The sequence below is a fragment of the Schistocerca serialis genome, chromosome 2 (assembly GCF_023864345.2).
Source record: "Schistocerca serialis cubense isolate TAMUIC-IGC-003099 chromosome 2, iqSchSeri2.2, whole genome shotgun sequence".
Classification (NCBI taxonomy): domain Eukaryota; kingdom Metazoa; phylum Arthropoda; class Insecta; order Orthoptera; family Acrididae; genus Schistocerca; species Schistocerca serialis.
This window is the reverse complement of record NC_064639.1, coordinates 978,417,047-978,561,225: the sequence shown is the minus strand read 5'-3', so window position 1 is coordinate 978,561,225 and position 144,179 is coordinate 978,417,047. Positions and strand designations below refer to the sequence as shown.

Here is a 144,179-nt window from a genome sequence, read left to right as displayed (position 1 = left end):
GTATAGTGGGCATGCGGGAGGCCGGGTGGACGTACCGCCGAATTGCTCCAAACGTGGGGCGTGAGGTCTCCACAGTACATCGATGTTGTCGCCAGTGGTCGGCGGAAGGTGCACGTGCCCGTCGACCTGGGACCGGACCGCAGCGACGCACGGATGCACGCCAAGACCGTAGGATCCTACGCAGTGCCGTAGGGGACCGCACCGCCACTTCCCAGCAAATTAGGGACACTGTTGCTCCTGGGGTATCGGCGAGGACCATTCGCAACCGTCTCCATGAAGCTGGGCTACGGTCCCGCACACCGTTAGGCCGTCTTCCGCTCACGCCCCAACATCGTGCAGCCCGCCTCCAGTGGTGTCACGACAGGCGTGAATGGAGGGACGAATGGAGACGTGTCGTCTTCAGCGATGAGAGTCGCTTCTGCCTTGGTGCCAATGATGGTCGTATGCGTGTTTGGCGCCGTGCAGGTGAGCGCCACAATCAGGACTGCATACGACCGAGGCACACAGGGCCAACACCCGGCATCATGGTGTGGGGAGCGATCTCCTACACTGGCCGTACACCACTGGTGATCGTCGAGGGGACACTGAATAGTGCACGGTACATCCAAACCGTCATCGATCCCATCGTTCTACCATTCCTAGACCGGCAAGGGAACTTGCTGTTCCAACAGGACAATGCACGTCCGCATGTATCCCGTGCCACCCAACGTGCTCTAGAAGGTGTAAGTCAACTACCCTGGCCAGCAAGATCTCCGGATCTGTCCCCCATTGAGCATGTTTGGGACTGGATGAAGCGTCGTCTCACGCGGTCTGCACGTCCAGCACGAACGCTGGTCCAACTGAGGCGCCAGGTGGAAATGGCATGGCAAGCCGTTCCACAGGACTACATCCAGCATCTCTACGATCGTCTCCATGGGAGAATAGCAGCCTGCATTGCTGCGAAAGGTGGATATACACTGTACTAGTGCCGACATTGTGCATGCTCTGTTGCCTGTGTCTATGTGCCTGTGGTTCTGTCAGTGTGATCATGTGATGTATCTGACCCCAGGAATGTGTCAATAAAGTTTCCCCTTCCTGGGACAATGAATTCGCGGTGTTCTTATTTCAATTTCCAGGAGTGTATCTAAGATGCCTTGGAACGTGCTGTTCAAAAGAGGTCTCTACCCCCCCCCCCCCCCCGTACTCTTATGGATTTATGGACAGCCCTGTAGGATTCACGGTGTCAGTTCCCTCCAGCACTACTTCAGACATTAGTCGAGTCCATGCCACATCGTGTTGCGATACTTCTGCGTGCTCATGGAGGCCCTACACGATATTAGGCAGGTGTACCAGTATCTTTGGCTCTTCAGAGTATGTCTACTTTATATTTATTTACTTAGTAGTTGTTTCTTAATAAATGTCTTACATTAAATGCATCTTCGCCTCTTGCTCGTTCGCGTATCACTGTAATCACATACCCTGTAGAAACTGTCTCAGTGCTGCAAATTTTGTTCTCCACGGTATTGTCTTCTGGTTATGTATTCGTATGCAGTGCTGCAGAGATGGTGTCGTCTAGAGTATTTAGAGTGTTCCATGCTGGGCACTATATTGTAATAGTATCTTTTGTTAGAGAGTTTCTGTGTCGGCCTGTTTGCCCTAGGTTACTGAACTGCCTACAAATCAGGACGATGTGCCCTGGGGTTCTAATTTCACGGGATGTGCAGTTTGAGATATTTCTCAACGGCACGTAGTATAAGTGTGTAGAATAAGGGCCGTGTCCAGTTTGAAAGTGAACCACGCCACAGCTAGGATTCATACAGTTCATTTTTAACCACTCCTGGACATTAGGAAATATGTCGTAAATACGTCTTATCACTAATCCCCCATTCTTGTTGCCACGTCTTCATTCGCCAGAGTTTAAGTTTGCGCTTTTTGTGTAATGATTGAAAGGTGGCTACACTGAGTCACAGCGCCAGAGATGGCGCCAAAGATTATTATCCCGCCGCCTCCACTGGGCAGTAGTAGTTCAGAGGATGTCGAGGGCAGTTGTTCTTTTGGGCGAGAGAGTAGACGCTGTTCGGTTGGTGTAATGTATAGATGGAAGAAGTTGCAACTGTCAGAATATATTTGAGAAAGATGGGCTTTTGATTTATGATGCTGGTGTAATGGAATATTTTCGTCAATATATAATGAGGTAAAAAGGTAAAAAAATCTTTTTGTCTCTTTCTTAAATATATTCTGACAATTGCAACTTCTTCCATCTATACATTAGACCAACCGAACAGCGTCAGCTCTCTCGCTCAACAGAGCAACAACTACTGTCGTCGACATCCTCTGAACTACTACTGCCCAGTGGAGGCGGCGGAATAATAACCTTTGGCGCCATCTCTAGCGCTGTGGCTCAGTGTAGCCACCTTTCATGATTCTCCAGTAATATTCTCTAGTGTCAGGTCTGACCACTCTCAACCAGCGCGATAACTGACAGTAATGTCGACAGGACACATTCTTAACAGCACATACAGTGCTACCATTCATGTTGTACCGAACGGACCAGAATGTGTTAGGAACACACTTTTCTGCACTCGCCTGAAAACTATTCTGTTCGTGGAGAGTTTTAGTGCTGTGCCCATGCAATTGCATAAAAGTTCAATACTGATTCAAAGAGTGCACAGTAGTACGTTCGCAGGAATGTTGTTTATAGTCTGTAATTGGTGAGTTTATTTGTGCTAGTTTATGTTGTACTTTCTCTGCTCTGTCCGTTGTCGGATCGGATATGTTCGTCGAAGTTATGTCTTTCGTCTAAATGGACCCCCAAATATTTTCTTACTGTTGTGGGTTTGTTTTTGTTCCTGAATGTAATGGGAGAATCCTTTGCAGTGATGATTTCAGAACAAGTATGTGGTTTTCTTGTTTGCGATTGTTAATACTGTAATACTGACAGCACGACTTCTCATAGAAGATAGGTTAAGGAAAGGCAAACCGATGTTTCTAGTATTTGTAGACATAGAGAAAGCTTTTGACAATGGTGACTGAAATACTCTCTTTCAAATTCTAAAGGTGGCTTGGGTAAAATACATGTGGCGAAAGGCTATTTACAGTTTGTACCGAAACCACATGGCAGTTGTAAGAGTCGAGGGCCACGAAAGGGAAGCAGTGGTTGAGAAGGGAGTGAGACAGGGTTGTAGTCTATCCCCGAAATTATTCAGTCTGTATATTGAGCAAGCAGTAAAGGAAACAAAAGAAAAATTTGGAGTAGGGACTAAAGTCCAGGGAGAAAAAATAAAAACTTTGAGGTGTGCCGACGACATTGTAATTCTGTCAGAGACAGCAAAGAACTTGGAAGAGCAGTTGAAGTGAATGGACAGTGTCTTGAAAGAAGGATATAAGATGAACATCAACAAAAGCAAAACAAGGATAATGGAATATAGTCGAATTGAATCAGGTGATGCTAGAGAATTAGATTAGGAAATGAGACACTTAAAGTAGCAAATGAGTTTTGCTATTTGGAAGCAAAGTAAATGATGATGGTCGAAGAAGGGAGGATGTAAAATGTATACTGGCAATGGCAAGGAAAGCGTTCCGAAGAAGAGAAATTTGTTAACATCGAGTATAGATTTAAGTGTCAGGAAGCCCTTTCTGACAGTATTTGTATGGTGTGTAGACATGTATGGAAGTGAAACATGGACGATAAAGGTTTAGACAAAAGAGAATAGGAGTTTTTGAAATGTGGCGCTACAGAAAAATGCTGAAGTCTAGATGGATAGATCACATAACTAATGAGAAGGTATTGAATGGAATTGAGGAGAAGAGAAATTTGTGGTACAAACTGACCAAAATAAGGAAACGGTTGGTAGAACAGATTATGAGGCAGCAAGGGATCACCAATTTAGTTCCGGCGGGAAGTGTGGTGGGTAGAAATCATAGTGGGAGACCAAAATATGAATACACTAAGTAGATTCAGAGGAATGTAGGTTGCAGTAGTTATTCAGAGAGTAACTTGCACAGGGATAGAGTAGCATGCAAAGCTGCATGAAATCAGTCTTTGGACTGAAGACCACAACGACAAAAATTTGATCGTGTTGCAGGGCTGCGTGATTCTGTTTAATCCGAGGCTAGCAGCAACTCGACTAGGCGATTTTTGTTCCAAGCAATGGCTGCCGTTACCACAACGCGAGCGGCCGTGCTTGGAGTAGAGCCGTGACCGAGAACTACGGACTGATGGTGAGTGGAATCGATCTACACTCATACTCATAAATTAAGGATAACTGCAGAATGTGGTGCCACAAAACGTGGCACTACACAAAACTGGCGCTAATAGCATAGGCACATAGGGAACACACACGACACAGATCTGTGACTCCACAGTGTTGGTGATAAGTTGAGAAAACCGTCCCGAAATACATGTGCTACAAAACGCCACTGTTTCCTGCCGATGTACCCCGACATCAACATGGGATATGATCACCATGCACAGGTACGCAGGCCGCACAACGGGTTGGAATACTCTTGGCCAGGTGGTCGAGCAGCTGCTGGGGTATAGCCTCCCATTCTCGCACCAGTGCCTGTCGGAGCTCCTGATGTGTCCTAGGGGTTTGAACACGTGCAGCGATTCGTCGACCGAGGGCATCCCAGACGTGCTCGATGGGGTTTAGGTGTGAAGAAAGGCAGGCCACTTCATTCGCCTGATATCTTCTGTTTCAAGGTATTCCTCCACGATGGCAGCTCGATGGGGCCGTGTGTTATCATCCATCAGGAGGAATGTGGGACCCACTGCACCCCTGAAAAGGCGGACATACAGGTGCAAAATGACGTCCCGATACACCAGACCTGTTACGGTTCCTCTGTCAAAGACACACAGTGGTGTATGTGCACCAATCATAATCCCAGCCCACACCATCAAACCACGACCTCCATACAGGTCCCTTTCAAGGACATTAAGAGGTTGGTATAAGATGAACATCAAAAAAAGCAAAACGAGGATAATGGAATGTTGTCGAATTAAGTCGGGTGATGCTGAGGGAATTAGATTAGGAAATGAGACACTTAAAGTAGTAAAGGAGTTTTGCTATTTGGGGAGTAAAATAACTGATGATGGTCGAAGTAGAGAGGATATAAAATGTAGACTGGCAATGGCAAGGAAAGTGTTTCTGAAGAAGAGAAATTTGTTAACATCAAGTATAGATTTAAGTGTCAGGAAGTTGTTTCTGAAAGTATTTGTAAATAAGTTTGGACAAGAAGAGAATAGAAGCTTTCGAAATGTGGTGCTACAGAAGAATACTGAAGATTAGATGGGTAGATCACATAACTAATGAATAGAATTGGGGAGAAGAGGAGTTTGTGGCACAACTTGACAAGAAGAAGGGACCGGTTGGTAGGACATGTTCTGAGGCATCAAGGGATCACAAATTTAGCATTGGAGAGCAGCGTGGAGGGTAAAAATCGTAGAGGAAGACCAAGAGATGAATACACTAAGCAGATTCAGAAGGATGTAGGTTGCAGTAAGTACTGGGAGATGAAGAAGCTTGCACAAGATAGAGTAGCATGGAGAGCTGCATCAAACCAGTCATGGACTGAAGACCACAACAACAACATCTGGTTCCTGGTTCACGCCAGATGAAAACTCGGCGAAAATCACTGTTCAGACTATACCTGGACTCGTCCGTGAACATAACCTGGGACCACTGTTCCAATGACCATGTACTGTGTTCTTCGCACCAGGCTTTACGGGCTCTCCTGTGACCACGGGTCAGTGAAATGCACCTTGCAGGTCTCTGGGCGAATAAGCCATGTCTGTTCAGTCGTCTGTAGACTGTGTGACTGGAGACAACTGTTCCAGTGGCTGCGGTAAGGTCCCGAGCAAGGCTACCTGTAATACTCCGTGGCCGTCTGCGGACACTGATGGTGAGATATCGGTCTTCTTGTGGTGTTGTACACTGTGGACGTCCCGTACTGCAGCGCCTGGACACGTTTCCTGTCCGCTGGAATCGTTGCCATAACCTTGAGATCACACTTTGTGGCACACGGAGGGCCCGTGCTACGACCTGCTGTGTTTGACCAGCCCCCAGTCGCCCTAGTATTCTACTCCTCATAACGTCATCAATATGTGTCCTGTGAGCTATTTTCAACACACAGTCACCATTAGCACGTCTGAAAACACCTGCACACTTACTCGCTGCACCGTACTCTGACATGCACCAATACAGCTCTGCGCATGTGGACTGCTGCCAGCGCGACGTGCGACGACCTCAGGTCAAATGCACTGCATGGTCGTACCCAAGGTGATTTAAACCCGCAAACCGCCCACCAGAGCGTTGTTTCACCATGTATCAGCACTGTCCTTAATTTATGAGCATTTGAGTGTATGTTAAGCGATGAATCACTGCTCTGCAGACCCCAGATGACCGTCGTCGGCCAATATGGCGGCGACCTGATGAGAGACCCTATTCTTCCGTTGTGGAGGCACAGGGGGTCTTACTGCTGTCACCGTGTGGGTATGACTTCCGGTCATGGCTGGTAGTATTTGAGGTAACTCTGACGCCACAGTTGTACGTCACTGACATCTTGCGTCCACATGCATTATCTCCCATAGGCCCTAACTTATTACATTTTCCAACAGAACAATACTTGTCCACATACGGCACGTGTCTCTATGACCTGCCGGCGTGATGTTGATGTACTCCCGTGGCCAGCATGATCCCCAGCTCTGTCCCCAATAGAACATGTGTTGGTCCATGTTGCTGTCAACACCGTACCGGTGCCCGTACATCAAGGATGTTATAACAGGTGTCTTACCGTAAAATTCATTGAACCTTTTCGCGCTTTCTTCATTCAGCCCTTGTCTGTCAACTAGATTTTGACTTAAATCTGTGGTGAAGCTTTCTTTGCTTTCCCAGTTACTTTTTCGCATACCTATTGAACCAGGGTAGGTCTTTCCCAACTCTGAATACCTTCCTCAGTACATATTGGTCTAAGATATATTGAACTGACATTGTAATTCTATCAGAGCCAGCAAAGGACTTGGAAGAGCAGTTGAACGGAATGGACAGTGTCTTGAAAGGAGGATATCAGATGAACATCAACAAAAGCAAAACGAGGATAATGGAATGTAGTGGACTTAAGTCGGGTGGTGCTGAGGGGATTAGATTAGGAAATGAAACACTTAAATTAGTAAAGGAGTTTTGCTATTTGGGCAGCAAAATAACTGATGATGGTCGAAGTAGAGAGGATATAAAACGTAGACTGGCAATGGCAAGGAACGCGTTTCTGAAGAAGAGAAATTTGTTAACATCAAGTATAGATTCAAGTGTCAGGAAGTCGTTTCTGAAAGTATTTGTGTGATGTCACCGCCAGACACCACACTTGTTAGGTGGAAACCTTTAAATTGGCCGTGGTCCGTGAGTATACGTCGGACCCGCGTGTCGCCACTATCAGTGATTGCAGACCGAGCGCCGCCACACGGCAGGTCTAGTCTAGAGAGACTCCCTAGCACTCGCCCCAGTTGTACAGCCGACTTTGCTAGCGATGGTTCACTGTCTACATCCGCTCTCATTTGCAGAGACGACAGTTTAGCATAGCCTTCAGCTACGTCATTTCCTACGACCTAGCAAGGCGCCATATTCAGTTACTATAATTACATCAAGAATGTACTCTGAACAGATAGTATTGTGAATCATGTACCGTCAAAAGCGACGTTCATCATTAATGGATTAAAGTTAAGCATCAAACTAATTACGTCCGCTTTCTGAATTCTCATTCCTTGTCATGTTCCAGACCTCACGTCAGTATAGTTCTTCCCTCCTCACGCCAGCCTGCGTGAGCTAAAACGCGTGCATTTAGGCCTCCACTCGTAACACGGTGTTGGCTCTTCTGCTAACATAAAAATTTGTATGGAGTGTAGCCATGTATGGAAGTGAAACATGGACGATAAATAGTTTGGACAAGAAGAGAACAGAAGCTTTCGAAATGTGGTGCTACAGAAGAATGCTGAAGATCAGATGGGTGGATCACATAACTAATGAGGAGGTATTGAATAGAATTGGGGAGAAGAGGAGTTTGTGGCACAACTTGACAAAAAGAAGGGACCGGTTGGTAGGACATGTTCTGAGGCATCAAGGGATCACAAATTTGGCATTGGAGGGCAGCGTGGAGGGTAAAAATCGTAGAGGGAGACCAAGAGATGATTACACTAAGCAGATTCGGAATGATGTAGTTCGCAGTAAGTACTGGTAGATGAAGAAGCTTGCACAGGATAGAGTAGCATGAGAGCTGCATCAAACCAGTCTCAGGACTGAAGACCACAACAACATCTATTGAACAATGCCTTTGAATTTTAGTCATTAGTGCTCCACAGCTTCGTCCTTATTAACGTTGACTACTTAGATAATTCTGAATTTGTATCCTGCCACTGTTGCCATTTTTGATGTTCTCTGTAAAACTCATAGATGCTATCACAGCCTTATGATCACTGACGCCCTCCTCTACATTAACTGTTTCTGGAAGTTCGGGTCTGTTACTAACAGGTGTGCCTTCCTCAACATGCCGATTCGTGACGCAGTATCACACGACATTCCCTGAGGGCTGTACCCTACGGAATAACGAGCTACGCCACAAGATATCGCTGTCGACTCTCTGCTGTGACAGATGCACTAGGCCTGCTGCGTGCGACTGACACCACGGTCAGTTGAAGGGTCTGAAAACATGCCAATCACGTGACATTCCCAACTGTTCCATTCGCCATGTCGTCAGTGTCACGCCATCTCCAACACCGCAACTATCTCTAACTTATTTTCTCATGGACATGATCGCTAACTCTATCAACCGCCAGTAACTTTCAGGAAATTTATTCTTGCAGTCAGGATCTCGAGTGTAAATACTCACTTGTCAACTTCAACCCTTGACTGCACGCAGTATCTCAACAGCACTGACGTTCGTTTGCAGGAACTTGAAAGTATGTCTGCATATTGTAGAGGAGATTGGTCAATGTCGTACATGTCGCCTGTTGCACAAGTGAATACGTAATGTGCGATCTCTTGTGTTGCAAGCTAACTTCCTCCCCTGTCGTAATGAACGACAAACGCAGAGATCTTACTGAATACCAGTCAGATGTTCTATTGTACTGAGGCGTTCTTGCTGCGTGTAATCCACCATTTCATCTCATGGAGATAAACAGGTGAGAAGTAAAACTTCAAACGATCGTATCATCTGCTTTCCGGCTGGGAAATGTAGCAGGAAAGTCGCTAACAAAATTGCAGGTATGCTTCAGGAGTGGTAGAAATTTCAGGAGGTGGACTCAAAACTATTCCGAATAAATATATCCAGCAGTTTCTTTTTTTTTTTTTTTAATCCTTACAACTATGGACAGTCAATTTAGAGCTGCAGTCGTTTGAATGTTACGCATAAAGAGGACCTCGCCATTTGTACCAGCAAAGAGTACGGTTCAAAACCCAATATGGGCATAAAGAATTAATTTTTCCGTGCTTTCTCTAAATTTCATGCTAGTGCCGATGTATTTCCCATAAACCGGCGGCGGCTGTTTGAGTACATTCTCTCTTTTTTCAGAAAAATTGTCAAGATCCTGAAAGCGGCCAGTTTAAACTATTTATTGCTAAAAAAACACGAATCATTTAGAATAGCTAACAGGTCATCTTGGACTCTTAAGACATTGTTAACTACACATATAGCCGGCCAGTGTGTCCGAACGGTTCTAGTCGCTTCAGTCTGGAACCGCGTGACCGCTACGGTCGCAGGCACGAACCTGACTCGGACATGGATGTTTGTGATGTCCTTAGGTTGGTTAGGTTTAAGTAGTTCTAAGTTCTAGGGGACTGATGACCTCAGCTGTTAAGTCCCATATTGCTCAGAGCCATTTGAACCATTTTTTAACTACACATATACAAATCACCATCTACACAAAAATGTAGAAAGAACACATGTAAGGCCTAACACGAATTCTTTACAGACGAATGGAAAAACTGGTAGAAGCCGACCTCGCGGGAGATCAGCTTGGATTCCGTAGAAATGTTGGAACACGTGAGGCAATACTGACCCTACGACTTATCTTAGAAAATAGATTAAGGAAAGGCAAACCTACGTTTCTAGCTTTTGTAGACTTAGAGGAAGCTTTTGACAGTGTTGACTGGAATACTATCTTTCAACTAATGAAGGTAGCAGGGGTAAAATACAGGGAGTGAAGGCCATTTACAATTTGTACAGAAAGCAGATGGCAGTTATAAGAGTCGAGGGGCATGAAAGGGAAGCAGTAGTTGGGAAGGGAGTGAGACAGGGTTGTAGCCTATCCCCAATGTTATTCAATCTGTATATTGAGCAAGCAGTAAAGGAAACAAAAAAAATTCGGAGTAGGAATTAAAATCCATGGAGAAGAAATAAAAACTTTGAGGTTCGCCGATGACATTGTAATTCTGTCAGAGACAGCAAAGGATCTGGAAGAGCAGCTGAACGGAATGGACAGTGTCTTGAAAGGAGGATACAAGATGAACATCAACAAAAGCAAAACGAGGATAATGGAATGTAGTCGAATTAAATCGGGTGATGCTGAGGGTATTAGATTAGGAAATGAGACGCTTAAAGTAGTATATGAGTTTTGCTATTTGGGGAGCAAAATAAATAATGATGGTCAAAGTAGAGAGGATATAAAATGTAGACTGGCAATGGCAAGGAAAGCGTTTCTGAAGAAGAGAAATTTGTTAACATCGAGTATAGATTTAAGTGTCAGGCAGTCGTTTCTGAAAGTATTTGTATGGAGTGTAGCCATGTATGGAAGTGAAACATGGACAATAAATAGTTTGCACAAGCAGAGAATAGAAGCTTTCGAAATGTGGTGCTACATAAGAATGCTGAAGATTAGATGGGTAGATCACATAACTAATGAGGAGGTACTGAATAGAATTCGGGAGAAGAGGAGTTTGTGGCACAACTTGACAAGAAGAAGGGACCGGTTGGTAGGACATGTTCTGGAGCATCAAGGGATCACAAATTTAGCATTGGAGGGCAGCAGCGTGGAGGGTAAAAATCGTAGAGGGAGACCAGGAGATGAATACACTAAGCAGATTCAGAAGGATGTAGGTTGCAGTAAGTACTGGAAGATGAAGAAGCTTGCATAGGATAGAGTAGCATGGAGAGCTGCATCAAACCAGTCTCAGGACTGAAGACCACAACAACAACAGTCGTACGTCATAACATGTGGTTCCTCCACGACGGAACTGCACCCCACATCGTCCACAGAGTACGAAGAGTTTTGAATAGACGATTTCCAGGACAATGGATAGATAGGACGTCTTGGTCTACGTCGATGGCTAGCACGCAATTCTGATTTAAATCCACTGGACTGAAAGAACTTATTTATGGTCAGCAAATAAATAACGTGAACGAAGTTACGCAGAGGATTTTCGAAGCTGCCGATACCATAAAGGCAAATGTGCCTGTGCTGAACGACTGCGACGAAACTGAGTTCGCCGTACTGAAGCATGTGTCGAAGCGAGTGATGGGCATTTCGAACAATTTTTTAGTATTGGTGTAACGGGAAACAAAGTAATGTGGGTCTCGTTTTCTTTACGGTACTGCTGCAGAAAAAGAAAATTATCTGAATTTAATTTTCGTTACGGTATTGTTGTAAAAAGAGGAAACAGTTGATTCTAATTACTGCACAACAAATTACGTGGTAATTGGTTGCTTTTGTACTAAAGGAAAGACATTTTATTTGATGTTAGCGTTTCTTTACTATCAGGATCTTCGTTATGGTAATGTTGTCAAAGCCGGCCTCTGTGACCGAGCGGTTCTAGGCGCTTTAGTCTGGAACCTCGCGACCACTATGGTCACAGGTACGAATCCTGCCTCGGGCGTGGATGTGTGTGCTGTCCTTAGATTAGTTAGGTTTAAGTAGTTCTAAGTTCTAGGGGACAGACGACCTCAGACGTTAAGTCCCATAGCGCTCAGAGCGTTTTGAACCATTTGAATGTTGTCAAAGATAAAACGTCTGGTTGTACATAATTCACTGTTTACGTAAAACGAATTACACGTACTTGACAACCCAGTGACTGTTTACATAGCTTGTTTGGGTAGTACCGCCAAGCCTCGTCGTCGCACACGTCCATTGTTTACATTGCTCTGGTGCGTTCCTGAACTTTCTATGACCGCCACGTTGATGTCAGTAATACACAAGCAAGATCGTGCGCCGTCAACTGGCAATGTAAACAGAAAAGCGTCTAATATGAAACCTACATATATGTAGAAATTCTTCCAATCCGTATGTGGCATATAGCAAACCAGTGTTTAACAGTTTGGTTAAAAACAATCTTGGTTGCAATTTTAGTTTGTTATTTTTCAACGAGGCGTTGCGCCTTATTTAGGCATCTTCAGGTTATCTACATAGACAACAGAGAACAAATACATCTATTTAAGAATTGCGATTGCGTTGTGCAGACTTGGATAACCTATAAGCATGTACAAACAGATCACCTATTGAAAGAGCAAATACCTTAATTCGGCATTTCTTAGAAGAATCCTTTAGTCACTGTAGCCAAAGGGCATCGTTGAATATATCTGGCCAACATCGCCTTCGTTAACCTCAGTAAAAACTAGAAATATAAAATAGTAAAATCATTACCTTTTCTAGATGGACGCGAGAGGCACCAAGATCTGCACAACGCGTTCCCGTTCACAGGAGCGAGTAAAAGTGAAGATAGGGTCTCAGGTAGTGAACAGGAATGCGTTATGCAGATCTTGGTGCCTCTCGCGTCCATCTAGAAAAGGTAATGATTTTACTATTTTATATTTCTAGTTTTTACTGAGGTTAACGAAGGCGATGTTGGCCTGATATACTCGACGATGCCCTTTGGCTACACTGACTAAAGGATTCTTCTAAGAAATACCGAATTAAGGTATTTGCTCTTTCAATAGGTGATCTGTTTGTACATGCTTATAGGTTATCCAAGTCTGCACAACGCAATCGCAATTCTTAAATAGATGTATTTGTTCTCTGTTTTCTATGTAGATAACCTGAAGATGCCTAAATAAGGCGAAACGCGTCGAAAACTAAAATTGCAACCAAGATTGTTTTCAACCAATACTACATATATATCTTTTAGAAACACAAAAATAAAGAACGTGATGCGATATTCCATTAGACTTTTTTGTAAAGCACACCGAGATGTACGGTCTGTATAATTTTGGCAGCTTATACCGTTTACACCCTGTACGTAAACGTAGAACGTATACCCATCTACCCTGACTAAAGTGACACAACTGGTACGCTAATTTGCAGCAGTCATAGCAGCAGTGGAGCGCCAGTGGCGAGCACCTTCCTGGAAACTCGATGCTGTGAACAGCTATCGGTGTCTGCGCCGAGCCGCGCCGTTGCATCACAGCGCGATGTGGTGTGATACCCGCTGCGGCGGCAACACGCCACTTTGCTGACACGTCACACCAGCCGGCCGCCACGCATGCAAGTCCTGCTCCCTTCACACGCTCCTCACACGGCCGGCGAATGCTTCCTGCGCGGCACGGCCGTTGTTAGCGGTGATTCACCAGCCGACAGCACCACTGCCCTCGTAACGATGCGTTTCAATCACTGCCTCCGCCCGCGTGTCATCTCTTACTGGCTCTTTATGCGTCCGCCGCCGCCGCGCGTTCACAGGTCTCAGTAGCGCGCCGTCACAGAAAATTCTGTGGTACGGTTCTACATCCACGTAAAGGCTCGTACACAGCAGGCCGACGAAAGACAAGAGACTGGATTCGGCCGAACGTTGCTCGCCAATGCATTGGCGTTCGGCTTCTCATCCACACAAACGAGCATCTTGGGGCGAAGGGATTCGCCATCTGGAATCGCAGTTGGAGCTGATAACTTGCCGACTTTGCTCCCATTTTGTTATTGTTGTAAAGTAGCTTTATAATTACAATTTCACCAGCCGATAATATGAGGGAACTTTGTATACTGTCTTGCCATGGGGCAATCCTCGTCAGAGAGGTCTACTGTTTGAGCGTCTAGGGAAGTGATTCCAGTGGTGGTTTCTCATTGCCTTCCACTGATAATGATGAAATGATAATGAGGACAACACAACACCCAGTCCCTGAGCGGACAAAATCTCCGACCCAGCCCGAGCCACTTTGCGTGACAGACCGCCCCGTTGACCACTCAGCTATTTTTTTATTTTTTTTCATTTTGTTCGTTGTTGATCGTTATGTTTGATCGTTGCGGACGTCACATGACTTCCGTTCAAGTTCGTTTGTTGATCATTCCACCCAGGTTTTTATTACAGAGGCCAACCGACTCTCTGTGCGAACACGCTGAGCTACCGTGCCCGCAAGCCATCGGGGCGGACATTATGATGGAAGAGGTGGATTTAGCAGTCGCCGCATCTGCAGCATATGTTTTACTGCAAAGAGATGATCATCAGAAAAAGAAAACGAAGAAACATCGCTTGGGGCGACCGCTCTTTTAAAAAGTAGGGAGCAGAATGGTGCGTTAAAACTAGTGTATCACCTTAGAGCTGACTTGGAATAAGGGCCATTTCGTATTTTTTTCCGAATGGAAGATACACATTTCGAACTGTCACTGAATTGTGTAGGCCCTAAAATTTCCCAAAAATGACACCTCTTTTAGGAGAGTTGTGCCAGCAGCAGAAAGATTAATACTCACCGCCAGTTGAGTTTCTCGATCTATGTCATGAACGGCGAAAAGACGTCAGTTTGTTGTTGTTGTCTTCAGTCCTAAGACTGGTTTGATGCAGCTCTCCATGCTACTCTTTCCTGTGCAAGCTTCTTCATCTCCCCGTACCTACGGCAGCCTACGTCCTTCTGAACTTGCTTAGTGTATTTATCTCTTGGTCTCCCTCTACGATTTTTACCCTCCATGCTGCCCTCCAATACAAAATTGGTGATCCCTTGATGCCCCAGAACATGTACTACCAACCGATCCCTTCTTCTTGTCAAGTTGTGCCACAAACTCCTCTTCTCCCCAATCCTATTTAATACCTCCTCATTAGTTATGTGATCTACCAATCTAATCTTCAACATTCTTCTGTAGCACCACATTTCGAAAGCTTCTATTCTCTTCTTGTCCAAACTATTTATCGTCCATGTTTCACTTCCATACATGGCTACACTCCATACAAATACTTTCAGAAACGACTTCCTGACACTTAAATCAATACTCGATGTTAACAAATTTCTCTTCTTCAGAAAAGCTTTCCTTGCCATTGCCAGTCTACATTTTATATCCCATCTATTTCGACCATCATCAGTTATTTTGCTCCCCAAATAGCAAAACTCTTTTACGACTTTAAGTGTCTCATTTCCTGATCTAATTCTCTCAGCATCACCCGACTTAATTCGACTACATTCCATTATCCTCGTTTTGCTTTTGTTGATGTTCATCTTATATCCTCCTTTCAAAACACTGTCCATTCCGTTCAACTGCTCTTCCAAGTCCTTTGCTGTCTCTGACAGAATTACAATGCCATCGGCAAACCTTAAAGTTTTTATTTCTTCTCCATGGATTTTAATACCTACGCCGAACTTTTCTTTTGTTTCCTTTACTGCTTGCTCAGTATACGGCTTGAATAACATCTGGGAGAGGCTACAATCCTGTCTCACTCCCTTCCCAACCACTGCTTCCCTTTCATGTCCATCGACTCTTATAATTGCCTTCTGGTTTCTGTACAAATTGTAAATAGCCTTTCGATCCCTGTATTTTACCCCTGCCACCTTCAGAATTTGAAAGAGAGTATTCCAGCCAACACTGTCAAAAGCTTTCTCTAAGTCTATAAATGCTAGAAACGTAGGTTTGCCTTGCCTTAATCTATCTTCTAAGATAAGTCGTAGGGTCAATATTGCCTCACGTGGTCCAGTATTTCTACGGAATCCAAACTGATCTTCCCCGTTGTCGGCTTCTACCAGTTTTTCCATTCGTCTGTGAAGAATTCGCGTTAGCATTTTGCAGCCGTGATTTATTAAGCTGATGGTTCGGCAATTTTCACATCTGTCAACACTTGCTTTCTTTAAGATTGGAATTATTATGTTCTTCTTGAAGTGTGAGGGTATGTCGCCTGTCTCATACATCTTGCTCACCAGATGGTAGAGTTTTGTCAGGACTGGCTCTCCCAAGGCTGTCAGAAGTTCTAATGGAATGTTGTCTACTCCCGGTGCCTTGTTTCTACTTAGGTCTTTCAGTGCTCTCTCAAACTCTTCACGCAGTATCATATCTCCCATTTCGTCTTCATCTACATCCTCTTCCATTTCCATAATATTACCCTCAAGTACATCGCCCTTGTATAGACCCTCTATATACTCCTTCCACCTTTCTGCTTTCCCTTCTTTGCTAAGAACTGGGTTTCCATCTGAGCTCTTAATATACACTCCTGGAAATGGAAAAAAGAACACATTGACACCGGTGTGTCAGACCCACCATAATTGCTCCGGACACTGCGAGAGGGCTGTACAAGCAATGATCACACGCACGGCACAGCGGACACACCAGGAACCGCGGTGTTGGCCGTCGAATGGCGCTAGCTGCGCAGCATTTGTGCACCGCCGCCGTCAGTGTCAGCCAGTTTGCCGTGGCATACGGAGCTCCATCGCAGTCTTTAACACTGGTAGCATGCCGTGACAGCGTGGACGTGAACCGTATGTGCAGTTGACGGACTTTGAGCGAGGGCGTATAGTGGGCATGCGGGAGGCCGGGTGGACGTACCGCCGAATTGCTCAACACGTGGGGCGTGAGGTCTCCACAGTGCATCGATGTTGTCGCCAGTGGTCGGCGGAAGGTGCACGTGCCCGTCGACCTGGGACCGGACCGCAGCGACGCACGGATGCACGCCAAGACCGTAGGATCCTACGCAGTGCCGTAGGGGACCGCACCGCCACTTCCCAGCAAATTAGGGACACTGTTGCTCCTGGGGTATCGGCGAGGACCATTCGCAACCGTCTCCATGAAGCTGGCCTACGGTCCCGCACACCGTTAGGCCGTCTTCCGCTCACGCCCCAACATCGTGCAGCCCGCCTCCAGTGGTGTCGCGACAGGCGTGAATGGAAGGACGAATGGAGACGTGTCGTCTTCAGCGATGGGAGTCGCTTCTGCCTTGGTGCCAATGATGGTCGTATGCGTGTTTGGCGCCGTGCAGGTGAGCGCCACAATCAGGACTGCATACGACCGAGGCACACAGGGCCAACACCCGGCATCATGGTGTGGGGAGCGATCTCCTACACTGGCCGTACACCACTGGTGATCGTCGAGGAGACACTGAATAGTGCACGGTACATCCAAACCGTCATCGAACCCATCGTTCTACCATTCCTAGACCGGCAAGGGAACTTGCTGTTCCAACAGGACAATGCACGTCCGCATGTATCCCGTGCCACCAAACGTGCTCTAGAAGAGGTAAGTCAACTACCCTGGCCAGCAAGATCTCCGGATCTGTCCCCCATTGAGCATGTTTGGGACTGGATGAAGCGTCGTCTCACGCGGTCTGCACGTCCAGCACGAACGCTGGTCCAACTGAGGCGCCAGGTGGAAATGGCATGGCAAGCCGTTCCACAGGACTACATCCAGCATCTCTACGATCGTCTCCATGGGAGAATAGCAGCCTGCATTGCTGCGACAGGTGGATATACACTGTACTAGTGCCGACATTGTGCATGCTCTGTTGCCTGTGTCTATGTGCCTGTGGTTCTGTCAGTGTGATCATGTGATGTATCTGACCCCAGGAATGTGTCAATAAAGTTTCCCCTTCCTGGGACAATGAATTCACGGTGTTCTTATTTCAATTTCCAGGAGTGTACATACAAGTGGTTCTCTTTTTTCCAAAGGTCTCTTTAATTTACCTGTAGGCAGTATCTATCTTACCCCTAGTGAGATAAGCCTCTGCATCCTTACATTTGTCCTCTAGCCATCCCTGCTTAGCCATTTTGCACTTCCTGTCGATCTCATTTTTTAGACGTTTGTATTCCTTTTTGCCTGCTTCATTTACTGCATTTTTATATTTCCTCCTTTCATCAATTAAATTCAAAATTTCTTCTTGTTACCCAAGGATTTCTACTAGGCCTCGTCTTTTTACCTACTTGATCCTCTGCTGCCTTCACTATTTCATCCCTCTACTGTGTTTCTTTCCCCCATTCCTGTCAATTGTTCCCTTATGCTCTCCCTGAAACTCTGAGACATCAGAGGAGATCTATGTTCTGTTTCACATTGTTATATCATTTCCACGGCGAAAAGACGTCAGAAGAGATCCATTTTCTGTTGCACGTGGTTATATCAATTGATTTGTTACGGCGTTTTATGTTTTGTTGGAATATTATGTTTTCAACTGATATACTATTTTCTGTTTCATATTGTTATATAATCTGATTTGTTGCGGCGTTTTCTGTTTTGTTGGAATATAATGTTTTCAACTGATGTACTACTACATGAACTCGTCGTTTGCGTAGTATGATCAGTGCCGAAATGTTGATAAAGCGCTGTTAACGCTATTTAACTGCGAGTTCTTGGGTCCGTAGAGAATCATCGTGGGATTGCAAGGTCGTTCGCCGCGTTTCCAGCATCTCTCTAAATGCTCGTCAACGTAGTTATCTGGAACTCTCTAGATATTTATGATAATGTAATTGTAGAAGAATAATTACTTTCTAGTCTCGCCTATTAATCATTTGGGATGAATTCTTTTATTTCTTCTGATACAATACGTCTACTGAGCTGTAGTAGTTTCAAGATAATTTTAACGAGAACAATAGTCCGAAGAACAGTAGTCAGAAGAATTAACATTACAGATGACAACAAAAATTATGCCTAACTCAGAGATGATAGCATCGTTCATATCCCTCTGCGCCCATGATTCCTACATACATCGCACAATGTCTGTCATTCCACTTAATAAAACTATTTATTTTAAATTATGACATTACAATGGCCTCCCCCGAAGGTCAGAAGAGTGAGGCGCAAAACGATGATGAACCCCCGCACAAACCTTTTATACTTCACAATTTTACTAACACACTGTTAAGTTCTTTCAAGCTTTTCGATCACACATCACTGGTATTAAGTTTTTGTCCAGTTGAGCATTTTTCATGTTTGACATGACAATGATAATAGTTTTATTTACATTTATACACACATCAAAAAACGTTTTGCATCACGTCAGTTCCTATAGTCCCGGAATCTGTACTGAAAATTGGAATAGACATCAACATAAATATCATTTCCGCCTTTTTTATTGCTCATGAAAACCACACAGTGTATGTTCTACAACCATACAGCGAGACCTACAGAGGTGGTGGTCCAGATTGCTGTATACACCGGTACCCCTAAAACCCAGTAGCACGTCCTCTTGCATTGATGCATGCCTGTATTCGTAGTCGCATATTATCCACAAGTTCATCAAGGCACTGTTGGTCCAGATTGTCCCACTCCTCAACGGCGATTTGGCGGGTGATCCCTCAGAGTGGTTGGTGGATCGCGTCGTCCATAAATAGCCCGTTTCAGTCTATCCCAGGCATGTTCGATAGGGTTCATGTCTGCAGAACATGCTGGCCACTCTAGTCGAGCGATATCGTTATCCTGAAGGAAGTCATTCACAAGATGTGCACGATGGGGCCGCGAATTATCGTCCATGAAGACGAATGCCTCGCCAGTATGCTGCCGATATCGTTGCACTATGGCATTCACGTATCGTATAGCCGTAACCGCGCCTTCCATGACCACCAGCGGCGTACGCCGGCCCCACATAATGCCACCCCAAAACAGAAGGTAACCTCCGCCTTGCTGCACTCGCTGGACAGTGTGTCTAAGGCATTCAGCGCGACCGGGTTGCTTCCAAACATGTCTCCGACGACAGTCTGGTTGAAGACATGCGACTCTAATCGGTGAAGAGAACGTGATGCCATCTTGAGCAGTCCATTCGGCATATTGTTGGGCCCATCTGTACCGCGCTGCATGGTTTCGTGGTTGCAAAGATGGACCTCGCCAAGGACGTCGGGAGTGAAGTTGCGAATCATACAGCCTATTGCGCACAGTTTGAGTCGTAACACGACGTCCTGTGGCTGCACGAAAAGCATTATTCAACATGGTGGCGTTGCTATCAGGGTTCTTCCGAGCCATAATCCGTAGGTAGCTGTCATCCACTGCAGTGGATGCCCTTGGGCGGCCTGAGCGAGGAATGTCATCGACAGTTCCTGTCTCTCTGTATCTCCTCCATGCCCGAACAACATCGTTTTGGTTCACTCCGACACGCCTGGACACTTCCCTTGTTGAGAGCCCTTACTGGCACAAAGTAACAATGTGGAAGCGATCGAACCGCGGTATTGAACGTCGAGGCATGGTTGAACTACAGACAACACGAGCTGTATACCTCCATCCTGGTGGAATGACTGGATCTGATCGGCTGTCGGACCCCCTCCGTCTAATAGGCGCTGCTCATGTATGGTTGTTTAAATCTTTTGGCGGGCTTAATGACATCTCTGAACACTCAAAGGGACTGTGTCTGTGATACAATATCCACAGTCAACGTCTGTCTTCAGGAGTTCTAGGAACTGGGGTGACGCAAAACTTTTTTTGATGTGTGTATTTACTTGTGATGATGTACCTTTATGTGTTGTGTAATGTTCACAAAGTTGCATCACAGTTCTGAACACTGGAAAAGACTACCCTTGATTCTAACTTGCCTCCTCATTCGAGCATGGATGACAGCAAAAACCGCATCATGGCTTTCAGAATAGAGAAATGCAATGAATTTGTCATTGTATATCAACAATACATGAATGAGTTGAGATGTCTCTATACATAAATCGTGTTTGATGACTAGATTTCAGGAAATTTTCCATGTCTCTCTCGCTCTCTCTCTCTCTCATTTGTTAGATACATGCCTCGTATAGCATAGAATTTACAGTCTTATAAATATGTACAATTATTGTCTGCTTGTGTCGTCCTGGTGTGTAGGTGGTAGGTGTCGATGAAGCTGACGGGAAGTCGACCAAATCAGGACTACAAAATAACCGGTTCAAGATGGGCGTTGGACATGGATCTTGAGGTTGGTACGGGAATCAGCTCTAAGATAGGACATGGAACAGTCTTAATAGGCCATTAGAATTTTTGAAAAGTCAATTTCGACACCTGTGAGAAATGGATGAGTTTTTATAGATAGTCCATCCTCGCACAATGAATCTGTGGGCCTTACAAATTCGCATTCAGAATTTATATCCAAGAATTTAATAACTGACTACACAGTCACTGTATACTACCTGGTCCACATAAATCAGCGAAAACGTCAGAGGTGTTCGTGCAAATAGATTTGATCACAATCAGTGACACTAACTATGTCTTCATGATGGATTACATTACATTACGTGCCAGCACTGTCTTCACAAAATTACAAAAATGGTTCAAATGGCTCTAAGCACTATGGGACTTAACATCTGAGGTCATGAGTCCCCTAGACTTAGAACTACTTAAACCTAACTAAACTAAGGACATCACACACATTCATGCCCGAGGCAGGATTCGAACCTGCGACCGCAGCAGCCGCGTGGTTTCAGACTGAAGCGCCTAGAACCGCTCGTTCACCGCGGCCGGCACAAAATTACAGATTTAAAAGTCATGTAGAAACACGTTTCTATAAAATTGTATGTCAATCACTGCACAAAGTTCTGACACATAATTATGTGTTCCTGAAAGTCATTGCGCAGGAAAATGGTTCTCTGATAACACTGTGTCCGAATGTTCTTAGCAAACAGATAGTCCCACAGTCATTTCTGTTCATGCACGTTCTAACATTCTTTAATATAAATAAGCTACAATATGAATATGGTACGGGTACTAGCATGAGATGCAGTTGTATCTTAGGGTATATACATTTTCATGTGAATCTCTACTGACTCATCTCTTGGGGATGGGTTTCTTAACACAAAAGAGGCAAAAGAGCAAATACATAACGCCCGAAGGAGTTGAATAGACACCTCGCGAATATTTACAGATCAGTAATACAGGGTGTTTCAAAAATGACCGGTATATTTGAAACGGCAATAAAAACTAAACGAGCAGCGATAGAAATACACCGTTTGTTGCAATATGCTTGGGACAACAGTACATTTTCAGGCAGACAAACTTTCGAAATTACAGTAGTTACAATTTTCAACAACAGATGGCGCTGCAAGTGATGTGAAAAATATAGAAGACAACGCAGTCTGTGGGTGCGCCATTCTGTACGTCGTCTTTCTGCTGTAAGCGTGTGCTGTTCACAACGTGCAAGTGTGCTGTAGACAACATGGTTTATTCCTTAGAACAGAGGATTTTTCTGTTGTTGGAATTCCACCGCCTAGAACACAGTGTTGTTGCAACAAGACGAAGTTTTCAACGGAGGTTTAATGTAACCAAAGGACCGAAAAGCGATACAATAAAGGATCTGTTTGAAAAATTTCAACGGACTGGGAACGTGACGGATGAACGTGCTGGAAAGGTAGGACGACCGCGTACGGCAACCACAGTGGGCAACGCGCAGCTAGTGCAGCAGGTGATCCAACAGCGGCCTCGGGTTTCCGTTCGCCGTGTTGCAGCTGCGGTCCAGATGAGCCAACGTCCACGTATCGTCTCATGCGCCAGAGTTTACACCTCTATCCGTACAAAATTCAAACGCGGCAACCCCGTCAGCGCCGCTACCATTGCTGCACGAGAGACATTCGCTAACGATATAGTGCATAGGATTGATGACGGCGATATGCATGTGGGCAGCATTTGGTTTACTGACGAAGATTATTTTTACCTGGACGGCTTCGTCAATAAACAGAACTGGCGCATATGGGGAACCGAAAAGCCCCATGTTGCAGTCCCATCGTCCCTGCATCCTCAAAAAGTACTGGTCTGGGCCGCCATTTCTTCCAAAGGAATCATTGGCCCATTTTTCAGATCCGAAACGATTACTGCATCACGCTATCTGGACATTCTTCATGAATTTGTGGCGGTACAAACTGCCTTAGACGACACTGCGAACACCTCGTGGTTTATGCAAGATGGTGCCCGGCCACATCGCACGGCCGACGTCTTTAATTTCCTGAATGAATATTTCGATGATCGTGTGATTGCTTTGGGCTATCCGAAACATACAGGAGGCGGCGTGGATTGGCCTCCCTATTCACCAGACATGAACCCCTGTGACTTCTTTCTGTGGGGACACCTGAAAGACCAGGTGTACCGCCAGAATCCAGAAACAATTGAACAGCTGAAGCAGTACATCCAATTATGTGAAGCCATTCCGCCAGACACGTTGTCAAAGGTTTCGGGTAATTTCATTCAGAGACTACGCCATATTATTGCTACGCATGGTGGATATGTGGAAAATATCGTACTATAGAGTTTCCCAGACCGCAGCGCCATCTGTTGTTGAAAATTGTAACTACTGTAATTTCGAAAGTTTGTCTGCCTGAAAATGTACTGTTGTCCCAAGCATATTGCAACAAACGGTGTATTTCTATCGCTGCTCGTTTAGTTTTTATTGCCGTTTCAAATATACCGGTCATTTTTGAAACACCCTGTAGATAGAAAACACTAACATTAAAGCCTGTCACCTATAAGTACTTGTGTACGTCTGTGTGTACGCTATGTAGGAATAAATCACTAACATCCTGTTCATAGACACTGAATAGTTAGCACCCATCACTTAATACTAGAAGAAATAACAAAATAACATGATATCATTGTTGCAATGCTGGTAGAAACGATAAAAATAATAAACACACAGTTAAAAAAGCATAATATCTATATGTAACAAATGATCTGAGCCAATGAGTGTAATTTGACTAAACAGTAGTGCAAAACTGATGATTAAACCTTTTCTAAAATTATTAGTCACCGATTACATCAGTCCTTTGTGTAGTATGGTTTCACATCGTGATGAGGGTACATTCTCTTCACTTTGATATTGTTCGGCTGACCTAATATGTAGGTTCCAGGATTAGTTACAGAAATGACCCTATAAGGTTCTGAGTGCACAAGCGAGCATCTTTTGTTCTTCCTTTTAAACAATGATGCCTCTGGGTGGATGTTTAGTAGTACTTTTGTGCCCACTTCGTAAGTCTGTGTTTTCTTCAGTTGTTGCTTATAATAATCTTTCCTCTACTGAGCTTTTCTCTTCATTGTGACTAATGCTCGACGAATCTTGGCCTCCTGAGATTCTTCTCAAGCATGTACAATCAAACCACTGATTATTTTTTCCCTTATTCTTCATTAGTTTCGTAAATGAATGCATTAAATTATAAACTTCGTCAAAACTGATGCAGATAATCCATCCAGAATGTCTGTTTGGTGGCAATATGTCCTCATAAATCTATTTACTTCACAAAAAAAACTCTCAATCAGGTTAGCTTCTGTGTGGAATCTGGAAATTAAAATTTGTCTAATCTCGTTGTCTCATAAATAACTTCTTTATCTGTGTCCTATAAAACTGGCTGCATTGTCAGACAACAAAATGTATCGCTTTCCAATATGCAGAACATAATCTGTCGTGAGCCTGTGGATGATGGACTGCGCAGTACATGCCTTGATTGGATATAGTTTTACATATTTAGTTAACAGATCATAAATCCAACAATGTATTTAACACTTCCTCTAACACGAGGCAGTGCTCCCATTACATCCACGCTGACAACATGTAGTAGTTCTTCAATAATAATTGGATGTATTGTTCGAAAGCAGGTGTTGACAGATGTGAAAATTACCGAACTATCAGTTTAATAAGTCACAGCTGCAAAGTACTAACGCGAATTCTTTACAGACGAATGGAAAAACTGGTAGAAGCCGACCTTGGGGAAGATCAGTTTGGATTCCGTAGAAATGTTGGAACACGTGAGGCAATACTGACCTTACGACTTATCTTAGAAGCTAGATTAAGGAAAGGCAAACCTACATTTCTAGCACTTGTAGACTTAGAGAAAGCTTTTGACAGTGTTGACTGGAATACTATCTTTCAACTAATGAAGGTGGCAGGGGTAAAATACAGGGAGCGAAAGGCTATTTACAATTTGTACAGAAAGCAGATGGCAGTTATAAGAGTCGAGGGATATGAAAGGGAAGCAACGATTGGGAAGGGAGTGAGACAGGGTTGTAGCCAATCCCCGATGTTATTCAATCTGCATATTAAGCAAGCAGTAAAGGAAACAATAGAAAAATTCGGGGTAGGAATCAAAATCCATGGAGAAAAAATAAAAACTTTGAGGTTCGCCGATGACGTAATTCTGTAGGGAGACAACAAAGGACCTTGAAGAGCAGTTGGACGGAATGGACAGTGGCCCGAAAGGAGGATATAAGATGAACATCAACACAAGCAAAACAAGGATAATGGAATGCAGTCGAATTAAATCGGGTAATGCTGAGGGTATTAGATTAGTAAATGAGACGCTTAAAGTTGTAAATGAGTTTTGCTATTTGGGGAGCAAAATAACTGATGATGGTCTAAGTAGAGAGGATATAAAATGTAGACTGGCTATGGCAAGGAAAGCGTTTCTGAAGAAGAGAAATTTGTTAACATCGAGTATTGATTTAAGTGTCAGGAAGTCGTTTCTGAAAGTATTTGTATCGAGTGTAGCCATGTATGGAAGTGAAACGTGGACGATAAATAGCTTAGACAAGAAGAGAATAGAAGCTTTGGAAATGTGGTGCTACATAAGAATGCTGAAGATTAGATGGGTAGATCACGTAACTAATGAGGAGGTATTGAATAGAATTGGGGAGAAGAGGAGCTTGTGGAACAACTTGATTAGAAGGGATCGGTTGGTAGGACATGTTCTGAGACATCGAGGCATCACCAATATAGTATTGGAAGGCAGCGTGGAGGGTAAAAATCGTAGAGGGAGACCAAGAGATGAATACACTAAGCAGATTCAGAAGGATGTAGGCTGCAGTAGGTACTGGGAGATGAAGAAGCTTGCTCAGGATAGAGTAGCATGGAGAGCTGCATCAAACCAGTCTCAGGACTGAAGACCACAACAACAACAACATTGTTCCTCTGGCGCTGTGGTTCGATAATTTTGCCTGCTGACATATTTGGCAATTCTCCATTGTGCTTTGCACAATTCTTCTTAGACTGGGAATATGGCAAAATCTTCCAATATTTTCTGAGCGTCTGTACACTACACAATGTCCCCAAACTACGTGTGTGTGCGACATATTAAATTCTGAACATAGTCGTGTGGAATGGAAACACACCAATTGTTTGATTGAGGATGTCTCCTGTGAAATAAGACATTATCATGCAATTGATAACGCTCATTTATCCTTGTTGAATTTTCTGCCTGAAACTTCTGAATGACACGATTCCAACGAGGATCTGTTCGTTGTAGTTGTCCCATGTTCCTGGACATTCAAAGACGCACCCTTTACATCCTTCATTAGCATAACTTTAAATTCCATTGTTTGGTTTCTATTTCCGTAGCTTCAGTTAGTCCTTCTGGTAGGCTTGACAGGGAAGCTGCAATAATGTTGTCTCTGCCATGGGAGTACATAATTTCAAAACGGTATGTCTGTAGAATAAGCGTCCAACTAGCTAATCAAGGATGTAAAAGCCTGCAGTTATTCAGAAAGCTTAGTGCCTGGTGATCACAATAAACTGTGCTCCTGCTAGATAATAATGAAATTTTCGAAAGCCCACATAACTGCCAATGCTTCCAATTCTGTGGTTGTATAAGCTCGTTCACAGTTAGTGAGCATTTGACTTGCAAGAGATGTGGCACGAAGGGTATGTACACCATGAACTAACTGAATCTGAAATTGGTATGCTCCTATAATCTTATCTTTTTTGGGTCCATGAACATTTTATTCTATCTGTCATTACTTTTATGTTGTAATTTCATGTACTGACATGTTCTGTGACCTTGGAGATTTGCTCCTCAAATTGTTCCTACGGAACTAGATTTGTAGAATGAAAAAAAAAATCCATATGATGATGCATCTGTCATCAACCCAAAATCTAATGTCATGACTGCATGATGTAAGGTAGGTGCATTGACAAGAGTGGATTTAATAATGTCAAATGCTATCACACACCCATGAGTCGATTCCCATGACACATTCTTCTTTAATAGAGACAACAATGATTCGGAATTTAAGACTTTATTTGGTATGAAACAACAATAAAATGAAGCTAATCTTAAGAATGCCTTTAATTGGGCTTCATTGTGTGGTGATAGTGCATCCTCTATTGCACTAACCTTTTTTTGTAGGGAAAATCCCACTGATGAAATCAGATGTCCTAGGAAGTTGATATCAGTTAGTGCAGATTTTGATTTCTTGAGGTTGGCAGTCACCCCTAATAGCTGGAAATTCTCCAGAACTCATCTTAATATCTCAACATGTCGCTCCCAAACAGATGTTCCAATTATCATTTCATCCACAAATGGTGTGACCATATCATGTAGTTCAGGTTCTTAGAACTGAATTACATAATAGTCATACAGCGTTAAAAACTTAACTTCAAACATGATTTCAAAACTGTCAGACTGAATTATAAATCGAATTTCAGGCAACTAAAACTGCATTGCAGGGTCAAGTAGTAGAGTCGCAAACTGTACTCAGTAGTGCAACTCAACAGATATCTAATGCACAAACGAGTTTAGTCACTGAATTTGGCCTATTCCGAGATCAACAAAGCTTTTGCCAGGCGCATTTAATATTTTAAAATCGAAATTTTAAAATGTGAAATTAGGGCAACGAATGGAACAATTTACAGACTTTTCTGGTAGTGGTTAGGTGAGCACGACACACACAGCTGACCAATACTGTTGACTAGTGCAATAGAGAATGCAAATGAGAATCGACTCATGCGTGTGTGATAGCATTTGACAGTATTAAAACCACTCTTGTCAATGCACTCTTGTCATGCAATCATGACATTAGATTTTAGGGTTGATGAGAGATGCATCATCATATGGTTTCTTTTTTTTTTTTTTTCATTCTACAAATCTAGTTCCATAGGACCAAGATCACCAACCCAATGACTAGTGATTCAAGCCTTAGCATATTAGAGCAGATTAACACAAAAGTAACTGAATATAATTCTCTAATGGCTCAACACAAGCGTGACTTAAAACAATTATTACAGGATTATGCTATGGTGTTTAAAGAGAAACCAGGCATTATAAGAAGATATGTCTGTCATTTAAAGATGAGACCATACAAAACATACTGTCACAGGTATTACTCCATTCCTTGGGTACTAAGATCTGCCACCAACAGAGAAATAAAGTGAACACTTAGCTGGACGTTATTGAGTCATACATAGTCATTATTGCAGTCCATTACACATGGTACCCAAGTCAGATAGAAGCGTTCAATTGGTTTGGGGTGCCAGAGAAATAAATAAAATTATTCTTCCAGTATGAACAGAACCTCCTAATACAGAGGAATTAATCCAAAAATTTTCTAGTGTCAGGATTTAAGACCATCATTTTGGCAAGTCCCATTAGACTTGGAATCAAGAAAGTATACCGCCTTCCTTTACGTAGGGTGCAGTTACCAATTTCCTGTACTGCCATTCCATCTTAATTTGAGCTCAGGGGTATTCATTTTGTAAGTAGGCTGTTTAGGGTTTTGTGTTGGTAACGCCACATAGTGCTCTGTTTGAAAATCACTGACTGCACTGTGTGCAGACTGTGGCTGGTTGGACTGATTGTTGGAATATTCGCTTGTGTAGTGCTGGGCAGTTGGATGTGAACAGCGCATAGCGTTGGACAGTTGGAGGTGAACCGCCAGCAGTGGTGGATCGTTGGGTTGTTGCAGGTGAGCCACCAGCAGTGGTGGATGTGGAGAGAGAGATGCCAGACTTTTGAGATGTTACTATAAGCGGACGATCTGGTCGTGTGTCCACCAGAAAAAGGAAATTTGTAAAGATGGATGTCATATATATATATATATATATATATATATATATATATATATATATATATATATATATATATGTGTGTGTGTGTGTGTGTGTGTGTGTGATGACTTTTGAACACTATTAAGGTAAATACATTGTTTGTTCTCTATCAAAAATTTCATTTGCTAACTATGCCTATCAGTAGTTAGTGTCTTCAGCAGTTAGAATGTTTTATTTAGCTGGCAGTAGTGGCGCTCGCTGTATTGCAGTAGTTCGAGTAACGAGATTTTCCTGAGGTAAGTGATTCGTGAAAGGTATAGGTTATTGTTAGTCAGGGCCATTCTTTTGTAAGGATTATTGAAAGTCAAACTGTGTTGCGCTAAAAAATATAGTGTGGCAGTTTAGTGACGATCGAAATAAGTAAAGAGAGAACTTCTAAGTACGTTGAGTTCTGCTCAGCTGTTTGAAAATCAAATAACATAGATGTTGACCAGCACAGTCATTCTTAATTTTTCAAGGGGGAAGTTTCAGTTTCTGCACTATATGAAGTTCATACCGTTGTTTGACTGTTCTGCTATTCTGTTCTTAATTCCGTTTTTAATTCTGACATTTCTTCAATACGCGCTAACAGTAACGTAATCGGATCGGCGACCTCATGCACATTCGCCTGCGGTACATTTTGTTAGTTCTGCTCTACCATTTTAGCTTGCTGCCTTGATAAACTTTGTAAAACGCTTTTCTGTTGCTAGAGGCGCAATGTCCAGTCTGCCACGCTTATACACATCTTAACCATCTTTCTTTAGCTGATTCGTATGGGAGTGGATGTATATAATTTTTTGTATCCTTTAATATAATAAATATTAATTGAACCACTGATTTTGAGAGCACTTCAACATATGATCTCTTTCCATTAGCATGTACCACAAATTCTGATTTCTATACGCCCCACGCATATCTAGATTTTTCCCTATACTGTGTTTAAAGTAATACATGAGTCTAGCCTGCGCATCTGCAATAGCATCTTATTTTTCCAATAACATTCTATATTTCTCCTTTGCAGCAAGTATTTTCGCCAAATGCTTCAGTTTTCATTTTTTTAATTCGACCTCTTACAATTCCAGTATTCTTTTTCATACATGTAACATATCAACTTCAATAATAAGGTGTGTTTTAAGTGTGTATGAAAGATTTCTTCTTCTTCTTTATCTTAAGTCTTGTGGAACAACAGTATTCACAGCAATCAAACCCTAATTCGCCAATATCTGTATTTCATGGTACTACAGAGAACAACGGCCTAGGTTGAGAAAAATATGTTTCTCCAGCTTCAATATATAACACTTATATTCAATACGTGTACTGTCTTCATTGGAGAATCTATTAACGATCTATTAAAACTACTGGTAGAGAGAACATAATTTATAACCATTTCTCAGTGTTGATTGTCTTGAAGGTGTAATTCTGCATCAGGCAACTTCCATGGGTTCCTATCACCCCTGTAGGGAAAATGCAGAACGACAATAGCGCTTCATATCCGTCTGTGAACGACAGTGCACGGTACCAATACATACCTAAAAGCCGTGGGCGAAAACGCAATTTTTCAGCGGGTCATCTATTGATCACAGAGATAACAGGCCAATTGTTTTGGATGGTGAGCCTTAGATGGCTTTCAGAAACCCCATTTGTTACGGGCGGTTCCTGAGAAAACCCTGAAAAACCATGATTTTATGGGAACCAAAAGTACCAATTGTAGGGACGGCCACTTCTATAATAGTTACCATATGTACCTAAGATGATGTTCTCAGGGAGCTTCGAAACTTTTATCGGTATCATTATCTGTTACAGAGATTCAGAGGTTCATAGTTGCTGTACTTATACAAGTAAAATACGCACATAATATCCAGTATGACGTGTAAATGTAGTGTCAGCTGACGAATGACATGACGAGGGTTCTGTGGTCAACGCAAGGGTTCTGAGGTCACCAAACTATGTTTATAGTCACCATTCTTTCACCAGTAAAACTAAAGGCGTTCTGTCTCTGTATTCGCCTATACAAGCTGTCTTGACCTGAAAATTATTCGATGGTGCCACCTGCCGGCGTAACCAACTTACAAAAAGTAATTTTGTTATAGGAAATTCTTTGTACCTACAAATCAAACATCCCATTTTTTGGTACAGCTGTATAGGTGTAGCCTAAGAATGTTGTGCGTTTTCATATAAAGTATTGGAAAGTGAACTTGCGTTATATGGGAGACGATTTTGTGTTAACCTTAAATTATACATACTTACTTGCTGTTTGTCACAGTATGTAAATGTGACGAAGATTATAAGTAAACTGTCAAAACCTTACTGACCTACAGAATTCGTTTTATATAAGCAGCACGGCCTGCTTTAACAGGGGAAAGAAGCGAACCAGCTGAAAAAAGCTACTGTCAAAGCACAAAAAAGCCGAATATGCTCCTCTTTAAAAGACTCAAGTGAGGAACCAGCTGTCTCAGTCCTCATTCTGCTTTCCTCACCAAAACTTTTGGTGCACAGACATATTCGTGCTTTTTTCTGCTGAAACAGAGTTGCAGAGACACAATGACGTTGGAAGAGAGGGTAGACAGTGCCAGTAGGAGAGAAAGAAGAGGAGACAGTGGCGGTAGGAGAGAGAAAGCGGCATTGAAGGAGCAAGAGAGATGGATGAAGACAGTAGCAGAGAGAGAGGAGACAGTGATGGTCAGTGAGACATAGGCAGTAAAACAGTAAGAGAGATGGAGGGAGATTGTAGTAGTGGAAGGAAAAGAGAGAGGAGACAGTGAAAATGAAAATGTGAGATGAGTGGAGACCATAGACAGGCTTGGTGTGTGGGGGGGGGGGGGGGGGGTGGATCTCCTGTATCAGCGAAATTTAACACAAAAAATTGCCAACTTTCTTCCATCGCCTTTAGTCATGTATTAAAGTTTGCCAACCTGTGGGAAAACAGACCATAACCAAGGACAGAGGAGAGGAAAGGAAAAAAATGGGACACAGGCAATGGTAGTGGAGCAGAGAGACAGTGAAAGTCGTAGAGAAGGAGACATTGGTCAAGAGGAAGCGAACTGGATGAAGACAGTGACAATGAGAGAGACAGACGAGACAAGGTGCCAGTGGGAGACAAATGGACAGAGAGGGAGAGAGACATACACAAACAGTGGCAGTGAGAGGGTGATCCTGAGTATGCAGGCTTCACTGTAAGAGACGAGTGTGTAAAAGGACTTCTGTGTTAATGGTCATGAATATGTTCACATGCCAAGATTTTTGGTGAGAAAGGAGGAATGAAGATTGAGGCAGTTGGTTCCCCACTTTTTTGTCAGTCTAGTCAGTCTTTTAAAGAGAACCATATTTGCCTTTTTTTCTCCTCTGACAGGAGCTTTTGTCAGCTGGTATACTTTATACTCGAAATATTTAATAGGGAATGTCTTATGTCTGCTCAGTATATTGGTTCTTTTAGGTATTATGTTTCGATATAGAATTCCGATGCGTGTTATGTCATTTTAAGATGGTCTTTGGAGTGTGAAAAAAATGTTCCCCAGCAAAATATATAATATCTATATTTCTGCATTATTTTGTAGGTGTATAATTCAAACTATTAGCAGACAGAGCATACTCATAACCCTTTTCTTGGTACTGATAATTGTTATGGCATACAGCCTTCTATGGTATATACAGCACCATCTTCCATCCTCATGATTTTGAAATGCAGTTTTTTTGCAAAGAATAGCGAGCACTCCAGTAGAGCAACGGAAAGAGATGTGTAACATAGATTTCCACATAGTTTACATGCAAATAATGAAAACCATAAGCAGACAGTTTAATTTTCTTTGTACTGACTGGAAGACGTACTTCTTCACAGGTCAACTTCTATGTTCTTAGTATTCCAGTAGACCAACTGCGGAACGGCAGTAGTTCGACACACACACACACACACACACACACACACACACACACACACACACACACACATATATATATATATATATATATATATATATATATATATATATATATATATTTTCCACGCAGTCAATCCATTGGAACATCATTTTATCACTGGACAACACTTTCTAGAAAGAGTGTTTTTGTTAGATTAAATAATCCACTACAATAATTATTAAACATTAAACCATGAGATGCAATAGGTGTTCGCTGGCTGTTACATAGGGTTACCACTCTGACATGAGCAGTGAGCAGCATAAAAAAGTACCTAATAGTTATGAATCCATCCGACCTAGAATTATGGGCTCAGGTTACACAACTAGTTATACAAATAGGAGGATTCGTCCCATCCTCAATGTCCCAGTTACCTCCTTAATAAACAGCTAAACAAACGACTATCTTATAACGCTGCGCTCCAAACATACATTCTGAGAAATTTTTTCTTCAGATTCAGGCTGACGTTTAATACTAGTACGCGTCCCTTAGCCAGTAATTTCTTCTTTGCCTGTGCGAATCTGCTTTTCATGTCCTTGCTACGTCCGCCATGTTTTGATTTGTTTCCAAGGTATAGAATTCCTTAACTTCATCTACTTATTGGTCCCCAATTTTTGTGTTAAGTTTATCGCTAGACTCATTTCTTCAACCTTTATTATTTTCGTCTTTCTTCGGTTTACTCTCAATTCAATTTCTGTACTCGTTGGTCTGTTCATTCCATTCAAAACGTCATGTAATTAATTCTTCATCAGTGGGTCTTATCACTGACATATTTCATCTTGAATTTTAATTCCACTCTTGGAACTTTTTTTAATTTCCATTCTTGCTTCTTCGATATATGGACTGAATAGTGGGGGCGAAAGACTACATCCCTGTCTTACACTATTTTTAATCGCTCTTGGTCTCCCATTCTTACTGCGCCTTCTTGGTTATTATGCATACAGTATATTATCCGTCTTTCTCTGCAGCACAGTCACCTTTTTCTCAGAATTTCCAACATCTTGCACCATTTTACATCGTCGAACGCTTTTTCCAGGGCGACACATCCTATAAAAATCTCTTGATTTTTCTTAAGTCTTGCGAGGTGCCGGGGCTATCAGTGTATTTAACACTAAATTCTTCTAGAATCTTCGTATGGAAATTATGCTCTAAGCCCCCCCCCCCCTTTTTCTAACTCCGACTTTTGCTGTTGCACATCGATTAAGAAGAAACGCGAACTGACTGCAACCGATCCTGCAAGTGGAGTAGAAAAGAGTTTGGCACCTGCAATAATTTAATTTGATAAAGGAAAGTTTCATTAACGTAGTGAGAAATGAAAGGGTTGCTTTACCGACCCACAGAACGAAAGTTCTGTCCAAAACAACAATTTGATTTATTATGACTGAACTCAAAATAATAAACAAAACACATGAAACATTTACAATACGACAAACTGGATACTCAAATAAATGCTGTGAAGGTGAAGTTGTCCATAAACTAGCTTGTGACGTTTATGTGGAGCCAATTCCTTGCAACTCAAATCTTAAGACAAACACCCAGCCAACCCAACATTAATTGCTGCTACAGTAGTGAGAACTCAGGTAATGAACTTCCAAGACAGAACCACGTAAGAAAAGATGGGAACAGGCAAGCTCTGCTGAGCTCCGATTATCACACAGCAAATTCTCTAATCTGCCGGTGCTGTGGACATACGTTACCAAGCTGTCTTCTTAACTGCAAGGACACGATCTGGTGTACTGGAAGCGATGGCTGGTTGCTTTGACGTCCCTTCGTGGTGATGATAATGTCGCGAGTGTAGCCCGAAACAAATTCTCCTGGCCTGGTTGTTCCAGACGAAAGACTTCCTATCAATACAAACGCGCATCCGAGGGAGAAGAAGAAGGCTCGCCACACAATCACTGACGGTACAGTGATTGATTTTAACAAGCGATGTCACACAGTAACTCCGACACAGTCAACTTTAGCCAAAACTGCTCAAGACGGACAACATAGGTCGCTTGTACACAGAACGTACAAATGCCAACTGTACTCGGAAAGTTACGTTGAAGTCGAAACTTCAGCAACTTCGTCAAACAGTTGCAATTAAATGAAAGTATATTAGACAGCCAACGGAAGGCAGGCTGTCCAGAGCAGCGAGAGCTCAGTCTTGTAATCTACCCCGACCGAAAGGCGAGAGCCAACTCCATCAAGAGCACCCGTACAAGCCGAACACAGAACATTCCCGCCCCCACGACAGTGGCCGTGGTTAAACGTTCCAATCAGCAACTCGAAAACCGGCGGAAAATTCCACTCTATTGCCGAAGCACTACCATTCCACCAATGGAGATTCTTGGGGCCAATTTCTGCGCCGATTTTGCTACGTCACGGAGCTATGCCCTGAGCAAGCCAATCACAGTCACGATTTTGCAGAAAATGCGGGAATTTGCCCGCCAAGACTGCCTGGGAACACAAGTCATTCCCACGCCTCGCTGGTAGCTCGCCAGAAAGTGTTTTCACCAAGTTTCTGCGAAGTAACGGAATCTCTAGCCCAGTCGCTCCATCAGACCCCTGTGGGCATGTCACTCCCGCTCTTATGACAATGTCAGCGTCTGGAAAGCATCCACTTGACTCCCTGACACCCGTCAGCTTAACCCTTTGAAGTTCAGCAGAACCCGCCTGTCACCGGACCACCCGGGCGACGAGAGACGCTGCATGGGAAGTCCGCGTGTGAAGGAATAGCGACTCTTCATCGCATGCAATTAGAGAGGAAAACCGAATTACCCAGAGTAAGATAGAGATATGAGAGGGGGCTCATCCCACCTCTCAGTCTTACTTCTATTATCAGTTCCAACGTCAAAACTGACCCTCTTGTGCGGAAGCCAAACTGATCGTCATCTAATAGATACGCAATCCCCATTAAATATAACCATTCAAAATACTGGTTTTTCATCTTGAGATTCCCGTCTGTAGCCGATTAAAAGCCTTCCAGGTCAGATATGGAAGGTGAATGCCAGCAGAAGGGTCCTGCTAAATCTACAATAAGAGGTTTGGTATTTAACCAACACATTTCGTTTTGCGAGTTTCTGCAGTATCAGTAAGACTCCAGGCATCAAACAGTTTTTCCTTGATCAAATTCTGGATGGTAGCATCTGATGACCGTAGAGCGAACGACGTTTGTCAATAATGGCTCTGAGTACTATGCGACTTAACTTCTGAGGTCATCAGTCGCCTAGAACTTAGAACTAATTAAATCTAACTAACCTAAGGACATCACACACATCCATGCCCGAGGCAGGATTCGATCCTGAGACCGTAGCGGTGGTTCGGCTCCAGACTGTAGCGCCTAGAACCGCACGGCCACTCCGACGGCGACGTTTGTCAATAGTTTGTTTCTTGTTCCTTAGGTGAGGTGGGCTAATTCCGTAATGGGATAAATTTTCTCAGTATGGGTTGTTCTCAGATTTATCGATACACTGTGTGCAGTCATACAAACAGTAATATCTACTTCGTTGTGAGTGGAATTTCTCCAAACAGGGGGTGCGTGTCATGCAGCCCATACCAGACTGCCATGACTTTTTGTTTAATGTCATGTTTGTGAAACAAAGTTCTATTCAGATCTACATCTACATCTACACCTACATCCATACTCCGCAAGCCACCAGACAGTGTGTGGCGGAGGGTACCTTGAGTACCTCTATCGGTCCTCCCTTCTATTCCAGTCTCGTATTGTTCATGGAAAGAAGGATTGTCGGTATGCCTCTGTGTGGGCTCTAATCTCTCTGATTTTATCCTCATGGTCTCTTCGCGAGATATACGTAGGAGGGAGCAATATACTGCTTGACTCTTCGGTGAAGGTATGTTGTCGAAACCAACAAAAGCCCGTACCGAGCTACTGAGCATCTCTCCTGCAGAGTCTTCCACTGGAGTTTATCTATCATCTCCGTAACGCTTTCGCGATTACTAAGTGATCCTGTAACGATGCGCGCTGCTCTCCGTTGGATCTTCTCTATCTCTTCTATCAACACTGGTCGGATCCCACACTGCTGAGCAGTATTCAAGCAGTGGGCGAACAAGCGTACTGTAACCTACTTCCTTTGTTTTCGGATTGCATTTCCTTAGGATTCTTCCAATGAATCTCTGTGTGGCATCTGCTTTACCAACGATCAACTTTATATGATCATTCCATTTTAAATCACTCCTAATGCGTACTCCCATATAATTTATGTAATTAACTGCTTCCAGTTGCTGACCTGCTATATTGTAGCTAAATGATATGGGTTCTTTCTTTCTATGTATTCGCAGCACATTACATTTGTCTACATTGAGATTGAATTGCCATTCCCTGCACCATGCGTCAATTCGCTGCAGATCCTCCTGCATTTCAGCACAATTTTCCATTGTTACAACCTCTTGATATACCACAGCATCATCCGCAAAAAGCTCAGTGAACTTCCGATGTCATCCACAAGGTCATTTATGTATATTGTGAATAGCAACGGTCCTACGACACTCCCCTTCGGCACACCTGAAATCACTCTTACTTCGGAAGATTTCTCTCCATTGGGAATGACATGCTGCGTTCTGTTATCTAGGAACTCTTCAATCCAATCACACAATTGGTCTGATAGTCCATATGCTCTTACTTTGTTCATTAAACGACTGTGGGGAACAGTATCGAACGCCTTGCGGAAGTCAAGAAACACGGCATCTACCTTGGAACCCGTGTCTATGGCCCTCTGAGTCTCGTGGACGAACACCGCGAGCTGGGTTTCACACGATCGTCTTTTTCGTAACCCATGCTGATTCCTACAGAGTAGATTTCTAGTTTCCAGAAAAGTCATTATACTCGAACATAATACGTGTTCCAAAATTCTACAACTGATCGACGTTAGAGATATAGGTCTATAGTTCTGCACATCTGTTCGACGTCCCTTCTTGAAAACGGGGATGACCTGTGCCCTTTTCTAATCCTTTGGAACGCTACGCTCTTCTAGTGACCTACGGTACACCGCTGCAAGAAGGGAGGCAAGTTCCTTCGCGCACTGTGTGTAAAATCGAACTGGTATCCCATCAGGTCCAGCGGCCTTTCCTCTTTTGAGCGATTTTAATTGTTTCTCTATCCCTCTATCGTCTTTTTCGATATCTACCATTTTGTCATCTGTGCGACAATCTAGAGAAGGAACTACAGTGCAGTTTTCCTCTGAGAAACAGCTTTGGAAAAAGATATTTAGTATTCCTATGGTGTCTTCCCGGCTAAGACTGGGAAATCCCACCTGGTGATCCTTCTAAGACTGGAACACTGGCAGACACGATGAATGTGGAGAAAATAAGGGACGGCCATCTTTGCTGGTATAGCGAGGTCTGGAGAGGAGCATTTCCTAGCGTTACCAAAACTGGATGCAACCAGGAGACCAGGCTAACTGGTGGACGATCTAAACAGAGATAGCAAAATATCCTTAACGAAGACATGAAGATCACTGGTCCTCTCCCAAAGACGCAAAAGACAGAGAGAGATAGCGTTTCAAAATCCGAAGATGCGGATGCCAAGCTGCAGAACGCACCTTGGTGGAAACACAAACTCTGTATGTGCGGCAGTATTGATCCATCTCGTGAACCGACTTTCGATTTACATTGTCATCTCCAGACAAGTATCGTCATCAAAAACGAAACCATAGGGGTGAACAAGTTTGGGGAAGAAATTACATACGAAAAGTTTAAACACAATCTTTTCCAGTATTTCTTTATTGCTTTATTTTGTTGGCTTCTGGGTACACTTACAGGGTTGCCTTTCCACAAACTGCTAAGTAATTTAAAACACGAAATGCATTAACATTAAGGATAACACTTAAGTAAGTGCAGTGGCCAAAAATTTCTTTATCTTAAATTAAGAAACTAGTATCTAAATAAGCAAAATAAACACACTCGCACACAAACTGTTTGAGATTATATTTTGTCAGCTTTTAAAATGAATTCCACAGTAATTTATGTTTATAGTCACCGTTGTCAAGAGTACCAAAACATTAGAGGCAAGTTTTTTTTTTTTATTTTAACCAGCTCTGTAAACAGCCAGATTGATTCCTTTCTGCGTCTAGGTGTAGCCAAAGTAGAGTGCGTGTTGAAAAGTAATTGCTTCGAGTTTTTCACGTGAAAACTCTTAACGCTTTTCAGATAAAACAAACGTTATTAACATTCTACAGTTTTATTCTTTATGTCTACGTATTTATCAGCACGAAGAACACTCTTCTCCAAATGGTTCAAATGGCTTTGAGCACTATGGGACTTAGCATCTGAGGTCATCAGTCTCCTAGAACTCAGAAGTACTTAAACCTAACCAACCTAAAGGACATCACACACATCCATGCCCGAGGCAGGATTCGAACCTGCGATCGCAGCAGTCGTGCGGTTCCGGACTGAAGCGACGAGAGCCGCTATGCCACCGCGGCCGGCCACTCTTCTCCCAACGAGACCAGTTTGTTGATACCACCACTGTAGAATGCCTGACTTTGTTGACAGAACCACAACCTCATCTTTGCTTACACCGCTTCATAATTATCAAAGTGAAGTCCTCGAAGACGTTCTATAAGTTTTGGAACAGATGAAAATCGAATGGTGACAAGTCGGGACCATATGGAAGGTGATCGACGACAGTGAACCCAAGGCGTTGGATTGTTGCAAATGTCACAGCGCTCGTGCGTGGCCTGGCATTGTCATGTGGAAGGATGAGGAGAGTGTGCTCCATGTATGGTCGAACTCTTCGAATCCGAGCCGGCCGCGGTGGTCTATCGGTTCTAGGCGCTCAGTCCAGAACCGCGCGACTGCTACGGTCGCAGGTTCGAATCCTGCCTCGGGCATGGATGTGTGTGATGTCCTTAGGTTAGTTAGGTTTAAGTAGTTCTAAGTTCTAGGGGACTGATGACCACAGATGTTAAGTCCCATAGTGCTCAGAGCCATTTGAACCATTTCTTCGAATCCGAAACTCGACTAAGCACGCTGGTTCTCACTTACTAACATACACTACTGGCCATTAAAACTGCTACACCACGAAGATAACGTGCTACAGATGCGAAATTTAACCGACAGGAAGAAGATGCTGTGATATGCAAATGATTAGCTTTTCAGAGCATTCACACAAGGTTGGCGCCAGTAGCGACACCTACAATGTGCTGACATGAGGAAAGCTTCCAACCGATTTCTCATACACAAACAGCAGTTGGCCGGCGTTGCCTGGTGAAACGTTGTTGTGATGCCTCGTGTAAGGAGGAGAAATGCGTACCATCACGTTTCCGACTTTGATAAAGGTCGGATCGCGATAGCGGTTTATCGTATCGCGACATTGCTGCTCGCGTTGGTCGAGATCCAATGACTGTTAGCAGAATATGGAATCGATGGGTTCAGGAGGGTAATACGGAATGCCGTGCTGGATCCCAATGGCCTTGTACCACTAGCAGTCGAGATGACAGGCATCTTATCCGCATGGCTTTAATGGATCGTGCAGCCACGTCTCGATCCCTGAATTAACAGATGGGGACGTTTGCAAGACAACAACCATCTGCACAAACAGTTCGACGACGTTTGCACCAGCATTGACTATCAGCTCGGAGATCATGGCTGCGGTTACCCTTGACAGACAGGAGCGCCTGCGATGGTGTACTCAACGACGAACCTGGGTGCGCGAATGGCAAAACGCCACTCTTGATGAACCATGGTATCGTGTTGAAGCTACATAGGCAGCTGTACCTGTACACGCCATCCAATCTCTGTTTGACTCAATGCCCAGGCGTATCATGGCCGTTATTACGGCCAGAATGATTGTTCTGGGTACTGATTTCTCAGGATCTATGCACCCAAATAGCGTGAAAATTTAATCACATGTCAGTTCTAGTATAATATATTTGTCCAATGAATACCCGTTTATCATCTGCATTTCTCCTTGGTGTAGCAATTTTAATGACCAGTAGTGTAGTTACGTTACACACCGACATGTTAAATGCTACAATTCGGAGCCCTCTAGCGGCAGGGGGCTGCAAAAATGCATTCATGATGTTGACTGTTAATACCGTTTGTTTTATAAGAAGCTTTGAAAGTTTTGACGTAAAAAATTCGGAGGCATTACTTTTCAGGACGCCTTTGTAATATGTGTTTTGACGCCTTAGTAGTGTAGCATGTGGTTGACCTCTACTTCTCCCCAAAGTCGTCGTGTGTTGGTGGTATGACAAGAATTATATGGATGTGTTATCAGCAGCAGCCACGGTGAATTTCAGTCTGGCAATGGTCATTGCAAACCGTTCCTTGTTCCCTTTACCACAGCAGTTATGTGAACTATTCCACTTTTCAGGGTGACCTTGTGACTTCGGTACATGTGAATTGATTTGTCTGGTCCACGTGCTATTTTTGGACATATCTCAGACTACAGCTATTAAACTGCCAGTTGAAAGGCATCTCTCTTATATTACTTTATTTGCTGTCTTCTTTGCCAGTTGGTCGATGATATAATTCCCCACAATCCCGGCCTACTCCATGGTGCATAAAAATTATACATTTGCAAACTTTTTCGTATTTCTGATACTGTAGCAGCTATTTGGTATGATCAGTATAAGTCGTCATACTGTATCATAGCGCTCTTTCACTACGTTCTTCGCTGTGTACACTGAAGGCTAATTTGGTGGGCGGAATAGTACACTTTTTTCATAGGTACTGCTAACGCAATTATATATGGATCCATCAGTACACACACATTGCATGGGGGCTTAATTAAATATGATTGAAAATACTTTTAGTTTTTAGTAGCTGTATGTCCGATTACGCTGTGTCTCGTAAACGGTTGGCCGTGACTAGTATTATTACGCAATCTGACTGCATAGAATAACAACAAACAATGAAAGAAAATTTTCGTAAACACAGTTAATTAATTAAGTCCCCAGCAACTATAAAACCTACTAAACCAAAGCACAAGTATAACTGTTCTGTATGTGGAAGTATGACTCAACACACATCTGGCACGGTTCTTCTTCAACAACACAAGAATTTTTAAATACCAATTATACTGACGTGATAAAAGAAAATTAGAAATACTATAATTGCGCAAGAAAGCAGAATTAAACTCTAATACAAGAACACACGCCAGATGCTTTGTTGACTGAACTTGTAATGACGCATTATTTAGGACACTGAAATAAAAAGAAACGGAGTTTGTTACCTCATTTATATTGATGAAAATCACTCTAATCCTTACATTATATCTCACACCGACACTCTACTATCGCATCTCAACCAGAACTCTCCAATATCACATCTCGGCAAGCACTGCCTACTAGCACATCTCAACAAACACTCTCTGCTACAACATCTCAGCACAGACTACCCCGAGTCCTCGACAGGCACTGACTACTACGAGCTCTCGACAAGCACCGACTACTACGAGCTCTCGACAAGCACTGAGGAGGCGGCAGAATAATACTCTTTGCCGCAATCTCTGGCGCAGTGGCTCAGTGTAGCCACCTTTCATATGCCCCTCCTCCACAGGCCAGAATTTGATGGTATTTTTGCCAGCATTGGTGGTGAAAATACCACCAAATTCGTCCACAAAAATACAGACAAAAATAAAAGATAATATTAATACCTAAATATCACATAATTAGTTAAAATTTTGGCTTTGCACTGACCTTTCAATAACCTAATATATAAAATACAGTAGGCAATACAAATTCTTTCATACATGTGGCTTTACATAATAGTTTACACAATACACAAAAAATCAGTTTATACAAATGTCCACATAAAATGCTTTCAAGGATTAGTTTATACAAAAAAGACACCAACAGGTGACATCTTTTCAGTAGAAGCAGTCCATCAGTGGCACCCAGTAAAGTTGAGCAGGTACACCCAGCAACAAGTCACATTTCTCAGCAGAAGCAGTTCCATTAGTGGCACCCAGCAATGTTGAGCAGGTGCAGACACCAACAAGTGACTTCATTTCAGTAGAAGCAGTTCCATTAGTGGCACCCAGCAATGTTGAGTAGGTGCAGACACCGGCAAGTGACATCATTTCCATAGAAGTAGCTTCATCTGTGCACCCAGTAATGTTGAGCAGGTGCAGACACCAACAAGTGACATTATTTCAGTAGAAGCAGTTCCATCTGTGGCACCCAGCAATGTTGAAGAGGTACACACAGCAACAAGTCACATTAGTTCAGTAGAAGCAATCCATCAGTGGCACCCAGCAATGTTGAGTAGGTGCAGACAGCAAGAAGTAACATCATTCCAGTAGAAACAGTTCTAACAGTGGCACCCAGCAATGTTGAGTAGGTGCAGACAGCAAGAAGTAACATCATTTCAGTAGAAACAGTTCTAACAGTGGCACCCAGCAATGTTGAGTAGGTGCAGACAGCAGTCCATAATATTCACTATCACTGATCACACTGTTCATCAACAGAAATTAAACGTTTCTAAGTGGCACCCATTATGTTGAAGAGGTGCAGGTAACAGTTCATAATATTCACCATCACTAATCAGACAGCTCAGGCATGAACAATAGTTTGAATACACATACAAATGCTTTTACACACTAGACATATAAATTCTAATAAACACACAAATGATATCAGATAATTGTCATATTAACTATTACAAATACTCAAATATCAGTAAACCTATAATATTTTTGGGTATCAGTGCAAGCCACAACAAACAATAAAATAATATTTAGGAGATAGGTGGGTAGGATTAGGAAAGGAAAACACACAAAACACACTGACTCATCTTTCATCCACATTAAGTACTACTGTGTAATTGAATAGTGTTAACTGTGTAAATGCAATTCTGTCAAAATTTCATGTTCATCATGTGTATCAAGTAGTAGTGGCAGCAATGTATAACAGTCAATAATAGTTAAGTCAACGTCATAGTCATCATGTCAAGACCAATGTTTGCCAAGCCAGATCAAAATATATGGTTGCTGAACAACTGTCAGTGAGCCAAGATACGCAATTACTTCCTCTCTCCAAAAAAATACTGCTTAGTGATTTAACAAAGTGTGTGTAGACAATCTTCCTTCTACTTGAGTGTTCTAGTCTGCTATCTTCATCCTCCTTGTTCCATATAGACCAACAAAAAAAATATGCACCTTACTTACTTCACCTCTTATCCACCAAAACTCCAATAATCATCAGGATCACATAATCTCAATACTTCAATAATACCTCTTACGTCGATACATATAAATCTTATCATCAATATCATTTACCTTACCTCTTGTCCACAAAAACTCCAATAATCATCAACTTCACACAATCTCAATAATACCTCAATAATACCTCTTCAATGCGTCGATACATATATACCTTATTACCAATATCATTTCACTTCCATAACAACTCTTTCCTTTAGTCAGTCTCCTCGAACAAGTACAGATAAAATCCTAGTGCAAACTTCAGTTCATCATCCCATACAATCTGAAGACACATTGTCAACACACAACCTCTGTGTAATCCATCTGACCCAAATCTTCTACTCATTATGAATTATAAACAAAGAAATGCATACATGACCTCTAACAGACTTAGTTCGAATAACTCTCAGTAATTAAGTACGATTACGGAGTGTGAATGATCATAATATTTCACAGTGTGTACACCACTTCAAGAATTATGGCAAACAGAAGCAAACATGTGGAGTATTTCTTTGTGTCAAGTGTCACTTCCTATTTCAATTGCTCACGAAAAATGCAGTGTAATAACTGTCAATGGTCTAAACCTAGTAATGGTATGTCATGTCGTTATCTTCCTTCCTATTAGCATACATTTATACAGCTTTCATAAAACCTCCAGCTCATGTGGCTTCTATGAAGTTTCTTGTACTAATGTTGTTCGTCGAATTATAGCAGTTCATTTTCTTATCTTAAAATATAAGGCACTGAGCGTAAGCAAAACATGCAATAGCGAGTAAATAGACCAGTAGAGAACAGAATGTCAACAAGTGGATGCAGCACAATTCCTACAACGAGGCTCTGCCAAGCGAACAATCTATAATTAATCCAATAGTGTGACCCAAACTCTCTGTTTGTACACAGTATATCAGCATTTCTATACACCAAATCAAAGAGTAGTTATGACAACAACAGATATGTATAAATATGCAATCCATACGCAAAGCAGTAAACATATCATTAGCATCTTATCAGCATAAGCAAATAAATGTTCATATGTCATCTTAATAAGTAAACATGAATGCGCAAGCAGATAAATCACAAAGTATAACTTACACACATATCAGCACAACTAATCAGGTGACAATTATAATTTAAATAAATAAGCACAGCAGGCACATAATTAAAAAGTATGACATCAGTGAAAAAGCAGTGCAGCCAAGCGATGCGTAATATATACAAATAACAATCCTGTTCATTAATAAAACATTGACAAAAATCAGCAAATGTACGCAAGCACGTCGCTTCACACGTAAATTCATAGAACATGAAATTAGCACAAAGTATGAATCACGTAATCGCGAGCAGCAAATTACGTCTAAGGTACGTACCTAAGTGGAAATATGTTACCTGAAAAATAAACTCAATTAATAGTTACCTTTTTAGTTTATTAGTTTCTTCTTCGAAATTACATTCTTCCTGAAAATTTCTCGATAGCAAGTCGTCTTAACGTCGGAGACACACAGAATTTACCTGAAGTTCTTAAATATTTTATAGAACCGTATCCTGAAAAATACTGAATGTTAATAACATAATTCATCAAGTCACTATAGCTTTATACTGAATTTAATCGGAGAAATTAAACTGTGTATTTGTTTACGGCTGTCAGTGCATTCGCACTGAGCGCTCGATCAGCTGTAGGCGCGTGACGTAGGAAGCAATTGTTCGCGGTCAACGACTGCTTTGTGCGGCGCGCAGACTTGACTGTTGCTTTGAGTATATGCCGCCGCCAAAACACAGCGCGGTATCCTTGTATTCTCCGCATGTTTACATGTAGCTGTTAGTTTCTCACAAGTATGTCATTCCACAAAAAATTTTTAAAAGTAAATCATTCCACAAAAATTTTTACGTTAGATATATGATGTATTCCTTTAGAGCGTCGAGATTTAAGAGTTTCTACTTCGACAGTGTTATCATGAATAATTTTACGAATTCTATATGGACCGTTATAAATTTGCGACACAAGCCTTTTCCTTTGTGAGACAAACGATGAGACTTAATTAATACCTTCTGACCAACTGACAAGATTTTTGAACGACCAGGACGCTTAGCTGATTTCTCTCTTCTAGCAGCCGCAGATGCAATATTTCGTAGAGCCAGGTTGACAACTTCAGAATGCCGCAGTTTCCGTGTAGGCGGAAAAGGAATGATTTCAGATATGCGATTTGCCGGTGCTTTGTTTTTTAATATCAGTAAAGGCGGTAAAGAAGTTGAATCATTAGGGAGTTCATTTAGAATGTTTTGAAAAATATGAAGATACTGATCCCACGTTCTGTGATTCTGATGACAATAAAGACGACACAATTTATTGATTTCCTTCATCCATCTCTCTGAAGCGTTAGATTGAGGGTGAAAAAGTGAAATGAAAATTGGTTTAATTTTACGACGCTGTCGAGTACAAAGCCAAATTTTAGAACGAAACTGTGATCCATTATCTGTTATAACCTTATCAACATGACCAACTTCTTTAAGAAAATGTTTGATGAAAGCGTTAGATACTGAACGAGCTGTTGCTTTGCGTAACGGTGTAAAACACACATATTTTGACATCAACTCCACTGCTACGAAAATGTACGCAAAACCATTAGTAGAACGAACCACTGGACCGAACAAATCAACTGCAGCCATCTCCTTTAATTTCGCTGGAATGATAGGAAACAACGGTGCTCTGTGAGAAACTGTTGGCGGCTTAGCCTTTTGACATAATTTGCATTTGGCCAGAACAGATCGAATACGTTTTTCCATATTACTGAAGTAGCAATTTTCTCGTAATTTATGAAAGCATTTTCTGGGACCGAAGTGTGCATAACTGAAATGTGTATACCAAATCAATTTATTGACCCACTCATCAGGAATACAAACTAACCAAACGGAGTTGTCGACCGATTTTCGTTTAAAAAGAATGTCATTGCGGACTAAATAATGCTGTCTAATCGCTACGCTTTCCTTTCTCCTCCACTTCTCCTTAATGTCCTTCCAGATTGGATCCTTATTTTGCTCCTTAGCGATGTCCTGGAGCGAAGACGAAATAAAGTTCTCAAACGCAACACCTTGAATATACATCAAACAATAATTGTTTTCTATGCAGTCCTCTTCAGCACTTTGTTTCAAACCCACAGGTGCACGTGATAAAGCATCAGCAACAATATTTGAAGAACCCTGTATGTAAACAATACTAAAGTCAAACTCCTGTAGGTACAACGCCCATCGTGACAATCTGCCGTGAGTTAATTTTGTTGACATAAGAAATTCCAGAGCTCGATGATCGGTGTAAACCTTAGTATGTCTGCCAAACAAAAAGCCCATACAACAGCCAAAGCTTCAAGTTCCGTAATCGAATAATTCTTTTCGGATTTACAGAGAACGCGACTTCCAAATGCAATAGTCTTCTGTACTACAACGCCGTTTTCTTCTATCTCTTGAAATAAGTGTGCCCCTAGGCCCTTGTATGATGAGTCCGTTGCCAAACAAAATTCTTTAGATAAATCCGGATGTGAAAGAAGTGGAGCAGCAACTAAAGCATCACGAAGCTGTTCAAATTCTGACTGAGCTTCCTCATCGCAACACCAATTAGATTTCTTTCCAGATAGTTCACATAAACGAGGTGTGGCCAAATTGTCCAATCTAACAAAGCGTCGAAGAAAAGGAAACTACGAACATCGCGTTTTGTGGTAGGAACAGCATAATTACGAATAGCGTCTAATTTTTCTGGATCAGGAAGAATACCTTCTGTAGAAATAATGTGACCGAGAAATTTCACCTGAGAACGACCAAATTCAGATTTTTCTAAGTTCACTGTAATGCCAACTCTTGCAAAAATACGTAATAATGAATCCAAAATTTTGTTGTGCTCACTCCAAGAACGTTTAGCAATAAGAATATCGTCAACATATGAAGTAATATTGTCACGAAGAGAAACAGGTAAAATTTCGTTTAAACTACAAATGAATGCTGCAGAAAATATAGTAAGTCCAAACGGTAATTTCCGAAGTCACTTTTGGGTAAATTAGTCATATCTGGTTATTGTTTACTTACTCACTAGATAGATTGATAGTCGAAGAGTTGGTTTGACAGATGCAAAGAATAGTAAAAGAGTAGGCAGCGGTACAGAAAACTAAAAGAGAAATAGCTCGGGGCCCTATGCTCGCTACGGCACATATTCACTTAGAGTAGTGAATCCCCTGAGGACTTTAATAGCCGCACATAATTTTCAGTTTGTGACTTAGTGGCAAATTTGGCGGAAGTGCGTACGTAAATTGATCTAACCATGAACATGGATGTATGTCATTCTTAGAATTGCGGAAGATCTTAAATTTCCGAACAGTCAAAAAGTGTTTATAGTCAAAGTTTTCGCCTCGTGGCAACAAAGACCTACCGCATCTGTCCCAGTCCGAATGTCGATTATTGTTAAATTCACGCGCCTGGCGCTCTCTTGTTGCTTCTCGTAAATGAAATAAATTATTTTCTTCAAAGCCCTCTGCTATCTGTGATTCCAAATTTCTTCTGCTATCTTTTCCTACGATTTCGCCTTCAATTTGCTTGACTTGCTTTCGTAATGCCTCAACTTCCCTTTTAACGCGTTCATTAAACTTTCCCTGATTTTCAACATGCTTATTTATGTTCTGATACTCTGCGGTTTCTGCAAATGGCAATGGTGCTGTATCATCTGAATCTTTGTCCCCATTTAAACTAAGACTTGTCAATTTGTCTGAAATCTCCTCAACTCTTTCCGAAAAGTCACCTATTTTTTCTTTCTGTTTATTTACGTCTTCCATAAGTGTCGCGACTCGGGTTTCAGTACTAACACATTTGGTAGTTAACTGTTCATATTGTTGTGTTAGGTTATTTAATCTGTCATTTGGTACGGATTCCTCGATTCTCTCAAATATTTCTTCCTATCCTTTGCACGTTGTAAATTTAACTCTGAAAATTTATGTACTATCACGCGATCTCTTTCTTCCTGTTCTCTATCCTGTTCCCTTTGTCTAATCTCTACTGCAATTAATCTATTATTGTGAGCATTCAAAATCGGTTGTACTTCTTCTCTGATTTCTTTCTTTAATTCATCTTTCATGTTTTTGAAACATGTCCCTATTCGTGAGTCTAACCGTGTTTCCATTGTTTCCATCTCTGTTTCTAAACGTGTTGCCACTGTTTTTAATTCAGATCCTAACTGTGTTTCCATTGTTTCCATATCATTTTTTAATTCAGATCCCAAAGTTCCCATCTCTGTTTTAATTGTTCCTATCTGTGTTTTTAATTCAGATCTAAACTGTGTTTCCATTCGTGCTCCCAAATTTAATATAGCACCCATCAACTGCTCCATATCAGCCGGTTCGAAATTCTTTTCGCCCCTAACATTTCCCGCAAAACTAACTTCCTTCTGCATAGCTGTAAAGCTATCTGTGTTCGATACTATTTCAGAATCTTCTATCGTTAATCTCGTATTCTGTGAATTTTCTGATTGAGAAAAATTTTGAAATGGTTCCGGACTGTCTTCCCGACTTATTAAATTATTTTCAACTCCATTATTCATCATACTGTTGTCCTGTGTTGGCGAGTTCGCCATGTCAACAATTTCATCATTCTCACTATTCATCATTTTCGCCTTTTTCATAGATCGCGTAATCATTTACAAAACATACAAAAAATTCGTCACTGTACGAAAATTACACACAATGACTCTTTATCTCAACAATACCATTCACATGAAATGTTTCCCTCAAACACGATTAATCGAACAATTGAAATAATTGCACTAAATTGTCAAACGCGTATACAAGACAACAAATCAAATTCTGAGAAAAAATACCATTAGAAGAATGACAATTACCAAATCTACACATGCAAAATAGACTACAATTACTAAACTCAAATTACTACAACAATACTATGGTCTACTATTTTTACAATCAGAAGATTCAAAGGGACGATCCGAAGCAGCGGTCGCCACGTGCATGGGGGCTTAGTTAAATATGATTGAAAATACTTTTAGTTTTTAGTAGCTGTATGTCCGATTACGCTGTGTCTCGTAAACTGTTGGCCCTGACTAGTATTATTACGCAATCTGACTGCATAGAATAACAACAAACAATGAAAGAAAATTTTCGTAAACACAGTTAATTAATTAAGTCCCCAGCAACTATAAAACCTACTAAACCAAAGCACAAGTATAACTGTTCTGTATGTGGAAGTATGACTCAACGCACATCTGGCACGGTTCTTCTTCAACAACACAAGAATTTTTAAATACCAATTATACTGACGTGATAAAAGAAAATTAGAAATACTATAATTGCGCAAGAAAGCAGAATTAAACTCTAATACAAGAACACACGCCAGATGCTTTGTTGACTGAACCTGTAATGACGCATTATTTAGGACACTGAAATAAAAAGAAACGGAGTTTGTTACCTCATTTATATTGATGAAAATCACTCTAATCCTTACATTATATCTCACACCGACTCTCTACTATCACATCTCAACCAGAACTCTCCAATATCACATCTCGGCAAGCACTGCCTACTAGCACATCTCAACAAACACTCTCTGCTACAACATCTCAGCACAGACTACCCCGAGTCCTCGACAGGCACTGACTACTACGAGCTCTCGACAAGCACTGAGGAGGCGGCAGAATAATACTCTTTGGCGCAATCTCTGGCGCAGTGGCTCAGTGTAGCCACCTTTCAACATCTGTTGGCCATTGTTGTAGAGGGTTGTCTAAATTGCTGCTATGCGTTACTGGCTTATATTCTATACTAATATGCAAGTCCAATACCTGTTTGATATTTTCGTACTGCCTCTAAACAGATCAGGATTGGCGTTTTTTCGACGAGATTCTGAAACTTGCTTGTATTCTCCAATGATGCTGTCCATTTGTAGATCCAGACTGCGATTTTTTTTTCAGTTCATCTCCAGGAATAAATTTCTGCTGCGCTACTTCACACGTTTCGAGTAGTGCTGCATTTGTCGAATGGATCCTAAGGTTCGTACGCGTAGTAGCAGCGCTTTGTATTGGCAAGTGCAGCGCGTCTGCAGCAACTGCTGCGAAACTGCGCCGTACTCGTACATTATGCAGGCATAATTTAGATGAGGTTGCAACATCATGCTATACGAACTTCAAGGTATGCTGCACCGCGCGAGGTGGCGTAGTGGTTAGCACTGGACTCGCATTAGGGAGGACGACAGATGAAACTTGCATCCGGCCATCCTGATTTAGGTTTTCCATTATTTTCCTAAATCGCATCGTCGTGGACTGTGCGGCTGATCCTGGCGGAGGTTCGAGTCCTCCCTCGAGCATGGGTGGGTGTGTTTGTCCTTAGGGTAATTTAGGTTAAGTAGTGTGTAAACTTAGGGACTGATGACCTTAGCAGTTGAGTCCCGTAAGATTTCACAAACATTCGAACATTCCTAAATCGCTTCAAGCAAATGGCAGGAAGGTTGCTTTGAAATGGCACGCCCGACTTCCTTCCCCATCCTTCCCTAATCCATTGGGACCGTGGCCGAGCGGTTCTAGGCGCTTCAGTCTGGAACCGCGCGACCGCAACGGTCGCAGGTTCGGATCCTGCCTCGGGCATGGATGTGTGTGATGTCCTTAGGTTAGTTAGGTTTAAGAAGTTCTAAGTTCTAGGGGACTGATGACCTCAGATGTTAAGTCCCATAGTGCTCAGAGCCATTTTTGAATCCGTTTGGACCGATGACCTCGCTGTTTGGTCCCCTCCCCCGAATCAACCAACCAACCTATGCCGTAATCCATGCCCCATGTGTCGACCAACCCGCCATTGACGCTGATGTCGATAGTTATACACTACTGGCCGTTAAAATTGCTACACCAAGAAGAAATGCAGATGATAAACGGGTATTCATTGGACAAATATATTATACTAGAACTGACATGTGATGAAATTTTCACGCAATGTGGGTGCATATATCCTGAGAAATCGGCCTTGATACGCCTGGGAATTCAGTCAAACAGAGCTTGGATGCCACGTACAGGTACAGCTGCCATGCAACTTCAACACGATACCACAGTTCATCAAGAGTAGTGACTGGTGTATTGTGACGAGCCAGTTGCTCGGCCACCATTGACCAGACGTTTTCAGTTGGTGAGAGATCTGGAGAATGTGCTGTCCAGGGCAGCAGTCGAACATTTTCTGTATCCAGAAAGGCCCGTACAGGACCTGCAACATGCTGTCGTGCATTATCCTGCTGAAATGTAGGGTTTCGCAGGGATCGAATGAAGGGTAGAGCCATGGGTCGTAACACATCTGAAATGTAACGTCCAATTTTACAAAGTGCCGTCAGTGCGAACAAGAGGTGACCGAGACGTGAAACCAATGGCACCCCATACCATCACGCCGGGTCAAAGAGCCGTCAATGCGAACAATAGGTGACCGAGACATGTAACCAATGACACCCCATACCATCACGCCGGTTGATACGCCAGTATGGCGATGACGAATACACGCTTCCAATGTGCGTTCACTGCGATGTCGCCAAACACGGATGCGACCATCATGATGCTGTAAACAGGACGTGGATTCATCCGAAAAAATGACGTTTTGCCATTCGTGCAACCAAGTTCGTCGTTGAGTACACCATCGCAGGCGCTCCTGTCTGTGATGCAGCGTCAAGGGTAACCGCAGCCACGGTCTCCGAGCTGATAGTCCATGCTGCTACAAACGTCGTCGAACTGTTCGTGTAGATGGTTGTTGTCTTGCAAACGTCCCCATCTGTTGACTCAGGGATCGAGACGTGGCTGCACGATCCGTTACAGCCATGAGGATAAGATGCCTGTCATCTCGACTGCTAGTGTGATACGAGGCCGTTGAGATGCAGCACGGCGATCCGTATTACCCTCCTGAACCCACCTATTCCATATGCTGCATATTGGATCTCGACCAACGCGAGCAGCAGTGTCGCGATACGATAAACCGCAATTGCGATAGGCTACAATCCTACCTTTATCCAAGTCGGAAACGAGATGGTACGCATTTCTCCTCCTTACACGAGGCATCACAACAACGTTTCACCAGGCAAAGCCGGTCAACTGCTGTTTGTGTATGAGAAATCGGTTGGAAGCTTTCCTCATGTCAGCACGTTGTAGGTATCGCCACCGGCGCCAACCTTGTGTGAATGCTCTGAAAAGCTAATCATTTGCATATCACAGCATCTTCTTCCTGTCGGTTAAATTTCGCGTCTGTAGCACATCTTCGTGGTGTAGCAATTTTAATGGCCAGTAGTGTACTATCTGACGATGTCAATGTACTCTGAATGCCGATTCGCAAGATGAACAAATGCTGTAGAACATCCACAGTGTTTTCGTCGATGAATTCGAGAAAGGTTATGCCAAAAAAGTGGAAGGTGCCAATCAAATGAGTTGGTGTCTAGTAGATACTTCTTTCACAGCTTCACTGACTCGTACCATGGAACGACGCCGTTAGGATACACGAAATTTTGCAAAAGGAACATAAATTAACCGAAGTATTCTCGTTCATTCACTGATTCATTCGTTTATTGAAATGCGTAGGATGGATTTTACTTTCCAGGATGAGTAGCAAGTCAAAGTATAAATTAACAAAACAGAGAAGCAATTCTTAAGTTATCAGTAAACTACATTATCAATAATCTGTCACCATACTGTTTAATGCATTCACACATTAAACTCATTCTTCTAAATTTGCAGTGAAGTCGCTAGTTTGGAAAGAACGCATCTTCGATTGTACCAAATCAATGTTGTTTATCTAGTATTGGTAGGTTAATATTAAGGTGAATACATTAGCAATTTTTCTAAGAAAATCGTTACCTTTCCTGTATCAACAAATGCTTAGACTTGGCATGTACATCGGACAAGCTGTTTGGCTCGTTCTGCGTTTTGGACGTCTTGCTTTTGAAAGACGTGTTGGTGACAAAATAATGAAAAATTAATCTCGCTGATTTGGTTAAAGGACAAAGAAGGAGAAAGAATGGAGATGGACGGAATCTTTTTGATGTAAACGAAAGCAGATGCCACAATCTCGTACACCGATAGCAAGTCAGAAGTGCTGCCCTCTGTAATAAGTAGAGATGTTACTCTTCTTTTTGCAAACAATACGAGCGTCGTATGATCAGCTCTGGATTGCATCATGTCGGTCGCGTGGTCCGGCACGACCCTTGGACTCCAGCCTGCGTTCAGCACACTTGCATTGCGCGCCCACGGGAACACAGGTGCCCCCGCCCCGTTCCCCACCGCTTCCCCCACTGCTGTCAGGCGACGACTGGCCGCCAACCCGCAACCGCCCAGGCGAACACGTGAGCGTCGGAGATATAGACCCGGCGGTCTGCCGAGCACAGCCAGTTGAACGTCGGTGGGTTGTTGGTGCAGGCGGGATTTCGTTGGAAAACGTCAAAGGAGCTAGTGGTGAGTTCGACTGCTGTATCTTCCGCAGTGTAACGTGAAGTAGTTAGTAAGACTTGTGAATACCTATTGTTGGTAGTACGAAATATTTTGTGGAGAAGCGTTCAAGTCCACAATTTCCGGTGCTAATTCAGGAGGAGAAGAAGACTTACATTATTACCAAGATTAAATACGGAAACGTGAAGTGTTAGTTAGTATTTGTTTCTAGCAAATACATGATTGATTGCAGTGTAATGAAAAGTATTCAACAACATACACTACGAACAAAGGAAGTATACTTACTAAGCTTCTATTTGCAAAATATCGACCAAAGTACGTAACGAATCATTTGAAGACGCCAAACGAAAATTGTAAATTTCCACTAAGATAAATAATGGTGATGTACAATATTAGTTTGTCTAAAGAAAAGTAGCATTTATATCACCATGTTACGTGTGCAAATCTACCACCCGCAGTGTAATCTGCAGGAACGAGTCTGCGAATTTACTAGTGAGAAGAATGGCGGATCGTGAACAGAGATATAACAACTAGCTGTCACTTTTGCACTGCCCGAGAGGAAAATGAATGCCGAATCCGCTCTCTCTGCGGCATCATAGATACTTACCCAAAACGTTCTGTTTGGTTTCATTGTACCTGAAAACGTGTGATGAGAGTTTATAGTTGAAACCTTCATTGCTTTTCACATCTATTTGGGGAAAAAATCGCAGTAATATAATCGGATATGGGGACACGAAAGTCCTGTCTGAAATATATCATTGCTTCTAGCGGTCATTCACCTCAAAAGGGTACAATGCGTTGTTATGTTATAATCATCATGTTGCTCGTTACGGTGTGGCGGATGAACGCCACGTTTCCTGCGAAATACGGCATGCGAAGTATATTGAGGGGGCGGAACGTCGGTCAATGGTATACCTTTTAAAAACTTGAGCTCGCTATTGTCAGAAAGTTATGTTGTTGATATCAGATTGTTAGATAAATTTAATTTACAGTGAGTGAACTCTGATGTTAACACGTTATAGACAATGTAGGTGATTCCTAGAACCTCAAAAGTTTTGCTTTGTTTTCTGTGTGTAACTTGCAAATTACGTAAAGCAGTCTTTGTCAAATGCTTGCTCGGTGTGAGTTACTCTTCAGTTAAATAAGAACCATCGCTCGATTAGATAGCTTACGATACGTCACTACGGATTTCCTACATCATTGCACGATAATTCATAGATCTGTACTCGTTATCACCTCTGTACATGATGTTTAATTGGTCGCTAAATAGACTACATGGGTAGAAACTGCTAGAATTTCCAACTTCAATGAGTCCGCGCTTGAAATTCAAATCCAAATCACAGAAACACTTCGTTTGTCCCCAGTTAGTTTCGCATGTTCTAACGGATGTGCATAAGTAGCTGAATTGAAACTGGAAGAAGTTATTCTGTGCTGTATCGCATTGATTCACATCTGGTAACCTTCATGTGACTTTGCTCTGCTTAATTCTGTCAAATTGCCATAATCATGGCAGATCAGTTAGGGTTTTACATAATCCGCCGTAAAAAGGTTCAGAATAGTGTACCTCCTGTCTACTGAAGAGAGGATTCCTGTCAAATCTTCAGAACGCGATCAAACTTTCTCCATTACAGTTGGTAAGTAAAATTCTTGATTGCAATTTTTGTATGGCGAAACAATAGACAGTCATATTGTTCTGTTCCATATTTAATAGAAGTAATTGCCTTTGTTTCCCTAAGTTTATTCTTATATCTGAACGAGCAACAGAGGAATCCACGTTGTACATTTGTAAACGATTCCTCGTAGGTACCGGTAAAATTTGAATTGATGTCGTGGAACGTAACTTTGGTATAGATTTTTTGATATAAATGTCGGACCACAATTTTCACCGATTACTGCAACGCTTAGGCTGAAACGAAGCACTTGTTTTTTAGTGGAGGTGTATACCGGACGGACTTCGGAAACGTGTCACTCTACAAACTTATGTTACTAAGCCGTTTTTAAGTATTCCCCATGTCGTCGATTTTTTGCTATTTTTCTCCTATCGAGTGCTCGATGCTACAGCTGGAACGCCACCTGGACACACCTTTCCAGAACGTTCTTGCCACTCCAAAATTGTAGTGAAGTGTGTTGCTTGCATTGCTCTGTTTTCCCTCTTCTAATTCCATGGGTGTTAGCCACAAAGTATTGTAATATAGGTTTGAATCTTTTGCAACTAATTTCTCTGACCGTACCGTAGTAAAGAATTGAAGACTGCCACTTTATTTCTCCGCTACTGAACAAATGTGACATCTTTTTCATATCCCTACGCCGTATATTTTTGAGAAGACTGACTCCATTTGCGAATACTTATTCATGAAGCTGAAGGCTGCTGAAGTTTTACATTTCACGAAGTGAGAGACGTTGTATTTATACGTTCATGACGTAACGTTTTGGTTATATAGGAATCATTAACAAAATTTATGGAAGACAACGAAGGCTTTAATTGTGCTGCAAGTGGTGTTCGTTGCAGGTAAGCATTTCCATATTGGCCCATCATTATGTCCAGTGCCATATTTCGTGAGAAGTGACACAAATCGCTAAAAAAATCGTAAATTTCGCATTTATATTTATCCATATTCAGAAATAAGAGCTGTCTAAAGAGATTTCAGAGCGTGAAATAGTTAAACAACTTGATAGATATGTAATGAGTTGTTTGGTACGTAATCGTTTCTTTCTGTTGTGGTATTTTTGCTTTAACTGTGAATGGAAGCTAGCCATAAATGCGTACAATGAGCGTAGCAAAGGAGAACATGTAATTGTTTCTATTAAAGCAGTGCTGATTAATTTGTTTGTCGATTAAATAACAAAGGATAATTTAGGTGTTCGGTAATGAAAGTAATTGATTGTTGCAGTAATAACGGGCAATTATAGCGCTTCAGCAAAGGAGGCTATCTAACGATCAATAGCCCAGATTACTGCTACTTTGACAGAATCGCAAGAGGCTGCTAGTTCAGAAAGGAAAATATGTATGTAATCTGCGAAACGAGTCTAGTGATTCCTAGAGTGTTTCGCGTAAGTGTAATGCAGAGGATATGCAGGAACACACATATATCGAAATACTTGAGAGCATACACAGCGTTTAATGCGTCTAACATAAATTCAGTTACTCATCTCCGCATGTCATTTACAAATTTCGTAGTTGTACTCGGCGTAAACTCAAGAATTGTCCATTAGTTAACGTAGGCAACAATCAGAAAGCATTAAATACCGGTCGAGATCACTTGATATATATGAAGTCAGCTGTTCCCATCAGCAACCACGCAGTATTAACGGCGCATTCGAGTATCGAATAGCAATGACGTTTTCCATTCTTGTTTCTGGTTTGGAAAATGAGGGAGACTAATTATTGAAACTGTTGTTTAATAAAATTTTCGAGGTACCATAAACCTTCTAACAAATTGTTGGAAGAGTAATTTTGCTGTACAGAAGTAGCTATGGATAGTTTTGAAATGGAACGGGCACAGCGCCGAAATGAAATGAAAATAAATTTGCCAGATCGTGAAAACAGCAGGCCCGTGGGACAGGGTGAACACGAGAGAAGGAAGCTGTACGTCGTAAACAGTATTTCCTACCTGCTGAAAATATATCATCGTTTCAAACGTGCAGAGCACACTTCTTCTATAACCAGATTCCTCTGTAACTTATCTCTGAGTGTTTTACTCATGGGACGGTAACATTAAAAACATGACGTAATTTGGAACGCCTTAACTTAGTTCATAACCAGAAACTTTGGGAAGACGCGTTTTTCTTTATTTTGAACCCGTTGATGAACACCAATTTGCTTTACTAATTACACATGAACCTATTGGAAGTTTTTTTTCCGATCTTCGAACAGTTTGAATCATACTGGTACTGTGGGAAGGATCGATCGATCGATCAATTCCTAAAGCATCGCTATCACAGTACACCCTGTATCGATTGCAGACGGTGTAGCATAGTTTCGTTCCGTAGGGTGGAGAACTGTAGGTGCGAGCCGCTGTGAAGGCTATGTATGATATGACGTTTGGGCGCCGCGAAGCCGTGGCGGAGACGGCAACGTGAGTGGTGTTGGAGAGGTTGTGACACAGCTCATGGCTCGTCAGCTGGTCGCGTGAGCTTCAAGGCCACGGCCAGAGCTGGTTATCTGGTGCTGCCTCCGCGCAGTCTGGCACCTCTGCACATACAGGCTCGCAGCCAAGTGGGCGGGGTTTCCCTGCGACGCCGTCCATCACGTCACGTAGTTTGAGACTGGCGCCTAATGATCAGTCTAGGTAATTACGCAGTATCGCTCTGAGCACTATGGGACTTAACAGCTATGGTCATCAGTCCCCTAGAACTTAGAACTACCTAAACCTAACTAACCGAAGGACATCACACACATCCATGCCCGAGGAAGGATTCGAACCTGCGACCGTAGTGGTCATGCGGTTCCAGACTGAAGTGCCTAGAACCGCACGGCCACACCGGCCGGCAATTACACAGTATCTGGTCAGACACGCAGTTGCATTGAAGCCTCCTTAGCAAAATGAAACATTATAGAGGTTTTGTTAGAATCGTGTATCAAGTGAACGTTTATGAAATGACAGTATTTTCTCAATACCAGATGGAAAAAAGTTAGTTACTGTAATGAAATACATATTATATACAAATGATAGCAGTCGCATCTTACAAACAAAACGTATTTCTCTGAACCGTGACCGAATTAGAACATGCTTATATTCTGACGGTTTACATTCATTGTAAGTCACAATGAATAAATAGAAAAAAGCGTTGTGTAGACATTCCAGGCGGATTGTGCACTTTCGTTTGTCATACCACTATTAACGTGTTATTCTTGTTCTTCTATTTATATGGACACCAATCGCAGGTTTTACTCGTACATTGTCGGTTTGGTTGTAATATACAGCCATCCTCAGAACCAGTGTTGCGGCGTAAGAAATCTCGTAGCACAAAGGCACATGATTATGCTACAACATTGGAGCTGAAGATGGTTGTAGATTACAGATAGCGCTGGTAACTGCTTCAGTAAAACCAGTGATGGCTGCCCACATAAATAAAAGAAGAAAAATATCTAACGGACAGTGTATTTTGTCGTTGAGAAAAAAAATGGTTTTTAAAGTTGCAGTAGGTTTGTGTGGAAGCGAACTTTCCTTGCTCTGTATAGCGGAGTGTCGGCTTTAAGCACGGTCGCCGTTTTCAATTAGCGCAGGGTCACAAATGAAGCTGTGTTAGCCACGCGTGTGTATTAGCTCTTCGGCTGAGTAATTCTCAGCGGAGCTTTCCAGCTCCTCAACATGCTTTCGACGTAAGTCTGCTTACCAAACGTGGCCAAAGGTGTTGTTAATTATGAACTACATCGCATGGACTATAGATATCGTAGTTACCGCACCATCCAAAAGATAATCATAAGTAAAAGTTATTACGGCATCAAATTCTTTATGCTCTTTACTGTGGGAGATGGTGTACAGGGATGCATCCCTAGCAGTCAAAACTACAGTGCTGTGAGCCACGTAACGCTGGCTGTAGCCAAAAACAGTTGACTAGCGACCAAAGCCATCCGACAATTACCGGCTATTACAGATTCAGGACTAGGAAGCTGATTGGCCAACTTGACATCTTGTATATGACTAATGCGAAGCAGACTGGAGTAGTCAGCGCTGACGGAATGATCCAAGAGGCTAAAGTCAGGAAAGCTATAAGGTAGGTTGCTGTGTCAGCACTGGTCTTTAATCTGAATACTAAAGAGATAGTGAGGGAGATACAGGACTATCACGAATTACGAAATACTTCTTGTGGACAAAAAATCAAGGTAAGGTTTGTTGACAGCAGTAGATGCCGAGATTGAAAGGGAACCAGTCGGATGGTTAATGGAATGGAATGTGCCGTATCTGATGGCTAAATAATGCACATAAACAGAATGAAAACTTGAGAGACACGCTAAGGGCTCTGTTTAATTTGGAGGAGTGACTCTTGGAAAGGGGACAAATTTAGCCATCTGTGATGTGGGATGCAGCAGTTACGCTAAAATGGAGAAAGAGAGAGAGATTGGTAGGAATGGAGAGCTGCATGAAACCAACCTTAAGTTTTTGAGCAGAACTGACTCATCTTTTACTCACTAATCGTGTAGTGTATGGCAACGCCAATGTTGAGTTTCGTGAAGTATACAACTGGGAATGAGTTGCTGAATCATACTGAGGCGAGAAAACGTGGGGGATGTTGCTTAGCCTTAGCTAACAACGATAACCTAGTACTTAGCAATCCAGGATCATGTCCTTTATTACTTTTCGCGCTGAATGCTTTACATTTTGTTTTGCATATTTGGTAACGAGTACATGTGCGTGAGCAAATATATTGTATGTTATCTATTGTGCTTCCAATTCGTTATCAGTCCAACTAAACAAATCAGCTCTCTTAAAACTGATAGTTGTCAGATACTAGAATACATCCTTAATCCTGTATTACACTACTGCCATACCCTATATTTTTTTTCGTTATTATCAGTTCCATTTAGCCTTAGCAAATGTTGGTCAGTCTGCAAATTACGTTCATATTTGGCGTGGGGTTCACAGCACCCGATCGTGACGTGCTTTCTGTCGATCATCAAGTGCTGTTTCCTGTTGTCTATCTACTGTGCTTTACTTTAGTGTTTTTTGTTACGTCCAATCTGCTGACAGGCAACGGAGGTAAATAATGGCTCTATAACTTGAACACAGTGACACTGATGTCTTCCGGTGGTGGTATTATTGATGAGGATCCAGACCATGTTGTGGAAGAATCTCAAGTGTCTGATGAAGCTAGAGGAGGAGGAGGTAACGTACACTGATCAGACAGAACATTATGACCCCTCTACCTAATAGCCAGTATGCCCACCTTTGACACAGATAACAGCGGCGAAGCTTCGTGGCATGGAAACTGAGGCTTTGGTGGGTCGGTGGAGGGAGTAGGCCCCACATCTGCACGCACAAGTCACCTAATTCCCGTAAATTCCGGGGACCTTACGCCGTGTTCAATCACATCCCAGATGTGTTTTGTCGGGTTCAGTGCCGGCGAGTTTGGGAGGGAGCGGGGGCAGCACATCAATTGGAACTCGCCACTGTTTTCCTCGAGACGCTCCACCAAACTCTTGGCCTTGCGACGTAACGCATTGGAAGCGTCATGGTCCTGAAGAGGTTTACTTATTCTGCAGCCAGTGTACTATACTCCTTGGCCATCATGGTGCCTTGCACGAGCTCCACTGGACTCATGGATGCCGTCCCCCAGAGCATAATGGAGCCGCCACCAGCTTGTCTCCGTGCTGCAGTACAGGTGTCAAGGAGCTTCTCCCCTGGAAGACAAGGGATTCGCACTCTTCCATCGGCATAATTAAGAAGGTACTGGGATTCATCAGACCCTGCAATGCTCTGCCACAGAGCATCGTCCAGTGCCGATGGCACGTGTCCATTTCAGTAGTAGTTACAGATTTCTTGGTGTTAACATTGGGGCCGGCCGCTGTAGTCGAGCGGTTCTAGGCGCTTCAGTCCGGAACCGGTTGCTGCTACGGTCACAGGTTCGAATCCTGCCTCGGGCATGGATGTGTGTGAAGTCCTTAGGTTGGTTAGGTTTAAGTAGTTCTAAGTCTGATGACTTCCGATGTTAAATGCCATAGTTCTTAGAGACATTTGAACCATTTGTTAACATTGGCACTTCTATGGATCGTCGGCTACGGAGGCCCATCGTTGGGAGTGTTCCGGTGCACTTATACTCTGTCCAGTTAAAAAGTCTGATGTTAGTTCCGCCACAGTTCGCCGCTTGTCCTGTTTTACCAGTCTGCCCAGCCTACAGTGTCCATAATGAAGGGTGACCGCCCGTTCCTACGACGTCTGGACGTGGTTTCACTTTGGTTTCGCCACGTGTTGAAGACACTCACCGCAGCACCCCTTTAACAACGGACAAGGCGTGCAGTTTCCGAAGTGCTTGTGCGTAGTCTCCGAGCCATCACAATCTGCCCTCGATCAAACGCAGATTGCGTACCTTCCCCAAACTACCCATGGACAATACGCTCACTGAAAATACATGCACCGTGCGTGCGTCTGACTAGCAGTCATGCCTCGTCAGGTGACGCTGCTATCGCCTGAAGGGTTTGTATCGATAGTAGGTCGGTGGTCATAGTGTTCAGTGTAAAGCTCAAACCCCCTCAGACATCTGCTGGACTGCTGCAAGATTCTCAGGCCTCAGGATCTGGACTTCCAAATGTTCAGTGCACCTTCACAGAATTAGAAATGTGGCAGCTCGTATTGGGAGAAAAGACGACTTGTGCAGCATTCAAGAACCAGAAAAAATTGACGGTCCATTAGCTAGGAACCTGCTAATTCGTGTACCACTTGCCAAGGGAGAAGTCAGAGTTGAGTCGTGGAATCGCTTGTTTGGCCAAAATATCTGGTTCAAAAAATGATTCAAATGGCTCTGAGCACTATGGGACTTAACTTCTGAGGTCATCAGTCCCCTAGAACTTAGAACTACTTAAACCTAACTAACCTAAGAACATCACACACATCCATGCCCGAGGCAGGATTCGAACCTGCGACCGTAGCGGTCGCGCGGTTCCAGACTGTAGCGCCTATAACCGCTCGGCAAAATATCTGGAACAGATAAAGCAACAACTAGGGTTCTTTTTTGAGACTGGTGTCGTAGCTATCATAATGACTCACCTGAAAGCGAATTATCATTCCTTGGTTTGTTGTGTCTGTATGGAGTACAGAAACTGTCATAGAAATTTAGAACAAATTTGGTCTGTCAGCTTTAGAAGTTCTGTTTATCGAACAACTATATCATGGGGGACAGATTTAAAATTGTAGGATAATATATGAGATTGGATTACCGGCAAATCAGCTGAGCAAGTCTGGTTCAAATGGCTCTGAGCACTATGGGACTTACCATCTGTGGTCATCAGTCCCCTAGAACTTAGAACTACTTAAACCTAACTAACCTAAGGACATCACACACATCTATGCCCGAGGCAGGATTCGAACCTGCGACCGTAGCAGTCGCGCGGTTCCGGACTGCGCGCCTAGAACCGCTAGACCACCGCGGCCGGCAGCAACTCTGGACTCAGAGATAGATGCCCATTCAGGATTTACATGAGAAGTAAACCTTATAAATATAGGATAAAGATTGTAAGGCTCAATAATTCAAAAAAGTATTGCGTGTTAAATACAGCAGCATATGCTGGTAAGTGCGGCTGGTCCCGGTGGAGGTTCGAGTCCTCCCTCGAGCATGGGTGTGTGTTTGTCCTTAGGATAATTTAGGTTAAGTAGTGATGTGTAAGCTTAGGGACTGATGACCTTAGCAGTTAAGTCCGATAAGATTTCACACACATTAATATGTCGGTAAAATGAAACCACCCAATGAAGTAAAAATACTGTACTGGTATGTGAGGACCTTCAGTCAACCAAGTCGTCACTGTTCGGTATAACAAGAGAAAATGACCACTATCTTTTATTACCAAGAATGCTCAAGGTGCTTCCTTGTTTGTCTTTGACGCCTATTGCATGTGACTCATACTCGCCAAAGAGAAACAGAAACATTTCGATTTATCCTTTATGCATTGCAGCAAAGAAGTTAATTAAACTGCGAAGAAAGCTGTAGTGATAATGTATTATAATGTAACTAAAGGAGACCCTTGCTCTTTTGACTGTCACACCTACGTTGTTAAGTCGAATATAGAATTGCCGTCCATTGTGTCTGGTATGATATTATGGACCAAAGTTCTATAAATGCAGTGATTCTATACATTATGAGCGATGAATACCCGAAGGTGAAAAGAACATTCGTGAAACAACTATCATTATCAGTGGTAATACCTCTTCTGCAGGCACGAGTTGAAGTGGCGACTCATGGACGCAGTCTTTACACAGTGATCTACGACGTATTAAAGTGTGCCTTCCGACCAAGCAGGGCGACCAGCAGAAGAAGTAAACAGAAACCAAAGAAGATGCAATTTCCGTCCCCTCAACTGTGACAGAAAAACAAAATATCTGCTCTTCGTGCCCCAGAATCATTTGTGATGAACAGAGTGCGGATGTGCTTTGAACGCATCGAGTGAAAAACAGTATTAAAGAACCATATGGCAGGGAAGCACTACTGCAAAAATCTGCAACATCATTTCGTGAGCAAATTTAACGTTGTTTCTTGGGAATGTGTTTGTCATTATCGCTACAGTGCGTTAAATAGTTGTCTGTTTTAATAATGCATACCAAAGGAGCAAAATTTTGTGTCTGTTTTTTCTATACCTATCTGTTGATTCTTAAATTAATACTAATGCTAATAATTTTTTTTAAATAATAATGGGTTTTTAAATTTGCATTAATTTATAAACTACAGGAAAACAGCATACAGTACTTTTTAGAAATAAGACATACTGGAGTTTTTTTTTGTATACCTCAGAGTGTCTTTGACATTGTCGTTTAACAGGGTTAATGTCCATTTAAATGCTACTTTCATTAAACAGTGTATAAATATCACTAAATTAAAACTCTGGACTGCCATGTAACGTTAAATTTTAATTCAGTTTTCTTCAAAGCGGTGAGTTGTCTTTGTCTGAGAAGAAAGTGATGTTCGTAGATATTGTTTCATGCGCTCCCAAAGAGGGATTTCATGAACGGATTTACCAATACAGCTTCATGTAGGTCAAGTAAACACGCCAAAATCGATTCTGGAATCCGTTTTTAGCTCCCTGTTAATCACTTCCGCATCGATTTTTCGCTCCCATGTAAACGCACATGGAACGTGCTTGGGCTGTCATTGTTTTTAAAATAATCGACTAAAATGGACGGTGTGACTAACTGTGCAAGGAAGGAGAAGCAGAAATATTAGACTAAGCCTGAAGCAGTCCGTAATATTTAAGTCACGAGATACTGCGACTGTGTTCTCCAAATCAGAAACTCGAATGGCTGTTTTCCATACGCCATATTTAACGTGGCTTCAGAGCTTAATATGTAAACACCACAGCGATAATTATTCCCGAAATACGCTTTTCGTGTTTTGGAAGATGTGACGGTCGTAAACGAAGTCAATGATAGCTTGAATCGACAGAATTATTGGCTAAAGGGAGCACTACTACATCATTTGCATCTTTGGATTCACGTCATATCTTTGACGATTGCGTTCTTGTAGAATCCACTAGAGGACGATGAAAGCTTGGAATTGTATCCAAATGTATCGTGACAAGTATCAAGTACATTTTATACAAGAAATGTGTTGCGAGACGGCCGCGAGAAGTAACCGCGTGGTCAAGGGCGCCTTGTCATGGTTCGCGCGGCTGCCCCCGTCGGAGGTTAGAGTCATCCCTCGACATGGGTGTTTGTGTTGCCCTTGGCGTACGTTAGAGTTAATGTAGGTAGTATGTAAGTGTAAGGACCGATGAATTCAGCAGTTTAGTCCCATAGAACCTTACCACAAAATTCCAACTTTCTTGCGAGACAATTCATTATACTCCTACTTGATTTCAAGTTTTTTAGTTCTATCTACCTTTTCAGAAAAGGATTCGTTATCTAATACAGTGACTCGAATTCTCGTATCTTTGATAGGCCCAATATTTTGTCTGTGTTGCGAACTGTTTTGTAGCGCTGGTGCCAGGTGTTATTTCACTTTTAGTAGTGCCATAACTGTCATTTTTGACATTACTAACTCGTCAACTGCATCTGTAAATAGTTAAAAGACGGAGCACTACTACTGAGTGGGAAAATAAAGCCAATACAAGGGTGCTACTCAAGAAATACCTTTATAGCGCCTAGCGCCTCGCCTGCATTGTAGTTGCACCAATAAATATTGAGGTAAAGGTTTTACGATACGGCGGTTAGTCGATTGCCTCGGTGGCGTAGACTGGCAGTGTTGCAGCTTTAGACCGGTGATGGACTGCCACGTGGAAGGCGATGTCTGCCGGTTTGCCCCAGCTGGCTTGCGGCTTGTTCCGTTGTCGTCACGGGCAGTGCTTCTGACGACCGCGTTTCCTGTTGGGAAGAAAGCAGCAAAGTTCTTTACTCACAGGCTGCCACAGAAATGACGTCTGGTTCAGTATAGGCCTACATTTATGCTCAGTGACGAGTGATTTAGTAACTAAAGGAGCGTATACTTCAGTATTCAGCCTGGTAATTTAATTGAATAATGTAGCAGGTGCGACCCAGAAAAGTGGAAAGCAGAAGTTCGACTGGTATATTTCAGCCCGCACACCCGTTGGCTATAGTAGAATTAGAAATTCGTCTCACCTGCACTCCCTGTAAGTCGCCTCTTGGATACGGAGCGTCGGCCGTGTGGCTCGTTAAAGTAATGATACAGTTGTGCTGTTACTGATTCCGTAGAACAGGAGCGCTTGTGATATGAAATACCGTTTGTAGCTACATAAAATAAAGGAAGGCAGCCGTAATCGATGCGTTGGTGAAAGCGTTCGAGAAGCTATCAAACAGAAACCATTAGGTTAGTGTTTTGCGCAACAACCTATTTCCGCAATTGCAAGACGCGCGCGTGCTTTGTGTGTGTTTTTGAACTAAAATAAATAAGAAGGTACTCTTCGGTTTTAAATAGACAGTCAAAAGATCTTTCAGACGTTCTCAGTGTTGGAAAGCATTGTTCTAGAGTCATTATAAGCTTTGCTGCAAGATTCGCCCCATCTTTACAGATCTGTTAGCATACGCCGACATTTGACCTTCAATTTTGCCTTCCCTGAGGTGCACTAAATTACTGGCCTTGTGTAAAACAGTACTGAGTCTGTGTGCGCTATGACACAGTTTTCCAAGTACTCCTACTTCGCTGGTCCATTTGACTGTGCGTTGCAAAGGCCGCCTCCTGCATGACATTGCGTTAGTAGTAACGAAATGGTTCAAATGGTTATGAGCACTATGGGACTTAACTTCGGAGGTCATCAGTCCCATAGAACTTAGAACTGTTTAAACCTAACTAACCTAAGGACATCACACACATCCATGCCCGAGGCAGCATTCGAACCTGAGACCGTAGCGGTCGCGCGGTTCCAAACTGTAGCGCTTAGAACCGCTCGGCCACTCCGGCCGCGCGTTATGAAACCAATCATTATTTACTTTCCCTGTCATTCCTGGCCAAAGCTGATTATGCACAGCCTGATAGGGCAGCAAATTAGAGATCATTGTAAATGGTTTTCATTCTTCCACAACAAAACCAATGGTAACTAAATCACTGTAGTCTACGAAGTATTTTGATTCCTCTTACCTTATTGTTACGTCAGATTTTTCGTCGTGTGTTATTGGATGCAAATGTGTGTTTGTCCTGAGATCTTCTTGGACTAGGTGTAGGTCACATTTTAACTGGGCAGTGCTTAATCTGAAGAACCCACGGTGCCATAAAGAAACTTTCGTCAATCCTTGTCCTAAAGAATGGAATGTTTCATCTCCTCCATTGTGTAACTTTTGAAGTAGAATGACATCTTCTTTCTCGTCATTTTGTACCTGCAGTAAATATAAGAATAAATCGCGATCAATATTTCACGAAATGTGCGTCCACGCCAACGAATTGCACACGACTGAAGCTAACAATGACACTGACCAGTAATTTATATGCATCACAATAACTATGACCAATATCAACCATTAAAAAGTAGCCACTTTATCATAACGCTGTGATGTGAAACAATAAGATACGGAAAAAATTCTCAAAATTGAATTGGTATTATTTAGTAAAGAAGATGAGCAAACCCGAAAGATTTTTTTAAGTGATGAAAAGGAAACCCTCTATCGGTAAACTAATTCAATAGTTGATGTAGCTTTATTTCCTTTATATACAGGGTTTTTTACGACAAGAAAATCAGAAAAATAATTTTCCTCGTGCACTGCCATCAGCCGCAGGTCACAACCTCTTCGTGGGAATCTATCGCGCACTTCAATCACACTGCGATGGCCGCAGCTGCAGGCTGCGCGGAAGGAACTGCGTCTTAACAATATGGAATCTACAGCAGGGAAATAGGCATTGATGATATTAGGTATGAAGGTTTTGAGAGAATTGAAAACTCGGTTGAAATTGCGCTGAATTTTGGATTTTAAGCAGTGTTTATCTTGAATATCACGAACAAGGTCCGCCATTTGCCTGGAACACAATTTTGGCTTTTTATCCAAATCTGTTTCGCCGCAGTAAACTCGTCGAACTAGAACAATGCTACACTGAAATGCACTGCTTAGTGTATTCGGTTCGCTGCTGATAACGGGTAAAGTCAATATAGCTTGTCATCGTCTGCTTCGCAATTTCCTCTGTATTCTACCAGTTCCTCGAGAAGCAGTATTAGTGGTGGGCAGGAAATCGCGTATCTGTTAGAAATCACAGTGACTGAGAAGTCACAGATATCACAGTAGCAACTTTACAGAATCTAACTGCGATTTCAGTCACAGTTAGCAGTCGCAAATAGTATTTCACATTCAAAGACGTGAGCCATCTATTGGTCGAATTTAGCACTGCTTTCTGCGATTTCAGTGACAAGTCGCAACTAAGAGTCGCAAGTAGCAACTAAAACGCGCGGTTAACAGTGGCATCTGTTGGCCGAAGTTCGTACTACGTCCATCTCTGCGGTACGCTATGGAATCTAACTGCGATTTCCGTGACAAGTCGCAACTAAGAGTCGCAAGTAGCAACTAGAAAGCGCGGTTAACAGTGGCATCTGTTGGCCAAAGTTCGTACTACGTCCATCTCTGCGGTACGCTATGGAGTCTAACTGCGATTTCCGTGACAAGTCGCAACTAAGAGTCGCAAGTAGCAACTAAAAAGCGCAGTTAGCACTGCCATCTGTTGAGCAAAGTTCATACTACACTATTCGCTACCGAGTCAAACTGCGATTTCTGTGACAAATCGCAACTAACAGTCGCAAGTAGCAACTAAAAAGCGCAGTTAACATACTTTTCCTAGTGTCATCTGTTGACCGACGTACGTACTTCGTTATGAGAGCCTTGTGCCTCACGAGATCGATGTGCTGTGTGTGCATATGAAGGGCTTTTTTCAGTAGTGGTACAAGTCCATTTTTGTTAATTTTGAGATATAGAGTCGTAAAGTTAAATGAGCGCTGAAAAATCTGCAGTTGAGATACCAGAAATATTCAAGCATATGGCTTCTTGCTAGAGATGAACCTTTGTTTATGTTTGTTTGGATCACTAATTTCAGAAGCATTATAGACAGAAAAGTGTAGGTAATGGACTTGTACCACTATTGAAATAAGCCCTTCATATTATATGACGACATGCACATTCAGCATCAGTTATGGTTGGTCAAATACTGCTGTGACTCTGAATGTATTATATTAATAAGAAGCAATATTGCCTTTTTCTCCTGAAAATATCAAGTAACGTGACAAATGTGTTTGATTCTGCTTCCTATATGACAGTTTTGGTTAGTACTCCACATGCCTACAGGACTTTGCAATGTTAACACAGCAGAACTCGGACATCTGTATAAGTGTAGAGAAATGAAAACAGTCATATGAACGCCTCACTTTTGTTCCGACACAGTTCAAGACTCGGGAGAAAAGTTTTACACCTGGTGTTCTACATGGCAACTTCACACACAAGAACTTTTTGCCGACACTACTACCACCTACATAAGTAAGCTTTTCCTGTGTCACTTTCAAGTAATGCACTTAAGCTATTCCTGATTTAACTGGAAGATCTGTACTTCCCCACTTTCATAACAACAGCCTCGAAATGCATATTGTAGACTTCGGGATATGTTACAAGTCAGTGTCACACCAAGATTGTGGAGAAAGGGGGGCGGGGCGGCACGTCTGTATCCAACAAGTGTTTACCAATAAATAAGTGGCGGAAAATTACGGGTATAGGACGGCTTAACATGTGGAAAATGAGATTTTTATTATTCACTCAATGTATTTAACATTTATTATTCCTTTAAAATCGCACAACAACTTCAATAAAACACTTTAATCAGTCGCACACTTATTTCGTAATTATTTCACTTTTAAACTGCAAATCCTCTAAGAGCTGTCTTGAATCTTCACGAGTCTCTCTCAACAGCCTTGATGTGGATAGATATGTACAGCAACCAGTAATCAGTCAGAACTGCGTCTGCAAAAACACAAAGATTATTAAACAATTTTTGCTGTCACTAATTACTAGCAATATAATTGACAGAGTAGACTGCTAATATTTGCTATATCACATTTGCTAATATTTGCTATATCACATTCGCAAGAACGATCTCACTGAAGTAATTAAGTCCATCAAAACGCTTAGAAACTAACCTCTCATCTGACGAAAACGGTCTAAAGACTGGCAATTTCTTCAGATCTGTTGACAATGATACTTTGAATTATCTCTTTACTGAGTGACTGAAATGTAGTTCAGGTACCTATGAAGATAACAATATGTTAGAATTCATTTTCTAAACACGAACTATTACGGTACTGTGCGGCTACTTACATATTAATTACGCTATTAATATTTTCACAGTTGTTTCTTTAATACAAAATTAAAGCCAACGGAAGAATAAACGTAAAACATACTTACGAATGACCGGTTTGTTGAGATGCAATTTTCTGTGTGGACAGATGTAACTTTTTCATACGGCGGGACGTCGCAGAAATCGCAGGAGTCACAGAAATCGCAGAAGTAGCAGAAGTCACAGAAATCGCAGAAGTCACAGAAATCGCAGAAGTAGCAGAAGTCACAGAAATCGCAGAAGTAGCAGAAATCGCAGAAGTCGCAGAAGTAGCAGAAGTCGCAGAAATCGCGGAAGTAGCAGAAATAGCAGTGGCGGAGGGATACGCGACTTATGTTCCTTAACTGCGACTCTTAACTGCGACAAATCACAGTTAAGAATAACAGATACTGAAAAGTAGCATTCACAGAAATCACTGATATCGGAAAATCGCAGTTTAGCCCATCACTAAGCAGTATCGTACGACGCGCGGATCTCCGTGGTAACTGTGACGTCATCGCCAAGAGTCGCAACCATTGGCCGAAAGAGCATGAGGTGAGATGGCGTGGCATGGTGCGATGCGGGTAGAGTACACAGGAGTTCCGCTAGCGGCGCTGGTGGCGGCTTCGTAGGGTGGCGTGAGGGGTCACCTGAGGACACGCCCAGAGCGTCTGTTCCAGTTCGCGTGCAAGTAAATCATTGTGACGTCATCCAGCCATGCGATGCTCATTGTGGAACAATACCAAGCACAACTACCAGTGAATATCTAAAGGTTTTTTAATCCCTCGGGTCCTTCTTTAAAACTGAAGACAGACGTGACCCACGTATCAAAGTGCTGCCGATTAGCTACAGTATATAGAAAAAGGAATAATTGTTAAACAGTCCAGCCAGTAATAAAACGTACCCGTCAGGTGACGACGAAATCACAATTTTATTTTTTAAGTTTCATGATTCTTCAATTGCCAACGTAATTATTAAATTAGTTAACCCTGTGAAAGATAATATTGCTCTTAAGCAACACATATTTCCAGTAGACACTATATGAATACTAAGAGTCACAAGAATTGTAGTTGTCATGTTACTCTAAAAATCATCCACTGGCCACGCACAGCTGGCAACACCTCTCTTTGTTCGGGCTATATGGCGTATGTACGGCTGGCTGTAAGAGACCTAAGCTGGCACATGTTTATTACTATTTATTATCAGTTCTACGTCATTGACCAGTCTGGACTGGATTGACTGCGTAAGGATTACGTGTTTCTACAATAACGCAATAATAATAATATAGTGTCAGAATTGTTGCTAGTGTCATGGCACTGAGTTGCAGTGTTCGATCATTAGAAACAAAAATTATGCATAGTCAACAATGGATCTTCGTTTAGTCACTCGTGGTTGTGGCTATAACAGCTCCATTGGTAGATATTGAACATTGTTCGATAGTGTACTTTCTGTTACTTTGTCACTTTTGTGAAACCTAATATCCACGAATATTTACGTTAATTAACGTAAAAATGTTTTATATACTGGAAGCACCTAATAACGTGCGAGAAATATCGTTTGTTATTCAATGGGATCTCACAAATGTTCTAAGTTTACGTGGTTGTTAGATACGACTTACACCGGCATGTGATACGGCGTACATTATGTTTATTATTAAAGTGCGATGTGTTGAACGTTGCATGGGATACAAGCTGCTGAAGTATAGACTGGTAAAATAAATTGTTACACGTTGATCCTGCAGTTCTTTATGTGCGGATGGAGCTGCTGTCGAGTAATTTTTTGTTTGGAACAACCGTAATTAAAAGTTGTCATGATCGGAGTCACTCTTTTAACCTGTTACCCTGCTTGAAGAATGTAAATGTAAATGTGGGTTTTACTTACATCTTGTGTATATACACTGAGGTGACAAGTCATGGGATAGGGTATGCACATACAAATGTTAGTATTGCGTACACAAGGTATAAACTAAGAGCAGTGCATTGACGGAGGTATCACTTGTACTCAGATACAAGAAAAGCTTTCCGACGTGGTTATGGCGGCACGACGGGAATTGACAGATTTTGAATGCGGAATGGTAGTTGGAGTTAGACGCCTGGGACAGTCCATTAAGGAAATCGTTAGGGAATTCAATATTCCGAAATCCACGGCGTCAAGAGTTCGCGAGTATACCAGGTTTCAGGTAGCACGTGTCCACCACGGACAAAGCAGCGGCCGACGGCATTCATTTAACGACCAAGACCAGCAGCGTTTGCATTGGGATGTTAGTGCTAACAGACAAGCAACACTGCGTGAAATAACCCCGAAAAATAATGTGGGACATATGCGAAGAACGAAACCGTTAGGACAGTGCGGCATTAATGGGCTATGGCTGAATACGACTGACTCGAGTTCCTCTGCTAACAGAACGACATCGCCTGCAGCGCCTCTTTTTGGCTCGTGATCCTGTCGGTTGGATCCTAGACGACTGAAGACCGTGGGCCTGGCCAGATGAGTCCCGACTTCAGTCGGTAAGAGATGATGGTAAGGTTCGAGTGTGGCGCAGACTCCACGAAGTCGTGGACCCAAGGTGTCTACAAGGTACTGTGCAAGATGGTGTTGGCTCAATAATGGTGTGGGCTGTGGGAATGAAGGGGGTCCTCTAGCCGACTGAACCGATCGTTGATTGGAAATGGTTATGTTAGGCTACTCGGAGACCATTTGCAGCCATTCATGGATTTAATGTTCCCAAAAACGATGGAATTTTTATAGATGAGTGCCCCATGTCATCGGGTCACAGTGGTTTGCGATTTGGTTGAACATTCTGGACAATTCCAGCGAATGATATAGTCACCCATCGAACGTTTATAAGACATAATTGAGAATTAATTTCTTGCACGAAACCCTACGGCGGCTAAACTTTCGCAATGGCTCAATATTTTTGCGGGGATTTCCAACGACTTGAGTCCATGCCACGTTGCGTTGCTGCACTATGCTGTGGGCAAAAGGGGGTCCGACACGATATTAGGAGGTTTCCGAAGGTGGCAGGGGTAAAATACAGGGAGCGAAAGGCTATTTACAATTTGTACAGAAACCAGATGGCAGTTATTAGAGTCGAGGGGCATGAAAGGGAAGCAGTGATTGGGAAGGGAGTGAGACAGGGTTGTAGCCTCTCCCCGATGCTATTCATCCCCGATGTTATTCAATCTGTATATTGAGCAAGCAGTTAAGGAAACAAAAGAGAAATTCGGAGTAGGTAGCAAAGGAACTGGAAGAGCAGTTGAACGGAATGGACAGTGTCTTGAAAGGAGGATATAAGATGAACATCAACAAAAGCAAAACGAGGATTTGCTATTTGGGGAGCAAAATAACTGATGATGGTCGAAGTAGAGAGGATATAATATGTAGACTGGCAATGGCTAGGAAAGCGTTTCTGAAGAAGAGAAATTTGTTAACATCGAGTATATATTTAAGTGTTAGGAAGTCGTTTCTGAAAATATTTGTGTGGAGTGTAGCCACGTATGGCAGTGAAACATGGACGATAACTAGTCTGGACAAGAAGAGAATAGAAGCTTTCGAAATGTGGTGCTACAGAAGAATGCTGAAGATTAGATGGGTAGATCACATAACTAATGAGGAGGTATTGAATAGGATTGGGGAGAACAGATATTTGTGGCACAACTTGACTAGAAGAAGGGATCGGTTGGTAGGACATGCTCTGAGGCATCAAGGGATCACCAATTTAGTATTGGAGGGCAGCGTGGAGGGTAAATATCGTAGAGGGAGACCAAGATATGATTACACTAAACAGATACAGAAGGATGTAGGTTGCAGTAAGTACTGGAAGATGAAGAAGCTTGCATAGGATAGAGAGGCATGGAGAGCTGCATCAAACCAGTCTCAGAAGTGAAGACCACAACAACAACAGTATTATAATGCAGGAACTATGCATACGCCTTGTAGGTGGTTTGTCTGACTTCTGCAGCGTACTTTCGCGAAAGTCCGCGCGGAGTTAGCGTGCGCAGAAGCTGTCTGCTGCCTACTCGAGGATTGTGGGCTTAGCCCATCTACCAGCTCAGCAGGCGGAGGAAGCACTCTGACTTTCTAAGTCTGTGCCCACTTTCTCCGCCGCTTGCCTTCTTCGGTACGTAGCAGGGAACAGGACAGATGAAAGGACGCGGACCATATCTGTGACCTAACGCTGTGATGGACAAGCGATCCGCCGATGCGCGGAGCAGTCACGCATGGACCGCTAATGAATGTGGCCTTGTTAATTAAAAGAAATTTCCTAGCTGTAGGAAATGAGGATTCCATATGGCGCATCGGTAACGAGCTTGTCTTTTATTTCGTGTAGGGATTTTACGTTCGTTAAATTGTCATAACAGGACACATCCACACGCATATTGTCATTGAGTGAACAATATTCGTCAGGAAAAGCGCTTCACAACCGTTCAAGGTAGAACCATCTTCCGTTGGAGGGAACCGAGTCTTATCGTGAGGCCGGATTTTCGTAATCTGAAGTGCAATTGAATTTCGGAAATAACCGCAATGCACATTGTTTTTACAGGGAGACCTGGACTGGCCAATCCACAAGAAGCATGACGTCATTCTGAGCATTTTGTTGTAACAAAGTAATGAGATATTGTCAGGAAGCAGCATAGGCTGTTTGTTAGTGCCCTATCCAACTGGATGTAGTACTACTTTTGGTTTTATGTTTGTGACATAAGCGTGTAATGAGCACGATATGTAGTACATCGTATAGCAAACGTGCTTGACAATCGCTCATGGCCGAAATTAGCTAATAGCACGACTTTAGTAAAGTACAATAAAGCCTACAACAGACAGTGTATTCTTTTAGTAAATTCTTAGAGGCTGTGGATGCCTGCGGTAGCAGAAAACTTAGTATTTATCTGCTTTCACCAACCCATTTAGTACAACCTCATTAAAAATGTAGCACTTTCCTTTTCTTCAGTTTTTTATTCATTCCACCGTTGCAAAGTGGTTTATATTCGTTGACTACTTCAGCAAGTAGGAAAGCATAATTATTTGAACATCATTCATAGTCTTGTGTGTCGAAGTTTTTTCGAAACTTCTTTGAACTCAAGAAGTCTGTGAATTCCACGACATTGGGTATTTCTTGGAACCTGAAACAGTGAGGAGATTTTCGTTAGTTCTGCTTTCGAAAGATTGAATTATGTGACCAACAGGACTAAGATTGAAAGGTGCAGGATGATGTGGCTGCAAACCCCTCTGCAGGTCTAATGTGAAAGGGGCCACTGTTGAGATTAGTTGTTTAATTTTATGTTGCTGTAGCTTCTAGCGCCGCAACTGAGCAGAGTCGTCCAGCTGTTAGCTAAACGGAGAGAGGTTTTTTTTACTATGGGACTCAACTGCTGTGGTTATTAGTCCCCTAGAACTTAGAACTACTTAAACCTAACTAACCTAAGGACATCACACACATCCATGCCCGAGGCAGGATTCGAACCTGCGACCGTAGCTGTTGCACGGTTCGGGACTGCGCGCCTAGAACCGCGAGACCACCGCGGCCGGCGGAGAGAGGTTTCATTGGGGGTACGGATATGGCTGTGTTTGTGCAGCTTAAGACTAAAATGTTTGTGAGTACTGACTCTCATCCTTCTAAAGTTCAAATTGAGATTGTTATTTTCAAGAGATTAAAGGACATTGATCGAAACCACTACGTAGTAAAATGGGAAAATCATTTGGTGTATCCCTTGTGGTCCTGTGTTCGTGTCAAACAACAATAATCTTTAGTTCGGTAGTGCTAGAATATAAACCTGTTGATCTTGTCTGCAGATGAAAGCGAGGCTGGTATGGCATTTTGGAGAAAAAAAAAAAACCCGCACACGTCGCATATTGTCGCTACAGCAATGGAAATGGCAACCGTCAATCTTCCCTGCCAAATGGTTCAAATGGCTCTGAGCACTGTGGGACTTCACATCTGAGGCCACAAGACCCCCTAGAACTTAGAACTACTTAAACCTAACTAACCTAAGGACATCTCACACATCCATGCCCGAGGCAGGATTCGAACCTGCGACCGTAGCGGTCGCGCGCTTCCAGACTGAAGCGCCTAGAACTGCTCGTCCACAACGGCCGGCTCTTCCCTGCTAACTCATTTCATCCTCACTCTGGCGATAATGTGTGTGCAATAAAATGCCAAGTCATTCTGTAATTTGAATTCCACTCAAAGAAAACCGGTCAGTCCGAGGGCAGGAGAGGAAGAAACCCCGTATGCCTAATGCTTTCTTGGCAAGTTCCAAGTTAAGACGGTTTGTAGGCCTCTCCCTCCGGCGTGTTAATGTAGTTGGAAGGAAGAATGGAGTTTGTCTCATACTCTCATCGGTAACGAGGTCACTGGGGACAGCAAGAGCTTATTAGTACAAGTACGGCGACAGGAAATAGCCGTCATCCACATCAGAGAACTCTCCTGGTATCCGACATTCATCTTAATTGGCCTGCGTAAACCATAAGAAACTTTTTTTGGCTGGGAGAGGATCTGAAGCCTGCCACCCCGCTACCGAAATGCCAGTCCAGCATCTTAATCACTGCCCCACATCTCGTGTCGTCAGAGCCAAAGTGGCAGCATATAGCCTACTGATCGAACGCCGAAAGGAACCCTCCTAGTTAAAAGTCCGCCAGACTTGAGTATTGGTTGATTGGTTTGCAGATTAAAGGGACTAAATCGCTTGGTTATCACTCCCTCATTCGTTGACGTTTATGGGGCAGTGTGTTGAGGCAACACAGTTCAAATGCCAAAACACATTTTTGGGCCCAAAGCGTGTCATCTGGGCCATATATTGTTTGTTGTTGTTGTTGTTGTTGTGGTCTTCAGTCCTGAGACTGGTTTGATGCAGCTCTCCATGCTACTCTATCCTGTGCAAGCTTCTTCATCTCCCAGTACCTACTGCAACCTACATCCTTCTGTATCTGTTTAGGGTAATCATCGCTTGGTCTCCCTCTACGATTTTTACCCTCCACGCTGCCCTCCAATACCAAATTGGTGATCCCTTATGCCTCAGAACATGTCCTACCAACCGATCCCTTCTTCTAGTCAAGTTGTGCCACAAACTTCTCTTCTCTCCAATCCTATTCAATACCTCCTCATTAGTTATATGATCTACCCATCTAATCTTCAACATTATTCTGTAGCACCACATTTCGAAAGCTTCTATTCTCTTCTTGTCCAAACTAGTTATCGTCCATGTTTCACTTCCATACATTGCTACACTCCATACAAATACTTTCAGAAACGACTTCCTGACACTTAAATCTATACTCAATGTTAACAAATTTTTCTTCTTCAGAAACGCTTTCCTTGCCATTGCCAGTCTTCATTTTATATCCTCTCTACTTCGACCATCAACAGTTATTTTGCTCCCCAAATAGCAAAACTCATTTACTACTTTAAGCGTCCCATTTCCTAATCCAATTCCCGCAGCATCACCCGATTTAATTCGACTACATTCCATTATCCTCATTTTGATTTTGTTGATGTTCATCTTATATCCTCCTTTCAAGACACTGTCCATTCCGTTCAAGTCCTTTGCTGTCTCTGACAGAATTTCAATGTCATCGGCGAACCTCAAAGTTTTTATTTCTTCTCCCTGGATTTTAATACCTACTCCGAATTTTTCTTTTGTTCCTTCACTGCCTGCTCAATATACAGATTGAATAACATAGCGGAGAGGCTACAACCCTGTCTCACTCCCTTCCCAACCACTGCTTCCCTTTCATGCCCCTCGACTCTTATAACTGCCATCTGGTTTCTGTACAAATTGTAAATGGCCTTTCGCTCCCTGTATTTTACCCCTGCCACCTTCAGAATTTGAAAGAGAGTATTCCAGTCAACATTGTCAAAAGCTTTCTCTAAGTCTACAAATGACGATGTATTAGTATGTTAAACGCGGCTTTAGTTATGTTATATTGCTCTAGAAAATATGAAAGTAAATTCTACGACGTACACACACCACACTTGCATTTGGTAGTGGCTAGTCTTAAACACCCGTTCGGCCATTCAGATCTAGAGTGTCCGTGGTTTCCCGAAATCATTTAAATAGCTGACGGAATAGTTCCTTTGAAAAGTACACCGCCAAATTTCCTTCTCCATCCTTACCCAACTACAGCTTGCGCTCAGTCGTTAACCCCGTCGCTGATGGTACATAAAAGGCTAGTCCTTATATTATTTCTCACAGTGTAATCTAAATGTTTCACCTTACAGTTTCCCAGTGATCACCATTCCATTTGTGATGAAGGACAAGCCATTGTTCCGTATTTAGGTACTGCCATAAATAAAAGGATGAGCTTGTTGTTGGACTGAAGGAAGACCAACTCATACCACCCCCAATAGGATTATTAACTATAGCACCTCCAATACGATTATTGACTATCATACCGCTTCCAATACGATTATGACTATTACAGTGCTGTAGCTTTGAAAACAATATCCTTGTTGATAACTGGTTTACTTGCCATCGATCACAGACGTTACCTGTTAGGCTCCAAACCGTAGGACCCAACTAAAACAGAACCTACCGCAAGGCACAGAGAAATTATTGCACAAGTTACGTACTTGGCTGAACTTTCCTCCGACGAAAGTGGAAGGAAAAGTGTGGATGGAACCGGCTTCGGTCTCGAGAGTTACGCAACGACCTGGCCTCAGACAGCTGGTCCAGGCGAGGGCACAACACGGAAGTTGCGGCCCACCGGAGTCCGTTTCTTGACGAGGAACCTCCTCTGCGCCGAGGGCTGTGTAGCACGGACAGGAAAGTTCCAGAGGCCAAGCCCTCGCATAGAGAATCGTATGAAGTGCATTACTTTGCGGCGAAGCACAAATGCACAGCGTGTACATAATCGAAGACGCTAAAGCTAGCTCTTAAATTTTTAATATGCAACGACATCTGACAGACATTCAGTTCGGATGTACTGCAACATTCGTAATCAATCTAGTTAGTAACACTTACTTGAATAATGTGTAACAATCCCTTTCGCATTTTGGTAACGACGTATACGTTAGTGCCACAGATTCCAAGACACTGAAAGTGCAAACTTCTGTAAGTAAACACAAGGTGTCCATATTAAAAGTTCAGTTTCAAACCGCTGTAGAAAGAGAACTACTGCTCAGAATGACGCCAAATTTGAACAGCACATTATTGATGCAGACGGAAACGTCATGGAACAAAAAAAGCTATTGGCGTTAGAATGGCACACAAACAGACGTGCAGGACACAGCTGTTCCTCGGTTTGCGCCCGAGACGCCCTACGTGACTGTTTGCATAAAGGATCGCGCGCTGTTAGTAAACTTCTTTTACAGGAACGGTGACTGAGCGCCAGTAGCTTTGCAGAAGTTCCGGGCACTGAGGGGTATGAAAAAAGGCACTGGTCCGACGTCTGTTAAGGATTTGGAGAAAATTATTGCAAAATTCGAAAAGACATGTTTTTGAAGTGCAGTATGGCAGAGGGAGGAAAGCAATTGATCAGACATTTGTCGAAGATGTGGCCACAGCATTTCAGGAGGGATTGAGCGGTGGTGTGCAAAAGGCAGTGCCGGGGAATTGCCTGAACGTTAGACAGGCCTGCGAGAACAGTGCATAAAATCTTACGACGCATCTTGCATTGCTATCCATACAAAATCATCGCTCTTCTGCACTTGCTTTCTGCTAACCTGCCACCAAGACTAAACGTTCGCTCTGTAATTACTTGCTTGCACGGAAGTGGACAATGAATGACATGGAACATTCTATGGACAGACGCAGGCCATTTCTATCTCCAAGAACATGTCAGTGCGCAGAATTGCAGAATATGGGCAGCGAAAAATCCGCACGCACATCACTAAGATGAGACCTGCACTGTCCCTGGTGAACGCTATGCGTACCAACGTCATTCCAACCGTTCAACAGCATGGATATGTGGCCAGGGTCATTTTCATGCAAGATGGCGCACTTCCGCACACTACAGAGATAGTGTAGCGGCTGCTGCAGGGACATTTCGGAAATGTTAGAATCATCAGCCGTCATTTCGCTGCAGCCTGGACGTCCAGATCGCCTGATCTTAATCCGTATGGCTTCTGGCGGTAGAGTTATGTGAAACATATTGTGTTGAGTGCTCCAATTACGAACGTAGCAGAACTGAAGGCAGGCATTGCGAAACTCATTCTTAACGTGACCCCGAGACACTCGGATCTGTTGTGGAACATACTGGTTCTCGATTTCAAGTTGGGGTAGAAAACCTTGGACAGCATATTGAACATGTCTTGCGCCAGTATCACGACAGTTACAGACCGATGTCATTTTGTTTTTTATGCGTTTTATGGCTCCAGGACAATTAAAAATCGACGTAATTTTGCTTTTTATGCGGTTTTTGACCTCGGAACAATTAAAAACCAATTTTTCTCACTCGATACCGTGCGACTTTGCCGTAGTGGATGGGCTTATCCAACAAAGTGTTGACTGCCGAACTTGTGCAATTACGTGCATTGAACAGTACGGATGGTGTAATGTGCAACTCAAACTATAGCCGTCGTATTGCGGTTCATCTGTCATTTGTAGCAGACACCATTTACGGTAAGAACCATAAAGCGTCATCTTTTGGTAAAATTTTCGTTCATTTTTTTAGTTCTGTGACGTTTCGCTCTGCTGTTTGTATCTGACATCATTCTGAGAAGTGATTTTCAATCTACAGTGTTTCGAAACTGGAACTTTAGTTATGTACACCCTGTATGCAGGTGCGCGTTATTGGACACTAGTCTCCTATTGTCGCCGATGACACTGTCAGATTCATCGAGGGCTCAATTTAATCCCATGCAAACAGATCCCGTCACTTGCGTAAACGATCCTCTCTCAGAAAGTGGAGTATCACTTTCTGTGGACCATACAGTCGGCACGTACCAGTATTTACCGCGATTTTCGCCGTTTCGAGCATCAGAGGGCGCTGTTCCTGCACCCCATGAGTCTCTTTACGCCGTGACATACGATGACACAATACGTGCGTAGGCTTCTGTATTCCATAGTGAAGTGGCGGTTCTGAATGGTTAGGTTGCTCTGAGACTGTTGTTGCCCAGTATTGAACCGATTTATTTGCTCCAATGTTGCCGTCTATCCACCGTTACAATCCGCATTCGTCGAAAGCAGTTTCCATCACACACGTTATTGCCCAAGGCAGAAGACCTGTCGCGTTGTCGGTTCACAGAATCGAGGTACTCGATACACACAATGCCGTGTACGCACATCCCGTACATGGTGCACAAAAGATGCAGCTATATCCCGCGTCATGCCTTTCTGCTCTCGACTGCCGCGCCGATGGCTGATAAAAACTCTGATGTCATCCCAATCACGTGACACATTGATGCATTCCACTCACTGAGGCGACAGAAGGGCTGTCTCTCCAACATAGCAAAACGCAACTAAATAAAATAATCTTTGTCTTCTTTGAAACCTACAAAAAGTTGGCGGTTTAATATAAAACCAATAATTTAAATACGGAGTGTAAGTACTCGGAGAAGCAATACGGCATGTGCAACAATGTGCGATTTTTTTGATGACCGTATCTGTGAGCTCGCTGTGAAAAGAATGGTGTTAATCTTGCGAAACTCCTCTGCTGTCAGTTATAGAAGTGGCCTGAACCTCGGTACGGCCTTCACTGGTGTGCCATCCACTGCCTATGGCGACTCCCCACTGCTCACTATCGCCTCTGTGACAGACAATGAACGACACTGAAGTACGTTGTCGCATCGCATACATACCATCCCATCATGCCTTCTACGGAAAGAACTCAATGACATATTTCCATGGCCGGCCGGTGTGGCCGAGCGGTTCTAGGCGCTACAGTCTGGAACAGCGCGACCGCTACGGTCGCAGGTTCGAATCCTGCCTCGGGCATGGATGTGTGTGATGTCCGTAGGTTAGTTAGGTTTAAGTAGTTCTAAGTTCTAGGGGACTGATGACCTCAGCAGTTAAATCCCATAGTGCTCAGAGCCATTTGAACCATTTGAACATCTTTCCTGTGGACGTCAAAGGTGCACATATGGATAACATTACACCGGGGGAGGGGGGGGGGGGGGGGGGGGAAGAAAAAGAAAAAGAAGAAGGGAACGGCACTAATTTGGGATCAAGGTGTAGATGTATGAAAGGATATGTTGAAGAGATTGCATTGGACTGTGATGAACAACAATCCCACAAGACCTACCTCCTCCTATCACAGAAAAGTTTGTTTCTTGTTTTCGGCTGCTAGATTGAGCCAGTGTATTTGTCAAGTGAGATAACGCAACGAAAGTACAAACATTATTATTTTGCCTTTGCTATTTTGTCAGTTCACTTTGCATTCATCGGAAATGAAACTCTGAAAAGGGAGTCGTATGATTGTTGCAAGCAGTGCGACTTTGGACTGCTTGTTTTCGAAGGATTTGAATTCTGTCATACAAAAAACAATTATTGCATTTATACCTTTTACTTCAATATAAAGTCATGTGGATCTCAACAAACCAATAAATAGTCTAAACAATGATGAGGATTGAGCAAACAGTAGCGGAATTTGGGAATGGCGGGGCAAGCGCCAGTCGAAGTTTGACCTGGGCACCGTTTACCCTAGTCAGGCCTCAGTCTCAGGATAAGCAAGCTATTGTTGTCGTGGTATAAGCGCAAGTTTTCTTCGTAAGATACTGTAACGTTCAGAATTTTACGCTAGTCAGTAGTATGCTGTGATCAGGAATTCTACACAGCCACTGTCAAAAATAAATTCTTGTCATGGAAGTGTTTTCATCTCGAACGTCAGTGGACGCGACGTTAAACGGCCTACCGAATGTTGGATAAGTCGGTTCACAGGCCAGGGAATTAACACCTACAATAGCTCAATTCATAGGTAAAGCGATTCTGTTATCAAACCAACCTTCATGTGGTGGACAACCTTACTTTATGGAGGTGGCGAATGTAGTTCAGTGGCACGGGTGCCAAGTGGCTACTGAGCAGGATGGATAAGTAGGTAAGTGAGAAGAATAAGCACTGGTAATCGATGCAGAATAAAGGATCGCGAACGATGCGCCGTAACGCAGACACTGGCAACAAAGCAGCTGATTGGCGCAGAGCCATTACCCCACGCGACGCTGCCAAGGCCACGCCCGAGGCTGCTGCACTTTCTGACCTCGAGTGAAACAAAAAAAGTTGTGCCGTAATTCTCCAGAATACCTAGCTAATGACTGCATAACTGTACCAACACGAAGTTACGTATTATCTAATGAAGTCTCCTTTTTTTAGTTTTGTGGGCCGGCAGAAGTGGCCGTGCGGTTCTAGGCGCTGCAGTCGGGAACCGCGAGACCGCTACGGTCGCAGGTTCGAATCCTGTCTCGGGCATGGATGTGTGTGATGTCCTTAGGTTAGTTCGGTTTAACTAGTTCTAAGTTCTAGGGGACTAATGACCTCAGAAGTTGAGTCCCATACTGCTCAGAGCCATTTGAACCATTTTTTTAGTTTTGTGCTCAGTCGGGAATCATGTAACTGCTCAGTTATTCGTAGAATAGATGAATAAAACGTTTATTTGCAGCTGTACTTTTTGACACACCTGATATTTTTCCCAACTTGACTGATAAAAAAGTTATACATTCACGTGCTCAGCATTTTCTTCGCTTCCATTTATAAGCACATTATTTGGACGACTGACATACCTATCGTCAGATTTGCTGATCGAGAGAGAGAAATGGTTCAAATGGCTGTGAGCACTATGGGACTTAACATCTATGGTCATCAATCCTCTATAACTTAGAACTACTTAAACTTAACTAACCTAAGGACAGCACACAACACCCAGTCATCACGAGGCAGAGAAAATCCCTGACCCAGCCGGGAATCGAACCCGGGAACCCGGGCGTGGGAAGCGAGAACGCTACCGCACGACCACGAGCTGCGGACTGAGTGTTGTGTGCTGTCCTTAGGTTAGTTAGGTTTAAGTAGTTCTAAGTTCTGGGGGACTGATGACCGTAGATGTTAAGTCCCATAGTGCTCAGAGCCATTTGACCACGAGTTGCGGAGAGAGAGGGGGGGGGGGGAGAGAGAGAGAGAGAGAGAGAGAGAGAGAGAGAGAGAGAGAGAGAGCGCACAGGTAGTCCCAGTCTTCAAGAAGGGTCGTCGAGCAGATGCGCAAAACTATAGACCTATATCTCTGACATCGATCTGTTGTAGAATTTTAGAACATGTTTTTTGCTCGCTTATCATGTCATTTCTGGAAACCCAGAATCTACTATGTAGGAATCAACACGGATTCCGGAAACAGCGATCGTGTGAGACCCAACTCGCTTTATTTGTTCACGAGACCTGGAAAATATTAGATACAGGCTCCCAGGTAGATACCATTTTCCTTGACTTCCGGAAGGCGTTCGATACAGTTGCGCACTGTCGCCTGATAAACAAAATAAGAGCCTACGGAATATCAGACTAGCTGTGTGGCTGGATTGAAGAGTTTTTAGCAAACAGAACACAGCATATTGTTCTCAATGGAGAGACGTCTACAGACGTTAAAGTAACCTCTGGCGTGCCACAGGGGAGTGTTATTGGACCATTACTTTTCACAATATATGTAAATGACCTAGTAGATAGTTTCGGAAGTTCCATGCGGCTTTTCGCGGATGATGCTGTAGTATACAGAGAAGTTGCAGCATTAGAAAGTTGTAGCGAAATGCAGGAAGATCTGCAGCGGATAGGCACTTGGTGCAGGGAGTGGCAACTGTCCCTTAACATAGACAAATGTAATGTATTGCGAATACATAGAAAGAAGGATCCTTTATTGTATGATTATATGATAGCGGAACAAACACTGGTAGCAGTTACTTCTGTAAAATATCTGGGAGTATGCGTGCGGAGCGATTTGAAGTGGAATGATCATATAAAATTATTTGGTGGTAAGGCGGATGCCAGGCTGAGATTCATTGGGAGAGTCCTTAGAAAATGCAGTCAATCAACAAAGGAGTTGGCTTACAAAACACTCGTTCGACCTATACTGAGTATTGTTCATCAGTGTGGGATCCGTACCCGGTCGGGTTGACAGAGGAGATAAAGAAGGTCCAAAGAAGAGCGGCGCGTTTCGTCACAGGATTATTTGGTAAGCGTGCTAGCGTTACGGACATGTTTAGCAAACTCAAGCGGCAGACTCTGCAAGAGAGGCGCTCTGCATCGCGGTGTAGCTTGCTGTCCAGGTTTTGAGAAGGTGCGTTTCTGGATGAGGTATCGAAGCCGCCGAATTCGCTGGGTTTCCCACCCTTTGTTTTTGCAAGAAGAATCAGCACCCGGTGGCACTCTGTCTTCTGTTTTAATTATCCTGATTTTCGAAAATCGTTTTGTTTTTGAGTTTTTGTTTGTGGAACCGTTGCTTTTTTCCCGATGTATGTTAGGGGGAAGGAGGGGCGGCTGTTTTGTCTAGATGTTGGTTGTTTTTGCTGTGAGTACTAAGTATCACGCAGAATTTACTATTTAGAACTGACGATGAGTCGTAGTGAAAGGTGCTTTTTGGCGGGGTTGGTCTTCCCCGCCGAGGGAATTTATAAGATGAAATTGTGAGTGATGGCATGATGTGTAGAATTCGATGGATTTGTGCTTGATGATGTGATAGATGGTAGGATGACCAAGCATGGCTCTGACCTCCTCATTGCTGCAGTACCACGGTACATCCGCTATTAATCTCAGTACTTTGTTCTGCAGTCTTTCTATCTTGGATAGGTTTGTGTCTGCCGCCATGCTCCATACTTCTGAGCCATAGAGCACAGCTGGCAGTATTATCACTCTCCAAATTTTTATTTTTGCTGCAGTTGAGAGTCCTCTACCTTTGAGTAGCGGATATAGTTGGATTAGTCTTGCGTGACCTTTGTTGCACGCTTCTGTCATGTGTTGACTAAAGGTTAGCCTTTTATCAATTTGTAGGCCAAGATACTTAATCGAATTTTTCCATGGGAGCTGTTGGTTGCCAACTATGATGCTTCGTATTGGTGGTTTAGTTTTGTTGGTAAAATGGATTGCCTGGCACTTTTCAGCATTTATTTTGGTCTTCCACAGATTACACCATCTGATAACACGATTCATATGGCGTTGTAGCCTGCATCCGATGTAGTTTATGTTACTTGCGCTATGATATAGTGCCGTGTCGTCGGCATAAAGGGCTATTTGGCCCCCCGGCTCTCGGGGCACATCATTTGTATAGAGAAGGTATAGGAGGGGACCTAACACAGACCCTTGTGGTACTCCTGCCTCTATGTCTCTGATGGGGCTGTTGGCGCCATCCAACGAGGAATAAAATTTCCTGTTTGTCAGGAAGCATCTAATCATTTTCAGTATGTGCAACGGGCAGTTGAGTTGGGACATCTTATAAAGCAGGCCGCCATGCCACACCCTGTCGAACGCTTTTTCAATATCTAGGAAGATGGCATCAGTGCTGTTCCCTTGTTGTCTTTCCGAACATACGTGCTCCACCAGGCCATTGGCCTGCTGTGTGGTGCTATGACCAGCACGAAATCCAAACTGTTCCGGGGTAAGGATGTTGTTGATTTCAAGGAACTGCTGAAGTGGGATTTGTATTAGGGTCTCTAGGAGTTTGGAGAAATGGTTGAGGAGGGAGATGGGTCTGTGGTTTTGTGGGAATAAATGATTTTTGTTTGGTTTGGAAATCGAAATAATTTTTGCAACCTTCCAGGCTGAAGGGAAATAGTTTAATTTTAGGCAGTTGTTTAGGATAGCGGTGAGGTGGGATATGGCGGACTGGGGAAGGTTTTTCAGGAAGGGTGGTCTGATATTGTCAGGGCCTGGGGCTTTAATGTTGCCGATTCGCCTGATGAGAGCACCCTACTGTTCGCTCACTGGTTGCGACGAACGAGGTGTCCGACCTTTGTTGGAGTCTCGCTGTTAGGTGACGTCTGACCTCTCGTTCGTTTCTCTCAACCTCTTCCTCGTCATCGTCGATGTCGTTCTCTTGGAATTGGCGTTCGAGAGTGCGCGACATGGCGTCCGCTTTCTCTTCTGGTGTGTAGACTATCCCGTTTACGCCGTGCAGCGGATTGATGGTCTTTTGTGGGCTTCTTCGGGTTCTGATTTTGTTCCAGAACCTTTCTGGATCTCTTTCGGCTTCTTGTAGGCCTCTCTCCCATCGCTCGTACCTGAGCAGTTGTAGTCTTGTTCTGATTTCACGAGCCATCCTCTCCATTGCCCTTTTGTCCTGTGGACCCCGAAATTGCTGCCACAGACGCCTTGTGCGCTTCTTGTCTCTAATTAGTTGTGCGAGGTCGGGTGTTAGATCTTCGCGCCCGTGTTGGTGCGTGATTTTAATTGTGGCCCTCTCGCTGCACGTCGTCACGATGCGCGTAAAATCCTCAACCGCCGCGTCGACATCTCGCTTGTGGGGCATTTCTGGGGCAACGTGTGGTATATGGTGGTCTACCAGTGTTTTATACCTATCCCTCCCCTCTGTAGGATCTGCCTGCTCGTTTTCCAGTCTCAGGATGACAGGGTCGTGGTCGGAGTCCAGCGCGTTTACGACCTCTGTCTCCGTTATGAGGTTTAGATTTTTGACCAGGTATATGTCCAGTTTATCTGGTCGGCACCTGTGGTCCCGGTGGAAATGGGTTGGGTCTTCCTGGGGGTATTACCTCCACTTCGGGTGAGCATCCAGGTATTGTAGGAGTGTCCTACCACTGGTGTTCGTGGCACGACAGGTCCATGCCCTGTGCTTTCCCTTTAGGTCCCCTCCTATGATGATTCTATGACTCTGGTTTAGAAGACTGCTGAGTTCTATCTCAGGTATGTTGCGACCTGGGGGGTGGTATGCAGCAATGAGGTAGGTGGACTGGTTATTGATCAGCATTTCAATGGCTGTTGCCTCTATTTGCTGGAGCTGTGGCAGGGGTATATGTCGATGGCATAGACGTTGCTTAACTAGTACTGCCGTCCCACCACCCTGCCGGTTGGGTCGGTCAGTTATATACAGGTATCGAATATATTGCTTCCCCCTACTTATACCTCCCGAGGAGATCACGAATGTAAAATTAGAGAGATTCGAGCGCGCACGGAGGCTTTCCGGCAGTCGTTCTTTCCGCGAACCATACGCGACTGGAACAGGAAAGGCAGGTAATGGCAGTGGCACGTAAAGTGAACTCCGCCACACACCGTTGGGTGGCTTGCGGAGTATAAAAGCAGATTTAGATGTAGAGAGAGGGATGGAGAGAGAGAGAGAGAGAGAGAGAGAGAGAGAGAGAGAGAGAGAGAGAGAGAGTGAGTGTGTGTGTGTGTGTGTGTGTTTTGGAGTTATGCTAATGAGAAGCTCGTATTTCTGGATTTTTTGAGTTTGGGCTAAGGAATTTTATAGCTTTAACGCCACGTAACTGATTTTAACTTCATTACTGCCTTAAAACTTTAGGAGTAAGCAGCTAATGGTGCGCCATACGCGTAAACGAAGACACATATACCTTATTAGAAAGTTGGCCGCTCGTAGAGCGATGACACGATTGATTGTGCCATTACTTCTCCTTGGTTTCATGCACATCACCGAAGTGATAAATAGTTAGTATATTGCGGACCATTTTGTTGCTAGAACAATTAGTCAATACGCAAACATCCTCAAAATTGGCCACCATCTCGCGTGTACAAGTGGAAGCTCTGCTTTCTCTTTTGACTCGCCCAAATGCGTTGAAGGCCCAAGTTTTGCTTTCTTACGTAACCTTTTGCCCTAAGCCGATCTCAGCCAGCTTAGGAAATGCTGTGCATGTAGGGTCGCCCAATCCTCTTAGAGCGCTTGACAGCAGCCGCACTCTCGGGTAAGCCAGATAATTGTTAACGCAGCGACATTGACTGGATCGTAATGACAAGGCGAAATTCCCTCAGACTTCAAGAAGAATATAATAATTCCAATCCCAAAGAAAGCAGGTGTTGACAGATGTGAAAATTACCGAACAATCAGTTTAATAAGTCACAGCTGCAAAATACTAACGCGAATTCTTTACAGACGAATGGAAAAACTGGTAGAAGCCGACCTCGGGGAAGATCAGTTTGGATTCCGTAGAAATGTTGGAACACGTGAGGCAGTACTGAACCTACGACTTATCTTAGAAAATAGATTAAGGAAAGGCAAACCTACGTTTCTAGCATTTGTAGAGAAAGCTTTTGACAATGACTGGAATACTCTCTTTCAAATTCTGAAGGTGGCAGGGGTAAAATACAGGGAGCGAAAGGCTATTTACAATTTGTACAGAAAGCAGATGGCAACCATAAGATCGAGGGGTATGAAAGGGAAGCAGTGGTGGGGAAGGAAGTGAGACAGGGTTGTAGTATCTCCCCGATGCTATTCGGTCTGTATATTGAGCAAGCAGTAAAGTAAACAAAAGAAAAATTCGGAGTAGGTATTAAAATCCATGGAGAAGAAATAAAAACTTTGAGGTTCGCCGATGACATTGTAATTCTGTCAGAGACAGCAAAGGACCTGGAAGAGCAGCTGAATGGAAGGACAGTGTCTTGAAAGGATGGTATAAGATGAACATCAATAAAAGCAAAACGAGGATAATGGAATGTAGTCGAATTAAGTCGGGTGATGCTGAGGGAATTAGATTAGGAAATGAGACACCTAAAGTAGTAAAGGAGTTTTGCTATTTGGGGAGCAAAACAACTGATGATGGTTAAAGTAGAGAAGATATAAAATGTAGACTGGCAATGGCAAGGAAAGCGTTTCTGAAGAAGAGAAATTTGTTGACATCGAGAAGAGGAGTTTGTGGCACAACTTGACAAGAAGAGGGGACCGGTTGGTAGGACTTGTTCTGAGGCATCAAGGGATCACCAATTTAGTACTGGAGGGCAGCGTGGAGGGTAAAAATCGTAGAGGGAGACCAAGAGATTAATACACTAAGCAGATTCAGAAGGATGTAGGCTGCAGTAGGTACTGGGAGATGTAGAAGCTTGCACAGTATAGAGTAGCATGGAGAGCTGCATCAAACCAGTCTCTGGACTGAAGACCACACAACAACAACAATGACAAGTTCGTGGAAGTAATCGGAATCTGCAGTAAAATGTACTTAACTGAACGCAAGATGCCGTTCTGTAAGCTCGGGTAGAAGATGCTCGCTACAGTATCGTAAAATGCTTTGTACAAGGACAGTGAGACGTAAGCTGTAGCGAAGTTACGCCTGTAGGTCTGAACTAGCAGTTAACGGTACTGAGTCAGACTGCTGCTAACTGCACTCATTTTTTCATCAGTGCATCTCCCCGGTAACGCTCAGAAATAGCCTTCACCCTCTGCCAGAAATTGTAGCTGCAGAAGCCGTGAGAAGTAAGAGTTTTTAAGGCCCGGGCGAAGTCTATCACGGAAATGTGTGGTCTTGAGTTGGACAGGGAAGAAGTTTTTATTAATGGTGTGTTTCCGGACGCTCTGCCGAAATATTTTTTCCATTTTATACGCTATATTTAGACGACCCACCCAGCCGTTTTCTTCCGGTGATGAGAGTTTTGTTGTTACGTATGCTCACTGCCTCGACTCCTATTATGTCCTGCTACGATTGAAGAAACCTTGTTTAAATTCGTGTAAAGTCATAGACGGAAGTCGTAATCAGAATGGCCAGGTCGAGAAAATATAAATACGTCCCCCTTCCCCCTGTTAACAAATCCCGCGCAAAACCGTTGCACTATGGGACTTAACTTCTAAGGTCATCAGTCCCCTAAAACTACTTAAACCTAATTAACCTAAGGACATCACACACATCCATGCCCGAGGCAGGATTCGAACCTGCGACCGTAGCGGCCGCGCGGTTCCAGACTGTAGGGCCTAGAACCGCTCGGCCACCTCGGCCGGCAGAATTGCTTTTCAGAGAAATGTATTTGTTCTTCTTGTGGTTCTGGAGAACACCAGTTTAAAATCTAAATTAGGACATAATGAAAAGTACAACACTCATCCACATGAGCAAAGGAAACCGTTAAATTGTGGTTACACGATAAATCACGCAAACCTAAAGGCTGTCAACACAATTGAATACCTAGGGATTGCAATTGATAATAACTTAAATTGGAACGATCACATAGATAATGATGTGGGTAGGGCGAACCAGAGACTGCGTTGTATTGGCGGAACTCTTAGAAGATACGTCAAATCCACTAAAGAGATGGCCTACAAAACGGTTGTCCGCCCTCTTCTAGAGAATTGCTGTACAGTATGTGATCCTGACCAGATAGAATTGATAGGATTGACGGAGGACATCGAAAATGTTCAAAGAATGGCAGCTTTTATTGTACTATCTTAAAATAGGGGTTGGGATGACAATCATTAAAACAAAGGCGTTATCCGTTGCGGCGAGATCATTTCATTCCAAGAAATTTCAATCACCAGCTTTCTCCTCCAACTGCTAAAGTATTTTGTTGACGCCCACCTACAGTGGGAGAAAAGATTATCGTATTAAAATTAGAGAAATCAATGCTCGCACGGAAAGATTTAAGTGTTCGTTTTTCCCGCGCGCTATTCGAGGGTGGAACGGTAGAGAAATATTGTGGAAGTGGTTCGATGAACCCATGCACTGGAGCGTCAATTGCAGAGTAATCATGTAGCTATACCGGTAGATGTCATGTAGCTATAGATGTCATGCAGATGTAGATGCAGATATACGCGCAGTAGTTGAAGAAGCGAAATAATTCCGTCGATGAATGGTCGGAGTAAGTTTGAAGAATGTTAAAAATTAAGTGGACAGATGAAGTGCAAAATGAAGTACTACACGGTATAGGTGAGGAAAGGGATCTATGGAAGAAGGTAAGAAGGTATAGGTTATTCGGACAACTGCTAACGCATTTAGGAATGACTAACCTTACGATGGAAGGAGGGCTGGGGGGGGGGGGGACACCCTCTAAAATGTTTATCATATATTCAAATCTTTGCCTGTCTTAACACCCCCCCCCCCCCCCCAGCCCTCCTTCCATCGTAAGGTTAGTCATTCCTAAATTTTACACACTTTCTGCATACTGCATTTGCTTAAGTAATCTTCATTAATAATGTATGCGTCGTCGAAGATCAGTCTTGACAGTAACCTTTTTCTTTCAATTATGATTTTCCGGTCAACTTCTATTTCTCTGAGACGTCTTTTCGATCTTTGTCGTCATATCCAATATTATTGCGTGGTCAGTTTCCATTATCTTTCTCGTACGAACGAAATTTAAGCAACATTGTTTCTTATCACAGGGAAAATAACGTATTTGTTGCTGGTATTAAGCGTCTTTCACGTGATTTTGCCGTGTATGTTTGCTGAAACCCACCTGACCACTTCTCGGAATGGATCTGAAAGAGACATGACAAAATAATTCTGTACTGTATTAGTTGGATATCAAAATAACTATTCTTAGATTTCCATGCAGAAGTTGGATTTTGTAAAAGTTCCGTTACCTTGGGGAATAACGGAAGCCTTTGAAAGGTCACGGGGTCCCAGGTACGATACGCGGCTGGGTCGGGAATTTTCTCTGCCCGGGGACTGGGTGTTTGCGTTGTCCTCATCATTTCATAATCATCATCATTATTCGTGACAGTGGCGCGATTGGATTGTGTAAATATTGGACTGCGTCAAAATTGGGCTTTTGTACGGGTGTTGATGACGGAGCAGTTGAACGCCCCACAAACCTGTCATCATGTACTATCAATGGGCGTTTTAATCTTGTTTTTGGAAGTTTAAAGTCGTAAGAAATATACTACAGTCTATTTGTGTCTCTCTGCCGCTGCGCCCCCCCCTCCCACGCCACCCCCCCCCCCCCCCCCTCGCCCTCATTATGTCAGAACTGAGTATCCAAGAGCGAAAGATAAAAGCTCCTACTGGCCATAGATACGCAATAAGCACAGTTGCGAACTTAATAGGTGTTATGTAACACTGAAGAGTGTTAGATTATGCGATAGTGAATCTTTTAAGCGATAGTGAATCCTTTAGTCGCTACGTTAGCAGTTTGGGTATCGTCAAACAGCTGATATGTTTTTGTATTGGAACTGTGCTCCCCTTTATCGTGGATGCGAGCTATATCAGGCGTGCATCGAGACGTGATATGAGTATGCTTATTGGCTGTGTGACGTAGCAGATAATCAGTATTGATTCTATTGTGTGCGCCTGCGGTTACTTCTACAAAGGCACTTTTTGTTCTGTCTTTTCACGTAGAACTAATTTGTATTATGGGATGACTTTCACAGACTTTACTGTTACGCAAATGTTTATAATTTAGTGTGCCTATGACGCAAATGAGGAATCAGCCTTAAATGTGCGTAAACTGACATGGAAACGGCTTAAAAACCACTCCCATGTTTACCAAATGTATGGTTCAAATGGCTCTGAGCACTATGCGACTAACTTCTGAGGTTATCAGTCGCCTAGAACTTAGAACTAATTAAACCTAACTAACCTAAGGACATCACACACATCCATGCCCGAGGCAGGATTCGAACCTGCGGTCGTAGCAGCCGCGTGGTTCCGGACTGAAGCGCCTAGAACCGCACGGCCACTCCGGCCGGCTTACAAAATGTATACTAGCTGTCAGCCTGCGTGTTATTTGGCTGCGAGGACTATGAAACTCTGCGCAGTCGCAGTAGTGTCCCAGTATACATTTTTCCCTAAATGGTACTGTAAATTCCAGTTGAACCAATCAGTCATTCCTCTGGAATGAAAACATAAATCGGAATTGCCGGATTAGTCATATGTACCCGTATCCTTCACGCGGTTTCTGTACTTTTCTATGCTTTCCAGTGACATGCAATTGAAATAAAATACGGAGCACATGAAGAGCTCAATATTAATAGTATTCTCATGTTTCATTCGTTTCAGTAAAATATATCCTCATAAATGGTAAAGTATATATAAAGTGGTTTGTCAGGAAAAAAGCCTCGTCGTTGGTTTAACCCTCCCCGTTTGTTACAAATCATTTTCAACGTTTGTGTGAATATGTTGGTGTTATATGTTACAGAAAGTTTTTTCAACAATAATTACGTCCGAACTAACGAATTAAAAATTATTTCCTTTGGCGGTTGTACTTTGGATTGGAATGGATTGTTTGGGGGAAGAGACCAAACAGCGAGGTCATCGGTCTCATCGGATTAGGGAAGGAAGTCGGTCGTGCCCTTTCAAAGGAACCATCCCGTCATTTGCCTGGAGCGAGGTTGCACCTTGAACGGATACTGTTGTAACCTTTAAAAAGTTTCATGGCAACTACAGGCCGCACATGCTGGTAATGTTCTTCGGTGTCAGAATCTCCGTTTTACCCGGGTGTACGTGAGTGTTGTTAATTTATCTACGGCTCATTTTTGACTAAAAAAAAGTTTTGGCTCTGATAAGAGATTCCACAAAACGTAATTCCCATACTGTATTTTATTTTTAAGAGTCAGTTAAGTAGATCTAAAGCAAGAGATGCTTCTCTCCTGAGCAGAATTTGCTGTATTGTTGTATTTCGGTCCCGAATCTAATAGATATGATTGTATCGTCCGAAAACAACAGCTGCAGTTAGGTGATACAGTTACACAACAGAGACAATCATTAATATGTGGCGAAAAAAGAAGCGTCCCGTTATGGAAGACAGATGAAAGTACTACTTTACTGTAATCCAGCCACATGCTAGTTGCTGTCTTCGGATATCAAGTGACACATATGGGCCACAACGACGCAACTTTTAAAAGTGTGATTTTCGCGGAGCTAAAGTCGTTGCCGAGGCATGTTGAATGAGAAGCGATACGGCCAACCTAATAGTACTGGCGATTCCACCAGGTGTCAGGCTGCGCGCTGCTGGGCTGGTGACGTAATTGCGATTGCAGACGTCTGCTGTGGCATAATGCATGAGGTAGTTGGCTAGGTCTGCACCGCGTAACAAGGTCACTGTCGGGGTATTCCTAGCGCGTTCCCACGATGAGAACGTGAGCTCATGGCCGCAGCACTTCTGTATACAATGCCTTGCAGCTGACGCGGCACCGCCGTGCAACAGATGATACAAGCCATTGTCAGAGGGGCTCGCCGAAGATCGTATGCGTTACGTTACGCCTCCAGTGGACAATGTAAGCAATGCACGGGTATATTGAGGATCATTGCCGCAACAATCTGATTTTGAGTAAAACAGTAGTTTTCTTGGTGTAAACAAAACGACTCCATTAAAACACTGACAGGGTAAATTGAAATGTTTATGGCCGAGTAAGAGAGGGACGGATTTACGTGTAGAAACCTGGTACAGAGTAGTGAAAATAGTATCTGTGCCGAATAGAGGCTTTTCCATAGCATTCTGCCGGCCGGAGTGGCTGTGCGGTTCTAGGCGCTACAGTCTGGAACCGAGCGACCGCTACGGTCGCAGGTTCGAATCCTGCCTCGGGCATGGATGTGTGTGATGTCCTTAGGTTAGTTAGGTTTAATTAGTTCTAAGTTGTAGGCGACTGATGACTTCAGAAGTTAAGTAGCTTAGTGCTCAGAGCCATTTGAACCATAGCATTCTAGCACAACCGTGATTTGTTTTGCTGAATTGTCCAAGTCTTCTGTTTAATCATTGCAGCGTAGGTCCTGTGTGCTTCATTTGTTAAAACTTGTTCCTCCATAGTTCTCTCATTTTGCGCTGCCACCCGTTCCCGAGAGCTACGTTACTTCTCAAGTTGTGTACTTTATCATTAATATATGGGTAATACAATCACGGAAGTTAGCCAAAGCCTACACTACTGGCCATTAAAATTGCTACACCAAGAAGAAATGCAGATGAAAAACGGGTATTCACTGGACAAATATATTTTACTAGAACTGACATGTGATTACATTTTCACGCTATTTGGGTGCATAGATCCCGAGAAATCATTACCCAGAACAACCACCTCGGGCCGTAATAACGGCCTAGATACGCCTGGGCATTGAGTTAAACAGAGCTTGGATGGTGTGTACAGGTACAGCTGCCCATGCAGCTTCAACACGATACCACAGTTCATCAAGAGTTTGACTGGCGTATTGTGACGAGCCAGTTGCTCGGCCACCATTGACCAGAGGTTTTCAATTGGTGAGAGATCTGGAGAATGTGCTGGCCAGGGCAGCAGTCGAATATTTTCTGTATCCAGAAAAGCCCGTACAGGACCTGCAACATGCGGTCGTGCATTATCCTGCTGAAATGTAGGGTTTCGCAGGGATCGAATGAAGGATAAAGCCACAGGTCGTAACACATCTGAAATGTAACGTCTACTGTTCAAAGTGCCGTCAATGCGAACAAGAGGTGACCGAGACGTGTAACCAATGGCACCCCATACCATCACACCAGGTGATACGCCAGTATGGCGATTACGAATACACACTTCCAATGTGCGTTCACTGCGATGTCGCCAAACACGGATGCGAACATCATGATGCTGTAAACAGAACCTGGATTCATCCGAAAAAATGACGTTTTGCCATTCGTGTACCCAGGTTCGTCGTCGAGTAAACCATCGCAGGCGCTCCTGTCTGTGATGCCCAGCGTCAAGGGTAACCGCAGCCGTGGTCTCCGAGCTGATAGTCCATGTTGCTGCAAACGTCGTCGAGCTGTTTGTGCAGATGGTTGTTGTCTCGCTAACGTCCCCATCTGTTGACTCAGGGATCGAGACGTGGCTGCACGATCCGTTACAGCCATGCGGATAAGATGCCTATCATCTCGGCTGCTAGTGATACGAGGCCGTTGGGATCCAGGACGGGGTTCCGTCTTACCCTCCTGAACCCACCAATTCCATATTCTGCTAACAGTCATTGGGTCTCGACCAACGCGAGCAGCAATGTCGCGATACGATAAACCGCAATCGCGATAGGCTACAATCCGACCTTTATCAAAGTCGGAAACGTGATAGTACGCATTCCTCCTCCTTACACGAGGCATCACAACAACGTTTCCACAGGCAAGGCCGGCCAATTGCTATTTGTGTAAGAGAAATCGGTTGGAAACTTTCCTCATGTCAGCACGTTGTAGATGTCGCCACCGGCGCCAACCTTGTGTGAAAAGCTAATCATTTGCATATCACAGCATCTTCTTCCTGTCGGTTAAATTTCGCGTCTGTAGCACATAATGTTCGTGATGTAGCAATTTTAATCGCCAGTAGTGTATAACATAATTACGCTGTAAATATATTTTTGTAAATGTCTGAAACTACTGAAGGAATTAATGCATTAGCCATAGTCATGGTCGTGTCGAAACTGAAAGTGTAGATAGTTCTGATGAATGACAACTCGTGACCCGAAGTAGTTGCCAAGAATTACTGAAAGCGAGTCCAGGGACTAGCCCTTGCCAGCTGCTGTTATTTGTATTCCGATCCAGCATTGTGGCGGGGCAGCATGTAGCGTCAAAGTGCAGTTCGTTCTTGTAAGCGGACCCGACTATACCGCGGTGTATGTTTAGCGCCAGCTACGTTCGTTGCACTTGGGCTATTTTGAGCACGACATGCCGATCTCATCTTGAATGGCTAACGCAGACGAATTTGCACCGTTTCTTGGCACGAGCTCTGTTCCTCGTTGGCAACCAAGGTCTCTCTGATGCCTCACCTGTAAACATTGTTTAAAGCTTATCACCACTACGTGAGCACATGCACGTATGCACAAAGGCCTTGAAGTGTCGACTTGAAATGCTGCTTGCAAATAAAAGACGTTTAGTGCACACCTTTCATAGACGCTGGTGTATATTTTATTAATCGAAGTTCCGACAACTGTTTGTATTTAGGCTTCTTATAACTTGCAGTATTTGAGTAGCTATGCAAAGATTAGGACACTAGCCCAGAATAAACCTCGGACAAAAGACCAATAACAACAGCACTGATTTCGGTGCGAAGTGCCCATCTTTAAAGTTCGATATTTTAATAAGGCTTTCGATAGTGGTCTCGCGAATCAGTCACACGAGGGCGAGCTCTGTCTTTTAAAACCTTTATAAATTAGTGTCGCCGCGGTTTCTGTCCTCATTTTCAGGCTGATCTTTGGAACAAATGTAGGGATTATGATACGGTTTTCACTGATAGATTGATGAGGAATGTTGTGAAAGTCGCCAGTCATAGATACTTAGTTCTAACCTTGCGAAGGTGGGGCGGGTCGCCGGTTGACAAATAAATGGCAAAGACTTGAAACGCTAATTAATACTGTACCTATATTTTACGAAAACCTCCTTCTTTTTTTTGTCCGTAACGAATTCTGTCTACATTATTTTTATTTTTTGCACATGCGCATTATGACAACAAACCGACACACAACATTGGTCAAATGAGCTGGAAGCCACCTCACACATTCTTGGTAAGTAATTCTTCTATACACGTTTTGGGAACAATCGTGATGTTAAAGAATTTACAGGTTTTTAACAATTAACGTTAGTGATGTGCGTTATAAACAGCTCTACAATAAAGATTTTTCGTAGTACACGGTCTCACAAGAATGGGGGCACATCTGTTGTAGAAGGGACAAAGGACAAAATAGACAAGAAATATAACTACAGTGAGATTCTTTAACTCTCTGAGTTCCAACAATATAAAACAACATTGAATTTTGAAAAGTTTCGCAAAATTGACGTGTATCGTCATAGTATTGGCTCTGAGCACTATGGGACTTTACTGTGGTCATCAGTCCCCTAGAACTTAGAACTACTTAAACCTAACTAACCTAAGGACATCACACACATCCATGCCCGAGGCAGGATTCGAACCTGCGACCGTAGCAGTCGCGCGGTTCCGGACTGCGCACCTAGAACCGCTAGACCACCGCGGCCGGCCTCGACATAGTAAACAGTAGATAGATGAAGAAAGTGGCAAAAAATAAACACTTAATTGTTTCCAAGACATAGTCACATTGCAACCACTAATTCAGGCATATCATAGGTACTGGATTGTGATTGGATCATTTGTGGGGCGCATTGGCCCTCCAAAAATTAGAGTACAAGACCATGGGGTATACAGTTGTCAGCCAACCGTCGTTTCTTGAGATATATTTGAAAGCAATTTTACGTTTTACCTAAACACAATCCCTAATCTTGAAACCTCCATGAACTCACAGAGCCTGAAATACATTATAGTCCTTAATAACAAGCAAAAATGGGGCTAAAATTTAATAAATTTGTTAAATGTACACACTGCTCTAGTGTTTCATTAAAAAGAAACTCATGAAAACAGCAGTACAAACTCAGATTATGCTACAATACCTTTGGATATACTTAATTTTACAATGATTTCCTCAATAAGATCACTATTAAAAACATCACTATCCCCTGTGCTACGGCACAATCTCCGCGCAGACGGTTTCATTGAACGCTGTTACGTGGCTCCTACAGTGCATACATTCGCAGAAAAACCTTAGTGTACCACTATGTGCCTCTGTCTTGCAATAGCATCGGTGTTTTCATGCGAAAGGCAGTGATATTTCTAAAAGTTAATAAAATTGTGGTTTCAGGCATAAAAACACTGTTACTCAGAGGGTTAATTCTCTAACAGATGGCAAGAATTGCATTAGTGTCTGTCTTCATGTAGAATGAGAACGTTGTGCAATTTTTATGCCTCAAATAACGAAGAGTACCTAGTTCCAAGCCACTGAATAGCTACCACACTTCTCTTTATCTGCTCTAGGCGGAAGACTGCAAGAAATCGAGAGCACCACGGCTGATTTAGTTACAGATGCAAAATAGTTGGGCACAGTAGATAACACCCTACAGAAACATCGTATGACCGGAGAGAGATTTGAACAACGCTCGTGTTTTTTATCACTGTACCTCGTTTCACTGTACCTCGTTTGCTCAGTGAACACAGTCTATAGAAGTTATTCATCGTCTCCCTCCTTTTTTGACTGATTGATTTTGTGTGTGTGTGTATGTTTTATCGCTTAGGCCTCATTCTACATAAGCCGCAGGTAAACAAATGGATTTTTCTCCCTTCACACTTCATTTGATTTCTATTGTGGATGTAAAATGGTAGGAGCTACTTGTGCAGCTGCACACTGAATTGCGCTATGACGCAACTAAAAGTAAACCTGTTTGAACATCATAATGCATAACCAGGCATGGGTTTATTGGAGTAGTATGCCATTGTCTTCCCGCAACATCTGAATTGGCTCGGCTTGTTCAGCCACCTATAGGGGAACCTAATCGTTTAAGCAGTTAATTATAGAATGAAAGACTTGGACCGTCTGAGTCACCAATTTATTAACTGGTTTGCATTTATTAATTAATTTGGTCTGCAGAATGAATTTTCACTTCGCAGCAGAGTGTGCGCAGATTCCATTTTGACCTTCGTTATTTCCAGGCTTCCTGTGATGTGTTAACTGTAGAACAGGTTTTTACCCCCACTTGTGTTACTGACTATCAATGAAGATAGTTGCTATTGGTGTCAACCGCTTCTGTGCACTTCGAGGTATAATGTTCTCATAATAACAAAACTCGGACCCGAATCTTTAAATAGTTCTGTTGAGTAGCATTGCCCGTTATTATTGGCGGCGGGGATGTTAACATCTCGTCGTGGGGTGGTCGGTATCTACCGCACGGCAGCCATAACACGGGAAGCGGGCAATAATGAAATCTTCCGCCGCCATTTCGCAGAACGTAGTCATCAGTCACTGGCCAGTTGTTGTAGCAGCTAACGTCCACTAGGCAACACACTGTCTTTAGGCTGGAGCGGCGCACTGAAATGTAATAATTATCTGGTAGTATTTAAGGAAATGTTTCTTTTTCTTCAATTTATTAGCTTTCGGGGGATGCCCATCTGCCAACTCAACAGTTAAATGTCAATTATGACGATACGAACGTAAATACAACGCAACATCCGGTCCCCGAGCGGAGAAAATCTCCGACCCTCACGGGAATCGAACCCGTGTCCCTTCGTTTGGCAATCCGCCGCGTCGACAGCGCAGGTGCCGAGGCGGACCAAGGAAATGTTTGATTCTGGACAAGAAACTGGCATTTTCAAATATGATCGAAATTTACCACCGATGGTGCACCAGTTTCATTGTAAATAAATCGTTGTTTATCGATTTCGCAGTAAGATGTGGCCTTTGACATTCGTGGTCTCAAAGATGACGACTTCCGAAACGACCTGTTTCATTAATTTTTTTGGTGTAGCTCTCACTAAAGAATAGGCTTTTCAAAATTAAGTCGATGAATTCACATCTTCAATTTTCTGTACATGAAGGATGGTGGTAGGGTGCAAACAAGTCATTAGCGAGGCTGTTTGTTTAGAAACGAAACCGTAGGATACAGATACACGTCAACAAACATGCTGATAGAGCGACTTGGTGTTTTTTACACGTTTGGCGTCGTATGTGCGCGGGCTAAGTAAAAACCGGTGTGTGGCAAAGAGATGACATTTAATCAACGATTTTGTATTATATTGATGTATGTTTTGCCATAGTGTGAGTGAAGTATTAACGTGGTCGTCGGAATAATTTCGTTTATACAGCCTTTTGAAGCAACTTCCGTGGTTCAAATGACTCTAAGCACTGTGGGACTTAACATCTGAGGTCATCTGTCCCCTAGACTTAGAACTACTTAAACCTAACTAACCTAAGGACATCACACACATTCATGCCCGAGGCAGGATTCGAACCTGCGACCGTAGCAGCAGCGCAGTTCCGGACTGAAGCGCCTAGAACCGCTCGGCCACAGCGGCGGCTTCCGTGGGTCGATCAAATGGATAGTTATAAAAGTTTGCTTTATATTGTTTGTCGGCAGTGATGGTTCAGAGTAATTTGGCGAAAGTTTATGAGGAATATATTTTGTCAGTTTCAAAAGTTGAGAAATGGGCGGCTTAATTGGTAAATTTTGTGGAAGAAATCCCAAAATTATTCTCACTGATGAAAGAATATGATATTGGGTACGAAGATGCCAAACGCATTGTCCCAACCATCTGTGTTGTAATCCTGCTGTTCACAAAGAAGTGAAAGAGGATTCCTTAATTACGGATTGACAGAAGTCTGACTTCGACCAGCTCATGTTTTCTTTCCGGCCATTGCCAGCCTCAACGTTGTTATACAAATTATTGTGTTGTAGCCATTGCGAAGTGTTTATTGTGCTATGTTCTCTTTGTCACCATGTAAGTTTTACAGCTGACCCTTTTAATTTCGATTTGTCCATGACAAAGGATACGAAATTCGACGTGAAACTATCGGTTTCGATTTCACGAGCTTTCGTACGCCCCGATCTCAGTTTTTCTTTCGTAGACGTCCATTCGCAGCAGTTGATAGCTGGTAACAGCGGGCAGTAGATGGCATTGTCTGGTGGAGCCTTAAAAAATAATACATGAATTAATTGTGAACAGCACAGTCATATTTCAACAGCTGATGGAGCGCTTCCGTATCAAAATTCACTTCAGATAGCCACATGATTTGTGTAACTGGTATAGTCAAGAGTTTGAGTAATTTTTAACTATGAAACCTCTCCAAAGAGCATTGGAGAAGCAGCTCCGGAGCACAGAATGCTAAAGGGTCGCTGGGGCGTGGCTATTGATCGCATGAAGTCGGCCTGGGGGAGCTGTGCTTAGACACACACACTCACTCTCTCTCTCTCTCTCTCTCTCTCTCTCTCTCTCTCTCTCTCTCCCCCTCCCTCCCTCCCTGCCCCTGTGTGTGGGTGGCCGCTTTTATATAACTCTTAGTATCAAAGTTTGTTATAATGGGTAATCTCTCAGACCTTCTCGACGTTGTTGGTGAATGCTGCGTTTTCTGGTCTGTTGTCCATTTATGCACAGTATTTCGCCGCGCGGGATAGCCGCGTTGTCTTGGGCGTCTTGTCACGGTTTGCACCTCTCCCCCCGTTTTAGGTTCGAGTCCTCCCACGGGCATGGGTGTGTGTGTGTTGCCCTTAGCATAAGTTAAAGTTACCTTAATTAGTGTGTAAGCCTAGGGACCGATGACCTCAATAGTTTGGTCCCATAGAACTCTACCACCACAATATTTAAATGGCCGATCAAGTCGTCTTCTACATAGACTGTTTCCTTTCCCCTCTCTTCCGCACAAAGCACAACACACATACGATTAGTTTTCTGCTTCCACACGGTTTAAATATGAAATACTTTTCGTTTCGCCAGCGGGATGTTCAAACAGGCGGAAGTTGCTTTTAATGTAATAGATGAAAGATAACTCCGTGAGCCTTGTGCAGCATTTCGTGTCTGCGTGCGGATTTCCCTTTTCCTGTCACGCTAACAAAGTTCCATCCTGCCGAAAAGATTTGTATGTTACGTAAACTTGGAGAGTTTTTAATCTAGCGCAGACCTAGAGATACAAGCAAGTCGTCTTAACCTAATAAGCATAACCGTCTCGTTAATTACTGGCTTTCCAGGTATTTTTTCCCCGGCTTCTGTGTATTAGCTGCTTCTCACCTATTGTTAATAAGGAATCTACATTTATATCTACAGCAATACTCTGCAAACCACCGCGAAGTGCCTGCAGAGAGTACACCCCATTGTACCACCGAGCGAGATGGCGCAGTGGTTAGACACTGGACTCGCATTCGGGAGGACGACGGTTCAATCCCGCGTCCGGCCATCCTGATTTAGGTTTTCCGTGATTCCCTAAATCGCTCCAGGCAAATGCCGGGATGATTCCTTTGAAAAGGCACGGCCGACTTCCTTCCCCGTCCTTCCCTAATCCGATGAGACCGATGACCTCGCTGTCTGGTCTCCTTCCCCAAAACAACCAACCAACCCATTGTACCGGTCATTGGGTTTCTTCCCGTTCCATTCACGTATGGAGCGCGGTAGGAATTTCCATAATTCGCATAACAGTTTTGGACGATTGAAAGCCTCTGTGCATGCTGCAGTTATTCTGATGTTGTCCTCACGATCCCTATGTGTGCGAGTCGTAAGGGATTGTAGTATATTCCTAAAGTCATCACTTAATGCCGGTTTGTTAGTGGGCTTTCTTGAGAGAGTTTACTTCTATTTTCTATACCAGTTCACATGCTTCAGTATTTCTATGATGCTTTCCCATGGATCAAACAAACTGTGACCATTCGTGCTCCCCTTCTCCGTGTATGTTCAATATGTGTATACGGGAATATGGGTTATGACGACAAAGGAAAATCATTGTGAGACCTATCACATCTGCGCTTGATACACATCTGTTTCATTACATTGTACTGTAAGTTTCTCATCTAAAAGCTTGTCCTAGGGTTTTCATTGATTTCCTCAGCTCTGTGGGACCGTCCAAGGCAGAGTAGTTTATCTGGTTGTGTCGTAATTCAATACATGCAGTTTCAGTTCCGTTGTCAGTAACATTGCTCAACGGGCCACAATTGAATTGCGGTGACAGACGTAGGTCTCTTATACAACTCATGTGACCATTTCGGATTTATTGGAAGAATCCTAAGGAAGTGTAATACACCCACTAAAGAGATAGCTTATGAAACCCTCGTTCAGTCAATTCGTGACTCTTCCCCACTCTGGTATCCTTGCTACCTTGGATTAACGGAAAATATATCAAGAAGCATACTGCTTCCCCGAACTATTATCTCGGGTATTGATCACGACGGAAAGGCGACCAAAGTTGTTATTGCACTCCCCCCCCCCCCCCCCCCCCCCCCCCCGCTGAGAACAGTGTACTTGTATGTGAAATAGCTACAGGGTGAAAACACTACTGTGATACAGTAGTATCACCGTCGCTCCTGTGATGTAAGGGTGGATGCGAATGATTTTCACGCTCTTGTTTTATTCGTCGGTTTCCTAGCTACTAGTGTTCCACCTCTCTCTAAATGTCAGACACAACCCTCATTACGCGTCTATAACACCAGATCGGAAGCGGCCAGCATCGTGGCTGTACCTATGCATAACACTCAAGTCTTTCTCCATTTCAGCCATACGGCTCTGGAACAAATCACTTTGCACTGAAGAATTAATCCAGGCTTTATCATTTTATTCCAGGCTGTATCATCGGCGTATTTGCCCTCACGGCTTATCCAAGTTTTCTTTCTGTCCAGTAGTTGTCACGTTGTCAACACATCCATACTTTTTCCTATTTACTGTTTCTTCCTGCCATCTCAAATTCTAATCTTAACCTAGTGTTTCTCGCGTTTCCTGTAACCAGTCAACTTTTTCTGCGTGGTGGATTCGTTCTTGCACCGACCATACATTTCTGTTAAGACGTCATTACTCACATTCGACAAGAGCACAATGAGGAACTTGATTGATACAGTGTTAATAAGTTTGGCATTCGTTGAATTCCATATAATCGCCACTATACTGCTATCGCTTTGTTATATTAGTTTTGGTGATTAACAAAACACGTCTGGCTGGATAGGGTGGATAGCAAAGTGCGGCTGTTTGCTGACGATGCTGTGGCGTACGGGAAGGTGTCGTTGAGTGACTGTAGGAGGATACGAGATGACTTGGACAGGATTTGTGATTGGTGTAAAGAATGGCAGCTAACTCTAAATATAGATAAATGTAAATTAATGCAAATGAATAGGAAAAAGAATCGTGTAATGCTTGAATACTCCATTAGTAGTGTAGCGCTTGACACAGTCACGTCGATTAAATATTTGGGCGTAACATCGCAGAGCGATATGAAGTGGGACAAACATGTAATGACAGTTGTGGGGAAGGCAGATAGTCGTCTTCGGTTCATTGGTAGAATTTTGGGAAGATGTGGTTCATCTGGAAAGGAGACCGCTTATAAAAGACTAATACGACCTATTCTTGAGTAGTGCTGGAGCGTTTGGGATCCCTATCAGGTCGGATTGAGGGAGGACATAGAAGCAATTCAGAGTCGGGCTGCTAGATTTGTTACTGGTAGGTTTGATCATCACGCGAGTGTTGCGGAAATGCTTCAGGAACTCGGGTGGGAGTCTCTAGAGGATAGGAGGCGTTCTTTTCGTGACTTGCTACTGAGAAAATTTAGAGAGCCAGCATTTGAGGCTGACTGCAGTACAATTTTACTGCCGCCAACTTATATTTCGCGGAAAGACCACGAAGGTAAGATAAGAGAGATTAGGGCTCGTACAGAGGCATATAGGCAGTCATTTTTCCGTCGTTCTGTTTGGGAGTGGAACAGGGAGACAAGATGCTAGTTGTGGTACGAGGTACTCTCCGCCCAGGGGCGTATCCAGGATCTCGGTCAGGGGGGCAAATTTTTTGGTACCTGCCTTCCAAAAAATTAATTCCAAATAAAAGCATTAATACTGTATATACGCGCGCGCACGCCCACACACACACACACACACACACACACACACACACACACACATATATATATATATATATATATATATATATATATATATATATATATATATTCTGCTTTTAGTTTAATTGTGTACCGCTATGTGTTAAGTGTGTTTAATGACATTACTTACTGCATTACCTAAAAAATATTTTTCAAATACGACACGTGCACTTGAAAAACTCCGTGTTTGTCTGCTAATGTAAAATAATCTATAAAAATGCTAATGTTCGTTTCCATTCTTAAATCTTCGAAATTAGTTCACCAATTGCTTTCATATGACAGAATGTTGCCATCGAATTCGCGCATGTGTTTATACGCAGCAATGACGATTCGATTGCGAAAAGTTATAATATGGTATTTGACTGTGTTCAGGAAATCATCTTATTTTGTTAATTACGTCAGTATGTGTTTAAATCTGCTGACCGTAACATTTATATTCTTACTGTGCGAGAGAATGGATTGTGAATGAATCAACAGACGTTATTTTCGTGTACATTATTACTTTGGCTAATTAATGTTTGTTCACATTCCGCATCAAAGTGAGAAGAAAGCCAAAATTGGGGAGAAGCGTTCATCCAGATCGAAAACGTGCAATTGCAGAATAAAAGGGACTGTCGTAAGGTTCTCACTATTTGCAACTAATAAGAATATTTTCAAGTATTCCTTCGGTGTTCATCGCTTAATTATCAACACCATCTCTTTCCCAATTGCCACTAGAAACAAAATCTTACATACGCACTGCAGGGAAAGTGCTAAAAAAGGGACACAGATCACTCATGCCTCAGCGAATATTATCATTTTATTCGTAAGTATAGTTGTTTCTTCTGTAGTTTATTCACTAAATGGAAGAGGCTTCAAGGTCTCTTTTTGAATTGTTACATCAAACTGCTTGCCATTGTTTACATCTTCGACTTCAAGTAAAACATACTAGATATTGTTGTTGTTGTTGTTGTTGTTGTGGTCTTCAGTCCTGAGACTGGTTTGATGCAGCTCTCCATGCTACTCTATCCTGTGCAAGCCTCTTCATCTTCCAGTACCTACTGCAACCTACATCCTTCTGAATCTGCTTAGTGTATTCATCTCTTGGTCTCCCTCTACGATTTTTACCCTCCACGCTGCCCTCCAGTACTAAATTGGTGATCCCTTGATGCCTCAGAACATGTCCTACCAACCGATCCCTTCTTCTGGTCAAGTTGTGCCACAAACTTCTCCCCAATACTATTCAATACTTCCTCATTAGTTATATGATCTACCCATCTAATCTTCAGCATTCTTCTGTAGCACCACATTTCGAAAGATTCTATTCTCTTCTTGTCCAAACTATTTATCGTCCATGTTTCACTTCCATACATGGCTACACTCCATACAAATACTTTCAGAAATGACTTCCTGACACTTAAATCTAACTCGATGTTAACAAATTTCTCTTCTTCAGAAACGCTTTCCTTGCCATTGCCAGTCTACATTTTGTATCCTCTCTACTTCGACCATCATCAGTTATTTTACTCCGCAAATAGCAAAACTCCTTTACTACTTTAAGTGTCTCATTTCCTAATCTAATTCCCTCAGCATCACCCGACTTAATTCGACTACATTCCATTATCCTCGTTTTGCTTTTGTTGATGTTCATCTTATATCCTCCTTTCAAGACACTGTCCATTCCATGCAACTGCTCTTCCAAGCCCTTTGCTGTCTCTGACAGAATTACAATGTCATCGTCGAACCTCAAAGTTTTTATTTCTTCTCCATGGATTTTAATACCTACTCCGAATTTTTCTTTTGTTTCCTTTACTGCTTGCTCAATATACAGATTGAATAACATCGGGGAGAGGCTACAACCCTGTCTAGATAGGCCGACGTAATCAGCCCCTAAAGCAGTCGGTAAGAAAAGATCGGTCACGCACCAGGGGGGGGGGGGGGGGGCAATTGCCCCAGTAAGACAGGGGCCTGAAGATCTTGCCGGTGAATACGAAGAAAATTTAGCCCCAGGATAGTTTGCAGTCAGTGAGGTATGTCGCCCTGGATAGGCAGCCATGCCATTGGACTAGCGGTGCAGCGAGTTGGCGTCGGCAGGTTGCGGTAGGCCGGCACGTTGGGCGGTATCGATTCCGGCGGCCGCTCGCCCTGCCGGCTCCCCATTGGCCCGCGGCCGTCAGCTGAGGCTCGCGCCATCTCTGGTGTGACCGACCTCCCCGTTTTGCTCAGCAACCTCCCTGCGTGTCTAGCACTCTCCTCCGCGCAGGCCCGCTTTCGCAACCTCGTCACGGGAGGCGTTCGTGCTCGCCCACGTTATCGAAGAGCAGCTCGAGGCGTGATGCATTTTTATGGTTCGTCTCACGGATAAGACTTAACGTGGCGCAATCGTGTCACACAGCTGGCGTTGCTGTACCCCACCAGGCACATTCTCGCAGTCAGAAGTCAAGAATAAAAATTGTCGGGTTACAACACCTACGTATGCACACCACAGAACTGCAGAAACGCCTTCACAAATCTGTATTTGCAATTCGAGTGTTAGCAGACATAGGCGACATAAAAATGAAAAAACTGGCATACTTTACCTACTTTCATTCCATAATGTCATATTTTGGGGTAACTCTTCAAGTCAAACAAAAGTTTTCAGAGTCCAAAAGCGTGTAATACGTATTATTTGTGGAGTAAATTCACGGACGTCCTGTACAAACCTCTTCAAAGAATTGCGTATACTGACTACTTACTGCCTCTCAGTATATATACTCCTTAATGAAATTTGCCCTAAATAATATATCTCTTTCTCCAACAAACACCTCAGTTCATACATACAATACCAGGAACAAAAATGATCTGCACAAGGACTTAAAAGCACTTACTTTAGTTCAAAAAGGGGTCCACTACTCAGGAACACTCATCTTCAATAATTTGCCAGCAAACATAAAAAATTTAGTTGCAAATAAAGATCAGTTTAAAAGGAGCCTGAAAGACTTACTAGTGGTCAACTCCTTCTACTCCATTGACGAATTTTTTAATAGAAACAAATGATGTATTGTATATATTCATACTGTTAGTATTGTTATTTCAGCCTTTTTTTAAAAAAAAAAAAAGAAAAGAAAAAAAAGGGTGACATGTTCCACATCCACGAGGATCTCAACACGGATCTATGGAACGAAAAACTAATCTAATCTAATCAAACCAGATGCAATTGTTCAAAAAGGAGGACAAAGGAAGAAAAAAAGAGGACACATCAAACGGGTCACCTGCAGATGTGGACAAGTCACGTGACTGCCGGGAATTACCGGTAAAACTAGTAGTTAATTGGTACTGGTGGTCAGGTGGTGATTCCCAGAGCAATATTTTTTTATTTTAAATTAAAAACATTGATTGTGGTGACGGTGTGGCATCAAATGTTTTTTTATATTTGCGCGTAGTTTTAAGATTTATCAAAGACGGCTGCCTAAACGCCTCTCCTGATTGGCTACTTTAATGAGACTTGTCCAAAGCTGACGGGTGGTATCCTCATCTGCAGTATTCCCCATTAAAACATCGTTCAAATTTAATAAATGAGTTTATTATTTATAGACATAACATACATACATTCCTTAACAATTATTGATATTTTAAGATAAGAGCAATAGATCGGGACGAATTGTAAATTTAACTGTATTACGCTAAACTTTGCAAAAACGCCGGACACTGTGAAAATCCGCCCGGACCCCGGAAAAAGAGCTAAAAAGGAGGACATGTACGGATTAATCCGGACGTCTGGTATGCATTCCCCGAACCACAAGGCAGTGCACAGTGGAGGGTGATGTTCGCTCATAGCAGCGATTTTATGAGTATGCCATTGGCGTCTTAAACCATGGAAAAAAAAACCTTATCTACGCACCAAAATCACCTATCCTGCTCTGCGCGAATCACATTTAAAACGGCCCCTAGACAGTGAATTAATTGCCAATATTTCCCGGGTGCGCAGTAATATTGAACGTCCAGAAGTGAGATTCAGAGGTTGCGCAAGAATATTAAGAGCATCAAAAACATCAGAATCATATTGCGCTAGGTGGAAATATTGTGCGTCTTAAACCATGGATAAAAAACCTGCTTATACACGCACCAAAATCACCCATGCCGCCCTGCGCGAATCACATTGAAAACGACCCCTAGACAGTGAATTAACTGCCAATATTTCCCGGGTGCGCAGTAATATTGAACGTCTAGGAGTGAGATTCAGAGGTTGCGCAAGAATATTAAGAGCATCAAAAACATCGGAAACATATTGTGCTAGGTAGAAATAATTGTGCGTCTATGGGCAGTATTGATGATATGCTTGCAGTCTCTCGAATTCTTTACAGACCAAGCAGATTAGTTAGGTTTGTAGTCCTCAGCCTCGAAGCAGCGTAGTGGTTGAGAGGCTGGACAAATCAGTGATACAAATTTAAATTTTTCGCTATATATCACTTTCAGCAAATGTCCGTATGGTTTCCGACTTTATTGTTATTTCCCCAATCTCCATTCTTTCAGTAAGTAAAGGCTACCACAATCCTAAGATTGGTTAACCACCACACTTTACTAGGCATTGTACCATTGAAGGTGGTACGCGTTGCATTCCTCTGACATGAGAACGTACTTCGTCGCCAATTGTAGACTGTCCTACATTATAACGTGTACTCTAAACCACTTAACAGTTTTGCATTCTCATGCACAAATCATTCCCAGAGGTAAAAGAAGTGATAAGTGAAAAAAAACCTCGGATTGAGGACTGAACGCTGCACCTATCGATCTGTAGCGAAACATTCACCGAATTAGCCGCAGAACCACGTACCTCCTTCGACTTCTATCCCCGTATAACAAGAATAAATTGGGTGTTGGAGGGGGGGGGGAGGAGAGAGGAGGAGGAGGAGGAGAGAGAGAGAGACGCGGATCGCTGTACGATATTGATAAAAAGCAATCTGGGTATTATCCTTTCCACAATTCTGAGACGGTAGACATTCTATCTCAAAAAATAATAATGAAAACTAAAATCTAATAATAGATGTCGTAGGGAAATTGAGAGAAGAGTAGCAATGCCCAAGAGTGTCTGGCAAAATAAAAAAAAATGGTTCAAATGGCTCTGAGCACTATTGGGACTTAACATCTATGGTCATCAGTCCCCTAGAACTTAGAACTACTTAAACCTAACTAACCTAAGGACAGCACACAACACCCAGCCATCACGAGGCAGGGAAAATCCCTGACCCCGCCGGGAATCGAACCCGGGAACCCGGGCGTGGAAGCGAGAACGCTACCGCTACGACCACGAGATGCGGGCGGCAAAATAAAAACCTTATGCTGAACAAGCACATAACCTTATCTACTAACAAAGATTTGTGGAGACTTTTACATGGAGTGACCTGACATGCGGATGCGAAACCTGGCCGTCTGCAAAGCAGGAGAAAGCTCGCCTTGAAGCTTACTTCTGAAGAAGAATTTAAAGAAATAATTGGACTGACAGGAAAAAGAATAAGATGGTTCTGCAAGAAACAGGAGAGAACGGAGAACTATTGAAAGCTTACGGCCAAAACAAACCAAAAATCTTTGGACACTCTGACGCGGTATTCTTTTACAAAACATTTTCATTTTCGTAGCAAGATCGTTGAACAAAGCGGGAAGACGACCGAGAACATCGTCTTTAAAGGAAAATATAAGTGAGATAAGATGTTTTATACTTGGGGATGGAAGTCTGCCGAAGAGGGGAATGTGTGGTTGCAGAGACAAGGGCTGTGCTTTGAAAGAAGAGTAACTGAAAAAAGCTGTGGGAGGGAAAAGTGATCTCTTCAACTTCTAATCTCATATAACAAGAATAAATTGGACAGGGGGGGGGGGGGGGGGAGACGCGGATCGCTCGCATCTTTGTTTGGTCAATTTCATTTATATTTCCATAATTTGGATAATAGTTTTGGACGAATCTGAATTCTACTCCTTGAGGAAAACCACTTCATCATAGCCGAAAATACTGAGTGTTTTTAGTATTGTGTATCGCGGCCCATCGGTACACACAGGACGATTTTATTGGAAGCAGAGGAAGTACAGAACTAAAAGAATTTAAGGGGTTTTGTCGTCGTCATTCAGTATGATAAAAGTCACTAACAAACGGCGTATATACGCTATATGTGAGAGTGTATATGAATAACAGTACTTGACACTCAATACCCGTGCAAGTTACCATAAAAATTACAGTTAAAAAGTCAAGTACGATGGGGATACACAAGAGTCTGGCAGTACTTCAGCAGCACTTGTAGTTAACGGACGTGTTCTCTGGCCCTTTCCACGTCACGCGAGAGCGGCGTGCTGCTGATTCCGCGCATGCGCATTTGTAGCCTTCGGATCCGCAGCGTGGGCGCCCAACGGCACAGCACGTAGGCACTGCCCTGCGTCACATGACCCTCGCGTGATGCAAGGGTGCGGTTACTTTGTGCCCCGCCGTAGTCCCTACGCCAATTCTGCCGACGGTTTTCATTTCCAGTACAGCAACTTTACATTTCAAAGGTCACCCGCCAGTAGCACAACCTTCTCTTCTTCCGGTTTGCATTATCTTGTGTGTCTACATGTGTGATTCGTGCGAATTAAAAATTCCATTGACATATCCTTCGCGGCAATCTGGTGTTAGGCTCACGAAGAGCAGAAGGCTTTAAAATATTTACTAACGTAAAATATTTGTGCTTATTTAACTTTTAAGAAGTTTAATAGGCCGTATCTTGTCTTTTGTACAATGCAAAACTTATCAAAGGGAAAGTGTGCGAAAGTCAGGCGAGTCTAATATTGTTAGTTACTGTCGTATACTGTACATAAAACCGGAAACAGCTCCTCAGGATACTTATGCAGAAGAGTAGCTCTCCCGGCACAATCAATTTTTTCCGTCGTTTTAGCCGAGACTAGACGCAGTAACTAATCCAGGGGTCAACCTTCTTCACCTACCGCTCACTTTTGAATCTGTTAATAGTAAAATTTCTAACTGCCCAGCGGTTTCCACAGTAATAGTGATTATGAAGTAGGTAGATAACTTAATTACACTTGTTGTAGAGCAAAGTTACAGCAACTGCAAGCTTATAATAAGTGCTTAACAAATACTTTTAAGTACTTTGTCAACATTTTCTGAAAACATTATATATATATATATATATATATATATATATATATATATATATATATATATATATATATATATATATATATATATGAGTGATTTTTTTCTGTTCGAGCAGTAAAATAACTGGTGATGACCTTAGAAGAGAGAATGCAACATGCTTCTGAAAAAGAGAAATTTAACATTGGTAACAAATTTGCCTTAGGAAATCTTTTCTGAGAGTATTTGTGTAGCGAATTGGATTCCAACCTTACTGAGTTCGTAACCCCCCCCCCCCCCCCCCCATACACTTAATCGCCACAATGAAAAACAATTTTCTTCGAAGAAATCCATTTTCAAAATGACGAAAGAAATGGTTCATTCTAAGTTTCTTAATAAACCACGAACTAATGAGTTAGTGACAAAATTTGTACCGTTTTATTCCTAGCAATCCTTCTTAGAGAATGATAGCGCAATTATCAGTGAAACACGAGTGCTACTTAAAAACTCCTGAAAAAATAAAGCTATCTGTACTTTGGATAGACAGTTGTAACAAAATACTTCTCTCCCGATATTTATTTCATTCATATCCTGCACCACATTTAAAATTATCATAAATTATAATGTTTGAGCAATAATTACACCTAGTGCCTGTAAATCGTTTGATCGTAATAGTAATAATGTGTAGGCCATGCAGCACTGTAGTACCCATTACATAGTTACTGTTGTGTTGTGCTGTCTGGTAGTTCGTCTATTTTTGCAAAATGAATAATGAAGCAATATCTGATCACTTGTGGAGACCATGTACCACTTAGAGAAAGCATTTCCATGAGATATTTGAGTATACGTGATGCTCTGTTTTATATTAAAGATATGTGGTACAAAGTATGTGTGTAGGGGATGTACTGTGTGAGGATGATGATCCCACATTTGTTACACAAACATTAACCCTGCCACAGTAATGGTGGTATTTAAAGAAAAATGTAATTATTGGTGCCTTTTATAATCAGTATTATTTCCTTAACGAAATGATGATAATTGTAATTGTAATCTTCTTCTTTCTTTCTTTTGTTTGCACCTTTATCCCGCGGTTTCGCAGGTTCGGCGTGGTTAGTTACGGATTTGACAACGTAAATGTTAAGGGGTGGCAGGATGCCCTTCCTGCCGCCACCCCGTGCTTGCTCGCCCCCGCCCCCCTCCCCCGCCCCCCTCCGGGAAGGAATTAGTGTACCCCAGCTGTGTGCGTCTAGAGTAATCCATGGAATAGTGTGAACGTATTGAGATGTCTGCGAGTCGTGTAGCTGAGGCGGAATGTAGGGACCAGCCTGGTATTTAGGTAGTGGGATGTGGAAAACCGCCTAAAAACCACATCCAGGATGGCTGGCACACCGTTCCGCTTCGTTGGGCGGATTCGATCCGGGCCGGCGCGCTTACCCGAGTCTAGGAAACAGCGCATTAGCACTCTTGGCTAACGTGGCGGTTAAATCATGATAATAGTAATGAAAAAATGGTTCAAATGGCTCTGAGCACTATGGGACTCAACGTCTGTGGTCATCTGTCCCCTAGAACTTAGAACTACTTAAACCTAACTAACCTAAGGACATCACACACATCCATGCCCGAGGCAGGATTCGAACCTGCGACAGTAGCGGCCACGCGGTTCCAGACTGAAGCGCCTAGAACCGCACGGCCACACCGGCCGGCAATAGTAATGATCTGTTAAAAATAATTTAGTTTCTTAACTGAAATACATTTGAACTCTTGTTTTTACGCCACAGAAAATTACATTTTATCCCTCTGGGGGTAATACCACCATGATGGAAACCACTGATCTTGTGTGTATGGAAGTGAAAAGTGAGTAGTTCACACTAGAATAGAAAATAAATTTTTGAAATACAGTGCTACAGAAGAATAATGAGGATTGGTTGGGTAAATACAGTAACTAATGAGATGCTGAATCGAATTGGGGAAAATAGGAAATTCATTGCAAAACTTGATACAAGAAGGTTGACAGGACACATCCAGAGCCATGAAGGAATTGTCAGTGTAGTAATGGACGTTAAGTGTGAGGGTAAATAATGTAGAGGTAGACAAAGGGATGAATACCGTAAGCAGGTCCAAATGGATGTTGGTAGGAGTAGTTATCCAGGGATGAAAAAGCTTGCACCCGGTAGCTACCGTGGTGAGCTGTATCTAACTAGTTTCTGGACTTTGGACTACATTAGTGCACATTAACCACATAATTGTGACTACAATAATCTAAATATTATCATATGCACCTCAACGTGTTTATAGTTTAGTGTGGAGTTATCACTTTTTAAATGAAAGTACTTTTTACTTATTCCCAACATCCATGAGGATCCACTTCGCTTGGGCTCTGTGGAAGTTGGCACAATTTTTTCTTTGTAAATATTATTGTGTATTCTCGTTTTTCTAAAGTGTTCTACATCTTGGAGGATCTCCTCACTGTGGATCTGTTGCAGCGCAAAGTAAATCTAATCACTAACGACGAAGCTTTTTGATGATGATCTAGCTTTTCCCAGATAACAATACAATATTTTCGAAACCGCAATCTCAAAATAAAGAGTCTGGCTATTGAAATGAAGTGTCAGCAGCGGAATTTCCAGCATCTCTGAAACTGCTAATTACAGTTGCGAAGACGGCTGCCGTGAGGCGCCACCGTCGGAACAGTAATTGGTCAATGCCGCGCAAGGCCACTGTATTCGATCTCGGCAGACAGCGGCTGCGTCACCGGCACGGGCCTGCCTGCCCAGTTGGCCTCGCTCTCAGCTGTTTTCAAGTTCGTGATTGGCGCCAGCTAGGTCGAGGTTAGCGGCCGGTCTTTCTGAATGCGTCAGACGGAAACAACTGACGACGCGATTACGCGTTGATCGCGTGTGCTCTGACATGCGTGGCGTCATTGTGATTGCTGCTGCAGTTAATAAACACGATAGCAATGTTATAAGAAACGAGTTAAAATTCACTGTTGCGGTGCATTGTTTATCACGCAGTGAAACAAATGAGTGTCACAGTGCTCCAGAGATTTTGCACAATTAAACAATGTCGTAAATGCTCTTATGTGAAATTTTAACAGTGTCCCATATCTAAATTCATTAGCAACGACGGCAAGCGTCGGGCACTTCATAACTTCCCGTTTAGTAAATTAGACATGTATCCGAATGATGTCTGATTTCGCTGTTGAACGCTTTCTGCAGAAAACTATTTTATCGTTAATAAGTAAGTTATAGAAAGGCATCTGTTAATACAGACGGCTTATTGTAAAATGAAAAATCGTACTCTTTGTTGCAGAACGCCATTGAAAATGGCCCCAAACATCACATCTACGCCGACGGGCGTTCCGTATGGTAATTCGATTCTGGAATCAAAGCAGATGGATCTGAACGAAGGGGAAGAGAAAAAGCCTGCACCTGAGTACAAGAGACAGATTGTTTGGCGGAATGTCCTCCTTTTTGCTTATTTGCATTTTGCGGCATTGTATGGTGCTTACCTGATGTTCAGCTCCGCGAAAATTCTGACCAGCATTTTCGGTAAGCATCTTCTAAATGTTTGATAGCAATCGTTAATTGAAAAATTTGTGTGAATGTTAAAATATCAGTGGCATTACTGTTCTTTAGTGTACTGTAAAAATATACTTTTTCTTTTGTAGCGATCTTAATGTACCAAGTATCGGGCTTGGGTATCACTGCTGGTGCGCATAGACTTTGGTCCCACCGTTCCTACCAAGCACGTTGGCCCCTTAGAGTCTTGCTGATGGTCTTTAACACACTAGCTTTCCAGGTACAGCTTTATTTTTTATCTCCTTCCGAAAGTTTTAAGCGTATGTTTTGAACTGACTGTGCATTCACAAATTTTCCGACATTAATACAGCATATTTATTTCTAATCTGGCATTGTTTCAGAACCACATCTTTGAGTGGGCTCGTGATCATAGAGTGCATCACAAATTCACAGACACAAATGCTGATCCCCACAACGCAACCCGGGGTTTCTTCTTCTCACATGTAGGTTGGCTCATGGTACGGAAGCATCCAGACGTGATGCTCAAGGGAAAGCAGATAGATCTGAGTGATCTGGAAAGAGATTCTGTTGTTCAGTTTCAAAAGAAGTGAGTATTAATGTTGAAAATAATTGTCAGCTAGTGTGATACTGGCACCACCACTCCCCCTCACCTTTGAAGTCATACTTTTAGTGACAGACTGATCAGTAGTGTTCCATTAGTCTTTGTAATATGCTCCTCACTTGTCTATGGTATATACATCCACATTGCTTTTACAAATTTTCTCATTTCATCTGCTCATCTCCCATCCTCTCAAAATCCTGCAAATAACTTAAACTGCGGCCCATGTATTTTCCTGACTACATGCCCTGTCCACTTCCATTTCAAAGTTAACAAAGCTGGTTCATTTGCCAGTTTATGCACATTTCAATACACATCATTTAAAGAAACACCATTTGCTTTAATTTTTTATTTGTGTGTAATGTACCGTATAATCATCCTGGGAAACTGTGTGTTGCGATGTGGCGTAATTTTACTGATCTAATCGATAGGTGAGTTGTGATGGTTCTAATTCTGTAGAAGCGGCAGATTTCAAGGAAAACTTGATTGTTTTAAATTTGCAATCCAATTCTGGTTTTTATTGTACGCTAATAATTCATCACTTCTGTTGTCTCTTCAGAAATTGACTAATAATAGAGTAGTACAGTAGTATCTTCATCATTATTTACACAAAACATTTTGGTTTGCAGGTATTATTTGATCCTGATGCCTGTTCTGTGCTTTCTCATACCAACTTGCATCCCAGTCTATTGCTGGGGTGAGACCTGGAAAAATGCATGGTTTGTGGCAACAATGTTTAGATACACACTCACTCTCAACATATCGTGGCTTGTGAACAGTGCAGCTCACATGTGGGGGAACAAACCATATGACAAGTAAGTGTAAAGTATTATTCAAATAATTTGGAAATCGAATAGATTCATGATTGTGGAACTTGGTTCCTTTTTTATTTAGTCATCTGTGAACAGTTTCCATAACACAGATGTCAGCAGGATGTACACAATTTCAGTTGTATTTACACTCGAAACATAACGTGCAGATGTATCTAATTTAGTCAAAACTAAATCCAGTCACTCTCAGATAAGTATCCAACACACATCCAAGATTTCCTTAACATGAACTGAATTAGATAAAATGTGATTAACAATACTGATGTCCATGTGAAATTCCCACATCACATTTTCATGATTTCTATTCCGAAGTGAAGTTTTTTCCAAGCACCTGGATCAAAGAAATTGCCAGCAACAGCAGGAACATTTTTTTTATAACGAAAGTGTATGTATATTGTATGTTTTTTTCCTGATTTATGTGTACAAAGATGTCTTAATTTCTTGTTTGAAGGAGATCCTCTCTACTGGTATGCTTCTATGCTAAATAGAAATGAAGAGACTAAATCTTAAAATATCTGAAAACAGATGCCTTTGTCAATACATTTTGTCATAATTTGTTTTATGAAATGTCTCTGACACTTGTCAGCTGGGGGGGTTTCGCTCAACTTGAACCTCGTCCTATGTAGATAATAATCATCCCTATTTCTTGCACTGTAGTAGAAGTTTTTCCATTCCTTCAACATAAGTTGATTGAAAGTATTGCTCATATAATTTGGATCTGTTTCTACTCATCTTTCTTTAAATTTATATTACTGCTGGGTTTTATGTCAGAACCTGCCCTATACTCATTTATGTGATGCATAGTCGTAGAAATGTTTTGGAACCCAAAATTTTATTTCAGTGAAAATTGTACTTAGTTTAAATTACTGTTATACTAGAGGCTCTCTTGTCATTGTAAATTGATTTTATAATGTTGGATATGATGCACCTCTTAGTATTTCCCATATTTAGATTTCTGGATACAGTTGTGTAGCTGTTATTCAAGCAGCAGCTTAACACACAGAGCTAAAGTACTCCGTCCCATCACTCCTCTGTTACGCAATTAGTGTTTCTCCCTTCAGTAAGGTCAGCAGTCTACTCAAATTGTGACGGTATTTTGTCAAACATCGATTCCTGTTGTTTGAACTACTTATCCATAATGATTGGAGATCACAGCACTTATTACTTGCACTGTTCACCTACTTTGAGTTGTATTAGTAATTGCATGATCTACCAGTGTTTCTGATTGGGCTTTTGCACCTAGTTGGAGATTGTTGGTATTGGCCAGATCATATAAACTTACTGTGTGACAACTATCTTTGTGTATATCAATACAGAGATTACCCACTCTTAACTATATAAGATAATACATTTTTGGCTTCATCTAGAAGCACTTCCTTAAAAAACTGTCAGCTAGTTGATGAATAAAGCCCAAATACCAAAGATTTCACTCCCTGCAACTTAGTTTGCATGCAGCTATGGAAAACATTTCTGAACTATTTTCAACTGTGCATGGAGTAATCCCCTCACCTCACTGCTTACGTACATTGCATTCCTACCCCCACCCCACAGTCTTACAGAAATGAATTAATCTTTCATAGTTCTTTATATTGCAAACACTTACTTCATTTTCCATCAGGACACAATCTTACATAGTAAATAAGTGTTGTTCACTCATCTAATTTACTTGACATGTGGAACACTTCGGTGCACATTTTTGAGGGGGGGGAGGGGGGTGTAAAGAAAATTATGGTTCCTGTTGCATGTGGGCCTGCAACTTTCCCACATCTTCTGTATTGCTTGGGAACTTCTGCTGTTGTTTTTTAACATGATAGGTTGCCACAGTCATACCTCAGCTAATATATCCATGCTAGAGAGAGAAAAGGGTGCAAATGCTTTTTACACAGATTTGACTGAAGATCATATTTTTAATACCCCCCACACTGCTTTATTTGTGGAAGGAGAATGACAGTCATGTTCCATCTCAAGGCCGATTTGAGCAGTTTTGAAAGGGTGCATATCCCTCACTGCACAGATTGAAGTTGTGCCTCTTTATCTCTCAGGTACAGGCATGTATTTTGCTACCCTCTGCCTCTGCTGTTACAATGTTATTTTTTGTGTAAGTAACTTTCCATTGCGTTATCTCAGTAAGATAATTCGTACTTGGCTTTGTCTTTCGCAGGTTCATCAACCCTGCTGAGAACTTAAGTGTAGCAGTTCTTGCTCTGGGAGAGGGCTGGCACAATTACCATCACGTATTCCCGTGGGACTACAAGACAGCTGAGTTGGGTACTTACTCGACGAATTTTACGACAGCCTTCATAGACTTTATGGCCCGCATCGGCTGGGCGTATGACCTCAAGACTGTTCCACTGGAGATGGTGAAGAGGCGAGCTCAGAGAACGGGTGACGGCACGCACAGCAGTGCTGCGGAACAAAATCATGGTCATGGACACAGCCATGAGGGTGGTGTATGGGGCTGGGGAGATCGCGACATCCCGGCAGAGGACACAGAACTGATAACTGGTGTTCAGGAATCTGCCGAGCCGTCCGTAACAGCAGAGACCACTGTGACATCAGCTTTGCTAGATGGAGAAGTTGTTCCAGAGGAGGAGGAGAAGGACGACGAGGCAGCTGCTGCAACAGTAGCAGAAACAACTGATGGTGTGAAGGAAAAGTGCTGCTAAATATTCCAGGGTGTGTGAAATGAAAGACTGCAGGAATGCTCATCTTGTGAACTGTTTGGAAAATTCAAGAGTTGATACCTGTGAGCAGCCCTTATAGTAGACTTATTAGATACAGCTTAGTTTTTGTTTGATTTTGGAATAAATTTTTCATTATGTATGGCACAAGTACTAGTTGAATGTGAGTAGGAGAAAATCTTACCCAAACCTCTCATGGCTGTGTTGTCAGAAGTGGCAGAAATATTTTAAATGTTTTAACTGTTTCTGGATGGAGGGAAAATGACAAAATACCAGTGACAGTATTGTTGAACTTGTTGAGAATTCCCCATTCGGCATACAGCTTATTATGTTTTGTGTTGTACAAATGGGAATCGTTTGAAATAAATATAAAAACTCTTAATGATCTGTCTTGGAGTGACAAAAAAAATTCCACTCTTCCATTCGCGTGGACTCCTTATATTGCAAGGAAAGTGTGAACAAAAATTTGATGTTTTGCAAGTTGCTTTTGCAAGAAATTATTGTTCAGATTATTTAAGAAATTTGATTTAGCCATTTTGAAAGTAATAAGATTAACATTTGTAGATGGCAGAGAAATTCTTATTTAATTGAATTTTGTATTTCACTAAAGGTATTTTTGTTTTGTTACTGTGTATGTACAATTCTTGATTATGTAATTCTCATACATTGAATGTATGTAGTAATTCATAATTGTTGCATTCCAAGAACACAGTGGGGTGCAACCATTGTGTATCTGATACAGTGGCACATGCAGCACAAATCTGTGCCTGCCAGTTGTTATTTTGCACTTTTAAACTTGAACAACAAAAATGTTTGTGTTGTGGCCCTACCTGCACTTGGAAGACATTTGTGTTATGTTTCTCTCCTGTCTTTCTTCCTGTTACATCTTCCACTAAGTGGTTTCTGTGTTAATTTATAAGTGTGTTACGTGCACTTCGCATTGAATCACATTACTCTAAAGCTGTGGTATTTTTATAAAATAAATGTGAAATTGAAGAATGCAGAAAATTTTTATTTAAAGATGTCCTTAAAGAAGATACATTGAAATACCAAACAAAACTTACGAGGATGTCAGTTTCAGCACCAAGTTATGCAGTTTTAAATGGACCAAATCATTTAGTAGTTGGCTCCTTTTTATTTAGAAAATTCTTTTATTGTATATTCAGCCTCAGGTCTCACAAATGGTATGATAACTTATGTAGAATTCTTAGCAAGTCATTCTCAGATGATGTGCTCAAAAGAAAGAAAAGTGGATAGCAAAATACTAAGAAACAAAATACAAATCTTCTGCACATGCACTTGAATAGGTTATGCAGCAATCAGTCATCTTCAAGTGAACAAGCTGGGTGAGGCACCCAAAATTTAAATATTTCTGCTCTGTGATTGATGAAACTGAAGGCTACAGTTAACTACCTAATCAATAAATATGTTAATTTTTAAACAGAGATTTAAGATTAAAAAGAACTTTTTCATAATGTACTGTAAGTACTGCTGTAGGTATGCTAGATTTAAACTAGAAGTGGATCAAATGCCACCTGCCTACAGACACTCTGCAATGTGCCATGGCTGGGTACTTTCTTTTTAACTTGACAAGTTATTATGCAGTGTATTAAAGTGTGTGGAATCATCTACTAAAGTCAGATTTTCTGATCTCTCTTTCCTATATTAGTCCCCATTCCTCTTCTCTTTCAAATAGATATTTGTGAAAATCTTTTACATTAACATTTTTATGACACGAGGCTGGAAAACACAAAAAAAAGAATTACATTAAAAGACTGTCACTGTGATTCCATGAAACAATGTGCCTAGGGTCTACATTTGTTGATTAAATGAGGGTGTTGGCTGATAGATTGTTCATAAAATCCAAACATTTTGTTCTTTCATAGATCTGGAAATGGGACCCATAACCAGACTAATGAATAACAATAGTAGTAGCAACAAATTCTCAACTGCTAGGAAATTTCTGAGGAGTTTCAAAAGGAAAGCAGAGCAGGGGGTCCAGATTTACAACTATCAGTGGGCATGCTTACATAAGCAGGCTATTGAGGAGAGAAATGCAATGTGATATTATTTGACATTTTTAATTGAAGTGTTTCTCTTTTCTTCAGGGTACATCTGGCAAGAAATTCCTGTCTACACAGTCTCTGATCATTTCTAAATCCAGATAATATTGTTTTAAAATACACATTTTACAAAATGCTGAGTTGCAGATAGGCACAACATAAAGTCTGGCTTAAGCTGCCAGCAACTAGTCAAGAGTATTGTTTGATTTTAACAAAATCTATGATAATATACAGAGGTATTCCAGTTGTGATCTTCGGCTGGAGACTAGTTTGATGTAGCCCCCCATGCTAATATATCCTGTGCAAGTCCCTCGAGATCTTAATAATTGCTACAGTTCAGCCTGTTCACTGTAGACTAGCTTTGGCTTCTGACCATTAATTTTTCCTTGGTGCTTTGGGGCATGTCCCATTAAAAGAACTTATCCTTCTTTCAGTTAAGTTGTGCCAAAAGTTTTTCTTCCCAGTTCAGTTCCACACTGCTTTACCAACTTGTTTGCAATATTCTCATCTGTTCATCATTCTTCTGTAGCACTGCTTTTCAAAAGCTCCTATTTAATCTCTTCTTGTCTATAGAGTTTATTATCCAGATATTAGTTCCATATAACAGCACCCTGGACAAATACCACAAGAAAAGACTTAATGGCACATTAATATCTGATGAGAATAATATTTGTCATACTAGTATAAGTTTTTCTTGCTATTGCCAGTCTGTATTTTAAATCACCACTAATTCTGCAGTGTGGTCTTAGCTTTCATAGAAGTTGTAATATGGGCATTTGGCAGCAACGCTGCACTCCCTTTATTAAAGAGTCAAAATCTGTGATCTATCTGGATGTCAAACTCCAGGTGTTTGAGTGTGCCAGCCAAAATGCTCATATCTGGTTTCTTGCCTAATTGCAACATGGCTGCCATGAAATGTCATGAGAATGCAAAATAATTCTTTTTTTGATCGTGCTCCCACATCAACCTATTACATTGCATGTTGATGTACAGTTCGATGCCAGAAATAAGTAAAGAGAATTCCTAATCATATACAGACTGATCAAAAACATTTTTGCTGAAGTAGAACATGGTGGACTATGCATATCGTAAGAATCTGTAGGCACACTGAAGTGGTATGTTCTGAGATCAGAATTCTACCTGCAGGTACTATAGATGTTATTGGTGAAAATGTAGTGGGGTTCTCGGCATTCTTGCAAACAGTTCACATTGAAGGCAACCATTCTCAAAGATGACATCCGAACAAATTTGCACTGTGGAATAAATCTGTGTATGAGATGAATTGTCATTTGAGCTGATCACCTGAGTGTTAGCTTCATTTTAACCACACTGTTCTGTTCACTTATACTACACAAATTTAACGTTTCAGTCCACATGACCTGACATTAAAACACTGTGAGGAACTTCCACCAACACTATATTTTTGTAGAGTTGTTGACATTGTTATACCAATGTGTCGTTGAAAGTAATAATGATGATGATGATGATTATAATAATCCAAGCTTTATTAAAATTCAAGAAAATTTCATATTTTGATATTTGTGTTGGGTAAATTTAGAACAGTTTTCAATAAGGCGTCATCCTTAGAAAGCATTGCATTATTTTTCTTTTCACATGTTTCTCATTACTTTATTGGTTGCAATTTGGACATGAGTAGTTGTTTAAATTTCAACAAAATCATAGCTATGAAACAACAGTTTTAAGTACAAGCAATTATTTTTGAAAGATTCAACGTTTATTTTCTAACTCTTATTCTTACACACTGTTTGGATTCAGGTAGGTGACATCTTATTACATTTTCCACCCAATGTGCTTATTATCATTGCTTTCTGAACACAGCTTGTGGCATGTATGTTTAGTAGGTTTTCTGTATTGTCACGGATTCTGACACGTACCACACCATCATTATTCTGGATGCCCCGACCATCCTCTGGATCTTCATACATCATGCTTCAATGCTTGACCAAATCATAAGTTTGTATTTAACTCGAGGAAAGAAAGGAAGGAAGATTGGATTTAACATCCCGACTACATTGAGGTTATCAGAGACGGAGCACAAGCTTGGATTGTGTTGAGGATGGGGAAGGAAACTGGCTGAGCCCTTTCAGATGATGTATCCCAGCATTTGCCTTAAGGGGAAAAACCACATTAGGGGGTTCAAAAAATCCATTTTTCATTTGATCATTTTTTTTATTGCATGAGTTGTTAGCTTCCGTGAAGCAACTTGTTCTACTACAGTGACTTTCCCTCTTTCTCCAAGAATATTCTGCCCCTCAATATGTGACGTCTCTGTTATTTCATTTTGCATCACTGTACAAAATACTATTTCAAATGAACTTTTTACATCACTTATTCTGCTGGTTGCATACCAGGTAACCCTGGGGATACGATGGTGTTCGAAGCTGATAGGTGACCATGTTGTGCCAGGAGTGTTACTGCCATTCAGTATTCCCATATTTAGAAAGAAAAGGCCTTACACTATTTTGTACTGCCTGTGGACTGTAGCCACTGTTATAAGAACAGTTGCTTTCTGATGCATACACACATGATCTTAAAATTTGCGAAGAGCTCCTTCATCTGTTGCAGGATTTATTATTCCCTCGAATTCAACATCAGTCAATGACCCAGTAGCCATGGTCCCACAATTGAAACTCAGCAGAAACAATACGAATTTATAACTGAAAAGTGCTAAACAATTTCTTGAAAAAAGCAAGAAGCAAGCATACTGGTGTAAATACAAAGATTTTGTTGGTTGTTAAGAGTAAGATGGAATGATGAAAGCATTATCATGATTAAATATAACAAAAAAAAGTATTTGAAATTATTGTAATATTATTTGTATCATATCATCATTAGGGCTTGAACATTACATATCACTATTAAGGTTTGTGATCAAACTAATTAAAATATTTCATGTACATATTGCATATACACTTTCTGACAGTCACTGAATTTCATGAAGTTATCTTGGTCTTTAACTTTTCAGAAATGAAATTCATAATCATCTTGGGTCATATAGATCTGAACAGAACAGCAGGCTTAAAATGTAATTTGTATTTTGTGCTACAAGATTGTTGCTCTTTATTCCACTGAAGCAGCTTTCTGAAATGGAAAAACAGATTGACTGCATTTATAGGGAAACGAAGTTATAAGTGACTAGGAACAACTGTTATAGATAATTACTTTGCATTACGTATATGAGTGAGCGATTCAGACATATTGAAGTTACTACAAACATAGATGAAGTGAAAGTTAGTGTGTGAAATGTGGTGGTGCTGTGACTTTCCTTCTCATACTTCGTGTTATGATGCATGCAGTTACTGTAGTGTTGTTAGAGGCAATGAGCATTTTAGCTTGCAGCTAGATTTGAACTGGCAGCAATGGATATGGATACAGAGCTATGTTTGAAACTAACACACACACACAAACTTTCTCTCTTCTCTCCACACCCCCCCCCCCCCCCCCCCTCCTCACCCACCTTCCTCATGTCTTATCCTTGAAGATACCAATATGGAATGTTAGTCTGCTTTAGGGTGAGAGAGAGACTCTTTCTGCCAACAGAAAAATGGGAATTCTTGCATATTGTCACAAAAAGCATTTGAAATGTTGTAAAACATAACTGCTATTTTCACTTCAAGAAGCAATGTAGCGCAACTGTATCAAAACCTCAATTGACGCAGGCGCCACAATTTACAGACACAAATTTGGGGCAAAAGCTTTGGAATTTACATTGATACCGGTCTGAACATTGTTTGTAAATCGATTGTATCAATATAAAATTAGAAAAGCTATATTTAACAGTTAACAAGATGCATCAATTAATATTCCAAACTTCATTGTAACTTACAAGTACTCTTGAACTACTCTACAAGAACAACAGAAAGTTATTTGTATTAGGAGAGTAACATCAATATTCCTTTCAGATAAGAGCAGTTGTAGATATTATTTAACAGTCCATACCATTGATGACATGTGAGTTAGTGGCAAAATAAGTGAAACAAAACACACTGGTTACACATCTAAGGACAATAAATTAATCAAAATAGAGACAGCGCCAGAAATGATAAAATTACACTTAGCAAAAACAACAGATAAAATATTCCATTTGAAACATAGCTTTCTCACCAGTCACAGGGCATAGGAAAGTCAAACAAAGTGAGGAAATAACCATCTGAGGGACTAGAATACATTTTTATGAGAAAGGTGTCTGTTACAGGTCATACACTTGAACCGTAGTGCAAGAAGTGTAAAATACTGAATAGTAACATAACAGGGGTCATAGTCATGTACAGTTAAGCAAGGATCTTTCAACTCTTGCATAGCAAAGCACACAAATTATGTGAAAGGTGTATCTACAGAATTTGGTGTTCTGTTTGTGACATGAAAAAAAAGGAACTAAATATGAAAAGTGCTACTTACCACCTGAAAATTACATAGTTCCAAATGCAGTTATAAAAATCTGAAAATCAAGAACGTTAATTTGAAGGAAGTTCTGTACTTCGACACTGTGTTTTGAGAATTACTTTTTAGGGTAATGGTGCAATGTCCCAATGGCTGTGTCTAGAGGCTGTATATAGGTTAACATTTCTTGGTTTGACATAAATTGACATAACTCCAAAAATCATTAGACTCACATCTTGTACTTCAACAAGCAATCCAATCTGTCGAACTCCTTGTGCATCAGCAGTACCCCAGACTTCACATCCAGCCAAGGGCTGGGATATTTGAAGCGCCATTAGTCCAGGATAAACTTCCTGACTGCCGGACTGGTGCCGCACAGTGTCAGCAAAGCCACTTCACCAGCCAATGTGGTAGCACCCAGCTGCCCATGCAGATACACAGCCCCGTTGATCTAACCCGCTGACAGCACACGGACGTCGACCACTTGTGCAGATGCACTTTTCTGTCTCCGTGCTCATTGTGCCATTGGTAGAACACAATCTACAGTTCAAGCACTCGCCATGCTGGGACAGGAAACGATCTTCCTGCCTAGTACGGGTGTCTGTGTTGACAGCCGCTGTGTCACGTACTGCATTGAGGTGTGACGCAGGCACTTTTTGACACCATAAGTGACTTCGAAGACCCAACAGCATTACACTTGGTGTCAAACGAGCCAGCAGAAACAAACGACATCGCTTAGCAATAATTCGCAACCTAATTTCAGTACGATGAGTGGAAAAGAACTACACTACTGACCATTAAAATTGCTACACCAAGAAGAAATGCAGATGAGAAACAGGTATTCATTGGACAAATATATTATACTAGAACTGACATGTGATTACATTTTCACGCAATTTGGGTGCATAGGCCCTGAGAAATAAGTACCCAGAACAACCACCTCTGGCCGTAATAACGGCCTTGATACTCCTGGGCATTGAGTCAAACAGAGCTTGGATGGCGTGTACAGGTACAGCTGCCCATGCAGCTTCAACACGATACCACACTTCATCAAGAGTAGTGACTGGCGTATTGTGACGAGCCAGTTGCTCGGCCACCATTGACCAGAGGTTTTCAGTTGGTGAGAGATCTGGAGAATGTGCTGGCCAGGGCAGCAGTCTAACATTTTCTGCATCCAGAAAAGCTCGTACAGGACCTGCAACATGCGGTCGTGCATTATCCTGCTGAAATGTAGGGTTTCGCAGGGATCGAATTAAGGGTAGAGCCACGGGTCGTAACACATGTGAAATGTAACGTCCACTGTTCAAAGTGACGTCAATGCGAACAAGAGGTGACCGAGACGTGTAACCAATGACACCCCAAACCATCAGGCCGGGTGATACGCCAGTACGGCGATGACGAATATACACGCTTCCAATGTGTGTTTACCGCGATATCGCCAAACACGGATGCGACCATCATGATGCTGTAAACAGAACCTGGATTCATCCGAAAAAATGACGTTTTGCCATTCGTGCACCCAGGTTCGTCGTTAAATACACCATCGCAGGCGCTTCTGTCTGTGATTCAGCGTCAAGGGTAACCGCAACCATGGTCTCCGAGGTGATAGTCCTTGCTGCTTCAAACGTCGTCGAACTGTGCGTGCAGATGGTTGTTGTCTTGCAAACGTCCCCATCTGTTGACTCAGGGATCGAGACGTGGCTGCACGATCCGTTACAGCCATGCGGATAAGATGCGTGTCATCTCGACTGCTAGTGGTACGAGGCCGTTAGGATCCAGCACGGCGTCCCGTATTACACTCCTGAACCCACCGATTCCATATTCTGCTTACAGTCATTGGATCTCGACCAACGCGAGCAGCAATGTCGCGATACGATAAACCGCAACCGCGATAGGCTACAATCCGACCTTTATCAAAGTCGGAAACGTGATGGCACGCATTTGTCCTCCTTACACGAGGCATCACAACAACGTTTCACCAGGCAACGCCGGTCAACTGCTGTTTGTGTATGACAAATCGGTTGGAACCTTTCCTCATATCAGCATGTTGTAGGTGTCGCCACTGGCGCTAACCTTGTGTGAATGGTGTGAAAAGCTAATCATTTGCGTATCACAGCACCTTCTTGCTGTCGGTTAAATTTCGCGTCTGTAGCACGTCATCTTCGTGATGTAGCAATTTTAATGGCCAGTAGTGTATATTATTTTCCCGTGTTACTGGGTTGGACAAATAATGTCTAATCGCAAAGATTGGAGGGCTGGGTGGGAAGCTCAACTGTTTAAAGGGAACTCGGTAACTTCAGTGATTTGAGGGTGCACAGTAAGAAGACAGATGGTAGTTCGCACCCACTTAGGTGTTTACAAGGGTGATTCAGCTGCCACAACCGATGGCGCTTTATGCAACCCCATTGTCATATCTGGTCTTCAAAAACCGCGCGCGAGATTTTCATATGCTGTCGCTCGCTACGCGCAAAGTGTTACTCCTACAGAAAAAAATTAACAACAAAATCTTAAATTTAAATTTTGTTTTTGCTGGAGACGCGGTTTTCGAGTTACTTAAGAAAAAAGTACAGAAGTAACCCCCACGATTGTCCCCCACCAGTCAGTATTGCTACATGTTGTTCGCGGCACTCTCTCCTTCCACTTTACAAAAATTTACGACAACGCGAATTAATTCCCACATTCAACCTTTTTTGGTCTTCATTGACTGACCTTACTGAGCCACTGGTTTAGTCTAGCACTTGCAAACCGTAAAGCTGACGTTTTTATTAATTTTAACAGCATGAAATAAATTTTAGTCGGGCCTTCTGACTAGGAAAGAACTGTGCTTGTAAGGATTAAGTTTGGATCGAATTGTGAACGTAGTTAGTTTTGATATAACGTTTACAAAAGTCCCTTTTCTTTCATCATCCTCATGGGCACGTTTATATCAATAATGTTAACGAAATACCGCAGACTACGCTGGTAGCGTAATAGCCCAAGCAATATAGACCAAAAAAGGTCGAATGTCGGGAATAGTTCGTGTAATCGGAAACTTTTGTACAGTGATAGGAGGGAATGCTACAAACAACATACAAGGAATCCTGACTGGTGAGAGATGCGCGTGGGGATGGAGGTGCGTTTGAAGGTCACTTTTGCAGGTTTCTTGAATAACTGGAAAACCGTGGCCTCCAACGAAACCGTTTCCCAGTACAAAATTTAACTACATTAAAATTCCTACTAAAAAGACCAGTTAATTTTTTTCTGTAGGACCAATAGCTTGCGCGCAGCGAGCGAGTGAATACGAAAATCTCGCGCGCGATTTTTAAAGACCAGACATTACATTGCAGGTTGAATAAAACGACGTCGATAGGGGCAGATGAACCACCTGGGGCACAGTGCTCCTTGTGCCCAGTCATTTGCTGTGATTTATTTGAAACTTATGAGGCCGGGATATCTCGCCAGGGAATGTAGGCAATAACCATGGTTAGCATTCAGACGTAAGAATTAGGTGTGTTTAGTACAAGAAACGTGAATGTGATATTGGCATTGATTCCTTTCCTCCTGTATTTTTCCTTTTATTGCGGACAAAGGCTTTGCAACGGACGAATCAGGAGTGAAGAAGGTTATTGCTTCAAAGGCGGTTCAGAACTTGTTAAATCAGGTGGTACAAATGAAGGTAGACAATACGGAGTTGCAGATGCCTTAAGAGAGGATAGGTCCTCGTCCAGCATTTTAGCATCAACATAGATGCTAATAACCCTACCCTAGTTTCTTTTTTCCTGGTGAAGCAAGATGTATTACCGTTCTTGAACAACTTAGCAACAGCTAATAAGCTGTGACGTTGGTCGGACGAACGGGTGTGGCATGTGGCCAAATCATATTTGGAGCGAGGTGCTAGGATGTACGTGATATATCATGAGGATTTGAGGAATGCTCACACGTTTGATACTCTGAGGGCGGGCTCGGTACAGCGATATACACTGACGGAAAAATTTGGAGCACCAAGAAGTTGTGCGACATAAACGAAAGTTGGTAGGTGTGTTTCTACATCTGAAAGATGATGTCTATTCAGATTCCGCGCCAGTTACATTAGAGTCGAGGTAATAGCGTCACAGAGAGGATGCAAATCAGGTTTGCTTTAAATGCTCGCTGTAACGGTCACGAGCGTGAGTTACCTTTGACTTTGGTCGAGAGTGCTCGTAAGGCGACAAAGACGCCATTATCATCTGCCTGAGTTTGAACGAGGTTGTGTAATAGGGCTACCAGAAGTTGGATGTTCCTTCTTCGATACTGCAGAAAGACGTGGCTGGAATGTAGGCGCTGTACATGACTGCTGTCAGCGGTGGTCACGAAAAGGTATGATTAAAGAAGACCGGTCTCCGGACGGCTACGTGACCCTACTGACAAGGGAAGCTCCCCATCGCACCCCCCTCAGATTTAGTTATAAGTTGGCACAGTGGATAGGCCTTGATAAACTGAACACAGATCAATTGAGAAAACAGGAAGAAGTTGTGTGGAACTGTGAAAAAATAAGCAAAAAATACAAACTGAGTAGTCCATTTGCAACATAAGTAACATAATGGAGAGTGTGGGGTTAGGAGCGCCGTGGTCCCGAGGTAGCGCGAGCAGCTGCTGAACAAGAGGTCCTTGGTTCAAGTCTTCCCTGGAGTGAAAATTTTGCTTTATTTATTTTTGCATAGTTATTATCTGTCCGTTCGTTCATTGACATCTCTGTTCACTGTAATAAGTTTAGTGTCTGTGTTTAGCGACCGCATCGCAAAACCGTGCGATTAGTAGACGAAAGGACGTGTCTCTCCAATGGGAACAGAAAACATTTGATCGCAAGGTCATAGATCAACTGATTCCTCCACAGGAAAACACATCTGATATATTCTATACGACACTGGTGACGGCATGTGCGTCACATGACAGGAATATGTTGTCGACCCACCTAACTTGTACACTTGGCGAACGGGTAAAAATATTCTTCTACCTTGCCCGATTTAGATTTTCTTGTGGATGTGATAATCACTCCCAAAAAAGTGATGAAAACATAAGAGTTTGTCACATAAATTGAAAATAACAAATTAAATTTTTCATTCGATGTAAGATTTGAACCAAGATCCTTTCGTTTCGCAGCTACTCACGTTACCACGAGACCACGGCGCTCTGACTTTCCCATTGTCCTTAATGTTGTATATGTTCCCTTGAACTACTCAGTTTGTATATTTTGCTTATTTTTTCACAGTTCCACACAACTTCTTCCTGTTTTCTCAATTGATCTGTGTTCAGTTTTTCAAGGCCTATCCACTGTGCCAACTTATAACTAAATCTGAGGAGGGTGCGATGGGTAGGTTCCCTTGTGAGAGGGAAGACCATGTTCTGCATATCGTAGTGCGTCTGCAAGAACAATATTAGCAACAGTTGCCACTCAGACACAACTAACTGTTGCAAATCGATTACTTCAACGACTGCTCCGAGCCTGACTACCTGTAGCGTGCATTGACCCCAAACCATCGCTATTTGCAATTAGTGCTTTAGTGTCAAGCGCAAGGTGGAGGTCAAAATGGTTCAAATGGCTCTGAGCACTATGGGACTCAATTGCTGAGGTCATTAGTCCCCGAGAACTTAGAACTAGTTAAACCTAACTAACCTAAGGACATCACAAACATCCATGCCCAAGGCAGGATTCGAACCTGCGACCGTAGCGGCCTTGCAGTTTTTTTTTGTTTTTTTTTGTGCCCGACCGAGACTCGAACTCGGGACCTTTGCCTTTCACGGGCAAGTGCTCTACCATCTTTTTTTTCTTTTTTTTCTTTTTTTTTTGTTTTTTTAATTTTTTTTCTGTTTTTTTAAATTGTTTTTAAGAAAACAAATAAAAAACCTCTTGGGTATGAAAATAAAAGACGACGTTCTTCATAAATAACACAATATCCTTTGAAAACGTAAAACATAAAAGGTAGCTATATTTCCGCAACGGCCTTCTTTTGTATTTGTATGTTTTTTTGGTAACATAAATGAGTGTACAGTCTCACCATCAGCAGCATATTTTTTTTTTTTTGTTTTTTGTTTTTTTTTGTTTTTGAGCGCAAGAGAAAGAAAACAAATAGGCTGCAGATAGAGAGCTATGTGTGAAAGGGATAAACATGTGTAAGGAGAAAAAAAAAAAACTTAGAAGAGGAGGAGAAAAGATAACTGAAATAAAATAGGAATACTTTCCGCGCCATGCTCCACTTTGGCGCGCCAGCAGAACAAAATGCATTCTATCATTGACCATTGAAGGGGAACGTGGGATCGTCCAGCCTTGGCTGGCACGGTTCGTTGAGATTCCAGCTTTGAGGCGGGTTGGTGAAAATGCTCTGTAAATAGTTCGCGAAAGTGGCCCGATAGTGTCGATGCCGGCGAAGGGTGTGGTGATGTACTTGGAGGCGTGTCCAAAAGTCCGCCGGATCGACGATGTCGTCCCGGAAGAGGTAGTTGACAGCCATTCCACTGATCCATGTGATGGCGTGCCACTTAGCCGATGGAAAGTAGGTCGTGTCGGGATATATCATCATAGTGGGAGAAACGTGATGTGGTGGTACTCGGAGGTAGAAAGCCACAATCTTCTGTACGAGAGTCCAGACAGCTGCTGCTGGCCCACACTCAAAACGATGTAAATCTGTATCTTCGACATTGCACTTGAGGCACAGGGGTGAGTCCAGCAGTGCGATGCGATGCAGTTTCTGTCTTGTAGTATACTTGCCGTTGACGAGAAGGTACCACATAGAGGTGGTGTCAGTGGTGTGATATGGTTGGTGGATCGTTTTCCAAACTGTAGGCCATGAAACCTGGGGGTGACGTGTTTCGACGGGGTTGCGGGGTGGAGACTTTCGGAGAAGGCGGTAGATGTCGCGGGTGGTCGTCTTCCTGGTCCTGGGGAGCTCGGTGCATATGTAGCTGTACTCCAAAAAGAAACGGCCGATATGTGACATCGGAGGTGGGATGTGTGCCAAAGACGTCGGTGGGCGTCTCGAAACAGGCGCGAGCTCGGTGGTCAACATTCCAGTAAAACTAGCATTTTGGCTTTTCCATAACCGGAGCATAGTATTGGTGTAAAGTGCCGTTGTCCTGGCTCTCACATTAACCAGATCGAGGCCACCGTCCCGCTTCGGTAAGGTGAGAGCTTCATACTGGACTTTGAAGATGTGTCCAGAACAAATGAAATAGCCGAATGCCGCCTGTAACCTGGCCGCCATCGTCGCAGTGATGGGCAGAATCTGCGCTATATGGGGTATCCGAGCTGCCAGATGGGTATTGACGAAGGTGACTCTCTGGCACATATTCAGCGGGCGTAGTATGTGATTTTGTATGTTGGCCCGGATGCGTTGCAGCAGCGCACGAAAATTGATCGCCGAGGTGCGGCGAATGTCTCGCGTGTACACCAATCCGAGACAACGAATGGTGTCTACCAGTTGAAATGGAACTACGCTGTCTGCGGGAAGGCCGCGGCCGATCTTCATGGCGCATGATTTTGCCACGTTCATAGCGCTCCCTGCCCCTGCACTGTAACGGGTAATCCACTGCATCGCAGCTTGTACTTCAGCCGCTGAACGTACGACAAGGGCCAAGTCGTCCGCGTAAGCTCGGCAGCGGAACATATGATCCCGGAGTGGAATACCTGTCAAACGTCGCCGTAATCCGCAAATGAGTGGTTCCATCGCAATGGCATAAAGTACCGTCGACAAAGGGCAACCCTGCCGTACTGAGCGTTCAATCCGTATAGGTTCTGTAAGTCTGCCGTTGACGAGAAGTCTGGACGTTGCTCCACGAAGGAGCCGCATAATCACTTGTGTGAACGTCGGGGGAATTGCCATTCGGTCCATCACTGCGTTGAGGAATGCATGATTGACGCGGTCAAACGCTTGTTTGAAGTCGATGGAGATTAAAGCGCCTGGCAGTCGCGAGTGTGTTGCCACAGCGATCACATCTCGATATTCACTGAGGGCCGTCTGTATATTACGATCGCCGCCTAAGGATGTTTGTTCGTGGGAGACAATGTCCCGTAATACATGTTTGAGTCGCACTGCCAGAAGGCGTGTGAAAATCTTGAAGTCCGAATTGAGTAACGTGATCGGCCGATAACTGTCGAGTCGTGTTCCTCCTGCGGGTTTCGGGACTGGTACAAGTAAGCCTTCCATGAACATTGGTGGCGGGTTCGCCGCGCCGGACAAAAGTTCCCAGTACATGTCCCTCCATCGTGGCATCATCAAATCTTGGAAGGTTCTGTAAAATTCGAGAGGTAAACCATCCGGGCCGGGAGATCGATTCAGAGACCCCTTGGCCACAGCGCCTTGGACGTCGTCGGTGGTCACTTCAGCAGTCAGGAGGGTTGCAGCTGCTGTGTTTAGAGTACCAAGTGTCTCATGGGCAACCTCGGCAATGGCCTCTGCACCGGCAGGTACTTCTTGATAGAAAAGTCTATAGTGCGTTGTGAATGCATCCGCAATGGTAGCTTGCGAAGTCAGCCGTCGTCCATCAGGTAAGTCTAAAGTTGTCATTAAAGCCTGTCGGCGTCGACGTACATTTTGAACAATATGATGCATAGAAGGTTCTTCACCATTAATCCTGTCTTGGCTGCGGGCTCGTACAATGGCTCCCTCTAGACGGCATCTGGTCAAGGATAGAATCTTTGCCTTGATGCGTTGAGTTTCTTTGAGGCGATCCGGGGATGGAGGATGATCCATGAGTTCACGTAGAGCGCTATAGTAGAAATCAGTTGTATGGTGATTCCACCTGGCTTTTGCTCTGCCATAGTGTGTCAATGTGCGTCGGATGGCCGGTTTGGCGCACAGCAACCACCACTGCAGTGTGGTCTCGTAACGCATAATTCGTTGAACACAGGTGTGCCACGCGTCGGTGACCTGTTGTCGACATTCAGGGTCCCGCAGTAGCGCGACATTGAGTTTCCAGGGTCCTGCACTGCGCCATATAGATTGTCGACGTAGGTTCATGGTACAGATATAGATGTCATGATCCGAAAAGGCAGACGGCCAACGTTCCGCGTCGAGGGGAACTGATTTTAGAGCGTTAGAGATGTATATTCTATCAAGTCGGCTGGCGGAGTGGCTCGTGATGTGTGTATACCCCGGGCGGTCGCCGTGTATCACTCGCCAAGTGTCGAGGAGACGAAGGCGGCGGACGAGGAAGCGAAGTTCGGGACATGTGGTGAAATGGGGGTATTGGTCTGTGCGCTCGAGAACACAGTTGAAATCTCCACCTACGATGAGATGATCGTATCGACCGAGGAATAAAGGCGTGATATCTTCTGCGTAGAACTGGGAGCGATCCCTCCGTTTATCCGTGCCCGATGGGGCGTAGAGATTTATGATTTTGAGTCCTTCAACTGTTATGGCCATCCCTCGCGCTGTTGGGAGGTATGCGACATCGGAAACTGCAATTCCTTCTCGGAGGAGGATGGCTACGCCTGTGTGTTCCATAGCTGCAGGGGCGGCGTACGTCTCATATCCATAACACCCAGTCCAAGTCGCTGTCCTCAGTTCTTGTAACAGGGCGATGTCGATGTCCGCTGCTCTTAGCGTGTCACGGAGCAGTTGAAGTTTAGCATGGGAGCCGATATTATTAGTATTGATAGTAGCTATTCGGTACGCCTGATGGGAGATCCGTGCTGTTGATAGGGTCGTAGCTGGTGAAGATTGTTGTTGTGGATGCTGGAAGTCCATAGAAGTCGCAGGATTCGCCGTAGAAACTTCCCCCATTTTAGTTTTGGTCTAACGGAGAAACAGATCTCATTTCCGCATCAGATGGAGGTGGGAAATCCGTGTCATCCGCCCATGAAAGGTGTCCGACAGGTTTGACATCGGCGAGAGGTGGCAGCGCTGGCCGAGTCGGCTCAATGTCGTCGGTGACAACAGGCGTGCTATGTTCCATGGCTTCTGGGCGCGGGGCTTGCGCACGATCTCCGTTGGACGGTTCACCGTCTTGTGGATGACGTGTCTCCGTGGCGGAGGAGAAGGTGTTATCGTGTTCTCCGTCGGAGTGATGTGGCATCTCTTCGTCCTGCGGAGGGGGCTCAATGGTCGAGTCTGATGTCTTGCGGCGTTTTTTTTCGTCGTTTGGGCGACTTCTGCTTTCGGCAATGAGTTTCGGTGTCTGAGGAAGGAAGAGATTCGCGTCGTTCCGCTACAAAAGCCGCGGGTGCTATGATGCGGTCTTCATTCTCCAGAACACTCTCATTGGTATCCTTGTGATCTTCTTGCGTGGGTGTGTCCGGCTGTTGGACATGTTCACGGGCGGCATCGCCGGTGTCAAGGTGCTGGGACGCCTCCGGGTGTATCGGACCAGAGAGACGCTCGTGAACGGCGCCTTGTGAGGGCTGGACGTGCAGTGTCGCCGCATAGGTGACTGGAAGGGTGGTCGTGGTTCTGTCGGTGTTCGTATCGTCGGGCCTTACTTGTGTGATGCGGCGTTGCAGGCATTCATTACGGACGTGGCCTTCTTGGCCACAACCGGAACATGTTCGAGGTTGTCCGTCGTAAATGACCACCGCACGGCAGCCGCCGATAGAAATGTACGATGGAACGTGCCGTTTGAGATCGATTCGGACTTGTCTCACACCATTAAGCACCGGATACGTCGTAAACTGTGCCCATGTCTCGGCTACGTGGCTCTGGACTTTTCCGAACGGACTTAGCGCCGCGATGACTTCATCTTCATTCACCTCGAAAGGCAGTTCGAATACACGGATCGTCCGAAGACCAAGTCCTGCATGGTCGACATCCACAGGCCCGACGTTTCCGTCGGAGTGCCGAAATTTTAGTCCATGTCGCGTCCTTTGAATGGTCTCGTTGCAGGCAGCGTCGGAAGTCATCTTAACATAAACGACGCTGCTAATGATCGATAGGTGTATGCCGATGAGTTCGTCACGCGGGATCTTCACGTCTTCGCGTAGGAAGCGTTCGACGGCCAGTGCTTTGGGTCGTGCGTATTCGTTTGAGAAGGTGAACTTAAGAGTGTTCTTCCTGTAACAGTTGGCCATTACAGCTTGTTCGACTGAGAAGCGCTGTGACGAGGAAGTAAACAAAACACTCCGCGCGCGCAGCGGCGTGGACGGCCGAGCGCGGTGCGCACTGCTGCCCTGCCGAACGCAGACGCTAAACTTATAACTAAATCTGAGGAGGGTGCGATGGGGAGGTTCCCTTGTGAGAGGGAAAGACCATGTTCTGCATATCGTAGTGCGTCTGCAAGAACAATATTAGCAGCAGTTGCCACTCAGACACAACTAACTGTTGCAAATCGATTACTTCAACGACTGCTCCGAGCCTGACTACCTGTAGCGTGCATTGACCCCAAACCATCGCTATTTGCAATTAGTGCTTTAGTGTCAAGCGCAAGGTGGAGGTCAAAATGGTTCAAATGGCTCTGAGCACTATGGGACTCAATTGCTGAGGTCATTAGTCCCCTAGAACTTAGAACTAGTTAAACCTAACTAACCTAAGGACATCACAAACATCCATGCCCAAGGCAGGATTCGAACCTGCGACCGTAGCGGCCTTGCGGTTCCAGACTGCAGCGCCTTTAACCGCACGGCCACTTCGGCCGGCAAGGTGGAGGTCTGTTGTGTTTTCTGATGAAAGCTGGTTCTGTCTTGGTGGCAATAATAGCCGTATATTGGTTAGAAGGAGGCCAGTTTACGGCCTGCAGCCAACCTGTCTGCTTGCTGGACACACTGGAACAACACCTGGAGTTACGGTGTGGGATGTGATTTCAAATGACAGCAGGAGCACTCTCATGAGTAATCCACGCACCCTGCCTGCAAAATAGTACGTCAGTCTGCTGATCCGACATGTGGTGCTGCCATTCATTAAGGGGGCTAGGACGTCAAACGGGCCGAATTGGAGCAGGAGAGGCACTACAGGACATTTTATTTTCTACTGTCTATACTTTTACAAATAAATTCATAAAACTTTGCCAGCATGACCAGGACGGATTCAGGATTCACACTCATAGCAGTGGAAGTGCAAAAACATAACATAATAAATTTTTTTTAGACATGAAATTTCATCATTTTTTCACTTACTGATGGCTGCATTTGTTGCTATAGGTACATTTTTCTTCACAAGTAAGAGATATTCTTTGATGAATTTTGCACAGAATACAAACCATACTTACAGGTGTATGAAACTCTAGAGTTTTCCAAATTTATTAAAAACTGTGGTAAAAATTGAGATAATTAACTACAAAATTTGATTTTTTTCTAAACATAAAGTTTAAAACGTAACAGCTCATTCATTTTTTCATAAATTAAATAGATTCTAGAGTTCCAGACACCCGTAAGTATGGTTTGTATGCTGTACAAAATTCATCGAACAGTCTCTCTTACTTATGAAGAAAAGTGTACCTATAGCAACAAATGCAGCCAATAGTAAGTGAAAAAAGATGAAATTTCGCATGTAAAAAAATTATTTTGTTATGTTTCTTAACTTCCGCTGCTACGAGTGCGAATCCTCAATCCTTCCTGGTCATGCTGACAAAGTTTTATGAATTTACGTGTAAAAGTATAGACAGTGGAAATTAAAATGTCCTGTGGTGCCTCTCCTGCTCCAAGTCGGCCTGTTTGACGTCCTACCCCCCTTAACAGCACTTCGAGTGTTTTCCCAGTGGGCAACGACGCCTGCGTACTATTGTTGTAACCCAATATGTTGTACAGAGAGTCGATATGTTGGCCTGCTCGATCATCAATCTGTCTCCAGTCGAGCATATATGGGATATCATAGGATGATAACTCCAGCGTCATCCTTCCACAGCATTAACTGTCCCTTTATTGACTGACCTAGTGCAATAGGCATGAAACTCCATCCCAGAAACTGACATCCAGGACCTGTACAACACAATGCATGAACATTTACATGCTTGCATTCTACATTCTGGCGGTTACACCGTTTATTAAGGTACCAGCATTTCACATTTGCAGTGACTTATCTGACACTGACATTCACCGTATTCTACATCTACATCTACATGGATACTCTGCAAATCACATTTAAGTGCCTGGCAGAGGATTCATTGAACTACCTTCACAATTCTCTATTATTCCAATCTCGTGTAGTGCGCTGAAAGAATGAACACCTATATCTTTTCGTACGAGCTCCAATTTCCCTTATTTTATCGTGGTGATCGTTCCACCCTATGTAGGTCGGCATCAACAAAATATTTTCGCATTCGGAGGAGAAAATTGTTGATTGGAATTTCGTGGGAAGAATCCGTCGCAACGAAAAAGGCCTTTCTTTTAATGATTTCCAGCCCAAATCCTGTATCATTTCTGTGACACTCTCTTCTCCCATGTTTCACGATAATACAAAACGTGCTGCCTTTCTTTGAACTTTTTCGATGTACTCCGTCAGTCCTATCTGGTAAGGATCCCACACCACGCACCAGTACTCTAAAGGAGGACGGAAAAGCGTAGTGTAGGCAGTCTCCTTAGTAGGTCTGTTACATTTTCTAAGTGTCCTGCAAATAAAATGCAGCCTTTGGTTAGCCTTCCCCACAACATTTTCTGTGTGTTCTTTCCAATTTAAGTTGTTCGTAATTGTAATACCTAGGTATTTAGTTGAATTTACTGCTTTTAGATTAGACTGATTTATCGTGTAACCGAAGTTTAACGAGTTCCTTTTAGCACTCATGTGGATGACCTCACACTTTTCGTTATTTAGGGTCAACTGCCACTTTTCGCACCATTCAGATATTTTTTCTAAATCGTTTTGCAGTTTGTATTGATCTTCTGATGACTTTATTAGTCGATAAACGACAGCGTCATCTGCAAACAAATGAAGTCGGCTGTTCATATTGTCTCCCAAATCGTTTATATAGATACGGAACAGCAAAGGGCCCATAACACTACCTTGGGGAATGCCTGAAATCACTTCTATTTTACTCGATGACTTTCCATCAATTACTACGAACTGTGACCTCTCTGACAAGAAATCGCAAATCCAGTCACATAACTGAGACGATATTCCATAAGCACGCAATTTCACTACGAGCCGCTTGTGTGGTACAGTGTCAAAAGCCTTCCGGAAATCCAGGAATACGGAATCGATCTGAATTCCCTTGCCAATAGTACTCAGCACTTCATGCGAATAAAGAGCTAGTTTTGTTTCACAGGAACAATGTTTTCTAAACCCATGTTGATTGCGAGTCAATAGACCGTTAATCACTTAAATATGTTAACTAGACAAATGTATTCCAGAAATTTCATTACTCTACATTAATTATTTCTTGGTGTTGCGACTTTTTTTCTGTCGGTGTAGAATGATGGGTAGCTGTAGGTATTACAGGGAGCAGTTGAGCGATGTGTCACAAAAATTGGAGGAGCTAATTTATCAATGGAGGCCAGTTGAGGCCATGTGAACAGGATTAGGACTCTAAATGTCAATTCGTACAAGTTGACTGAAAGTGATGACATCAAAAGGTCTTTCCACAGAAGGAAGAATAAAGATCACTGGATAATTTTTGTTGGATTGCCGCCCAATGCATGAACCGAAATATGGACTGAGTTTCCTAAGAACTTGTTTGAAACCTTACAAAATATTATGATATTGGAAGAGATAGGCGCAGTGACGCGAATTCAGGATATACAAGGTATTTTTAATGCAGCTGTTAAGTGTTCCAGGTGTGAACGAAAGAGTGACATACGACAGGAAAGCGTAAGTCGCATGGTAGGAAACGTGGATGAATATAACATCTGGAACGGAATTGCAGGCAAAAGCCTAACAATTAACATGGTTGGTTGGTTGTTTCGGGGAAGGAGACCAGACAGCGAGGTCATCGGTCTCATCGGATTAGGGAAGGACGGCGAAGGAAGTCGGCCGTGCCCTTTGAAAGGAACCATCCCGGCATTTGCCTGGAGCGATTTAGGGAAATCACGGAAAACCTAAATCAGGATGGCCGGACGCGGGATTGAACCGTCGTCCTCCCGAATGCGCGTCCAGTGTCTAACCACTGCGCCACCTCGCTCGGTAACAATTAACGTGATAAACCGCCAGGGAGCGGGAATAATAAATCACCGTGAAAACAGCAATAGGATCTATGGAGCCATTTTGCGGCGCTCCTAGTGAGTATTCTGTTTTACAAAGAGTACTCTACAGCATTGGCCCCTTACTTAGCTTGCATTTATCGCGAATCCTTCGCCCAGCGCAAAAAGCGACTGGAGAAAAGAGCAGGTGACTTCTGTATACGGGGTGTTACAAAAAGGTACGGCCAAACTTTCAGGAAACATTCCTCACACACAAAGAAAGAAAAGATGTTATGTGGACATGTATCTGGAAACGCTTACTTTCCATGTTAGAGCTCATTTTATTACTTCTCTTCAAATCACATTAATCATGGAATGGAAACACACAGCAACAGAACATACCAGCGTGACTTCAAACACTTTGTTAGCGAGGATACATGCATCCACCCTCCGTCGCATGGAATCCCTGATGTGCTGATGCAGCCCTGGAGAATGGCGTATTGTATCACAGCCGTCCACAATACGAGCACGAAGAGTCTCTACATTTGGTACCGGGGTTGTGTAGACAAGAGCTTTCAAATGCCCCCATAAATGAAAGTCAAGAGGGTTGAGGTCAGGAGAGCGTGGAGGCCATGGAATTGGTCCGCCTCTACCAATCCATCGGTCACCGAATCTGTTGTTGAGAAGCGTACGAACACTTCGACTGAAATGTCCAGGAGCTCCATTGTGCATGAACCACATGTTGTGTCGTACTTGCAAAGGCACATCTTCTAGCAGCACAGGTAGTGTATCCTGTATGAAATCACGATAACGTGCTCCATTGAGCGTAGGTGGAAGAACATTGGGCCCAATCGAGACATCACCAACAATGCCTGCCCAAACGTTCACAGAAAATCTGTGTTGATGACGTGATTGCACAATTGCGTGCGGATTCTCGTCAGCCCATACATGTTAATTGTGAAAATGTACAATTTGATCACGTTGGAATGAAGCCTCATCCGTAAGGAGAACATTTGCACTGAAATGAGGATTGACACATTGTTGGATGAACCATTCGCAGAAGTGTACCCGTGGAAGGTAATATGTGTTAGTGTGCGGAATTCATTGCACT

At 42.8% G+C, this 144,179-nt stretch overlaps 1 protein-coding gene across 1 annotated transcript; it reads left to right on the top strand.

Moving 5' to 3' along the window:
- Positions 1-54,205: 54,205 nt before the first annotated feature.
- Positions 54,206-122,611, top strand: LOC126458392 (acyl-CoA Delta-9 desaturase-like). Its single transcript, XM_050095400.1, has 6 exons — positions 54,206-54,361; positions 117,274-117,512; positions 117,632-117,762; positions 117,884-118,089; positions 118,731-118,916; positions 121,093-122,611. The coding sequence occupies exons 2-6, from the start codon at positions 117,287-117,289 to the stop codon at positions 121,595-121,597; spliced, it is 1,254 nt and encodes a 417-aa protein (XP_049951357.1). The 5' UTR covers positions 54,206-54,361; positions 117,274-117,286; the 3' UTR covers positions 121,598-122,611.
- Positions 122,612-144,179: the final 21,568 nt, after the last annotated feature.

Bases quoted from the DNA above. Each gene is read 5' to 3' on its own strand.
- LOC126458392 (XM_050095400.1), top strand. From the start codon at position 117,287: ATGGCCCCAAACATCACATCTACGCCGACGGGCGTTCCGTATGGTAAT. The intron at 117,513-117,631 runs GTAAGCATCTTC...TTTCTTTTGTAG, and splicing joins AATTCTGACCAGCATTTTCG to CGATCTTAATGTACCAAGTA. The intron at 118,917-121,092 runs GTAAGTGTAAAG...TGTCTTTCGCAG, and splicing joins GGGAACAAACCATATGACAA to GTTCATCAACCCTGCTGAGA.